Consider the following 144,179-nt stretch of genomic DNA (forward strand, 5'->3'; position numbering starts at 1 on the left):
TTACAACTCAATTACCCAACCCAGCCCAATGCATTTCAGGATTGTATTCATCCCTTCTCCAGGGGCCACTGTGAAAAAAAAAACAGACATATCAACAATATTACATATTGAAATACTAAAATTATGGTTCAAACAACGCGATTAACGCCCAGTTGAGGAATTAATACCTGCACATGAATTTACAAAAGTAATTGAAATGAATACTGACACCTAAGTGGCCCATAGAGCGACAACGTGTGAAAGAAGAGGCATGAAGTCGCTGGCTCAATGCTCTCCGTGTGATGAACTCCAATTGGCATTCTTGTTGCGATATTGAACCTCCCTGGACGTTAAAACTCCTTGTGTCTTGAATCAAAGCATATATTTAATTGACTTGTGTGGATGTGTATGTGCGGGTGTCCGCTCTGGGTTTTTTTTGTCCTCATTTGTAATAAGCCAATGTATATTAGAGATTTCAAACAGGAAAGTGGAGAGAAACAACAGGGGAGGGAGCCTTTAAGCTTCCCACTTTAGGTTCGCCAAAATGAGGGTATCCGACCACTCCTTTTACAGAGAGCATGTGCTAAACATTTCGGCCTCTCAACCGTTCCAAAACCTTTTACCTCTTACTCGTCTCTCCCCCTCCCATTCTCCTTCTCCTTTATAACAGGTCCCGCCCAAAAACTCTGCACCAGGATTGTCAGTCCATACCTTTTGGACTTTTCCTGGCCTGTATGGCTACCACATAATCATAGGACTAAATTAACCATCATAACAATTATCGGAGAAGGAGGTGTCCTTAATAAAAAAAAATTAAAAAGCTACATACGAAAAGTTAATACAAAAGAAACAATGGCTACCATAGAAATTAAATTTTTTTTAAAACATTACTTCAGGCAATTTTTTACTCTTTTACTTTTGTCTACTTTTGCACCATTCATCCCATATATTCCAAAATTTTGTTTTTTTTGTTACACGTATAGCCCTATCTAATTTTGCAACCCTATGTATCGCGTTGATCCATTCACACTCTACGGGGGAACAGGCAAGATCCACTGAATACACTGCTCCCTGCGTGCCAGTAAAATTAACAAAATAATTAGGGTTTTATGATTTTTAGATACTTTAGTTGTTATATCCTCATCTGAGATTACATCAAAAATTACCTGTGGGAGACTCACCTTGGCTTCAAACCCCACACTACTGGAGATCATCTCACCTACTTTTTCCCAAAACGTTTGTATTGCAGGACACCGCCAGAACATATGTGATTCATCTGCAGAGGCGGCGGGTTTTTCGAACTTGAGGAATGTCGCGGTGTTGGTTTACTTTGACCGACAAACCAGGTTAATACCGTGGAAATATTGGCCCTTTTGGATTTTGAATATCGGTATCCATACCTTGAAATACCACAGATTCGCAATCTAAGATTCCTGTAACATTTGAAGGAATCAATATTGAGTAAGCATTGACATACGCATACAATGCTCTAGATGACGGACATCATTAAGGAATGTGCATACCACTCTTAACACGGAGTTTGTCATGGGGATTTGGATATAAAGGATTCCCCCCTCTCTGTTTTGGATTAGACCGCGCCTGATACAGTATCTTTGCCCTGAAGAAGTTCTGTTTCAGAACGAAACGCGTTGGCTGGCCTTGTCTAAAAAGGAATATTAAACAAGCATTGAAAATATACACCAAGACTCAGCATATACGTATAAGGACATCAAGAGAGTTACTTATTTCTCTTATCTGATTGGATTGATTCACCAAGCGGTGCTTTTCCAAACTGGAAGCTAAAATGCACTGATACCTGCTAATGTTCCTCTAAGATACACTTTAAACGCATCCCAGACTTTATCTAAGGGAGCAGAATTAAGATTAAAAATTCACTTGTTGTGTGTTTCAGTTTTTCTATTATTGAACTGTCTGAAAGTAAAGATCGATTCAAAGTCCATCTTCTTTCATCTATATTATTCCTTATCTCAAAATATAGTGATACTGCTGAATGGTCAGACAAGTGTTCTGGTATATGCAACACATTACTAATTTGTTCACTGATTGAGGCTGACACTAAAAATAAATCAATTCTCGACCTATGGCCATGTTTTTTGTTATGAAAAGTATATTTCCCTGCATCTGGTCCTGCCCTAACACCCTTTGTGACCCAAATATCCACTAGGCCTAAGTCTTGGATCAGTTGCTTTACTGCTGCCCTCATTTTTGGGACTACCATTGCTGCCCTCTTAGATGTAGTATCTTGTGCTGGATTCAAAGGAATATTAAAATCGCCTCCCAGGATGATGGGAACATTTACTTCAACTAGGTGTAGAAATAGTGTTTTTAAAGGGGCTGGGTCATCTAAATTAGGGCCGTAATAGCCCACTAGTGCCAGCCAAATGCTCTACACCTTAATCTTTGCAATTATCCACCTACCTGATGGGTCAACCTGGGTTTCCCCTAATAAACTTTGACAGGTTTTTTTAATCAATATTGCAACGCCTTTTATTGTAACCGTTTGAGAGGTACATATACAATAATCTAACCATGGCTGGCGTTTTAATATTTCTAGCCATTCCTCTTTAACAAGATGTGATTCTTGGATAAAGATAATATCTGAGTCACCGAGCTTAAGGTATTCTAGACCCTTAAGCCATTGACATTCCATGTCATAATCTTCAGGCGACTAAGTCTTGTTGAAACTGTTATTCCGTAAGATAAAACAGGCTGTGTCTTTCTAGGTAGCTTAAAAAACCAAAACCAAAGCGAAAGCTATAACAATTGAGGACTTTTTTGAAAAAAAATTCCCACATGCTCCCCCACCCTTTGTGAAAATTATAATTCTGTTGTCTTTTTTTACATTTTAACTTTTTACCTGTGACCCACCCCACCCTCCCTGGGGAACCCTCCCAGGGGAACCCTCCCAATGTTCTTGTGGTATAGTGTTACACCTCTATTTGAGCTTTTCCTACCCTCGAATAGGCTTTTAAATACACTTTCCTTTTTAATGTAGCTGTACTTTGATCTGATCTATAAAACTTCTAACTTCATTGGGGTCTCGAAAATTATGCATCTTATTATTCAATATAACTCTTAAAGATGCAGGGAATCTAATATTTTCTGTGGTACCAAGATCTCTTAGGGGTCTTTTACGATGGCGGTGAATCCGCATCCTCCGGGCCGGTGGAAGCCACCGCCGGCCCGGAGGATGCGGATTCACCGCAGCGGCATAGAAAACACCCATCGCCAGATTATGATGGCGGTGGGATCAGCGGCGGACAGCAGGTCCGTCTGCCGCTGATCCGCGGGGTGTGGACCGCAATATGGTGGCGGTGTCTGCAAGACACCGCCAGCCACATTAGGATGGGTGCGGAAACATGCTTTTCCGTGGTGGCTTTTCAGCGTGGAAAAGCATGTGGACCTTTGCTTCTGGGGCCCCATTGCGGGCCCCCAGGGTGTTGGGGGGTGGGGGGTGCACATGGGGGTACCTATGGTACCCCCCTGCTTTGGCATGCACAAGGTGGCAGGCACCACGCGGTGCCCGCCACGTTATGCATGTCAAAGGAAAACATGCATTTTTATCTTTGCAGCGGGTGCTGCTTAAAGCAGCACCCGCTGCAATGTTAAGTATACGGGATGTGACCACCAGGGTGGCGGTCACATCCTAATTCCAACGGAGGGACCGCCGCTGCCCCTGCGGACGGTCCCTCCACCTCGGGGTGGCGGACGGACGCAGGTCCGTCCGCCATCATAATCGACCCCATAATTCTGAAATGAATTTGCCAAGCTCCCATTGGCGATCGAGCGTGGCCCGAGATATATCTGACCTAATACGATACGACCAATCGTTGTTTTTATATGAGCCTGCTTTTAGTGCACCTGAGAGTATCCTTTCCTTCAGAGTGTATGTTCTAAAATTTGTACAATGACATGCAGAAAAACTCAAAACATGTAAAACTCTAATTGACATGAACTAATGCGTGTTACAACTCAATTACCCAGCCCAGCCCAATGCATTTCGGGATTGCATTCATCCCTTCTTCAGGGACCACTGTGAGAAAAAAAAACAGACATATCAAAAATATTACATATTGAAATACTTACTTTGAAAAATTATGGTTCAAGCAATGCGATTAATGCCCAGTTGAGGAATTAATACCTGCACATAAATTTACAAAAATAATTGAAATGAATACTGACACCTAAGTGGCCCATAGAGCGACAACGTGTGAAAGAAGAGGCATGAAGTCGCTGGCTCAATGCTCTACGTGTGATGAACTCCAATTGGCGTACTTGTTGCGATATTGAACCTCCTTAGACGTTAAAACTCCTTGTGTCTTGAATCAAAGCGTAGATTTAATTGACTTGTGTGGATGTGTATGTGCGGGTGTCCGCTCTGTTGTCAGTGAGATTAGATTTGCTTTCAAAGGACATTGGGAACTTATTTGTGGCGGGAGCTGCTGACTAAAGTGGCAATGAAACTAGTAACTGTGTGCTACCCAGTGAGAGGCAGCCAGCCTCGTAATACAAATAACCCTTCTGGTGAATGTTCACCAGTATACTGGATGCACAGCATAAATATTTTAGAATCAACACTTGGCAATTATTAATGGCTGAAAATAAACCAGATCATTCCATTGCTTTACACAAAGATTCTGTATTAATCATAGCATCCTGGGATCAGAACAGATCTCAACGTGTAATTGCTAACAACATAAATGAAAAATGTGTACATTGACATGAGGATTAACTCAAAACATGTAAATCTCTGATTGACATGAACTAATGCGTGTTACAACTCAATTACCCAGCCCAGCCCAATGCATTTCAGGATTGTATTCATCCCTTCTTCAGAGGTCACTGTGAAAAAAAAAACAGACATATCAACAATATTACATATTGAAATACTTACTCAGAAAAATTATGGTTCAAGCAACGCGATTAGCGCCCTGTTGAGGATCTAATACTTGCACATGAATTTACAAAAAAGAATTTAAATGAATACTGTGAGAAGTTGGCCTGATATGTGATGTCCACTATTCTAGTGGGCACCCTGTGTCAGTCCAAACAACCCTTATGGTGATGGTTGTAAAGTCAACCTTATAGACCAGCTATCCTAGTGGTAGCATGGACAAAGCAGTCTTAGGCTAACACTTCAGAGAGCATGTGAAGCCAATTGTTTTACCAATAATAACCCCTTGAATTCCAGATGAAAGGACACCACACAAGGTATATATAAAATATATATGTATTTATTTCTAACACAACCCCTCTGCACTCTTTATGAGGTCAGAGGTCGAGATACAGCACAAGTAACTTAATAAGCATACGTTAAGTTGCACAAATTCAATTCTGCCCTAGGGGCCTCGTAAACCATATACTAAAGAAGTGGTATAAGAACCACTTCAGGACAGCTGAACAGGCCTAGGGCCTTGGAAATCGGTGGGGCTACACAGAGTAACAGAAGGTTAGGAAGCAGGAGTCCCACAGGATGCGTGTGCAGTGTCTAAACACACACGCGGGTTCTCATAGACTTTCAATGGGAACGTAAAGTTTAGAAACTAGTTGATTTCGGACCTTCCGGGTGGACTACGGAAAAACCCAGTTAAAGTAGGACACTTGGATAGTTATTACCCACGGGAGCACCGGAGTACTCGAGTTATCTCACCCAGGGAAGCCGGGTGCAGAGGTGTCAAGTCGTGTCGGGTTTCGTCGTCGAATCCTATGGAGAGCTGCAAGAAGATGCTGCAGGCGAACAGGAGGAAGATGTCCGGGTGGATGCAAGGGTGGATCGAGGAAATGAAGAACCTGAAAGCAGAGAGGACAGAGTCTGGGTCACTAGCCAGTGACCAGGAAGGAACCAGGAAGGAACCAGGGGATGTTGAGATGCAATCAGGTGCTGCCGTGAAGCTTTTCTCTGCAGCCACGTGGACCAGGAGGCGTTGACGACAACCAGGAGCTAGATACGGACTGTCCCTTGAAGGATCTCGCTGTTGGCAGTGTCGGCATCCGGATTGGAGTCAACAAGCCTTGGTAAAGGCAACCCATGCAGGATGTGAAGATCAGCTTCTCTTCTGTTCAGACCAGCAAGGTCTGGGGGGCTTCCCTTTTGCAGGAAAGCAAGGGGAAGCCCAGGGCAACCAGGCAAGCAGTGTTGTTTCAGAATGGAGTCTTCAAGAGGGCCACTAGCCAACGGGCTAGCAACCGCGAAGACGCATCGAGGAGAAATGCAGGTGCTGGCCCCACGCAGCACTCGTGGAGTGTGGAGGGCTGAGCTTCGGTGCACTTACTGTTCGGGGTTTGGACTTCTTAGGGTCCAATGCACAACTTCGAGGACACCTCAGAAGCTGCACAGTTAGCAAAAAGCAGGTACGGCAGGATGTCCGGTCCCACGTCTCTCGTGTCCACCACAGGTCTCAGCTTTGCTGTGGATGTGGGGCGGGGTCAGAGAAGTCTGGAAGTCCAGAGACTGCGTCGCTAGGTCATCGGGTTCTGTCAGGAGCGGCAACGAAGCAAACCAGTAAGTTACGGATGGTGCCGGTTTGCACAGGGGGGTCACTCCTTGACCACAAGGGAGATTCTTCAGTCTTCTAGTTGCAGTAGAATGTCGAAGGTCCAGAGTTTCGTTTCAGAGTTTCAGTTCAGGATAATCTAAAGTCTCTAGACTCAGCTCCTACCTATATACTGATTTGAGGGGCTGGATTACCCGCTAGGTCCCTCCTATGGGTGGGACCAGGGAAGGGGGTGGTTACACCCCTTTCCCTTTGTCCAGTTTCGCGCCAGAGCTGGGGCTGGAGTGCCCCAGCAACTGGTTTGAACCGGGCTATGCATGGGGCACCTTGTGTGCCCCAGGCAGTGTCTCATTTCATTCAACCCACCCTGAGCCAATACACAAGAGCCTGTCTGGGGAGGTGCTCGCATATTTTCAAACATGGGCAGTGAATCAAGTAAAGTACATTTGCTGTATTGCAATTAGAGAAGGACCGGCAATTTACAGTAACATTGTTAAAAGTGAAGGATTTGCCTTCCAAAGTAAATTTGCACACATTGCAATTGCCACATTTGGTATGTCCGGTCAAGGGGGCTAAGCCCCACAATGAGTCTAATGTGGACGGAGCAGAGGGAGCTGGGAGTGCGGCCCTGACCAAATGATCCTTGAGGTTACGGTTTTTTCGGAAAGCAAACAGCGGCCGCTCGATGTTTAGGCTACCAACATTTAGTGTAGGCCAGTGGTGGAGTATGGTCTTGCGCAAAATGTTTGAGACAGGTGAGAATGTGGTTACACAGGCTATTCTTCCTGTTTCTTTTTTGGTGTTGGGGCTAAGAAGAATATCGCGAGGGCAGTACCAGGCTCTTTTTGAAGCATTCCTAACAATTCGTTTTGGGTAGCCACGGTCTTTGAGTTTGGTGGACAGGTTGTTTGCCTCCCTAAAGTAATCTTCCTTATTAGAACAGTTGCGGCGTATTCTTAAAAATTGTGAGTATGGAAGTGAGTCTCTTAATGCCATGGGATGATTGCTTGTGTAACTCAGCAGAGTATTGCGCTCGGTTGGTTTCCTATAAAGGCGGGTGAGCAGTCCCCCCTCTGAGTGAAAAATAGTGAGATCCAGAAAGGCAATAGCAGAGTTGTCAGTGGTAATGGTAAAGGTCAATCCGGCACAATTATTGTTCAGCCAGTGGAGGAACTGTGACAGGCAATCAATGCTCTCCCGCCAGATGACAAAAATATCATCTATGTATTGGCACCAGAGGACAATCCCTGAGAAGAATGGGTTGGTCTGTGTGAGAATAGAGGATATTTCTAGGGAGTCCATAAACAGGATAGCCAGGTTTGGGGCAAAAATAGCACCCATTGATGTCCCCTTGATTTGTTGGTAATAGTCACCCTCGAATGCAAAGAAATTTCTTGTTAAACACAGTTCTAGTAGCTGGAGAGTAAAAAGTGTCAGAACGGCATGGGGGCATATGCGGGAATCAAGTATCCATTGAATCACCAATAAGGTAGGCCTTGGATGCACCTATGCCCTGGGTACCTATGGTACACTATACAGGGGCTCACAAGGTGACCCAATATCCAATTAGGTATGTACTTAAGGTACATGGAGTCCATTTTACAGAGAGAGCAGATAGCCTGGGGCCCTGAATAGCAGGACCCCAGGTCAACTAAGTAAAAAACCAGCTAAACACTAGGCAAAAAGTTGGGGTAACCATATAGTCAGATATCCACCTTCCTACAAATACTGACACCTAAGTGGCCCATAGAGCAACAAAGTGTGAAAGAAGAGGCATTAAGTCGCTGGCTCAATGCTCTCCGTGTGATGAACTCCATTTGGCGTACTTGTTGCGATATTGAACCTCCTTGGACGTTAAAACTCCTTGTGTCTTGAATCAAAGCGTATATTTAATTGACTTGTGTGGATGTGTATGTGCGAGTGTCTGCTCTGTTGTCAGTGAGATTAGATATGCTTTCAAAGGACATTGGAAACTTATCTGTGGCGGGTGCTGATGACTTAAGTGGCAATGAAACTAGTAACTCTGTATGTGGTCAGCGGACTCCAATTTCGAAAAAGCTAAACTATGCTTTGCAATTACAAACAAGGTTGAGTGCTACCCTGGGTGAGGCAGCCAGCCTCGTAATACAAATAACCCTCCTGGTGAATGTTCACCAGTATACTGGATGCACAGCGTAAATATTTGAGAATCAACACTTGGCAATTATTAATGGCTGAAAATAAACCAGATCATTCCATTTCTTTACACAAAGATGATGTATTAATCATAGAATCATGGGATCAGAACAGATCTCAACGTGTAATTGCTAACAACAAAAATGAAAAATGTGTACAATGAAATGCAGAAAAACTCAAAACATGTAAAACTCTGATTGACATGAACTAATGTGTGTTACAACTCAATTACCCAGCCCAGCCCAATGCATTTCTGGATTGTATTCATCCCTTCTTCAGGGGCCACTGTGAAAAAAGAACAGATATATCAACAATATTACATATTGTAATACTTACTCGGAACAATTATGGTTCAAGCAACGCGATTAACGCCCAGTTGAGGAATTAATACCTGCACATGAATTTACAAAAAGAATTGGAATGAATACTGACACCTAAGTGGCCCATAGAGCGACAACGTGTGAAAGAAGAGGCATGAAGATGCTGGCTCAATGCTTTCCGTGTGATGAACTCCAATTGGGGTACTTGTTGCGATATTGAACCTCCTTGGACGTTAAAACTCCTTGTGTCTTGAATCAAAGCAAAGATTTAATTGACCTCTGTGGATGTGTATGTGGGGTGTCCGCTCTGTTGTCAGTGAGATTAGATATGCTTTCAAAGGACATTGGGAACTTATCTGTGGCGGGTGCTGCTGACTAAAGTGGCAATGAAACTAGTAACTCTGTATGTGGTCAGCGCACTCCTATTTCGAAAAAGCTAAACTATGCTTTCCAATTACAAACAAGGTTGCGTGCTACAGCAGTGTGAGGCAGCCAGCCTCGTAATACAAATAACCCTTCCGGTAAATGTTCACCAGTATACTGGATGCACAGCGTAAATATTTTAGAATCAACACTTGGCAATTATTATTGGCTGAAAATAAACCAGATCATTCCATTGCTTTACACAAAGATTCCGTATTAATCATAGCATCCTGGGATCAGAACAGATCTCAACGTGTAATTGCTAACAACATAAATGAAAAATGTGTACAATGAAATGCAGAAAAACTCAAAACATGTAAAACTCTGATTGACATGAACTCATGCATGTTACAACTCAATTACCCAGCCCAGCCCAATGCATGTCGGGATTGTATTCATCCCTTCTTCAGGGGTCAGTATTCATTTAAATTCTTTTTGTAAATTCATGTGCAGGTATTTATTCCTCAACTGGGCGTTAACTGCGTTACTTGAACCATAATTTTTCCGAGCAAGTATTTCAATATGTAATATTGTTGATATGTCTGTTGTTTTTTTTCACAGTGGCCCCTGAAGAAAGAATGAATACAATCCCGAAATGCATTGGACTGGGCTGGGTAATTGAGTTGTAACACGCATTAGTTCATGTCAATCAGAGTTTTACATGTTTTGAGTTTTTCTGTATGTCATTGGTCAAATTTTTCATTTATGTTGTTAGCAATTACACGTTGAGATCTGTTCTGATCACAGGATTTTATGATTTATACAGAATCTTTGTGTAAAGCAATGGAATGATCTGGTTTATTTTCAGCTATTAACAATTGCCAAATGTTGATTCTAAAATATTTACGCAGTGTATCCAGTATACTGGTGAACATTCACCAGAAGGGTTATCTGCTGTGTAAGGCACATGATTTAAGTTCCACCAGAGAGATAGCTCTGCTGTGTAAGGCACCTGAGATGTTTACCACCAGAGGGATGGCTCAGCTGTGTAAGACACCTGAGATGTTTGCCATCAGAGACATAGCTCTGCTGTGTAAGGCACGTGAGATGTGTTCCATCAGAGGGAAAGCTCTGCTTTGTAAGACATGTGAGATGTGTGTCACCATAGTGATATCTAAGCTACGTAAGGCATGTTAGATGTGTGTAACCCGAGCAATAGTTTGAATGTGTGAGATCTCCGAAACCTGAGGCATACTTCTGCTGCAGGAGGTCTTGTGAGGCCAGTGTAACCTGCGGTATAGCACTGCTGCGAAAGGCATTTTGAGATCTTTGCACAATGAGGGTAGCTCTGCTGTACACGGCCAAGTAAACCTATGTAACCAGGGACGGACTGGGACTGAAAATCGGCTGGGGGACTAAAATAAAAGTGGTCCTCATTAGTAACAAGCATTTGCAATGCAATAGGTCTCGCATTTGCAAGAGTTTAAGCTATTGGCATTGTAAATGACAATGCCTTTTATTTATCTGTTTTGCTAATTAACCATTAAATAAAAGGCATTTACAATGCCAATAGCTCAAACTCTTGTAAATGCGAGACCTATTCAAAGAAGCAGCCTCTATTGTCCCAGCTGCTCGGAAAGTGAAAGCGAGCATGGCGCTCTAAATGTTGCAGGAAAGCATGTGGTGCCTACAGTAGGAGAAACTCATTAAAGAAAGAAGTGCTCAAAGACTAAAAAAGACATAGCGTGTAACAACAGAAGTAAAAGGGCCTGTCCTCATGGGAGGCTCCACCTAAAAAGACATGGTCACAATGCTGAAAACAAGCATTGGCGAAGCCAAGCATTCAGGGATTACCATCCCAAATGTATAAGACCAGAGTGTACTTTCGGTTTGCATATTTCTAAGAATGCTGACAATACCTGAGCACTGCGGTCTGACAACATGGGGGCCACTTTCCTTGAGCCCAAACCTGGGTAAGACCCCTGAAATGCTCCAGTTATGTGGTGCCGTCTATGACTTAGGAAGTGTGTGTCTGCCTCTTCAATGTCACATTTAAGAAAACACGTTACTAGTGTGCAAACAGTACGACAGGCACAATGTCCTTTATAGTTTTAAATAAAAGACTTGCGGACCTGGGCTCCAGAGCGAGGACTTTTGGCAAGGCTTAAGGGGAAACACATTGGAGCGAGAACCACTGACTTAAAATACTCAGAAGACATGGTCTTATGGAGCCATTGGACTATCTTGCTAGCAAGGCATGCCAACTCTTCAATGAGATGTTGTACACTGATTGTGATGAAGTAAATAAAATAAAGAATCTGACCACAAAATAGGGTACCCCTGGCATACTTTCAAATCACTGAAATATATACAAACTCTAATGGAAATATTAGATTCTGGGGGGCAAATGACCAACTGTTAAGGATGTTGCCTTCAGTCATGCTTCGTTTTTGAGCCAACACTTTTCATGCTTTACTTTTTAAGCACATGCCAGCTGTCTTTAAAAAGATACTACAAGTTCTGGATTCCATGCTGCGGATGTCTAAAACGCTAATAATGTTCGTGGTCACAACCAGGCACTCTCAATCCATAGTAGTTAAGGGAGACGCTCCTGCCTGTGACTATTGCAAGCTCAGCCATTCTTTCCTCCTTTATCGTACCTGCTGAGTGCCTTCGGGCGAGGCCATATCCCGGTGCATGGCTGCCTGTCCCAGCAGTAGCCTGAGGCATGCAGGACAGGTGACCCCTCAAGCTCTGTCCATTCTGCACTTCCTAGAGCAACCCGGAAATGGCACAGTGACTGGGAAGAGCTCAGAAACGAATGGTTATACACATTGACTCACTGAAGGCTGGAAGCCTGGAGGGCGCAGTTGCAGCGCAGAAGTTAGTGATTGAATGGTTGTCCCATGTACACTGCCTCCCCAGTACCTCTACGTCTGTAGTCTCCAAATAACGAAATTTTATTTACCTTTCAAATTCTAAGCAAATTGTATTTTTTCACATTTTTTACGCCACAAATTCTCCCAAATGTGCATTGAATTATCACTAACTTTTGTTTATTTCCCTTTTATCCACAAAAGTAGGGCTCCCGTCACAATCAAAATACACATTTTGCTTCCGCCCACAGCTGCCGCAACCTTTCGCCCGGACAGGAAATGTGCACACGTATGGTGCGAGCAGGAGTTGTGATTACGCCGCGAGCCATCCGTGTGCATATCATCTCTCGGCTACTAATATTGATAACGTTCATCTCCATCAAACTCCCCAACAAATGCGTTTTACCGGTATATGATATTGTAAGTTCAGAAACTAACTCGGGACGACTTCATAACGCCTGTGAAAACAGTATTTTTGCAGAACACAGCAGGGCCTGGCCAAGCCTCGGCCTCCTCGACACAGAACAGCCACTGTCATAGTTGACGGTTTAGCTGCTGGGGCGAAATTAACCATGTATAAGAAATCATATGCAGGCTGCTTTAGCAACTTTTATGTGCAAAAAGGAGTTATTATAGAACCATCGAAAGAACAATGGGACTTTTGTGTCCTGAAACAAATGACGCCGGGCAAAGACAAATTAAGAGACATAGCTATTTGCAGTGTTTTATAAAGGGATAAGTCAACCTTGAAAGAGTTACGTCACCGCACGCAATACCATTAACACACAGCATACATGGGAGTAAAATGCAGAGCAACCCAAATTCAACAGACTGCCCCTGAAACACCATTAAACATTACTGAGGGTGGGTGAACGAGTAGGGGTACCACACATGTATAAATTAGCATAAATAAACATCAGGTATGACCATTAACTACTTACGGTACAAAAGGGGGTGGTGATGGACGGAGCATCTGAACCAATCAAACACTCACACCCAGTCAAAAGATCTGGGTTGAATCCATCACCGTTCTTTAGCTCACTCTGCCACCCCAGTTGAGAAATGGGTATATGCAAATCAGTCTGACCCTGTGCCTCATGGGAACAGTCCAGCCCGAACTGCCAAGCCATGCCTTCCCTGGACCGGAAACAAGCTTCCGAGGACCGGTTTCTGGCATTACAGCCGCCTTCAGCCCGGCTTGCTTGAATCCAGTGGCAAAGTGAGCAAGGGACTCATGTCTGAGCATACCCTGCCACACTTATGGCGGCCAAAAGCGGTACAAAAGGGGGTGGTGATGGACGGAGCATCTGAACCAATCAAACACTCACACCCAGTCAAAAGATCTGGGTTGAATCCATCACAGTTCTTTAGCCCACTCTGCCACCCCAGTTGAGACATGGCTATATGCAAATCAGTCTGACCCTGTGCTGATTTGCATATGGCCATGTCTGAACTGGGGTGGCAGAGTGGGTTAAAGAATGGTGATGGATCAAACCCAGATCTTTTGACTGGGTGTGAGTGTTTGATTGGTTCAGATGCTCCGTCCATCACCACCCCCTTTTGTACCGCCATGAACTACTTACAGCACCTGAGGTCAGCCCTACTCCACACGGACGCCGCCCCGCGCCATCTCTACTTCTGCCTCCCCTTCCACTTCCCTCGACTTCCCCTCCTCTCCTGATCCAGACCCGAGAGCAATAGTTCACTTACCCAGTCCTAGATAGCTCGTCTTCACCCGGTCCATGACTCCACTATTTGCGGATTGGCTTAATGACCGGCGATGCTCCAATCCAGGGTCACTCAGTGCTTAATTTGAGCAGGTGGTTTCCGGTGCTCAGCACCAACACTTAATCAACACCAGGCACGGCCCGTGCCGGGCATTATACTGGGGCGGTGACGTCAGGCAGGGGAGGGTCAGGGTGGGGGGTTGTAAAATGTGGGATATGGACCATTAGAGGTAAGTACCAATAAAAATAACGAATTTCGTTGCCCACGCAGCATACGCCAAATGTGATGCAGCGTTTTATTTATTTTTATCGGTACTTACCTCTAATGGTCCATATCCCGCATTTTACAACCCCCCACCCTGACCCTCCCCTGCCTGACGTCACCACCCCTGTATAACATCCGGCACAGGCCGTTCCTGATCATCACGGGTGCTTTTGAGCACTAGTTAAGGACACATTTATTAATGATAGGCACAGGGAGATCTGATTTGCTCAGAATCATAAGATGTTGAGCGGCAAGGGAGACTCGAACCTGGTTCCCCAGCTCCGAAGTCGGCAACTCTGGCCACTACGCCACCCTCTCCGCTTTCATGGTTAGTAGTTGGTTATCTGTTTTAGGTGTGGCTAACAGGAGAAATGAGCTGGTGCAAGCTTCCTCCTGAGGAGAGTCCCGCACTTATTTCTTTTACAAATTAATCACTGGGATCACTATATAAATTCCCATTCCTTCTCAATTTGGATAGGCTCTTTTGTGATCCAGAAGTGCTGAAATTATGGACAAAAATATCTGTTAAAAGATTAGATATAAAGAGTAGATAATATAATTAACTTTCGGTCTCCTTGTGTATCTAGTAGCAAAGTTTACATTTTGTCCTGAGTTTCTGGGAGTTTTTAGGGCTGCGGGGACTAGGTTTTTCAAAGGTTCCTCCGTGGTGACTATATGAGGCTGCGCAGCTGAATACAGTTGACAAGGCGTCAGAACAAACGTGGGGTAGGTCTGAAGTTCTTTGTAACTGTAGTTAAACACGTTGTGCGACACCACTGGTAAATGGTTATAAGTGTCCTAATTAGGTAATTCAGTTTCTACCATTGATGGTTGAAAGCCACATAAAACTAGAAGAGAGAAGGCGGCTGTGGAGGGTTGGTAAGCAAAGAGGAGGAGCTAGGTGAAAGTAAACAAAATGAGAAAGAGGGAAAGGAAGGCGTAGTTTGCGTTAAACAGAAATCACCATGGGAAGAGGAACACTGCCTTTTACCCGTAATACTGTATCTCAAAGCACTCTGATACCGCCTCATTATAGTTAGTTGCTCTTTACAAAAAAACACCAAATTAAACTGCGTGCACTGCCCTATCACAAGCCAAGCAGCCCTCTGAAAAACTCCTTCTGCTGGCTAGTGACAACACGGGCACATGATAAATGATTACAAGCAGGAAAGGCAGTGAGGGGCTACCCCAAAGCTCTCCGATACCTCCTTATTATAGTTATTCTAGGCATTTATGAAGAACTCCAAAAACCTCCCCGACGGGCAGCGCCACGGTTACGCATTTGTAACCCTCTGCCTGACGCTGTCCCTGAACACGCGCTCTTGGCTACAACGGTCTTGCTCCCCAGTTGGAAGCCTGCACTTCAACTCCGAGACTGCTGGCGCCATGCAGGGTCCCCGGGAGCTGATCTGGAGCTGACGGAGGGAGGGAGGGAAAATGAAAGCATGCCACATGCGCGTGTGATGATCTGGAGCCGATGAGGGGGAGGGAGGGAAAGTGAAAGCGCGTTGTGCTCAAAAGTGAACCGACTCTGAGACTGCCGACGCGTAGGCGTGCACATCTCCTGTCCGCCCACGCGTGCACACACTCCGAGACTCCTAGCGCGTAGGCATGCCCATCTCCTTTCCCCCTTCCACCAACGACAATAGATCTCGCCAAGGCGTGTAGCGCATGCGCTGCATCGCTAGGTGAGACCTAAAAAACGATGTAGCCAGAAAATGGCCGCAATTTGCAAACTGGGACCATTTTGAACTTGTATAGACATGCCGTGCTAGTGATTTGCAGGGTATGGGAGACTGCATAGATGTGAGCTTGCTGCAGGCAATTTTTGTTTTAATATCGGTGAAATGAACAGTAAAAACTGGCCCAACAGACCATTAAACATGCCCACAAACACCCCAAAAAAAGACCCACTCACTGACCTGACAGACCAGCCTTGCGCTCACTGTCTGATTGCCAAAAGGTCGGTCCAATCCATGTGTAACCCAAAGGATAGTGCTGCTTTGTAAGACATGTGAGATCACTGTGCAATGTGTGAAATTGGTGTAATCTGCATGATAGCTCAGCGTTGTAAGGCTTGTGAACTGTATAAAGTGAACAATAGCTCTGTTGTTTAGGACATGCATGAGCTGTGTAAGCCAAGGGATTTCTCTGCTTTGTAAAGACCTTCAATGGGTTGTAGTGATGAGGGAGCACTGGGTAATTCCAAAGGACACTCTACACAAGCTGCCTTTGAACCAGGAAGTCTGATGCGTCAAACCAAGTCTTCAAAGCGATACCAAAGGGGATGATGGACGGAGCGCTTGAGCAAATCAAACACTCACCCCCAGTCAACAGATCTGGGTTTAATCCATCATCATTCTTTAGCTCACTCCATCATCCCAGTTCAGACATGGCCATATACAAATCAGTCTGACCCTGTGCCTCATGGGAACAGTCCAGCGCCGAACTGCCAAGCCATGTCTTCCCTGGACGGGAAACAAGCATCCTAGGACCGGTTTAGGGTTCATAAACCTCATCAGCCAGGCTATCCTGAATCCAGTGGCAAAGTGAGAAAGGGACCCACGTCTGGGCATACCCTGCCAACTTAGGGCGAACAAAGCGATACCAAAGGGGATGATGGACAGAGCGCTTGAGCAAATCAAACACTCACCCCCAGTCAACTGATCTGGGTTTAAGCCATCATCATTCTTTAGCTCACTCCACCACCCCAGTTCAGACATGGCCATATGCAAATCATTCTGACCCAGTGCCTCATGGGAACAGTCCAGCGCCGAACTGCCAAGCCATGTCTTCCCTGGATCGGAAACAAGCATCCTGGGACCGGTGTCGGGTTCATAACTCTCATCAGCCAGGCTATCCTGAATCCAGTGGCAAAGTGAGCAAGGGACCCATGTCTGGGCATACCAAGTCTTCTCCATCTCTGGTAATGGTGATGAAATGAGAAGGCCAAAGCTGTTCAGAAGGTATTGTTGTGGGGTGAGGCAAAGTGTGACCCCATGGTACACTGCAAAAAACCCAAGGTTTGCCTAACCACAGTATCTCCTTTTTAGGTCTCACGAAGAGAGAGACCTAATGCCGTCCATCCACAAAGCTGACTTTTACGATCCGGATTTTCGAAAGTGCACGCCTCGTGCACAAGCTTCTGCCTATTCTGCCTATCAGCCTTTCACTGACTGGCTCTTCAAAGGCTCTGCTCCCCGCCCCCGCCTGCACTTCACGGCTGCTTGCGAATCTCCCCGTGACTCCCCCCTCACCTCTCCCACTGGCCCCCACCATTTGCTCACTCGCTCGCACATCAAAGGCTTTCACACATCAAAGGCTTTTTCTCACTTGTTTTTATTTCGGCCCTCTCCTCGCCGCAGCCACAGCGCTGCTTACACTTGTAATCTTCTTTTAATCCTCTTAATCTCGTCCATCTTCCCTTTCTTTCCCTTGCCTTCGATCCCTTCATGCCCTCTCTCTTCTTCCCGCCACTTTGCCTCCCCTCCCTTCTCTCCTCTCTCCTCCTTTCTCGCCTCCTTTTACACCCCTGCCATTCAGCTTGTTTTCTTCTGTTTGTGACTCAACGTCATTGTCCTAACCCCTTAATTAGTCGATCTCTTCACCCCTTACTGTACTTCATCTGTTAGTGGATCACCCTCTTTGCAGTAACCCCTCACCTGGTCCCTGTTCGCCCCTCACTCAGCGCTCCTCTTTTATCCTCGCACTTTACTTGTTATGTTAGTGACTCACCCTCCTTATTGTGACCCACCTACCCCATTCTTGACCAGTCACTCGCCATGCATTAGCTACAGCTCACCAGTGGGCCTTTTGCCCCTCACTAAAAGCTCCGCTCCTCACCTTCGTTTCCCAATCCTCTACGCACCCCCAGACTCAACCACTGTTTCCCAAAGTGCACTTCCAAACTACTCTCAAATCATGGTTTACCCGAGTGCTGCTTATCTCCCCAGCCCTCGTCCATTGCTTATCCCTATTGAAACATCTCCTCTACTCGCCACTCTCCCTTTCCATTTACTCCCAAAGCCTTCCATTGCCCCCGTATTACCTTTCCTCACTGGCACTCACTACAAGGGATACAATTTCAAACTGGGTGGAATTACACTCTTTTCCCCACTCTCTCCTACTTCCCTTGCAACATCTTTCTATCCTTAATTTCTCTTTTCTCGCCGAATGTTTTTCCCTCTCTTCCACAATCTCCCCTGCATCACTCATTCCATTGACAGTCTTCCCACCTTACTGTTACCCTTTATTCACGCACGTCTGCCCTCTTCCTCGCACAACTCGTTTTTTTATTATTTAACATTGCCAATGCTTGTTTTCCCTTCGCTTGCCCTGCAATCTCTTTAGCAGTGCCCCTTTGATGTTCTCCTTCAAAGAACATCCTTTTAGGGATGCGAAAACCCACCCTCCCCCTCCCCTCCCTCCCTCTCCCCTCTTCCTCGCACAACTCACGTTTATTTTTTTTAAATGATTTCATATTGCCAATGCTTGTTTGGCATGCTCCTATGTGGCCCTTTCCCGCGGCACACATCCAGCTTTGCACTTTTGCAAGGGCTTGCCAGAGAAGCAGTTTGCAGCGCTGCTCCATTTGTGAACCCTTTTCAAGGTAATAGCCTGGTGTTTCCCTGCTGACCACCATGATGCTAACTACTGACCGCCTTCCCTTCCCCGTATCTTTCCACCTCTTTTGGCGCCCCTCCTGTCTAGCACTCCACTATTTGAGCACATTCCGGCATTTTTTAATGTTAATTATAAATTGAACACTTAATTCTGGAATCTTGCAAATAAAAAGAGCAACCGGGAAGCAGGCCGCCACCTCCCCGACCCCCATCGCTCAGAAACAGGGGCTCTGCTAGCACGTGCACAGATAACATCAGTAGTGAGGCCTTGAAACCCTTATCTCAGCTGGCAGCGCGCCTTCCAGTCAAGCTGATGGACCAGGCTGTCGGGAGGCGGCAGTTTTGGGTGTAGACAGCAGAGCTGGAAAAGTGCACTGGTCAAATGCAAAAGGATGGCCACAATGTGGTTGGTTACAGTGCTTAATTTGAGTCGGTGGTTTCCGGGGCTCGGCACCCACATCCACATCACCGCTCAAATACCCATCACCGCTCAAACAAATACCCATCACCGCTCAACTCCACATCACCGCTCAACTCCACATCACCGCTCAACTCCACATCACCGCTCAACTCCACATCACCGCTCAAATACCCATCACCGCTCAACTCCACATCACCGCTCAAATACCCATCACCGCTCAACTCCACATCACCGCTCAACTCCACATCACCGCTCAACTCCACATCACAGCTCAAATACCCATCACCACTCAAATACCCATCACCGCTCAACTCCACATCACCGCTCAAATACCCATCACCGCTCAAATACCCATCACCGCTCAACTCAACATCACCGCTCAACTCCACATCACCGCTCAACTCCACATCACCGCTCAACTCCACACCACCGCTCAACTCCACACCACCGCTCAACTCCACATCACCGCTCAACTCCACACCACCGCTCAACTCCACACCACCGCTCAACTCCACATCACCGCTCAACTCCACATCACTGCTCAACTCCACATCACCGCTCAAATACCCATCACCGCTCAACTCCACATCACCGCTCAAATACCCATCACCGCTCAAATAACCATCACCGCTCAAATACCCATCACCGCTCAACTCCACATCACCGCTCAACTCCACATCACCGCTCAAATACCCATCACCGCTCAACTCCACATCACCGCTCAACTCCACATCACCGCTCAACTCCACATCACAGCTCAAATACCCATCACCACTCAAATACCCATCACCGCTCAACTCCACATCACCGCTCAAATACCCATCACCGCTCAAATACCCATCACCGCTCAACTCAACATCACCGCTCAACTCCACATCACCGCTCAACTCCACATCACCGCTCAACTCCACACCACCGCTCAACTCCACACCACCGCTCAACTCCACATCACCGCTCAACTCCACACCACCGCTCAACTCCACACCACCGCTCAACTCCACATCACCGCTCAACTCCACATCACTGCTCAACTCCACATCACCGCTCAAATACCCATCACCGCTCAACTCCACATCACCGCTCAAATACCCATCACCGCTCAAATAACCATCACCGCTCAAATACCCATCACCGCTCAACTCCACATCACCGCTCAACTCCACATCACCGCTCAACTCCACATCACCGCTCAACTCCACATCACCGCTCAAATACCCATCACCACTCAAATACCCATCACCGCTCAACTCCACATCACCGCTCAAATACCCATCACCGCTCAAATACCCATCACCGATCAACTCCACATCACCGCTCAACTCCACATCACCGCTCAACTCCACATCACCGCTCAACTCCACATCACCGCTCAAATACCCATCACCGCTCAAATACCCATCACCGCTCAACTCCACATCACCGCTCAACTCCACATCACCGCTCAAGTCCACATCACCGCTCAAGTCCACATCACCGCTCAACTCCACATCACCGCTCAATTCCACATACACATACATGACTTTCATCTGGTCCCCCCGATTACTCGTTTTCGAACTGAATAAAGTGATGACTTCAAATGCTTTTAAAAAAGTGTTGCAAACTGATGATGCTTTAATCACAATTGACGAATGTTTCACAAACTGTAGACACCGCTTAGTCTACATCAGACCCCTGTGCTGTGAACCAGTGACTGCAGTGTAGAGAATAAGCACTCGCTTTTCCCCCACAGGCACCATCTGTGCATCCACATCAAAGCAATCTGCCTCCCTCTCACTGGCATCTGAAGCTTCCCCCAGCGTGCGCTCTCCTCCCCTAATTATTCACTTCACTTTCACAGCCGCCAGGCCGTGCATTTCTCTCCCCCCCCTTCCCACAGCAATGCCAAGAGCTTGTTTGTGATTCGTGACCCTTGTGCACGATGTTTTGTAGGGCTTTGTTTTAATACATTTTGGGAAGCTTGCCTCGGTTTTTGTGAAGCTTATGCACATTGGAGGGCTTTGTTTCTATATGTTTTCTGAAGGTGGCCACTAGTTTTGTGAAGAGCTCCTCAGTGCAGTCACATAGCTCTCTGCCTGCAGCTTTCAGACAGACTGCCTGTTGCGTCCTTCCTGGCCGCCCTCCTCCCATTCCCATTCCCTCTCCCAGCAGCTTGGTATTTGATCCTGTTCAACTCCACATCACCGCGCTTTCACCAGCAGACACACAACGGCAGCTGTCCGTGCAGGTTTTAACCAACATACTCCTCCAACCGTCAGTGTACACTTTCACCAAGCATACACACCACCAACCATCAGTGCACGATTCTAACAGGCATACACACAACTAGCCATTAGTGCACGCTTCCTATAGACACACACACCACCAGCTATCATCACCAGTCAGTGCATACTTCCAACATGCACACACACCACTAGCCGTTAGTGCACGCTTCCATCAGGCACACATGACTATCCGTTTGTTCACGCTTTCACCAGACAGGCACACTCCTCCAGCCGTCAGTGCACATATTCACCAAACATACACACCACCAGCTATAATTGCATGCTTCCACCAAGCACCCACACCACCAGCCGCCAGTGCACGCTTCGACCAGGCATACACACCACCAGCCGTCAGTGCACACTTTCACCAGGCACACACTACCAGCCGTTAGTGCACGCTTTTACTAGGCACACACACACCACCAACTGTCAGTGCATGTTTTAACGGGCACACTCCAGCCGTCAGTGCACACTTTCACTAGGAAAACACACCACCAGCTATAATTGCACGCTTCCACCAGGCACACACACCACCAGTTGTCAGTGCACGCTTCCACCAGGCACACACGACCATCCGTCACTGCACGCTTTCACCAGGCATACACACAACCAGTTGTCAGTGCACGCTTCCACTGGGCACACACACCACCTGCCATCATCACCAGTCGTCGGTGCACGCTTCCACCATGCACACTCATTACTAGCTGTCAGTGCACGCTTCCACCAGGCAGACACAAACAGCCGTCAGTGCACCCTTTATAGGCGCGCACACACACACACACACACACACCATTAGCGTCAGGCATCCACAAGCGTCAAAAAAAGTGTCAGACATACACAAGTGTCAGACATACACAAGTGTCAGACATACACAAGCGTCAGACATCCACAACCATCAGACATCCACAAACATCAAACATCCACAAGCATCAGGCATCCACAGGCATCAGACATCCACAAGCATCAGACATCCACAAGCATCAGACATCCACAAGCATCAGGCATCAGTCATCCACAAGCGTCAAGCATCCACAACCATCAGACATCCACAAACAACAGACATCCACAAACATCAGACATCCACAGGCATCAGGCATCCACAGGCATCAGGCATCCACAGGCATCAGGCATCCACAGGCATCAGACATCCACAGGCATCAGACATCCACAGGCACCAGACATCCACAAACAACAGACATCCACAGGCATCAGACATCCACAGGCATCAGACATCCACAGGCATCAGACATCCACAGGCATCAGACATCCACAGGCATCCGACATCCACAAGCATCACCCATCAGACATCCACAAGTGTCAGGCATCCACAAGCGTCAGGCATCCACAAGCGTCAGACATCCACAAGCGTCAGACATCCACAAGCATCAGACTTCCACAAGCATCAGGCATCCACAAGCATCAGACATCCACAAGCATCAGGCATCCACAAGCGTCAGGCATCCACTAGCTCCAGGCATCCACAAGCGTCAGACATCCACAAGCGTCAGACATCCACAAGCGTCAGACATCCCCAAGCGTCAGGCATCCACAAGCGTCAGGCATCCACAAGCGTCAGACATCCACAGGCGTCAGACATCCACAAGCATCAGGCATCCACAAGCGTCAGGCATCCACAAGCGTCAGGCATCCACAAGCGTCAGGCATCCACAAGCGTCAGGCATCCACAAGCGTCAGACATCCACAAGCGTCAGGCATCCACAAGCGTCAGGCATCCACAAGCGTCAGGCATCCACAAGCGTCAGGCATCCACAAGTGTCAGGCATCCACAAGCGTCCCTTTCATCAGCTCTCTGCCATCCTCGTTAGCTTCAAATGTTTCTGGTTCCTCACAAGGCCCCTCCAGCTCTCGCCTTGCTACATTTTACATTGGCACAGCACCACTCAACGGCACAGCACCACTGAACGCCACAGCATCACTCAGCATCGCTTAACGCCACAGCATCACTCAGCACCACTGAACGCCAAGCATCACTCAGCACCAGTGAATGCCACAGCATCACTTAGCACCACTGAACGCCACAGCATCACTCGTCGCTGCCACAACATCACTCAGCGCCACTACAGCATCAATCTGTGCAACCAGTCAATAACAACTGGTTCAAATATGTTCTCTCAATGTTTCAAGCTTTATTACAAATGTCACAAAAAGATGTTAATATTTCACTTCTGTTCTTGGATTTTCGTCACAATAAAATACACTTAACATAATCTTCACAAACGTTATTTACAAAAGTTTAAGCTATTGCCATAAATTACAATAACTTTTATTTAAACTTGGATGCTATGGCATTTCCATCAATTTACTGTAATTTCCATTGAAATGAATAGGCACTCCATGACGATTTACCCTTGTCATTAGCATCCAAGTGGTTAAGTATTAATTATTTAAAAAAATTAAAAGCCAGTGTTATTTGTAATATCAATACATCTAAGTCAGGTAAATACAACACATATTGCATTACAAATGCTATAGGTGTCACATTTGCAAAAGTTAAAACCATTGGCATTGTAAATGACAAAGCTATTAATTTCACTATTTTCAAAACCAACACATAAAATAAAATAATTTGTCATTTACAAAACCAATAGCTCAAACTTTCCCAATGCGAGACCTATTGCATTGCAAATGCTTGTTCTCTATTTTAAGTATAATATAACACCCTGTTGTTGGACCTAGCCCACTCTACAGGGTCACCTCCAAATGTTTTGCCTGCCTGATTTCTGTTTTTATTGGCTAATAGGATGTGAACGTTATCACTGCTAAGAAGTGCTAAGTGCATGTGCTCACTCCTTAAAACCTGGTAATATTGGCTTGTACCCAAATGGCATGTTTAATTTACTTATAAGTTCTTAGTTAAGTGGCACTACATGTACAGAGGACCTGTAAATGAAATGCTAATAGTGGGCCTGCCGGACTTATTGTGCAACCCATTTAGTGGAGAAGTGTGGCTCACCGGTTAGAGGAGGCAGACCCGGACGCAGAGGTCAGACCTGGGACCAGGGTTCAATTCCCGACGCGGCAGGGTCTTGAGCTCAAAATGTCCACGGACTCGATAATTCTCGCCTCGGTGCCTACTTGAATCATGGGTACACACTCTGCAACTCTGGGCAATAGCTTGCTTAATCTCCACAACGGCCCCACCGCGATGGGATGCCTGTCTTTCACCTTGGGGATGCCCAGTTAGGGGTTATCTCGCAGGGAAAAGCCAGGACAGGTTCCCAAAGCAAGCGCCTTGAGACCTTACGGTGAAAGGCGCTATATAAGAACGTATGATTTGATTTATTTATTTAAGTAGTTCATGTCTCATGCCTGCCATTTCATCCTTTGAGCAGCTTTAAACTGCCAATTCAATCTGGCAATATTTACCTTTTGTCAGGCCTGAACCTTCCTTTTTAATACCTAAGCTACCCTTAATGTGGACACTAAACAGCCCATAGGGCAGGATGTATTGTATTTAAAAAGTACGACATGTGTTTTTAAGGTATACATGTCCTGTAAGTCAAAAACTCCTTAATTGGCTTTTCATTATTGTAAGGCCTACCTCTCCCATACAATAACATTGGGTTACCTTATTACATTTGAGAAGTGCTAACCTTTGATTGGGAGCAGGTGGACATGTCCTGTTTGAACTCAAATGATTTATAATTTTAAATCCTCCTTAATGACATAGTTGGATTTTGGATTACGATTTTGAAACTGGCACTTTTAAAAAGTTGGGATTTTCCTGCCCTAAACTTTCTGAGGCCTTGCAGGAATGTGTCCAGCTGCCTGTGCCTGTTAATTACTCTACCATTCTGTATGCATATTGGGCGCAGACAATAAATAATATGACCTAGGTGTGGCTGGGAGAGGACAATCCTGACAGGATGGGCTGCTCACTGCCCCACTTACATTTCAAAGGAGCTGCTTCAGCACACTCACAAAGAACTTGACACCAGGCTTTTGTCACCCCTGACATCTTGGGACCCGGGAAGGAAGGGAAGAGATTCCAGAACCATCTGTGGGGGGAAACTCTATAAGTTTCTTCCTCTTCAAATCAATCATCACGTATAAATAATGGACCCTCAGTCCAACCCTTTAGTACACTCCTGGACCTGTGGATCACTTCAGAAGGAATGTTATGTTATGATGTTATGTTATGAACATTTATTACGCGCTCAGCTGCTCCAGCGAAGGAGCGTCCCGGCGCCTGACAAGGTAACAACATAACACAAGCTTAAAAGAGTGGACTAATAAGGACAATAGAGCTAGGGAAACAAAAAGGTCTTAACTGCCCTACGGAATGATAGCAAGTCAGCAAGGATACGTATTTCCAAAGGGAGGGCATTCCACAGGACAGCAGCACGTACACGAAAAGAACGCCCACCGGCCCGACTACGCTTGAACCGTGGAACCACTGCCAATTCAAGGTCCGATGAGCGTAGTGAGCGGCTTGGAACGTAGGGAGACAGAAGACAGAAGACAGAGACTGAAGTACAATGCCTTGTACTTCAGAGGACTGCCCTGCTGCTTGAGGCCTGCCTTTTTTACCAAAGGACTGCCCCGCTGCTTGAGGCCTGGCTGGTTCTTCAGAGGACTGCCCTGCTGCTTGAGGCCTGCCTTGTTTCTCAGAGGAGTGCCCCGCTGTTTGAGGCCTGGCTGGTTCTTCAGAGGACAGCCCTGCTGCTTCCTTAGGACTGCCCTGCTGCTTGAGGCCTGCCCATCAAGCAAAAATCCAATTTCTTAAAACTGTAGTAATCAACAAACAAAGTATCAAAAATATAAGGGAAAACAAGGAGTGTAATACATCACTACAATATATCCGGAGAGAAACTTCAGTGTATGATAGGGGATCACCAAGCAATATGTCAATCGTAAGAAACCATGGATTAAAATCTATCTCTGATCTAAGAAGAATATTGAGACCATTCCTATAGAGGGCCCCAACCTCCCCCTCACCCTTGCTCTGGCCGGCCCAGCCCCGCTCCTAAGCAGGAATAGAAAAATACAATTTTAATAACATTGCATTATTATTTTATTTTTACCTTTTTAAACTGCTCGCGAGCAGTGGGGCAACATTCCGCCGCCTTACCTGGGGAGCCGCTGCTGGTCAGAAGCCATTTTCTTAGCTTGCATTAGGGCCCACTGCACCTTTGCTACACTAACGCTGTCCTTGGAAAAGCTGTCAGCAGTGTAACGCTCCCTCTTTTCACTTGGAATGAGTTATTTGCAGACGTCTTTTAATTTACAAAACAATAAGTACTGGGGGGCCAACGTTTTGCTCAAAAGGTCATGGTCGTCACCATCAGTAATCGGGGTCCCAAATACAAAGTCTGCAAAGCCTTAATTTCAACAAGCAAAGAGAGGCACACATTAAACAGCATAAAATATGCAATCAAGTGACGACGTTTTTGGAGACTTGAGTATGGAGAAATCTTCTTTATTCTTTTATCAGGTTAGTCGATACACACAGCCAACGCGTTTCACCCACACAGGGCTTCCTCAGGGCTAAATAATCAATACTTTCTTGTAAGAACCTATGGACAAATTGTCAGTCTTCATATATTCTGTGTTCAGACGTAGTTCTTTCCATTTCATCTATTGGAGAGTAGTCCAATTTAATTTTTTAACGGGGAGTTTTAAACCACAAATAAGCCGCAAATATGCTGAATGGCTGTTCTCAAAAACTGCTCGGGACGTTCATCAGTGTATTCCGAGCTTCACACTCAAGTCTCCAAAAACTTTGTCACTTGATTGCATATTTTATGCTGTTTAATGTGTGTCTCTCTTTGCTTGTTGTTATAATAGTTTCTAGGTCTTGTGGTAGCGGACCTAGAGAGGTGGGCACATTTTTGTTCAAATTTCATGTTTAGATACTTACAGTGATTACTGAGTAAGTGCGGTTGTAATTATTTCCCTCGCTGCCATTGCATTGTTTTATAGCCTTAATTTCACCTTGAGTCTTTAAACCACCACCTGACACTCCCTGTGCCTTTATCTCACTAGTGCAGATACTTCTTTCATCCCTGCTTCATCCCGTTTCACTTTTTTTTGTCTTTCTCTTCCTCCTTTCCCTAGTTTGTGTTTTTCACTCTTTTGCTCTGAATCAAAGTCTGTTGAAGAAAAGATAAATGCTCGGCCCCAAAAATGAGTTTCCACTGGGCCCCACCCAGGACTTTAAGTGGGCCGGGTTTCTTTGAGTCTCAACCCCAATTGTATTTAATACAGTCATTGAAAAGGGTCCCTTTCAAGCCCTGTATTCAGATTTTTAACTTTACAGGCAAAAACACTGACCGATTTCGGAACAATGAGTGTAAAAAAAGTTAGTATTCCATGTTGTTCCTGCTTATATTTCACATCGTTTACTTAATCTTGAGTTCACTATGACTGTTTGCTTTTTCCAGGATTCAGTGTTACAGGGTTTTTTTCAGGCATCATATTACTCTTGTCTAGCGCACAAATAAGTTTAAGTTTAAGTTTAAAATATTTATTAAGCGCAGCATACACCTGAGCGGTTTCTTGGCGCTAAAGTAGAAGGCGACCGACTGAGCGAGGACAGCAACTAAAACGGCAACTGGAAAATAGGCAATTTACTAGAGAAGAGCCTGAGGAAATAAAAAGGTCTTCAGAGCTTTGCGGAAGACGGGGTAGTCAGTGAGGGACCTAAGATAAAAAGGGAGAGAGTTCCAGAACATAGGGGCAAGAAAGGAAAATTTTGAGCCCCCCTGTTTTTTCTACCGGTAACGGGGCACAGCCAGGAGGAGTTGTGCCGAAGAGCGGAGGTCTCTGCCAGGGACATAAGCCTTGATGGCTGAAGATATGAATAGGGGGGCCAGGCCAGTCCTGGCCTGGAACACCGTGCAGCCTAGTTTAAACAAGGCGCGTTCCCGCACCGGGAGCCAGTGAAGGGTTTTCAGGAGGGGGGAGGTGTGGTGGAATTTAGGCAGACCAAAGGCAAGGCGGACAGCCTGGTTTTGCACTAATTGCAATTTACGGAGGCTGTACTGAGGGATACCATTGTACAGAATGTTCCCGTAGTCCAGGCGGGACAGGACCAGTGCGGACATAATTAGCTTAAGTGCAGGGAAAGAAAAGAAGCGGGAAATAGAACGGATAGTGCGGAGAGTAAGAAAGCAAGAAGAAACCACAGAGCCAATCTGGGAGTGCATAGTGAGTTGATTGTTTAGCTTAATACCAAGAGTCGTAACAGAGGAAACAGGAGTAGGAGGAGAACCAAAAGAGGGGGGCCAAAAGAGAGAGTTCCAGGGACTGGAGCAACCACCCGTCACCACAAGTTCCGTTTTATCGGGATTGAGTTTCAGGTGGTTGAAGTTCATCCAGTCCCTGATGAAAGATAGAGTAGATTGGAAATTGGAGATTGAGTCAGGAGTAGAAGAAAGATTGAAGATGAGCTGGAGGTCATCGGCATAGTTATATACCGAGACCTCCAGTTGCTGTAGGGCAAAGATGAGCGGAGCGATATACAGATTAAAGAGTAAAGGAGAGAGAGAAGAGCCCTGGGGAACACCGCACTGGACCTGGCAGGGGGTAGCTGAAAACTCCCCAAGATGGACCGCCTGGGTCCGGTCCCTCAAAAAGGACGAAAGCCAGATGAGGGCTGATCCTCCTATGCCCGCCACCTTGACACGGGAAAGCAAGATGGAATGATCCACCGTGTCAAAAGCGGCGGACAAGTCAAGAAGGACCAGCGCCTGAGGTCTACCGGAGTCCAAACCCTCTCTGAGGGTGTCTGATACTGACACCACCACTGACTCTGTCGAATGCCTTGGACGAAATCCCGCCTGGCATGGGGCCAACCTCCCGTTCTCCTCGGCAAAGGAGCTGAGTGCAGATGTAACATGCCGCTCCAGCACCTTCGCCAGAAAAGGGAGAAGGGAGATGGGGCGATAGTTAGCCATCACAGAGGGGTCGGCTCCCGTCTTCTTCAGGATAGGGACGATGGAAGCGGCTTTTAACGATGGAGTGACAACCCCTCGGGCCAGTGAATCGTTAAGAAAGCCCAGAGGGGGCAACGAGCAGACAGTATAAATCTGCCGTAAGATATGAGCCGGGCATATGTCAGATGGGGAGCCGGACTTAATTTTAGGGAGGAGGGACACAAAAAGTTCTTCAGAAAGAGGATGAAAGGAATTAAAAGAAGCTGGGACAGGGTGAGGGAGAGAGTCAACAAAAGAAGGGGAAGGGGGGGGGGGATGTTAGATTTAATTGTCGTGATTTTGTCGACAAAATAGAGATTTAGTGAATCGCAAAGTTTCTGGGAGGGCGGGGCCTTGAGTGTAGTCCGGTCAGAGAACGCCAACTCATGGGTGATGGCAAAGATCTCCTTTGGTTGATTCTCGGCAGCTAAAATTTTCGCCGAGAAATATGCTTTCTTGGCCTCAGTAATTTTTTGCTTGTAGGTCCCCAGGAGGAGAACGTAGCGGGTCCTGGTTTTCAGGGAGTAATCCAGTCTCCACTTACGTTCAGCCCTTCGAACCGTAAGCTTCAAATCCTTCAGCTCGGTGTTGAACCACCGATTGGCGTCTTTAGGGCGCCTAATCGAGGTACGCCGGAAAGGAGCTAAACGATCGCTTCCTTCCGTGAGCCATGAATCAATGGCTTTGGCTTGGGCTGCGGAATCAAGTCCCGATAGAGGGGGAAGGGAGGCCCGGAGTGCGGTCGAGAGATCAGACAAGTTGACCTTGCCCCAGTTGCGAGCCCATGAGTTTTTGATGAGAGTAGGGGTCTTGACCAATGAGAGACTAAGGGAAAACGAAATTATAAAGTGATCGGGCCAAGTGCAAGGGACAACAACCAGCGTGGAGAGGGTACAGTTAAGAGACCAGACCTGGTCAAGGATGTGCCCGTGAATATGAGTAGGGGTGTGAACAAAAGAGATAAAATTAAGAGAAAGAAGGGTTTCTGAAAATTCCTTAGATGACACACACTCCTTAGGGTCCGAAGGACAATAATTAAAGTCCCCAAGGACTAGAGCCGAGGCATAGTTGACCGCCAGGGTGCCAAGTAGGTCTTGAAAGGCCGGGAGAAAGGAAGGAGTTGGTTGAGGAGGGCGATAAACGAGCACTATGGCTAGATGGGGGGAAAGGGAGGAAGAGCGGACCACCAGATAGTCGATTCCGCCCAGGGAGGGAGAAGGGAGGACTTGAAACTGGAGATCAGAGCGGGCAATAAGAGCAACGCCTCCACCCGCTTTCCCGCCAGGGCGGTCTGCGCGGATGGCATAATAAGTCGAGGGAAGGGTAGCCAGGAGGGAAGGGAGGGAGGCTTCAGTGAACCACGTTTCCGTCAGCAGTAGAAGGTCGGGTTTATCAGTATCTAAGAGAGTGAAAAGTTCATGGTGATGTTTGACAGCCGATCTGGTATTAAGTGAAATGATAGATAATGGGGGAGAGTACGAATCACAGGTGGTAAGTGGGGCAGGGGGCGGCAGTGACGCGTGAGGGAGAGGGTAACCAGATGGGCAGGTATGACAGGGGGAGTTGCAGCCCAGCAGTGCGATCCGATGGATGGAACGAGGATCGAGGGGCCAATGGCCCTGCAGTTGGATCAAAGCCGCGGAAGAATATTGGATGCGAGAGCCAGGGGTAGTGGCCCCTTGCCCCGATCTGCCGCGGACGGGCGCAGACGGGCTTAACTCTGGCGCAACTCCGGCGCGCCTACGTCGCGCCCGCTGCGCTCGTCCGCTGCGCTGACGCATGAGGAACGTCTAAGTAGGCAGTGACGCGGTGGGGGAGGAGTCGGGAGGGCGGGGTGGGGTCAGGTTAAAAACAAGATTGCCGTTGGCCGCTCTTGATCAGCGGGACGGTGAAGGAATAGCCAGGTAAGCTGCTAGCAATCAGCAGAGTAACAGAATTAAAAGAGCCAAAATATGAGTCCTGCGCTCAGCGCGAAGCCCTCCGCCCTCTGCCACAGGGCTTAGACAAAGCGCGAGGGGAAGGGGCGGAGCCTAAGTAGGCAGTGACGCGGTGGGGGAGGAGTCGGAAGGGCGGGGTGGGGTCAGGTTAAAAACAAGATTGCCGTTGGCCGCTCTTGATCAGCGGGACGGTGAAGGAATAGCCAGGTAAGCTGCTAGCAATCAGCAGGGTAACAGAATTAAAAGAGCCAAAATATGAGTCCTGCGCTCAGCGCGAAGCCCTCCGCCCTCTGCCACAGGGCTTAGACAACGCGCGAGGGGAAGGGGCGGAGCCTAAGTAGGCAGTGACGCGGTGGGGGAGGAGTCGGAAGGGCGGAAATGAAATTGAATCGTATCCAGGTGTTTATAACAGGGCACAATTGAGTTGTGGATGATGGCAGTGCGGATTTCTTTCAATTCCTGTCAGGGGCAAAAGGTGTTGAGAATACCTGAATCAAACAAAAGGGAGAGGGACCGGGAGCTGTTATGGTCTAGTGCCCATGCTCCAAAACCAAACGTTTAATCAAGAAAGGGGGCACTGTTCCATCAGTAAGTGAGCAGCGACCTTACATACACACTCCGAACTGAAAAAGAAACAGAAAAAGAAAAAGGCGGGATCCTTTAGAAGGAGAGGAAAAACTAGGTTTGGCCTATTATTCACTATTAAAATTATTATGTCGTGGGACCCCCTAGCCATTTTTATCCACGTATCACTTACACCATCACTTAATAGGACCACCTCCACATACCCGCACACATCTTACGGCTGTTCTCTCAAAAGATCTCCGCCAAAGTGACCCTTCGAGGGACCCGTTGGGCATTGCAGCGCCGGCCCAACGAGGAGCACCCCTCGATGATGAAGCATGACATCCTTCGGGGTGTGTGAGGGCAACAAGAGACAAAGAGTGTCTTTCCCATCAGCCCCTATGGTGTACACTGAGAGGGTCCTAGACCGAACCTAGTTTTTCCTCTCCTTCTGAAGGATCCCGCCCTTTTCTTTTTCTGTTTCTTTTTCAGTTCGGAGTGTGTATGTAAGGTCGCTGCACACGTACCGATGGAACAGTGCCCCCTTTCTTGATTAAAACGTTAAGAATACCTGGCCATCCAGTGATTGGCCCCTCTGCAAAGCGCACAATGCAATGATCGCATAATCCAGTTGCGATTCTATGCAAATGTGTGGGTAGGGTGTCTGTCACTCTAGGCAAATGTTAGTGTTTCGTTTTAAAACACGCCCATAATTATATAGGCCGCGCCCCTTTCAAGCACCCCCAGTTTTTTCATCCCACTTAAAGCCCTGGTCGCACCTGTAACCACCGGATCAAATTGAGCAATGTGTGCAGGGCACCGCCCTCCCGTCCCCATCATTTGAGAGGCGCTCTCAGCAGTGCTTCTCTTCCCATCGCTGGCCAGCTCCACACCCCCATGGCATGGGCAGGGTTCTCGGAAGTACCAACCACTCTGCCCCCTCCTTCACCCGCCCGCGTTTCCCTTGCGGCTCCATCAATAGCTCGCTTCACATCACCCACGTGTCCGTGTCTCTCAGCAGCGCACCCCTCCCCGCATTCAAAACTTACAGTGCTGTCAGTAGTTAACCATCCCCATCCCAAAACTGGCAGGGGGTTCGCTGCAGAGCACCCCCCCCCTCCCTCCGATATCTGTAGCACCCCCTCATACCGCTACGCTACCCCTCGTTACTTGTACAGGGCTCCATGTGCTTCCATGCCAATGGAAGCGCCTCCGCCCCATCGATAACCACTCCGTCGATTGTGTGTGTGTGGTCCATCCTTGGGCCGCCCTCTCAGCAAGGCATCCCGTCTCGCATCTCTAGCTCCTCGTACAGCCTAGGGCACAAACCCCAAATGTGCACCCCCTCTCTCGTTCCCGGCCCCCTGTCTGTTAACGGACAGGACTCTTGGCAGCGCACTTGCACACTCTGACTGTCATCCCAGATCCCTGTGCATCATTGTGCGGGGCTCACTGCAGGTCTCTCCTACAGTCTAAGGCACGACTCTCAAAGGTGCACCCCGTCCCTCGCCCCCAACCCATCATCCATGGGCAGGAAGGTCATCGATGCACGTGCATCCAGCCATCTATAGGCAGGGCTCAAAGCGGGACGCGTGCCCCCGGTCTCTGGTCCCCAGCTCCCTGCTCCATCCTCTGCGGCTCTCGCCCTGTCTGGCATCTCTGGCTCCTCCCACACCCTAGGGCGCGGCTCTAGACAGCGCACCCCTCTGGTCCTACCCCCCCCCCCCTCCCCTCATCCGCGCTCGGGCAGTGCGCCCCCTCCTTCCCTGCGCGGGCTTTGGGCGTTGTTCCAGCTGGGAGGGGCTCAGCTGCCCTCCTCTGGTCCAGCCTGCTGATGACTTATAAAGGCAACTTGTGCCAGAGCATCCCTCCTGTCTCTCTCAGCCTCTACCTGTCCTCCACCGCTACACTCCCCTTCTTTCCTCTACCTCGGTGCCCGCCTGCCGCCCTCTCCCGTCCACTGCACTGCTGCCCCCTCTCCACTCTGCCCCAGAGTACTTCTGCCCCCTCCAGAGCATCACTTCGCCCCAGCCGGTCCCCTCCGCCACCAGCCGCGCCATGAGCCACATGGGGAGCCACAGGACCGCGTCCACCTCCTACCGCCGGGTCTTCGGGGCCCCTCTCCTCTCCCCGGCCTCCTACTCCTCGTCCTCCCGCTACTCGACGTCCGGCCGGCTGATGGCCACCCCCTCGCCCATCCACGCCCCCCGCCCGGCGGCCTACCGGGCCCGCTCCAGCGCCCCCGTGCTCCGGGCCTCCTACGACCGCGTGGACTTCGCCCTGGCCGAGGCCGTCAACCAGGACTTCCTGACCACGCGCTCCAACGAGAAGGCCGAGCTGCAGGAGCTCAACGACCGCTTCGCCAGCTTCATCGAGAAGGTGCGCTACCTGGAGCAGCAGAACGCGCAGCTGGTTCTCGAGCTGGGCCAGGTCAAGTCCAAGGAGCCCCGGCGGGCCACCGACCTCTTCCAGCAGGAGCTCAAGGAGCTGCGGGGCCAGCTCGAGCTGCTGGGCAAGGACCGCGACCGCGTGACGGTGGAGCGGGACAACCTGCTGGAGGACCTGGGCCTGCTCAAGCAGAGGTGAGGGGGGCGGGGAGCCGCGGGACCCCGGGGGACCAAGAGCAGCGGGACCCCAGCGGGGTCAAGATCCGCGGGACCCCAGGGGGACCAACTGGTGCTGGAACCTGGGTATTCTAAAGTGGAGGTGAGGGGACCATGAGCAGCGGGACCCCAGGGGGACCAACTGGTGCTGGAACCTGGGTATTCTAAAGTAGAGGTGAGGGGACCATGAGCAGCGGGGCCCCAGGGGGACCAACTGGTGCCGGAACCTGGGTATTCTAAAGTAGAGGTGAGGGGACCATGAGCAGCGGGGCCCCAGGGGGACCAACTGGGGCTGGAACCTGGGTATTCTAAAGTAGAGGCGAGGGGACCATGAGCAGCGGGGCCCCAGGGGGGCCAACTGGGGCTGGAACCTGAGAATTCTAAAGTAGAGGCGAGGGGACCATGAGCAGCGGGGCCCCAGGGGGGCCAATTGGTGCTGGAACCTGGGTATTCTAAAGTAGAGGTGAGGGGACCATGAGCAGCGGGGCCCCAGGGGGACCAACTGGTGCTGGAACCTGGGTATTCTAAAGTAGAGGTGAGGGGACCATGAGCAGCGGGGCCCCAGGGGGACCAACTGGTGCTGGAACCTGGGTATTCTAAAGTAGAGGTGAAGGGACCAGGAGCAACGAGATCCAAAGGCGACTATTCAGGGCCTTTTCAAGCAGAGGTGAGAGCAAAAGGGGAGTCTGGGAGCAGTGGGACCCCAGTGGGACATCCTGCTGAGGATCTAGGTCTTCTTAAGCAGAGGTGGAATGTTTAAGCGGGTCTACAACAACCTTTTCGAGGGTCTGGGCCTGCTCAAAGAAGAGGTGAGAGTTTTAAGGCAGTCTCGGAACAGATCACATGGAGACCACCTGTTGGAGGATCTGGACCTTCTTAAGCAGATGCGATAGGATAAGAGGTCTAGACGCCGCGGGATCCCAGTGTGACTATCTACTAATAGGCCAGGGAACTACCTGTGAGGCAGATGTGAGGGGTGTTTTAAAGGGGGTTTGGGAAAGCAGTGGCATGAACCCAGGGAAACCACAGGTTTGAGGCCAGGGCCTGACAAGCGGTGGTGAGACTTTTAGGTCAGAACGTGTGTTGCTGGATCTGGGTATAGTCAAGCAGAGGTGTGGAGTGCTATGGGTTTTAGGGGTTCCACAGAGAGACCACCTAATGACGGAACAGCAACCTTCTTAAGCTGATATGAGAGATGTAAGGGGGTCTGCTTCTAATTGTTTGAGTAACTGGGCCTTCTCAATCACAGGTGTATGGTGGTCAATGAGCAGCGGGCACCCCAAGGAAAAACTATTGGGGGATCTGTGCCTTCTGTAGCAGAGGCGAGGAGTTCATGAGAGTCAGGGGGGTCGCAGGACCCCACAGGGACAACTTTCCCCATTAGTTGCCACAGAGCCCAAGTCTACTAAAGCAGAGGGTAGGGGGTATGGGGCCATGGGTATCTGATACGGGGTGGTGGGAAGTAGGTCCTGGGGCAGGATGGGACTATCAATGTCAGAAGGACACAGGGATAAGAAGTGGGAATCCGGGAGAGCCACAAGCAGGGAGGCCAGTCTGTCAGAGAGGATGGGCCCACCACGGTGCCACTCCAGCTTCTCATGGTCGGAACACCATGTTTGCAGTCCTGGGGTTTTGCTTTTCTCGTGCACACCCTTATAATCAGGGGCGTTAGTCCATTAGGTACAATGAAAGCAACTACAACTCCCAGAGTGCAAGAGGTCTCCATGTTTCCCAGTTAGGGTGAGTGTGGGGACCGAGGGTGGGAGACACTCGACGAAATACCTGGACCCGAAACCAGGAAGATAATCGCTGTGGGGTACGGTGGTCTCTTTAAGGGGGGTCCCTGCACAGAATACGGGTGGGCAGGAGGGACAGGTGGAGTTCCACAGAGCGCCTCTCTGGGCAGGGTGCAGGGGTGGTTCTCTACACAGAATCCTGCAGGTCTGCTCCTTTTAGGGTGGGGCAGGTTCTGACCCGCGGTTGTCTCCGTGCCCTGGCTGCTGGGTCGGAGGTCGGCAGTGCCACGGGGGGGGGGGGGGGGCGGGGGGTTTGGGAGGTGGGGTCGTATCGTCCCATAAGTCAGATCTCCGCGGAGTGTGATGGGGCTAGGAATTGGGCACCCCGCCCACGGAGGTGAAAGGAGGGGGCGTTTGTGCAGTGCTGCGCTGGGGTGGGGCTCTGACTCCGCAGCGCGTGGGGTTGCAGATTCCAGGATGCCATCAGGGAGCCCTTGTTTCGGGCTTGGTCGGCGCTCAGTGCTTTGTGATGGGGCTTACTGCACAGACTGAGTGGGTGGGCGCAGTCCTGGGTGGGGCCATCTTCACAGGGTGCTGGGAACATAAGTGCAGCACCCTCACAGGGGCTGGTGCCGTCCTTGGGTGGGGCTGTCTGCCTAGGGTGCAGGTGCAGACCCCATGATGGGGGCTGGGGGGACAGGGCTGTAGCCATGGGTCGGGCACGAGTGTTAGAGGTGGTGCCCACGGGGGTCGCTATACTCCCTGGAAGGAGCTCCGGGAGAATGGTGCGGGGAAGCGGGTTAGGCGCTGATGGGTGGGGGCTTCCCTCGGGGAGGGGCTCTCTGTACGGGAGTTATGAGTAAGGTTTATCAATGCAGGTGCGGTCTCTGGGCGGGGCCTGCTGGAAGTTCTGAGAGGGGAAGGGGCAGAAGCATTCAAGACTCAGAATACCTGCACCGGGTGCTGGGGGGGGGAGATGCAGGTCAGCAGCAAGGTCCCTGCATTGGGTGCAGGCAGATACTGTCCCAGGGTCGGGCACCGCCCACAAGCAAGATGCCGGGAGAATCTGCTCTATTTATTTATGCGTTTTTATATAGCGCGGACTTCACCCGAAGGTGTCAGAGTGCTTCATAATAGGACTGATACATGAGAACATTACAAGTTAACAAATTACAAAAGCAAACGTTACAATACATGAGGCAAAAGTGACAACCGTGAGCCAACAAAATACAAGAGGTAGCAAACGGTGCATTACAGGAGGAAAAAGTGACGTGTGCAGGTTACAAAAGCGTACAAAGTACAAGCAGAGGTATAGTACTGCCATACATGGCAGACATTCAAACACAAGAACAAACGTTACATAGGCAATGGTGGCACTTGTGCAGGTATCGAAAGCAAACAAAATGTGAGAGGTAGCAAACAGTGCATTACAAGACAAAAGTGACAAGGGCATGTTACAAACGAGTACCCAACACAGGTAATACTGCAATAAATGGCAGACTCTCAAACCACAAGAACACACTGGGAAGGCACTTTTCAGTGTGTGGTGGTTCCGGTGCTGCTGTCCCATGGTAGGCGTGAACGAAGCTTGTTTGGAGGTGCGGGGCCCTCAAACAGGAAGACTCACAGTCTAACCCTTACCTTCTGACATTTAAAATATTGCCTGATATGCACCTGACGGGGCCCGCCTTTGGTGATCTTTGCCACTCTCCAGGCTGGTTTGCACCCTCCCCCTCCCCCATGTCTCCCACATACTCATAGGACGCAGGCAGACGTTGTGTCTTGTGGCTCGAAGAAACTGTGATAAAATCAATACTTTGTGCCTCTGATTGAACCAAGGGACCTGTGGTCAGAGGGCCATGAATTAAAGATGAGGTCAGCTCCCTCGGTCCCAGGGAAGGACTGAGGGAAGGCATCCCCCAGCTGAGCCCAAGCCTGGCTCTGACACTCCGCCCCTGTCAATACTGCCCCCCCCCCCCCCAAGACGAGGTTTCGGCAGAACCACGACAAAGAGACTGCTGGGTAGAAGGGTCACGATATGAGAATGCAAGGGCAATACAAAGTCGCGATAGGATCCTGGAGAAAAAAAGGGGGGGCACGATGAAAAACTGAAGGGTGGGGGTGATAACAGATCTTGACGTGAGACTGGAGGGTGACGCCCGCGATGCGAAGCAGATCACAATATGAGAAAGGAGGCAGACAAAGAGGTCGTGATATGAGACTGAAGGGACCCTAGGTAGTATATGGTCACGACGGAATGAAAGGTCACAATGTGAAACTCTCCAGGGAGGAAGGCGGCAGAAGTAAAGGTAGAAAATATATGAATGCATAAAACACTACTAACAAATGTGGACATGACAAACACTGTAACCGTATTATAAAAAAGCAAAATATCCTGGTATAGAACCAGGTAGGTAATAAAACATTGGGAAAGCAAAGGATAAATATGGAGCCAACTCATGCTGTGCCCTCTTTTAATAAATAGACCGGCTCTCGACCTATGCACGCTACATATCTACAGTGCTTTTCAAACACAGATGTCGGGCAACGTTTTTAACTTAATTCTTTACTACAGCCCCTAACCCTTTGTAGTATTATTAACCCTAGCCAACAGCAAGGTGTTAAATGATTGTTAATGCAAGAAAGGGCAGGCTCTCCCCTCCTGTCCATCACCACTCCCAGCTGGCGGATTAGGACCTCGTGGGGATAGTACTGGACACTCGTGGGCAGGTTTGTGGCTGGTGGGCTGGCCCTTCATGGGGCGGCTGTACATGTACCATGGTTGACATCTGCTGAGATGGGTGTTAGGCAGTCTGCACCATCTCTGGAAGATGGGCGTGGCAGGTGAGTGGGGCCTTCTCTGGAGATGGGCGTGGCTATGATCAAGGGTGTTTAGCTGTTTAGGGTAAAACACCGGGTCTGGTGGCTTAGTGGATTATTAAATCCACTTAAGGGACCTGTGTTCGACCTCATGGTCACAGGTTCAAATCCTGGCGGGTCCACTCAGCCTTTTATACTTCTGTGGTCGAAAAAATGAGTACCCTTGAGTTGGGTAACAATAAACATCTATTATTCAGCGCCAAGGTACCCTTGGTTAAAGGTGTGCTTTATGTTTCTATGAAATCTCGTGTTAGAGACAGTTTCGCCACCTTGGATTCCACTAAACAGAAAAATCTGTTTTTGGGATACTGACTTATTTATCATCTCGCCTGAGGTGCCAATTATGCGGGGCACCTCGGAATCCTGTACTCATCTACTATGTAATTGCCCACGACTTACTAATGCAAGAAAGTTTTATTTAAATCCAATGTTTGGGCTATATTTTATTCATATTCCGCAGGCAGCGTGTATAAAGTAATTGAAATAACAAATGCTGATTGCACAAAAACTGTAACATTTATGACTGCTTTAATTAGGTAATTTTTTAAGGTGCTCGTTTGCTTGGGTGATAAATTGAATTTGATAGTTTATATATTGCTGGGGCCCATTCGTAACTGAAGATAATTGTGTAATTTTTAGCCTTGTTTTATGCATAATGGTATCAAATATCAAATATGCAATAAAGATTTACTTTTTGATTGTTAGTCATTTTTCTGTGCATAACGGTGCAATGTGTCTGATATGCAGTTAAGTTTTACTTTTACTTTAGTTGATTAAGAGCATCTCTTGAGGAGGAGTCAGTATATGATTGTTGGCATCACTTGAAATAAGTGATGCTGGAACAATTTTCAGAGTGAGGGTACTGCCACCAGTATTACATCCCTGAACTCGTAGGGACTGTGAAAAGTTCAAGTGTCGCACAAAGAATAAGTGTAGCAAATGACCCGTGCCCATTCAGCAAGAGAGCTGTAAGGGTGTAGTATGTAGCTGGGGGTGAATTTTGGAGCACAGTGTCACATGACCTAGTATGGTAAGTCATTGTAATTTACACAGCACATTTTCCATTGAAATGGCCACTAACATTGCACAGACATACAGTTTTGTTGCTAAAACTATGTAGCGCACAAAGGATAATGTGTGGAAATCAGGTTTCAGCAAATATTTGTCATTTAGGAATCGCCAAGAAAAGGGTATTGGTTCGTTTTGAATCCATTAAAATCTTTGGGGCAGATTTACAAGCCCCTTGCGCCACTTTTGCATCACTTTTCCCATGTTAAAAGTGACACAAAAGTGGCGCAAGGGGCTTGTAAATATGCCCCTTTGTTTCACCACAATTCAAAAATACCAACAAAACATTAAAGGGGTGATTATGATGGAGGGAGGATCGCCTCCGCCGGACGAGCGGTGGTGATCCGCCCACCATCACAACCTGATTTACCCCCCCACCATATTACCATGGCAGGGGGTAGCGCGGCGGACGCAAAGTGCGTCTGCCGCCTTTCCGCCGGTTGGCAATCGTTACGATCACCGGCCGGGCGGACTTGGGCACTAGGCACCACCATCCATATTAGGATGGGTGCGGTAACTGGCCTTTCCATGGCAGGGATGTGCTTTGAGGGCCCCCAGGAGGGTGGGGGGTGCACTCGACATTACCATGCACAAGGTGGCAGTCACCGCGCGGTGGCTGCCACGTTGTGCATGAGAATGCACAACATATCAATTTGGCATTCCAGCGGGTGCTGCTGTAAGCAGCACCCGCCGCAATGTCAAATATGCAGGATGCGACCATCAGGGTGGCGGTCGCATCCTAATCAGCGATGCGGGACCGCCGCATGTCTGGCGGGCGCTCCCAGCACCGCGAGGATGCGGGCCAACTGAAGTCCGTCCCCCCATCCTAATGGGCCTTAATTTGTGGTTTCCAAAATGTCGACATATTTTGAAATATTTGTACAGTTCATCTAATGGTATTTAACCCCTTCCATGCAGCCGTTGGCCATTGGCCGACGGCAGCACTACCTCCCCAGTGCTGCCGTTGGCCAATGGCCGACGTGGCCCAGCCCGTTTTGCGGAAGTGACGCACTTCCGCAAAATTGCGGGCGCAGAAAACGGGTTAAATTGTATTGCGTGTCAGAGAAAAAAAAACAGCCTTTCCTTTCACACCAGCAAGATTGCCACATTGTTCCCTTTACAAAATTCTCTTGCTTTGCAATCAGAGAAGGAAAAGTAAACACCAGTCTCCATGTTAAAAGAATAAGCAGCAATTCATCAGGAGACATAGCCTAGCATTTGTCCTCTGTCTTTGTAAGCACAGCAAATGTGACACAGTAAAAACACAATTTAGAGGCATCTTTATTGCTCGTTCACCATCGGAACTTCAGCAGGGTTATTTTGAGGGTGCTACAGCATCCCCGCACCCCTACTTCTAGCGCCTATGCTTTAGATGCGTTAGGTGTGTTAGGCAATCAGAGACATCTGGGAACACCAGTGTTAGATCATTTGAGACATCTCTTGGGGATAGAAGTGTTAGGCTCTTGAAGACATTTCTTGGAGAGACGAGTCTTAAGATGTTAAGAGACCTCTCTTAGAGGTGGGCGTGTTATGTGTTGGACATTAGTTGACATCTGTTGGAGATATAAATCTTAGGACGTTCTAATACATCTCTTGGAGATAGGTTTGTTAAACACCCAAGAGCAAATCTTGTAGACATTGGGTTAGATGAACGACGGCATCTCATGAGTTTGGTCAGTAAGACTATCATTGGCATTTCTTGGAGATGGGTGTGATAGATGATTGAAAGCTTCTTTTGGAAGTGGGTGTGTTATACTATTGTTGGCATTTGTTCTTAACAGCAGTGTGTTAATTTATCAAAGCCACCTCTTAAAGATGTTCTTGTTACGTGTTAGACCTCAGTAGACATCTCGTGGAGGCTAGTGAATTACAAGATCAAAGGCATCTTTTTGAGATCGTTGTGCTGAACAATCCAGGGTGGTCTTGGAGATTACTATGCGTGATCAATGACATGTCTTTGACATTTGGGGTTACACACCTCAGGGTGTATCCTGGTGAAGTGTTAAATGATTAAAGACATCAGGTGGTAATGCATGTGTTTAGTAGTTAAGGCCATTCCTTGGAGATGAGTGTGTTACACAATAAAGGGTATCTCTTTATCACATGTAGAGTAAATATCTTAGACTATAAGGGCATTTCTTGAAGATTGTAGTGTTAATAATAACAACTTATTTTGTTGCAAATCCTAATATCACATTTTCTTCTGTTGTTAAAAGCTGTGAATAACGTTTTACTATTACCAAATGGAATAGTACTCAAACAATCACTTTTGATGAATGAAAAGCTATGCCTTCCCTGCCATATACAAATGTGTGACCTGCTACTCGCACCAGATATTGGATGATTGAGGTTTTTTTTTGAGAGGTTTGCTTTAGACCTTTGTTGTCGTCACTTGCAAATTATGCGTTCGAAGACAGAAAGCTAGAGAAAAGTGTGTTAGGATGAGGAGGCGCCCTTCCAAGACATAGGTTTGTTTGTCGGTCCGTGGTGTCTATGTCACAAATTGTTGGGTTAGATGATCGTGTGCATTTTTTGTAGATGGGTGTCTTACACAGTCAAGGGCTTTTACTTTAGAAATGCCTGCATTAGGTGCATTACTTGATCAAAGGCATCTGTTTAATAAATGAGTGTGTTAGACAATTGACAGTGTCTCCTGGAAACAGTTGTGGCCGGCAGTTGTTGTTATCACTTGTGCTGGGTGTGAGAGACAGTCAAGGGCATCCTTTGAAAATGGAAGACATCTTTCTGAGAAGTGTGTTTGTTAGACCATGAGCACATTTTTCAGAGATGGTGCGACAGATGATCGCAGTGTTTATTTGGATAGATGCACGTGTTAAATGGCCAATACATACCTTTTAAGAGATGGGTGTGTTAAATGATTAAATACACCTCTCGGAGTATAGGTGAATCGAGCAATTGTTGGCATTGCTTGAGGTGGGTGTGGTAGACAATCATTAGCACCTGGTAGAGGTAGGTGTGTGCTAGACAATAGAGAGCACTGTGAGGAGACGGATGGGTTAGATGACGAAAGCATAGCTTACAGATAGGTGTCTTGATGTTTGAAGTGGCCAACAGATAGACATGTTATATGATCAAATGCATCTCTTGGAGATGGGGGTATCCTACAGTTAGTTGGCATCTTTTGGGATAAGAAAGATAGACAATCGTCGTGTAATAAAGATGCACATATTAGCCAATTAGGCATCACATGACATCTCTTGGAGATTCAGGTGTTACATTAACCGGGGCACGTCTCTAAAGAGATCAGATCTCTTAGAGGTGGGTGAGTTAGATGATTAAAGGGATCGATTGGTGTGATAGGGGGCATGTCTTTAAGAGATGGGTGTATTAGACAGCAACGGCGTCTCTGTAAGAGGCGGCGTGTTAGAAGATGAGAACATTCCATAGGAGGGGTATGGTAGATGATATAAGGAATGCTTATGAGATGGGTGTGTAGGTTTATAATTTTCATGCTTCCTCCTTCCTTTACTTCTGCACATAATCTTGCACTATATGTATTGATTAGACTTTTAATCTTACATAATGTTTTGCTGTTGCAGTTCTCGGAATGTACGCACTTCAAACATGCAGTGGCTGCTGTTACTTCCTTTGTATGTAAACCCCCCTGACGCACTAGTTGGGCTCAGTAGCCCTATAGAAACACTAAGGGCCTGATTCTGATGCGAGTTGGAAAGCTTTCCCACCTAGGGCCTTATTCTGATGCGGTTAGGAAAGACTCCTAATGGCATTTGCTCCTTCCAAATCGGATCGGGAACGAGCCAGGGCCCAATTATGTTGTGGTTAGGAACATATGCTCCCATTGAAGTCAATGGGAGTCCAACCAAATCTTATTGGGAAGCATCCGGATGCATTGTACTCCATCGGTCGGACTGTCCCGATCCGAGTGGGTTGGAAACCATTTCCAACCTGATTCAGTCGGGAAGCATTTCCAACCCGCATCATAATCAGCCCATTAATAGGATACAAATGAAAAACCTGTGGAATGGGCTGTGACAAACCCTCCTTGACATCTGTCAGAGTTGGGTGTGTAAGACAATATAGGGCATCACTCAGAGCTGGAGCTGTTGGCAAGCATGGGCCTCATTTTAAGAGATGGGTAGCTTAGACGGCGAGCGTATTTCTTAGGAATGGGTGTGTTAGATGTGAATGCGTTAGACTGTGGGGAAATGTTTTCAAAATTATGTGTTAAGTTGATCAAAAGGCACACTTGTACAAATGGGTGTATTAGAAGATTGAAAGCATCTCTTTAGGAGATGGATGTGTCATAGGACGATGCATGTCTTTAAGATTTGAACATTTTATATATCAAGGGCATTTCTTAGAGAGGGGTGTGTTGGTTGATCAAAGAAGTCTCTAGGAGTTGTATGTTAGACAGTAAGGTTATCTCCTGGAGATTCGCATTAGATAGCCAAAATATGTCTTTAATAAATGGATGTGTTAGATGATGAGGGTACCCCTAGTAAATGGATGTGTTAAGTGATTTATGGGCTTCCTTTAAGTGATGTTTGTGCCATATGACCTGTGCATCTCTTTAAGAGATGGATGTGTCACACAACGAGGGTGTCTCCTAAATATGGGCATGTCGGATAATCAAAGGATTGCTAGGAGATGAGTATGTTAGATGACAAGGATATGATTGTCTGGGAGATGGGTGTATTAGATGGTCAAAACATCCCTTTGAAAATGGCTATCTTTGATGATGAGGGCATCTCTTAGAGATGGGTGTGTTAGACTGGAAGGGCATTTCTTGAGGATGGCTGTGTTAGAAGATCGAAGGGATCTCTTTAAGACATGGCTGTGTTAGTTACCGAGAGCATCTCTTGGAGTTGAGTGTCTTAAATGATCGAAGGGAACTTTAAGGAGACGCATGAATGAATGAATATGAGTCTTATAAAGCGCGAACTTAGCCCAGGGGCATGCAGTGTTTAATTTGAGCCCCTGGTGGGGGATCCATGTTAAAATATCGATATCAAAAATATCGATGAAAAAAATATCGATAACAAAAATATCGCCTCCCTATACTTAAAAAGGAAACTACAGTAATATTGACTCAAAAATATCGATGTAAAAAATACAGATTAAAAAATATCGACTTTAAAAATAACATCACTTAAATTAATTAAATATTATTATTATTAACAAATTAAATACATTTTAATATATATTTTAACTAATTATAACAAATAAACTGAATTTAATTAATATAAACACAAAAAAGTGTACATATACATATATTTACTTAAATACATTTTATTAAATATCTTTAATTTATCAACTTTAATAATTATATAAAAATAAAAACATATAAATAATTAAAAATAAATCAAAATATTTAATATATGTTATATTTAATTAACATATTAAACTATAAACAACAATAATACATACATTTAATAACAAAATAAAAACATTAATAGTTCAAACATTAGATGGCGGGAGGGTAAAAATTACTATTCCCACTCCAGTGAGTGCAACAGAAAGGAAAACGCTGGATAGCGTAGGGGTAAAATTTACTATTCCCACTCCAGTGAGTGCAACAGTAGGGAAAGCGCTGGATAGCGTAGGGGTAACATTTACTTTTCCCACTCCAGAGAGTGCAACAGTAGGGAAAGCGCTGGATAGCGTAGGGGTAAAAATTACTATTCCCACTCCAGTGAGTGCAACAGTAGGAAAAGCGCTGGATAGCGTAGGGGTAAAAATTACTATTCCCACTCCAGAGAGTGCAACAGTAGGGAAAACACTGGCTAGCGTAGGGGTAAAAAATACTATTCCCACTTCAGTGAGTGCAACAGTAGGGAAAGCGCTGGATAGCGTAGGGGTAAAAATTACCATTCCCACTCCAGTGAGTGCAACAGTAGGGAAAGCGCTGGATAGCGTAGGGGTAAAAATTACTATTCCCACTCCAATGAGTGCAACAGTAGGGAAAGTGCTGGATAGCTTAGGGGTAAAATTTACTATTCCCACTCCAGTGAGTGCAACAGTAGGGAAAGCGCTGGATAGCGTAGGGGTAACATTTACTTTTCCCACTCCAGTGAGTGCAACAGTAAGGAAAGCGTTGGATAGCGGAGGGGTAAAATTCACTATTGCCACTCCAGTGAGTGCAACACTAGAGAAAGCGCTGGATAGCGTAGGGGTAAAAATTACTATTACCACTCCAATGAGGGCAACAGTAGGGAAAGTGCAGGGTAGCGGAGGGGTAAAAATTACTATTCCCACTCTAGTGAGTGCAACAGTAGAGAAAGCGCAGGATCCCTAAACAATAAAAAAAAAAATATCAACATTTTCAATAAATGTCATTTCTAATTTTAACATATTTAATATATAAATATATCATTATTAACAAAGATAAAAAAATAATTATTTAGCACTATAATATCCACAACAAATACCTAAAATTAATTACACAATTACATTTAATATTTACTAATTAAATAATGAAAAATTATTTTTATTAATTCATTAAACAATTATTAATTACCAGCTTTCACACCATTTACACGTATAAACACCACAACACACACCTAAAATTAATTACACAATTACAAATAATAATTACCAATTAATTATTAAAAATTATTTTTTTATGATTTATTAATTAAACAATTTATTACTTTGCGCTACTGGCGGACCACCATGAGGGTAATACCCAACACAAGTTCTGCCATGAGCACCGAGTTGTTGGTTCAGTGGTTGAGGGAGTTGTGCTCAGAAGGGGTAAGGCTTCGGCAGGTTGGGGATGCTGGAGTGGGTGGGTTTTGGGGAGGGGGATGTTTGACTGTTTACTAAGACCAATTGCATTGCAAATGTACACATCATTCAGATATTCCTTGAGGGGGATAGTATTTGCAACTTACGACCATGGTAGTGGGCGGGATCAGGATCCGGGTAGGATACTTGTATGTGCTGGTATGTGTGGTATAGCATCATTTGTGTACACCAGGTTCTAGAACTGGCAGCGGTAACTGTCTAAACGTCCTCACTTGGAATATTCGTGGGTTTTCTCGCCCACAGAAAATTAGGCAGGTATTTGCCAGTCTTACTAGATGGAATATTGATATAGCATTCCTGCAGGAATCGCACTTAGCACCGCACACTCACGCTACATTGGGGTCGAGGTGGGCAGGTACTTCATACAGAGCCTCATACTCGTCTTATTCCCGGGGGGTGCTTATACTGATTAGGAAGGGGGTCAATTTTGAGGAGGAGCATTTGACACAGGACCCAGCTGGCAGATATGTGCTAGTGACGGGCACGCTAAGAGGCCAACGCATAACACTCCTAAACGTGTACGGCCCGAATATTGACGCGCCGGAATTCTATCGTGACATTTGGGGACACCTGCAGAAACATGCTTGCACGCACATTTTATGCGGGGGGGACTGGAATGTGACACTACTGGACGGACTGGATCGCTCCTCACAATCAGTGGAACAACACAAGCAGTCGAGACTAATGGTGGGTCACATGATGGAGGATCTAGCGTTGGCAGACATCTGGAGACTAAAACACACTGACGACCCAGGTGCTACACACATCACAGCATCCCACAATAGTTGGTCCAGACTGGACTACTGGTTGGGCTCCAAGGATGTTGCTCTGTGGGCGCGTAAGATACAGGTGCTGCCACGCACGCTATCGGATCACAACCCGGTTCACTTACAATTGGACATACCTCATTACACACCCCCCCCATTCCAATGGCGTTTCAACTCCCAGGCCCTCACGGACCCAATATATGTAGACACCCTGACTAAGGCAATAAAAGACTACTTTGCTAATAATTCTCAATCTACTGAAGACTTTTGTCTCCTCTGGGAAGCCTTTAAGGCCACGATAAGGGGAGTCTGCATTAGCACTACCATAGGAGTACTCAAAGACATACGGTGCCAAATTCGCCGCTGCGAAAGCCAGATGAGGGACTTAGAATTGCACTATGAACAAATGCAGGACGTATTGTTGTTACCCAAGCTGCGCGACTTACACACAGAACATGCCGATTTTTTAACGGCAGAAATCAAATACCTAGATCGCAAACACGAGGCCAGGGCTTTTGGGGAAGGGGGTAGACCAGGGAAAGTACTGGCGAGGAAAATATGTGAGGGACGAGGACACTCAACGATACTCCGAGTTAAGTCAGGGGAGGGGATTTTACAAACACATCCAGCAGACATAGTCGAATGTTTTGTAGACTCCTACAGCACACTATACCAATCCCAACCAACAGCTACTACTGAGGAAACATATGACTACTTACATGAGGTGGCGATTGGCTGGCTGTCGGATGCCCATAGGGAATATCTGGCTCGACCGATCACGGTCGAGGAGGTCACTGAGGTGATCGCCTCGCTCCCCAATGGAAAGGCCCCAGGCCCTGACGGGTACACGTCCGAATTTTATAAAAAATTTGTGGACATCATCGCCCCCTATTTGGTGGAGATGTATGGTAATTCCTTTGAGGGATCATTGCTCCCCCCCACTCTGCGGGAGGCAATGATCATAGCACTCCTTAAACCATCCAAAGATCCGGAAAATTGCGACTCCTATAGACCCCTTTCCCTAATAAACGTAGATTCGAAAATACTCGCAAAGTTACTGGCCGTTAGGCTGTCCCCACTGATGACTCGACTGGTACTCCCGGATCAGGCGGGGTTCGTGCCCACTAGATCCACCTCGCATAATACCAGAACCCTGTTCGCGCTGGCACACTATCTGAAGCCCTCGGTTAAGGCGGTAGCTGTCATGCTCGACGCTGCGAAAGCGTTCGATTCGATCGAATGGCGTTACATGCTGACTGTCCTCAATAGGATGGGGTTCCCTAAAAGGTTCGTCCAGTGGATTTCCTTGCTGTATACTAAACCATGTGCAAGAGTCCGAATCAATGGCTATGTTTCAGCTCCATTTGACATTGGGCGGGGCACAAGGCAGGGTTGCCCCCTGTCACCCCTGCTCTTCGCGCTGGCGTTAGAACCACTGGCGTGCATAGTACGTCAAAATTACAAGGAGTCGGCACTGCAATTTGTGTCTAGGCCACTGCACATATCACTCTACGCAGACGATATGTTATTATATGTTCGCGATCCAGAGACACATCTGAACCCGCTGCTTAGAGAGTACATCCGGTTTGGGGGTCACTCTGGTTTAGCAATAAACTGGTCCAAATCCTCACTCATACCTCTCACCGATGCCACTACCCCCTTTGCAATGGATTATCCACTAGAGTGGCAGCAGGACCCAATTCGATACCTAGGGGTCATGTTCCACAGGAATCCAGACGAAGTCATGCGAGCAAACTATGGGGTGGTACTCTCCAAACTGGACGATAAGGTCCGTCGTTGGATACACTTACCCTTATCAATAGCTGATCGTATAGCGATAGTTAAAATGAACATCTTGCCCAAGATATTATATCTCTTTAACAACATACCTATTACGCCTACGAGAGAGGTCTTTAAACGCATAAAGTCACTAGTACTAACCTTGATATGGGCGGGTAAACAGGCTCGAATTGACCTGCAAACACTGACGCTCCCGATATCGAAAGGTGGATTCGGGGTCCCAGACTTTCTCCTATATTACCTTTGTGCCCAGGCACAGTACGCAGCATATTGGTACCATGAGGTCCCCTATATTACTCACGTGGCCATTGAGGAAGGGGATGCCCATCCCGTTCCCCTGTCGGCGATATTATCACACACCAGACCTCCACTCCACAAACAGGACATCAACACTGTAGACACCACAATCAAAGCTTGGAACAAACTAGGACAATTGGCTCACAAAGCCCCATTGTATGCACCGGACATGCCATTGCAGCACCATCAGGCTTTGTCAGTCACTAACGAAAAAGTGGGGATGTCTCTGCTGACAAGAGCTGGAATCGACAGGATGGGTGACGTGTATCAGGGTGGCACATTTATAGACATCGACAACTTGCATTATATCCGGAACCAGTCTTCTATGTTCCGATTCACGTACTACAGGTTGAAAAGGGCATTGAGGGAACACTACCCATCGTTCCCAGCGGAACCGGAAACTCTAGCGCCCTTACAGATGCTGATTACTACTAGGGATCTATCTCACTTGGTGTCCAGGTTGTATAATGCTGCGCAAACAGAAATAGCAGGTCACACACTGAAAGCTAAGGAGAGATGGGATGCGCAGTTTGATACTCCCCTGACAGATGAGGAATGGTACAGCACATGCGCACTGACACAGATATTGACACCCAATGGGAATCTGAGAATTATACATTTTAAGATCCTCCACCAAGCCTACTACACACCGGTGAAAATGCGTAAATATGGGCTACAAGAGGACGACAAATGTAAGCGCTGTGGTAGTGAGGGTGCGGACTTTGTACATCTGGCATGGAAGTGTGCGAGGGTAGCGGATTACTGGGTGGAGGTCACAGCCGCACTGTCGGCCATATTGGGAGATGAGGTGCGGTGCACGCCACAGATCTGCCTGCTGGGTATTGTACCTCAATTCAGAGCACTAAAACGCAAATTCTGTGCAATCGCACTACTGCTAGCAAAAAGGCAGGTGGCGCAATGCTGGCACAGCTGTAGAGTACCGACTACAAAAGTGTGGCTGCATGACATGTCCATCTGCCGGTATAAACTACAAACTTACGAGGAAGACTTACCTGTAAAATCGAAGCCGAAGGACATGTGGGGCTTTTTAACAGACTATCTGAATTCCTTGCAGGAACATGAGGAGGACTAGCTGATACACTGGAATGACTGGAGTGTGGATGACTGATGCATGCATTGGAGATGACTGAGGGCGGCACTGGGGAAATACCGGGATGCTGCTCCACTCACTGCATAGGTTGTATTCGAGAGCACTGTAAGGTCTACAGTTGGGGAATGTTATAGTTCTGTTTATAAAATTACAAAATGTAAGACTCATACCGATTGACTGCTAAGAGTTCTACGTAGGGCGAATGAGACGGATCTGCCTACCGTATCTGCACAGTTATTCATGTATTACATATGCTATATTGGACGAACATAGTATCATGGCGAGCCGGCCTCAGGGTTGTAGGCTCAAGCAGTGTAACTTGCTTTATGTTAATAAAGGTCTTACAAAAAAAAAAAAAAAAAAAAAAACAATTTATTACTTACCAGCTTTCACACCATTTACACATATATACCACAACACACACCTAAAATGAATTACACAATTACAATTAATAATTACTCAATAATTAGTAGAAATTAATTTTAAACTATTTAATAATTAATCAATAAAAAATTAATAACTTACAACCCTTCACACCATTTACATTTATAAACACCACAACACACACCTAAAATAAATTAAACAATTAACATACTTAATTATTAATTAACTAATTGAAATTAATTAACAACTAATTATTAAACTACAATTAATTAATTAACACATTAATTAATTTTACATAATTAAATTACTTCCCACCCTATTCCCCTATAAACCCACAACTCGCTACGGAACTAATAACGCAAAATTAAACTTAAAATAAATTAATAAGTAGAAAAATTCTAAAAACTAAAAACAAATGACAAACAATTCTTATTAAAAACACTAAAATACATAACATTATTAAAACATCGATATTTTAGTAAACTATATTTTTGTAAACGATATTTATTACAACAATATTTTTGTAATCGATATTACTTACCTGTCAGTGGATATTCGTGTCATCTATATTTTTGTCGTTGATATTTCTTCCAAACGATATTTCTGCGGCGATATTTTTGATCCACGATATTTCCCTGTGGATATTCCTGCTCTGCACCCTGGTGGGGGCCACAAGCACTCATATTTGGGGACCTGCACTTATTTTATTTCATCTGACCTTTCCTAAGAGAAAGAAGGGAAAACGCACAAAGGAGTAAGAAGAGTGAAGAAAAAGACAGAAAAAAATGTCTCATAAGAAGGTAGCAGGAACTTGTAGGAGCGAGATAATGGGACAGGGAGTGTGTAGTAGTGAATTAAAGAGGCATGATGTGGATTGGAGACTGTGCAGCCTTATATTTGGCGCTCCAACATTTAATCACGCCAGCCACGGCTTCTGAGCAGAGCTTTTGGCACTGAAAATAATTATTTTACAAATTAAACACAGATGTATGAATGAGATAGTAAGGGCACCTCTTAGAGTTAGGTGTGTTAGGTGATAGAAGTGTTCGCTAGATGGGTGTGTTAAATGGTTGAAGGCATCCTTTTAGTGGATCAATGTGTTAGACGAGTGGGATGCCTTAGATGTTCAAAAGGAGAAAGGTGTGCTTAGATAACAAATGCCTCTCTTGCAGATGGTTGTTAGAAGGCCAAAGGCATCCCTTTAAGAGCAGGATGTGTTAGACTGTGAAGTCAACTTAAAGATAAGTGGGTTAAATGATGGAAGGGATCTCTTTAAGAGATTAGATGTGTAAAACGACGAGGGTATCTCATATAAATTAGTGAATTAAATTATCAAAGAGATCGCTAGAAGAGTGGTGTGTTAGACAGCAAGTAGTACTCTTAGAGGCGGGTGTATTAGATTATTGAGGGCATGTCCAGGAGATGACTGTGTCAGACCGACAAGAGATCTCTGAGAGAAGGATGTCTTAGATGATCAAAGTGGTCTCTAGGAGACGTGTGTTTTAGATGGTGAGTACACCTCTAAAGATGGGTGCGTCAGGCGGTGAGTACACCTCTAAAGATGGGTGCGTCAGGTGGTGAGTACACCTCCAAAGATGGGTGCGTCAGGCGGTGAGTACATCATCTCTAGAGATTGGTGTGTTAGCTAAACAAAGAGATCGCTCAGAGATGGATGTGTTAGATGATCGAAGGGATCACAAGGAGATGTGCCATCAGATGGCGAGGGTGTTACTGAGAGTTAGGTGTGATAGATGATTGAAGGGTTTGCTAGATGGATATGTTAGAGATTGGTGTGTTGGATAATCCGAAGGTTTGCTCTGATGGGTGTGTTAGACAGCAAGTTAAAATTGGGGGTGGGGTCGCACACTACTCACACACCAGCGGTATCGCCCCTAAGGACTATGGTAAATGTAGTTAAGTGTTCCGCGATGCATCTTCTTTCGATTCTCTGCTATCTTCGCTGTCTTCGCCATCCCTGGACACGTGTTTCGGGGTATCACCCCATGTCAGCAAGGATAGGCCGTGTTCTGGGGTTGCCGGTGGCTGCCAAATATCTGCCAGGTTTAGTACCACTCAGGTGCGTAGGTGCGGGGTCCCATGCTCGTCAGCCAACTGCTCGAGGGAGCTTTAACATTACAATTGGGGGTGTGGTCGCACACTACTCACACACCAGCGGTATCGCCCCTAAGGACTATGGTAAATGTAGTTACGTGTTCCGCGATGCATCTTCTTTCGATTCTCTGCTGTCTTCGCCATCCCTAGACACGTGTTTCGGGGTATCACCCCTCGTCAGCAGGGATAGGCCGTGTTCTGGGGTTGCCGGTGGCTGCCAAATATCTGCCAGGTTTAGTACCACTCAGGCGCGTAGGTGCGGGGTCCCAGGCTCGTCAGCCAACTGCTCGAGGGAGCTTTAACATTACAATTGGTGGTGGGGTCGCACACTACTCACACACCAGCGGTAACGCCCCTAAGGACTATGGTAAATGTAGTTACGTGTTCCGTGATGCATCTTCTTTCGATTCTCTGCTATCTTCGCTGTCTTCGCCATCCCTGGACACGTGTTTTGGGGTATCACCCCTCGTCAGCAGGGATAGGCCGTGTTCTGGGGTTGCCGGTGGCTGCCAAATATCTGCCAGGTTTAGTACCACTCAGGCGCGTAGGTGCGGGGTCCCAGGCTCGTCAGCCAACTGCTCGAGGGAGCTTTAACATTACAATTGGGGTGGGGTCGCACACTACTCACACACCAGCGGTATCGCCCCTAAGGACTATGGTAAATGTAGTTACGTGTTCCGCGATGCATCTACTTTCGATTCTCTGCTATCTTCGCTGTCTTCGCCATCCCTGGACACGTGTTTCGGGGTATCACCCCTCGTCAGCAGGGATAGGCCGTGTTCTGGGGTTGCCGGTGGCTGCCAAATATCTGCCAGGTTTAGTACCACTCAGGCGCGTAGGTGCGGGGTCCCAGGCTCGTCACCCAACTGCTCGAGGGAGCTTTAACATTACAATTGGGGTTGGGGTCGCACACTACTCACACACCAGCGGTATCGCCCCTAAGGACTATGGTAAATGTAGTTACGTGTTCCGCGATGCATCTTCTTTCGATTCTCTGCTGTCTTCGCCATCCCTAGACACGTGTTTCGGGGTATCACCCCTCGTCAGCAGGGATAGGCCGTGTTCTGGGGTTGCCGGTGGCTGCCAAATATCTGCCAGGTTTAGTACCACTCAGGCGCGTAGGTGCGGGGTCCCAGGCTCGTCAGCCAACTGCTCGAGGGAGCTTTAACATTACAATTGGGGGTGGGGTCGCACACTACTCACACACCAGCGGTATCGCCCCTAAGGACTATGGTAAATGTAGTTACGTGTTCCGCGATGCATCTTCTTTCGATTCTCTGCTGTCTTCGCCATCCCTGGACACGTGTTTCGGGGTATCACCCCTCGTCAGCAGGGATAGGCCGTGTTCTGGGGTTGCCGGTGGCTGCCAAATATCTGCCAGGTTTAGTACCACTCAGGCGCGTAGGTGCGGGGTCCCAGGCTCGTCAGCCAACTGCTCGAGGGACGGAATGTTGCACAATGGCAAAACATTCACCCCCAGTCACAGATCTGGGTTTAATCCATCGTTATTTTGCTCACCAAGCCACCCCAGTTCAGACATGGCCATATGCAAATCAGTCTTGACCCTGTGCCCAATGGGAACAGTCCAGCCCGAACTGCCAAGCCAGGTCCTTCCTGGACTGGAAACAAGCATCCAAGGACCGGTTTCGGGTCCCTTGCTCACTTTGCCACTGGATTCAGGATAGCCTGGCTGATGAGGGATATGAACCCTAAACCGGTCCCAGGATGCTTGTTTCCTGTCCAGGGAAGACATGGCTTGGCAGTTTGGCGCTGGACTGTTCCCATGAGGCACAGGGTCAGACTGATTTTCATATGGCCATGTCTGAACTGGGGTGGCTTGGTGAGCAAAATAATGATGGATTAAACCCAGATCTGTGACTGGGGGTGAATGTTTTGCCATTGTGCAACATTCGGTCCATTATCTTGTGTGTTTTGCTGTTCACCCTATGTGGGAAGGGTATGCCCAGACGTGGGTCCCATGCTCACTAAGCCACTGGAGTCAAGCTACCTTGGCTGAAGACGGCTGATAGCCAGAAACCGTTCCTAGGATGCTTGATTCCGGTCCAGGGAAGACATGGCTTGGCAGTTCGGGCTGGACTGTTCCCATGAGGCACAGGGTCAAGACTGATTTGCATATGGCCATGTCTGAACTGGGGTGGCTTGGTGAGCAAAATAACGATGGATTAAACCCAGATCCATGACTGGGGGTGAATGTTTTGCCATTGTGCAACATTCCGTCCATTATCTTTTGTGTTTTGCCAACAGAACACCTAACCATCTCACTCCTACAAGTGTGACAATTCAGACTATTTCAGGCCACACAAAGCAGTAATAATGGGGTGAGAGGCTGGTGTTATTGATTTTCAATGCCTGCACATCTCAGACACGCCACCAATTGGTGGACTGTCAATAGGGCAGGTGCTGGCAATTAAGTGACGAGAAAGCAAAAGACACACAGATGATGGGTGGAATACAGAGCAAATCGAACATTCACCCCCAGTCAAGAGATATGTGTTAAATAGTTCTATTGCTCACCATGCCACCCCGGTTTAGACCCAGCCATCTGCAAATCAGTCTTGACCCTGTGCCTCATGGGAACAGTCGAGCCCGAACTGCCAAGCCAGGTCTTCCCTGGACCAGAAACAAGCATCCTGGGACCGGTTTTGGGGCATCACCTCTCATCAGCCAGGATAGCCTTACTCCAGTTGCATGGAGAGCATGGGACCCATGGGGAGCAAAATGTGATGGATTTAGCCCACATCTCTGTACTGGGGTGAATGTATGACATTGTTCTGCATTCTGTCCATCAATTGTTCTTTTTGTATTTGTCACCCTGAGTGGGACGGATATGCCCAGACATGGGTCCCGTGCTCTCCATGCCACTGAAGTAAGGCTATCCTAGCTGAACTGGTCCTAGAATGCTTGTTTCCAGTTCAGGGAGGACCTGGCCGTTCAGGCTGGACTGTTCCCATTGGGCACAGGGTCAAGACTGATTTGCATATGGCCGGGTTCAAACTGGGATGGCATGGGAGCAAAAAAACGATGGATATAGGACCAGATCTCTGTACTGGGGTGAATGTATGACATTGTTCTACATTTTGACCATCAATTGTTCGTTATGCCAATTAAGTGACAGCAATGCTCTCCAGCTGAACTCTTAAAAAGTCTCATGTCACGGTGATCACCAATTTAAGGGAGCAATTGGATGACCATTCTGCCAAATGTTTATGACCTATAGCTCGATATTCTAGCTGTTTTATGTTTTTTTATGTAAAAATTCAAAATCTAGTGATTTGAATTCATTAAATATCTGCAAAACGTGAAGTTTTATAGGACTAATATTTATGTGAATGAATTATTTTATCGAATTAAAGTTTTTATTTATACAATGGTTTTTATTAACTGAGCATCTATAAATAAATAATATAAAGTTAAGCAATTCACCCACCACTTTTATGTTTTCTTCACTGGACAATGTGTACAGCTGAGACTTGTGTCTGAGTGAAGGTGGTCATGGGCTGGCAATGTATACCATGTTTATGTATGTCTCTGAGAGTAGTGTCTAATGGAGGCTGGGCTTGCTAACATGTAGAATATGAGGTAGGCATGGATGTCACAGGAGGAATAGAGTAGTGTCAGGGATAGGGAGTAGGCCTACTATGGCATTGACTAGAAGGAGCAACATGGGTTTCAAAGACGTCATGGATTAGTGTCTCAGAGGTTGTAGGACGGCGGGCTTGCTAAGGCACTACTGAACCGGGATACATGCAAGTCTCAGGACCCATCGAGTGTACCTCGGGTGAGGGTTCTATAGCAGTGATTGTGCAATTAACCCTTCTTCTGCTGATTTGGCTTCACTCACTTATCTTCTCTCTTTTGCACAGGCTGGATGAGGAAGCTCACAAGCGGGAAGAGGCCGAAAACAACCTCATTATGTTCCGTAAGGTGAGCCCAGAAATTTGCTTATCTCTTGTCTCTCCCCTCCATTTTGCTTCATTTGTTAAAGTTTTAAAGAGTAAATGTATTAAAGATGAGTTAAGACACAAGTATATAATTCAATACAGTAGAAAATAATAATTCAGGTGAAATTATGACACTCTACATTTTTCAGGGAAAGAGGGGGGTATACATGGCTTAGGATACAACACGTCGGGTGTATACTTAGAAATATGTAATACAATGTATATAAAACATCCATTTTGCTTTCTTGATACCTGGTATCTCCATTTGCATCGCTCTCGTTTACACCTATCTTTCTCCCTTTACCCTTCTGTTTCCTTTCCACTGATTTCTCCTTCCACCAACACATCTTGCACTTGTAACTAACTTCCTCCTCGCACCTACTTCTCTTTCTCAACCTTAAATCTCCTGACACAACTCATTTTCTCCCTTGAACTCTCCCTCCTCCCTCACACCCTCTCTTCACACCTCTTTGCACACACATTTTTTGCACACACATTCTTTGCACACACATTCTCCCTCTATATCCTTTGCCTCTGTATAATCACTCTGTTATTGCCCCTCTCTATTTTCCACACTCTCAAGCTTGTTCCTCACACTATCTTTCCCCTCCTACCAGTCTTCTTCCCTCAAAAACTTTCTTTTACTGGAGCCTTTTCTGTATTACTTACCCCAACACTCCCCATGTTAACCCATTTCTTGTACGCATTTTCCCTTTCCTCTAGTTTTGTCCCTCCTCAGTGTTTTTTGCAGTCAGTCCTTCTAATTTTCTTCTTCTTTTGGCCCCACGTCGATGCAGGATGTGGACGATGCTACCCTATCGCGCCTGGATCTGGAGCGCAAGATTGAGTCCTTGATGGATGAGATTGAGTTTCTGAAGAAACTCCACGAAGAGGTACTTTGGGGTATTTTGAGGAACACTGAGCAGGCTGAGCGGCTTCCCTGCGACAGAGGCCTTCGGTAATGCTTCATCATATAGTCAGACAGCGGGTTTATTTACAAGGAGTGGGTACATTTGTGATCACATACATGTGCCTGCCGATAGGCACATACATGAGACGGCTAAATGCTAGCACAAATTATGGGAAAAGCCAGGACTTCAATCCCTTCCTCAATGGTCCCTTTGCAGGGTTCACAGTTGATGGAAATCCACAGGGTAATTCGAGTGCTTGTGTACTGCGTGATACTGCTCCTAGATGGTGAACTGCTTTGGAATCAGTCCTCTCTGAGCACTGACACTACTGATCCCCAAGCAAACGCTACCTGTTCTATCTCAAGTAGGGTGAGATGGATTAATGAAGTTGCGACCCCTAGTTTGCCCCTTGCTACCCGTGGCATTGCCTTTGTAACCCCTGGTCTTAGAAGTGGCAGATCACTGCCAAGAACACAGGGGTGTCTCGCATTATCAGAGTCAGGCTCTAACCTCGTTTTCTGCTCATTTTTATTACATTAATAGTGAATAATAGTTTATTATTCACTATTATTGTAATAAAAAGTGGAGCAGCAAGATGTGGACCTTCACTGGCATTCTTTGATAAAAAAAAAATGGTTTTAATGTATGTTGTTTGCATGTATGTGGGTGAGAGTGAGTTTGGATGAGAGAGCGTGTATGTGTGAGCATGTATGTTTGTATATGGGATTGTGGATGTGTGTGTCAAAATGAGTGAGTAAGTATAAGTGAGAATTGAATGAGTGCAAGTCAGTGCTAGTGATAGAATGAGTGTGAATAAGTGTCTTTAAGTGAGCTTCACACACACACTGTTGGCACTGGAATACAGGAGGCAATACTTGCATATGGGATGCCTCGACAAAATGCTACTGCTGGCACTCTGTAGGTACATTTTGGCATGGAGCACCCATGAAAAAATGCCACGCTGGCCTCCTGGAGGAAATTCTTGGTATAATTGGCACCTGTGGCAAATTGGTGGTGATGACACATTGGAGGACATTTTTGGCATATGAGAAGACAACTATGGTAAGGTCATGGGGTCATCCATGATAAAATGTGGTCCATTACATATAAGACATAACCTTTGACATAAGGGACTACAATAGTGCAAGAGAAGCAGTATTAGGAAAACTCTAACACTGGTACATTGTATGTAATCTAAAAGGGGCCACCATGGTAAAATGCTGGTCCTAGAAATTGAGGTAATTTGTTTGATAAGGGGGCACCCATAGGACATTTCAAAAACATAATTGGGTAAACTCCTCTGGATTGTCAGATTTCAGTAGCTTGTGCACACCATGAAAGGACTGAAATATTTAGTGAGTGTTTTTTTTTTTAGCATCCATGGCTTTTTAGCAAATTTATGTCTATTAAAAATGTCTATTAAAATGCGCTAGTAGAGCCCATTTAAAACAATATTCTCTGGGAAGAGAAACCCCCCACCCTTTTTTCTCTCCTAGAAGAATATATAATATTAATTATTCAATTATGTAACTTTAGCAATGTTAATTATTGCAATGTCATCAGAGTTAAGGTTATGTGACATCACTACTTGGGACGATGCAGGGTAAAGGTCATATGATGTTACTTCCTGTGACATCATTAAGGTCACAGGGTGTATAATGTCACTTCTGCTACCTTTTGCATTTTGTTGAATCAATGTCCATGAATTATTTCCCAGACAACTGAGTGCGCTGAGATGCCTTAATAATGGCAGAACGGGTGCTATAGAAACGGAAAAATATGCATGTTGGTGTAACTTAGCGACTAGGGCCACAGGTTTGGAACCATCTGGAGGAATGCCAAGTATGTGTGTGTGCATGTGTTTGTATTTTATATAGCGCACTTCTACCCAGAGGTCTCGTAGCGCTGTATTCATAACGCTGTGGAACCCATCCTGGCTTTCCTGTGAAATGGTACAAAAGGGGGTGGTGATGGACGGAGCATCTGAACCAATCAAACACTCACACCCAGTCAAAAGATCTGGGTTTAATCTTTAGCCCACTCTGCCACCCCAGTTCAGACATGGCTATATGCAAATCAGTCTGACTCTGTGCCTAACAGTCCAGCCCGAACGACCAAGCCATGCCTTCCCTGGAACGGAAACAAGCTTCCGAGGGCCGGTTTCTGGCATTACAGCCGTCTTCAGCCCGGCTTGCTTGAATCCAGTGGCAAAGTGAGCAAGGGACTCACGTCTGAGCATACCCTGCCACACTTTTGTATCGCTTTGTTCGCCCTAAGTGTGGCAGGGTATGCTCAGACGTGAGTCTCTTGTTCACTTGGCCACTGGATTCAAGATAGCCTGGCTGATGAGGATTATGAATCCGAAACCGGTCCCAGGATGCTTGTTTCCGGTCCAGGGAAGACATGGCTTGGCAGTTCGGGCTGGACTGTTCCCACGAGGCACAGGGTCAGACTGATTTGCATATAGCCATGTCTGAACTGGGGTGGCTGAGTGAACTAAAGAATGGTGATGGATTAAACCCAGATCAGTTGACTGGGAGTGAGTGTTTGATTTGTTCAAACGCTCCGTCCATCATCCCCTTTTGTATCGCTTTTCCTGTGAAATGTCCACTCCTGGGCACCCCCAAGGTGAAGCCAGGCATCCAAGCACTGCTGGGGCCGTTGTGGAGATTAAGCGCTGGGATGCTCATGGGTAACTGAGCGCGTTATAAATTTCGTATAAATAAATAAATAAATAAATAAGCAAGCTATTGCCCAGAGTCAAAGAGTTGTAAAAAGTTCAATCGGGTCGGGGACAATCGATATTTGCCCGGCGGTATTGCCTCTGTGACCCTCTAGTTATCAAATCAAATGAAGAGGCAGGCGCTGGAGACTGGAAAGCAGGAAACAAGGTTTTTTTATTCTCTCCGGAGGAGAACACAACGAAACGGACAGAAGGTATCGTTCTGAGGTGCTCTAACTGTATTCCTGAGGCCTGGCCTCTTATACACACATTTATGACTTTATTGTAGATTACACATACATGTTAAAGCTTTGATGTACGGAAAAGACATTCTCGGAACTCCCCTTTGGGCCCGTTCCCATACACATTTACAGTTGAAGTCCCCACCCTAGTCACAACAGGTGATGAGCATCGCGCAGCTGGATAATCCGCCGATTCACGGAATGTGGGGGGGTTTGATCGGGTCTCATGGGGTGGGGGCTTTGATCAACCCGGGGATTCTTTGATGGGGGAAGCTTTCTATTGTACGGGGAGGGGCAAGGATGGTATCGGCAGAGCTGGGTGTCGGCTTGGGAACGGGGAGGACAAAACGGGCACACGGGGAAAAAGGGGGTTTGCATCTAAGGGCCGGAGATCATGAAAGGAAAGCAGGGAGGTGTCGCGCTGGGAACAGGATGAGGGCCTGGGGCAGAGCAGCGCCGAAGAGGGGTTTATGACTCAAGGCAGGTGCAAGCAGGGGGTGGTCAGCGTGCAGGCTTAGCGAAGGCAAAGGGCTATGTCAGGGGCCAGCGGCATGCAAAAGGGTTTGTTCTGATCGGGGCATCTTAAAATGGCGGGCGCGCACGACAAAAGTGTGGCATCAGGGGAAGAGGCAAGATGGCGCAGATAATGTTCACCAAAACGTACTAATTTTCAACAGTCCTCCCTTTAACATATTCAAGACATCTTGCTGGTTCATTTTCTACTCGGGTCGATTGTGGTGGGCATGAGAAGGAAAACGGTAGGAACCCTAGATGAAAAAATTGTAAACAATACATTTTGAGATTTCTAGTTTTTAGGAGGTGGGCCTATTTGATAAACTTTGATAAACTTGTTCAGCAGGAAAGTCATAGGAATGTAATACAAAAAACGGTTCTGTAGCGAGCAGCAAGTACATATCATAACGTGAACTGGCAGGTTATTACATATTTCAGATTCGGATTGGAGCAGGATCAATACAATGGCGGCTGGGAGAGAAATGAGGCATAGCAAAAACGGTGATTGTGGATGTCAAATGTTCGAAGTTTTACGAGTTCTCATTGTTCTTTGTGGTCTTTCGTTGGCGCTGTTGAGCACCGGCGGTGGAGCTACGAGTCCAGCTCTGTTCTAAGTTCTGCGTTGCAGGGCACGACCCTTTCCTCGCGTTTTCTGGCCGGGAAGGTCCTTTTCGCCCTGTGTCCTTTGAGGTGATAGTCAGAAAGTTCAGATGGAAGAAGAGCGTACAAAACAGTCCATAGGGTAGGTCAGAGGGAAAGGGGGATGGAGCAAGGCCAAATTAGGAACAAACTAGGGGAACGAGAGACTTCAAATAGGCGAGCATGTGACCGAATTCAGAGAGCGGGGACTTGTCGACAGGCACTGGACGTCGAGCAGGGGCATCAGGTCGACCCTTTCTTTTCATGCTGTCGAAAACAGTGCCTCGTCCTGCAGCTCTTTTCTGTCGTGGTCTCGCCTTGGCTAATGTCGCAGGTGTTCCTTAGTCTGCAGTCAGGCCTCGTGCTCCCACATCCGGTCCTTCTCTCCTCCAACAGCAGTACCCTTAAACAAGTTTGAAAAGATAGTCTTTAGAAAATTTGCAAATGAAGATAATCAAAAAGTCTATTTCTCTCCCAGCTCCAGGCAAAGAATGAAAATGCCCGTTATAATAGTGTTCACGACTGACATATGAATGACCGGTGACGGGCTTGTTGGATTTACTATGACTTTCCTTTACAATTATTTACTACACAGGTATTTTGCTGAGAGGCGAACATGGCTAAAACATTTCCTTTCTATAGATGCATCCTGCTTTTAAACTACTACGGGGTTCATTTCGGTGATTTCTTTACCTTGGGCTAATCTGTTAACCTTGTAAAACATCATTCTGGATCCTACGTAACCTTTTACAGCCCGATTACTTAATCAGGAAGGACAGGGGTTTTATGGGAAACAACCAGGGACATATACAGGGGAGGTAACGGGGGTGATCATTTTTTCGGCTTGGGTATTGCGACAATTCGGGGAGGGGAGGGTCGCGTATTCTGAGGTCCTTGTTTTATACTATAGGAGCCGTTGACATGTAGTTCCCTTATTTCGAGCCAGATTAGGGAACCTCTGCCGTCTTACCTGTCCTTTTTCTTACGGCCCAACCTTGGCTCATTGACTTCTAGCGGAAAAGGAGAGGTAATGACGCGGTCTCAGGGTGATTGTATTAAAGACTAGTTTTTGTGCAAATACTGACGGTATTTGAAGCCAATTAGGTGGTGTGCTAGGGGTGGCAATCTGCCAATTTCGGGGTTAATCACTCGGAAGAGTGGGAGCGCAAAAATAGAGGGAGAGAGAGAGAGAGAGAGAGAGAGAGAGAGAGAGAGAGAGAGAGAGAGAGAGAGAGAGAGAGAGAGCGTAACGGCAGGCTAAATAGTACACGTGCAACAGAGAGGGTGGCAGTGTATTCAAGAAAGGCTATTTAGTGCATTACACAGTAAAGGGCATTCACGGGTCTGGGTTAGAATCTTGTAATCATGCAGTTTGAGCATTAGACAGGGTAGAGGGGACGTGCCTTGAGAAAAAAGGAAAGAAGAAAGGAGGTACCATTTTGTCGCACTTTCTCGCATTCTCGGTCCTTCGACCAGTTGGGTCAACGTCTCAGTCACACACACACATTCCCTCACAGTTTCGCATCATACGTGACATGGGTTCATTCGTCCGGTCTGGTTTAAGGGTGATCACTTTTTATCAGGTTGTGCTAATTTTTCGGGTTTGTTCGATACGTGAGTAGTTTGCAGGCGTGCTTAGACACCACCCTGCGGCGCTAGTCCGTTTCGTGTATTTAGACATGGCAAGGTCTCAGATCTTCGCCACACCTTGGCTGTAATCTCTGATGTAACCTGCAGAGGGAGGAAAAAAGGGGGGGGGTGGGGGAGACAGCATTCGCGCGCATTCAAATACATGGATTCATAAGTCCTTTACTTACCTCTTACTCGTCTTTCCTCCTTGGGGCAGGGTCCCCGGGGATAGGGTTTCTGGAGTCGAGGGGGGTAGTGTGTCCATATAGGTCGTGTGCGGGGAAACGTAAAAAGGAAACCAGAGGTGCCTAGTGCGAGGTATCTAGTCAGAGGATGTAATTTACTATCGGGATCCTTAAACCTCTTTCAACGCTGTGGCGTTCTAAGGTTCTTCGGTTCTTGGGTCAGCTCCGTTCCCTGATACTTTGGAACGTTGTACTTTATAACATTTACATTATTTTATTTCACCCTCCTTTTACATTCCCTCATTTACACCGTTCGTTTTACCCATCCTTGGAAGTCAAGGTCTTCCTCTACGCGAGAGTCCATGGGTCAGTCGCGTACTTTGAAGGCGGAGTGTCGTGTTGTCGATCCGATCCGTCCTCCAGGGCTGGGCAACCATCTTCTTTTAACCTTAAAGAGAGAGCAGAGTAGGGTGCACGGAAAAGAACTTTCCCACCGATCCCACATTTTTAAAATAAAGCATGCAATACCCGTCCATAGTTTCAAAAACTTTATTTTTCAAAATCATTTCAGCATGTGGACTATGAGGGTGCGGTCGTATTTGGCCGGTCGTGGCAATGGCTAAAGTGCGTACAGTGGGGGGTGTCGTTTGCGGCAATAAAAACATCGGAAAGTTTTACTCATTCATTTGTAAGAAACTAAAACGTCTATTAATTGGCTGGGGGTTCGGGGGCATTTATTTTCATAATTTAGAAGCATAATCATAATAGCTGTAATCAGATTTCCTATATGCATACCGTACGTGTGTGTCGTAAATGAGGTTTACATCAGTTATAAAAAATATAATACATTGTACATTTGTAATCAACATTTGTAATGGGGATTCTTTCATACTGTTCGTCGAGTGAGTTCTCCTTGCCTTTTCTAGCCAAGTGTACAAAGGATCACAAAAAATCTCAGAACATCAAGTTTATATTAGTGCGAAGGAACACCACGAGGCGTTCGTAAGTTCCGATTGATACCGGCGCCATTTTGGGCGGGGCCGGCTCAGTCCGGAAGCAGCATCAGGGGAAATGTTTCCCATTACTGGCAGTTTGGACCAGAGTCCTTTTCGGCAGTTCTAGAATTCATGCTAACGGAAGGTGTGGCAATGTCATGTTTGTTTCGTTGGCGATCAAGGCAGCCGTCCCTTACCGGAATCCTGCGAGGGCCGAAGGTTCCGCCGGGGACCTTTGTAGGATCTTCAAGGCTGCGGAGATGCTGTCGGAGATGGGGGCTCGTGCTCCAGGGGGCAAATGTTCGAGTTATATTGCTGGACAAAGTTACTCTAGTGGCCGGGGCCCGCCTTCCAGCGGATCCAGACGCCATTTTGAGGCCCTACAGGGGCCACTCTCGTCGAGTTTGCAAGAGTGGAAGAGACCCTTCGGAGTGAAAGGAAAAGAGCTCTGTTTTGTGAAAGCGGGACGTTCAGCTGGGGTGCGGCTGTGATGCCCTCACCTGGGGGGGCGCGAGGGAGACTCGTCCGCATCGTCTCCTTCTCCCGGTGCACTCCATGCCGCTCCTTTTCATCGCCCCGCATGAAGGCCTCTCCACATCCGGTGTTCCCCAAGTCCTGTGCTCGGTGCTGTGGGAGTATGGCCACCATTGCACGTTCGGTGCTGCGCAAGTACTGGGGCGCCACCATGGTGTGTTCGGTGCTGTGGAAGTATTGGCACCATCGCCTGACTGGGGGTGTTCGGCGTCGGGCCAGGGGCTGGGAAACCTCCTACCGGTGGAGGTGGGAGAGGCTCGTCCGCGTCGCCTCTCCCTCCCAGCCCAACTTGGACAAATTGTTGTGGAGGTACGTGCAGGGCATCCCGCCGTCCAGGACTGCTGCGTCTGTGACGGAAGAGAAAAGGAAGAGGTGCCTCGTTCTTCTCCGGACATGTGGCGGGACCACTTTAGTCTTTCCAGGCCCGTTGCGGCCGGCCAAGGAGACATGTGGCGGGACTACCTGCAAATGCCCAGGCTGCGGGCTCCTGCCTCTCCTCCGGCTCCCCCATACGTTAAGATTTCCTGACCAAGAGTTGGCGGCCGGGCTCGCCTTATATGGGTTGCCGTTGGTTGGGCGTAGCCGTAACCCTGCCCTACTTTGGAAGGTTCCAGAATGGGGGGGGGGCGAATGTTCTGTTTGACTTTCATTTTCTACAGTTTTACCGTTATTATTCCTTGTTTGTTGTGTTAAATTAAAAGTTCAAGTTCATTAATGGTCTACGGATTTTGTTTTACCATTTCTTTCTTTCCAGGTTGCTTTTTATGCTAAGTTTCTGCTAACAGGGGTTGAGTAACACGGAAACACGTGTAGAGGGATGACGCAGATTTGTACATTACATACACACAAACTCAGACGGGGGACAGTACAAATACGACATACAAAGACTCAAGACGAATATAAAACAGTTATTGGTCATAATTATCCCTTTCTGTCTGTGAATTTGAAACGAGGCTGGGTTCCCGTCTTGACGTTGCCCGACCTAGGAGAACTTGAGCATGCCGCTGAGATTTTCCTGGCGAAATCTGTGCCATCGGGCATAATCAAACGTGGTGGTTCTGCCTGGTCTGTCTATGTAAGTCGGGTTCTTCTTTGTCTCGCGCTTTTTCTCGTACTGCCGGTCTGTCGTTCCTGTCGGCCCTTTGCCTTTACTCACGCTCAGTAGAGTCGGGCATTGGGCTTTCCAGTGTCCGACATACCTACAAAAAGCGCATTGGTTTGACCCTAAGTCTGGTCGTCCTTTGCATAGTGTCGGGGGATAAGTCGTGGGTAGCGGTGTCCTGGGGTTGTCCTGTCGATATATTTCTCTACTTTGTTTGTCCTCGTCTTTTCTCTGTCGTTGCATGGCCTTTCTGCGCCACATACCGAGACTGTCGAGCATAATTGGCGTTGTCTTATTATTTCGAAGGGCTATTTCTAACGTTTCTATTTTATCAAGGTCAAAGGATCCTGCCAGTGGCCACTGTTTGTCTTGGCTATCTTCGGTATACCTGTGCCATAATTTATTATAAGCTATGGTGACTAACCCATAGTTTATGAACATGTCCTTATTAGGGGTGCCTTCTAGTGGAGCTATATGGTCCACCTCTAACACCCGGTCCGGGCTAAACAGGCTATTTATCAGTGGGGAGAAGACAGACATGACGGCTCGTAACGAGGGACTAAAAAGTCAGCACTGCCTATCTTATCACTAGGTGCAAAGACTAGACAGAATATTTCTATTCTACGTTGTTTGCAGGCAGTGAATACCTCATGGATCAAAAAAAACCAAAAGACCAACAAATAACAATGGGGAGAATGAGTAGGTCCGCAAAGATCTGCGTTACCTACCCTTTTCACTATCTGCAAAAAGGGTGGTCACTTCCCTGTTTGCAGACAGGGAATCTCCAGGAAACAATATTTTTGCGAACAACAGTTCAGTTTCAAGCAATTATTGAGTGGGGGAGAAAGAAAACAAGCACGGCTGCTACCCTTACCTATCCTCCACTGCTTGCAAAGAGAGAGAGCCTGTTGTTTCTCCGTTTGCAGACAGTGAATCTCCAAATAAAAAAAATAAAAATAAAACGAGCAATACTAGTATTTTGAACAATCAAGCAATCAAACAAATTTTCCGCAACTTGTCGTGATTACACGACCTTACCCGGACCATGTGGACAGTTTCTTGTCTTCCGAATCCAGCGCCCGATCGTCCTCTTTTTCTCGTATTTCTCACGGCACTCCTGATGGTTCCCAGTCAGGACCGTAGATCACTCGAGAGAGGTCTGTTCGGAACTAGTGAAGTTCGGATGATCGGCTGCCAGACGAGGGTCTATTGGGCAAGAGCTCTCCCGATCGTTGCAGTCGTTCACTCTGTCGTCGGGACCTCTCCCACTGGATCCACGAGTCGCTGATGGGCCCCACGCTTGGGACGCCAATTGTAAAAAGTTCAATCGGGTCGGGGACAATCGATATTTGCCCGGCGGTATTGCCTCTGTGACCCTCTAGTTATCAAATCAAATGAAGAGGCAGGCGCTGGAGACTGGAAAGCAGGAAACAAGGTTTTTTTATTCTCTCCGGAGGAGAACACAACAAAACGGACAGAAGGTATCGTTCTGAGGTGCTCTAACTGTATTCCTGAGGCCTGGCCTCTTATACACACATTTATGACTTTATTGTAGATTACACATACATGTTAAAGCTTTGATGTACGGAAAAGACATTCTCGGAACTCCCCTTTGGGCCCGTTCCCATACACATTTACAGTTGAAGTCCCCACCCTAGTCACAACAGGTGATGAGCATCGCGCAGCTGGATAATCCGCCGATTCACGGAATGTGGGGGGGTTTGATCGGGTCTCATGGGGTGGGGGCTTTGATCAACCCGGGGATTCTTTGATGGGGGAAGCTTTCTATTGTACGGGGAGGGGCAAGGATGGTATCGGCAGAGCTGGGTGTCGGCTTGGGAACGGGGAGGACAAAACGGGCACACGGGGAAAAAGGGGGTTTGCATCTAAGGGCCGGAGATCATGAAAGGAAAGCAGGGAGGTGTCGCGCTGGGAACAGGATGAGGGCCTGGGGCAGAGCAGCGCCGAAGAGGGGTTTATGACTCAAGGCAGGTGCAAGCAGGGGGTGGTCAGCGTGCAGGCTTAGCGAAGGCAAAGGGCTATGTCAGGGGCCAGCGGCATGCAAAAGGGTTTGTTCTGATCGGGGCATCTTAAAATGGCGGGCGCGCACGACAAAAGTGTGGCATCAGGGGAAGAGGCAAGATGGCGCAGATAATGTTCACCAAAACGTACTAATTTTCAACAGAGTGGGACCCATGATTAGACTAGGCACCGAGGCGAGAATTATCAGGTCTGGGGAAATTGAGTCCAAGAGCCGCTGAGGCAGGAATTGAACCCTGGTCCCGGGCCAGACCTCTACATCAGGGTCTGCCGCTCTAACCATTGAGCCACACTTCTCCACTATACTCCAAGTATACTTGTGGAACTGGAAAGATAATCTATGCTGGTTGGTGAATGATATGACTGCAGAGGTAAGGCAGTAGGAGAGAGGGGGACAAATAACACAAGAATACATGAAGTTATTGGTATAGTGCATGACATAAATAAAGTGCACGGCATTAGCGCTACATACATCCACAGTTACACAGTGTCCTGTGATAGATAATAAGTGTATTCATTTACAGTCACGAGATCTGTTTATAGACATGGCTGCACTTTTCAGAAACATAACAGATTATATCCTTGCTTGGTCCAAATGTGCATTTATTTACAGGGAAATAACTTTTCTATGCAAACAGCATCTTTCAGAAAAATAAACAAAATACAGCAACCACATGCTTAGCCCGTATGGCTGTAGGCCTAAGGCCTGCACAAGGCTGCAAGCAATATAAAACAACATAAACAATATTATGTCCCACAAGCTTTTTGTATGTACAACTTGCATAGCACAAACAGACAAATGTTCCTCAAAGTGGGAGATGCAAACACAGCAAGCAAATGGCATGTCACACTCTAAACATTGGTTGAAATAATCTTTCCTTGGTGAGTAACTGCATGTGAGTTGTCAGTTTCACTTCCTTGACAGTCCAAAAGTCCAAACAATCTATATAAATCAGTGATGATCTTGTCTACATGCATCTTTACCAGTGTTTGTCAGATATAATGATAACATAAAAGGGTAGGGGGAGGCCTCTTTATGTAAACTAGAATGAGCAAAGGCCTCTAGCTAAGAAAAGCTATTGGACTCTCATGGAGCGGTGGGGACAGAGCGGTAATACGGGATGGGCCAACTCATCCTTAAGGTCAGGGCAGCAACATACCAAGCACTTGATGCCTCCATATGTCAACAGCAGAGTGACAGCCTCAATAGGCTTCATCCATGACCCGCCTAGGACTCTTCTCACTGGAGTTCAGTGGATTTCTGAAGCCTGAGAGAGGTGCAAGCCACTGCTCAAAATGTTGGCCTAACAGAAGTCTGTGGAATCTGAGCTTTTTGAAGATTGTGTAGTTTCTGTTCAGGTTGCCAAACTTAATTGCAGTTCCTCTTCTTTCCTTGTCCACAAGGTGTATTTGTACAGCAACAGGCGGCCACCCTGCCTTTCAAAAGTTGCACGGCTACTGCTCATGTCTCCAACTACCATCCATGGCCATTTTGTATCATTTTAATAATTTGACAGCATCTCTATCTAGTGTATGTTTCCATATGGATGGACGGGCCTTCTATGATAAGCCTCTCTTTTTTGGTGTGTATGTATAGAGCACCCTGCATCCATATGTGGCTAGGTTGGTGCTGTGTAGCTGCTCATATAATGTATCCCTTCCTTCTCCTGTAACTTCGTAGGTCACAGTCTGGAGCAGGAAGATGCTTTGGCCCTGGTTATTAGGTGGATGTACTAGTTTGCATTTACTGTTCAGTGTAATCATCCCAGTAACATAAAGTACAACTTAAATCCCATGGAACAGGGAATTACTGGGTGGAACTGACTTTTAGGGCCATAAATCCACAAGGAATTCCCAATAATTCGATGGAGTTCAACACATACAGTTACTACCTGCTCTGAACAGGTGGTAAATGTTGCAGAGACCTCTGGATGGGGTATGGGTGAGGGGGTTTGAGGGAGTATGGGAGGGAAGGGGAAGTTAATGTTTGGCAGGGGAGAGCATTGAATGCCTCATCAGATGCAAAATGGCAATTGAAGCTTTGATATTGCTGCTCCCAAAGCCTAAGCCACATTTTCTGTCTGGAATTACACCTGGAAAACCCTGTCCTGGGTCTCCAGGCAACCAGAGAAAATGGATGTGGAAAAATCTACTAACTTAGGGGCATATATACAATAAAGTGGCGAAGCGTGTAGTTAAGCCAAGAACGCTAACAACCTGCTTCGTCACATTAGAAACGCAGGAATGCACAATATTTACTAGGATATGGTGGAGGGCTGCATTTCCCCTTGCATTGGCGCTAACTTTGGCTGCCTAGTGCTAACGCAGGTACCCTTGCACCATAGTGCAAGGGGGTCTGTGTTGAGGGGAAGATTGTTTATGTGCAGAAGGTCCCCCTTCCTACACATAAAAAATCTTTAAATGGCGTTTTGTAACTTCACGGACCACTGCCTACTCTTAAGCAAGCATTGGCATAGCCAATTGGTCTTTCCTTCGGGATCTTTTAAGTTTTTAGTTATGTTTTATATTATTGTATGTGAAAGTTCTGATAAATGTGTTAAAACTTTCACATACAATAATATAAAACATAACTAAAAAGTGAGAGCGGGGGGCGCAGAGAGTAGAGGCACGGTGCTGTGGCATAGAGCTAAGCAGGCAGAAGTTACTGGAAATCCGGGTGAGAGTGAGGGGGGAAGGGGAGCAGAGAGTAGAGACAGCGAGCAGGGTGCTGTGGCATAGAGCCGGACAGGCAGAGGGTGCCGGAAGCATGGGGTGAGAGCGGGGTAAAGAGTAGAGACATGGAGTAAGCAGGGTGCTGTGGCATAGAGCTGGACAGGGAGTGAGAGGGCACAAAGAGGCAAAAGAGAGTGGAGCGCGATTTTTAGTTATGTTTTAAATTATTGTACGTGAAAAGTCTAATAAATGTGTTAAAACTTTCACATACAATAATATAAAACATAACTAAAAAGTGAGAGCAAGACCTAAAAAAGAAATGTTAAAAAAAAAAACCTTAGCGAAGGACGAGCTTGTGGGCGGAGCAGGGACTTTATCAGAGTCAGGCAAAACGTATTGAAAAGCACCAGAAGATAGAGCCGGGAAGGCGTCGACTAAAGTAAAAGTAAAATTACATTTGACTGAGATTCGCATGGCCGCCGCTTCAAGCGAAGGGTTAAACCGCGGTCTGAGGCAGAACAGCGCACTTCAAGGTTCCGTCGTCACAGTGTTAAATGAAAGAAATAACGCTGTTTAATCATTCTCCTGCCCTCTTAAACGCGTTTTTATGACTTCCAAGAGCCCCCGTTGTGTCAAGAATGCCTCTCATCTACCGCGTTCTGGTACCGATGCCTTTGTTGTTGCAGTGGGAAATTGGAACGTCATCGATTATTCAGGTGGACGTGCACCTGTTGAGGAACCAAGAAAGCAGTGTCATACTTAATCAATTTGTTGGTCAACTGCACGTGAGGATGAAATGGCGCCTTTCTAAATTAAAGCTTGTTTATTGGAACAAAATATAAACTGGTTAATTAGTGAAAAAGCAGCATATTTGCCCTTTCACATTAATGTACACACAGCAGTTCATAGGAGTCAACTTAAAGCACGCGCCTTTCGAAGATGGTAGCTACTAGTTATAATGCTGATATTTTGAAACACACGCCACACACGTGCTTGTCACAGTAAAAGAAAAACACACTGCTGGCACTGCAATCATGTGTTTGCTGGCCCGGGAGTGGTGCGTGCGTGTGTGTGTGTGCACGCAGTCTGCTCTTTTTCGAAGCACATACTCGTGCTTGTGGCACGCTCCTGCTCGTTCCCGCAAGGTGGATGCTGCCACAAGCACGAGTATGTGCCTCGAAAAGAGCAGAGCAACGCCTAAAGGTCTCCTAAGCAGCGCATGCGCGATCTGTAGGCGAGACCTAAAAATGAAAGGAAAATGTTACATGTTTCTTTTTGTAAAGCAGCCCGTTTTCCTTTAAGGAAAACAGCCTGCTTTACAAAAAGAAATTGCTTTATTTAAAAGCAATCACAGACATGGTGGTCTGCTGACCTCAGCATTCCACCATCTCTATGATTTTTGTGAATCCTAATGGGTCACAAATTGCGACCTACTTCGTTAATATTCATGAGGTAGATCATTTGCGACCCACTGAGAATCGCAGAAAGTGCTCAACATACTTTCATACATGCCGGTTTGCGATTTCCTAATGGCAAATCGCAAGGATTCGCAATTAGGGAATTGCAAAACTGTTTCTTAATACACCTGAATGCTGTTGGAACATGACTAGTCTCACTTTGATTTGCAAGAATATAAAGATACGTGGGTTTGTAAGATGCTGCCATAGTCCTATGGGGGTCAGAAAAGCACGCTGTTGAGAAAGAATAGTGTGCCTTGCTTTGGAGTAAGAAAATAGGATAGGTTGGAACACTGAACTGTGTAAGGGAGTTCATAAAATAAAAAGCCAAAACGATAATCATAATATGAAGAAACAATTTTTATATTCAAGTGCACCCTGTAGAATCTACTTCATATACTGACGCTGATAATAAATAATTACTTACTACTCTTATTTATTTATAAAGTTTTGCCCAAGAGGGTATCAGAGCGATTTACATTTAGAATCGTTGCATTACAAGTTCTATCAGATACAAGAGCATAATAGGGTACAGTACACTTAAACAATGTTACAGTAATTCGAGGAGGGAGGGGAGGAAGGAGTAATAGCGGGGAGGCGAGGAGGAACAATGCCCAATGTCCGGCTGGGTAGTAGACGATCAAGGGGGAAACCAGGACCAATCTCCTCATTAGCTGTCAAGCAGCTCCACCGGTCATCAGCCATGTTGCTCAAGTCTCCGCAATCAGGAAAAAACAGTTTTACGTTTATTTTATTTGCGAAGGTTATATAGCGCTATCTAGACCCGGAGGTATCAGAGCGCAAAATCAGGGGAATGTTGCATTATAAGGCACATCAAGAGGATTATAAAGCGCTGGCTTTACCCGTCAGTATCAGAGCACTATAACAGAGGCACATTGCGTTAAAATTACATCCGTTACAATAGCATAGTAAGGTATAGTGAACAAACAACAAGGTTGAGAGAATTTATAGGAAAGGAGGGGAGGAAGTAGGCCATAGCAGGGAGACGAGGGAGAACTGTGTCCAATGTCCGGCTGGGTAGGTGACGGTCGAGGGGGAAACCAGGGCCAATCTCCTCATTAGTTGTCTAGCAACTCTATCGGGCATTAGCCATGTTGCTCAGGTCTCAAAGTTCGGGCAAAACAGTTTAGAATAGATACATAGGCTACGAGGATAGAGGTAAACGAAGAAGGTGGGGAGGGGGGCGTAGAGACAAGCCAAAAGGGAGCTGGGGCTACCATATAGGCCCATGCAAAATGAAGGAGAGACCAGCTTGGGTCTCGATTACAATTACCATGGTGTTGGATGCAAAAAATTATCGCACTCAATATCTGGCAGAGCTGTTTTCAGAATTTTATGTGTGTGATAAATATCACCCATTAGGATCCGCTTCCTGAAATATGAGGCATATCTTGCAGATTTTGGTGCTTTCCATAAAAAAATTCTGCCTGTCCCACTATGTACCGCACATTTTCCTCTCCAGTAAATATTCGGCCTGGGTGAAATTGTAATTACATGGATTAAACAGTGTAATTTCAGTAATTACGCATTTCTCTTATAATGTGAAATTGCCAAAATTATGTGATCCCGCCAGCTTGAATAATTAAGAGTATTTTGGGGCATAAAACCTACCGTTGGAGCACAGGAACAACGAGCTAGGAGAGAGTAAGCTGCTGCTGGCTATGGCTGTTTGTGTCATGTAGCATTAAGTGTTATCTTTTAGCACACAATTCATCCTCTGGTCCATTTTGGAAGCCAGGGTGCATTTTGCACTCAGAAAACGTTGCTAAATGCTGGATTATGCTTCTTAATAACAAATAATTACAAGTACTATTGTGGTAATTACGAGTAATTTTAGAGAGAATTGAGACATTCAGATAATGTTTTGCTACTTTCCCTTGATGCTCAGGAGTTGAATGATGTCCAGGTGACGGTTCACAGCCAGCCTCTGCACATGGAGATCGAGGCGACGAAGCAGCCAGACCTGACTGCCGCCCTCCGGGAAATCCGCAGCCAGTACGAGAATATCGCTGTGAAGAACCAGCAGGAATCCGAGGAGTGGTACAAATCCAAGGTACTGCCGGCGCATGGTGGAAAGCGAGGCTCTGTGGCAGGTAGGGCTGAGGAACCAGCTGGTTTGAGCAAGGAAGAGCCTCAGGTATTCCGAGGTAGAGGTGGGAGAAAACAAGTACAGAGTTGGAAAATGGGTAAAATCCACTTATTAAAACTGCTAAAGCAGTGATATTGGGCTATTTAAACTCTCCAAATCACCCGATAGCTGGCCCAGAGAGAGCAGATTTCATACAATTTGTGTGGTTCTCCCTGGTGAAATGTGGTTCAGAGAGAACAATATAAACCAAACAAACTCTTCGCGAACTGGGCAGTTTGCGGTATGTTTATTTATTTATTAGGTTTTATATAGTGCGAACATGATGCCGAAGGATATCGGAGTGCTTCGCCATTTGAGGGAAAGGAAGGTAACAGTTGCAGTACAGGCATCAAAAGGAATCCCGATCCAAACAAATCAAATATGCATACAAACCAGTGTGTACGATATGAATGAAGGACACACTTGTTGGGATGACTGACTGCTTTCTGCACAAAGTAAAGATCCATGTGTCATGTATCGTGAAAATCCAGCCAGGGAAGGCTTTTTGAGGTAATCTCAGATTTTGGGTGTATCTCATCAGAAAAGAAAATGTATTTTCTTGAGTCCCCTCACTCACCCATTCGGTCGAGCCGGGGAACATTAGGTCATACAGACGGAGGCAAGCCGGGGTCAATGTCACCAGGCCCCTCCACCCGATCAGACCATGGGGCATAACATTGCAAACTATAAAATACTGCGGCTACAGCGCTAACCGTATGTATATAGACACACACATTAGGTGTGTTTTCTTTTGTAAAATATTGTTACTACCTTAAATTTTTAGGCTTATACATAGTAGTGGCACACTTGAGGCAAGCCCTCATGCTGTCCTGAAGAAAAGGTGTAGGGGACACCTTGAAACATGTCGACAGGATATTAGGGATTGTGATTACATAACAGTTCCTTTTTCTTCTATCTACCCCTTTTTATTGTACCAGCTAGGAGCAGGAATAAAGCTTTAGCTCACTAGTTAGGTAATTTTACTATCACTACTCACCACTCCACCATACACTGTACCACACATAGTCTCACAAAAAAAGTGCTCCTACGTCTCTTTCGCAAGTTGCAGCACACCTCAAGCAGTAGATGCTTGGGATGGCCCCAATGATGAAGCATGTCACCTAGGGGCAACCCTGGGTAAGTGAGCGGACTCAAGAAAATAAATTTTCTTTTCTGATGAGATACACCCAAAATCTGGGATTACCTCAAAAAACCTTCCCTGGATGGGTTTTCATGATCCATAACACACGGATCTTTACTTTGTACTTTAATAATTCAGGAGGTTGAACCTAGCCATATCCTCCTTCTCCCTCTTTTTTTGTTAAGTGACTGCTTTCTGCCTCATTTGTTATCAGTGGCAGGTAGTGGGGTAGCAGCAACATTTCAGTGATTTGTGCTTGATCTGCCTCTTCGTTTTTTTTGCTCAACCCCTACTAGGAAGGGCAGGATAGAGGTTAAGGAGGGCATTAGGTGGGATTATACATTATTCCTAGAAAGAAATTGGACGGTAGATTGGAAGGTAAGGGTTGACTGCATTGTAAAGTGAGTTAGGACGAACAGAGTGCCATTCTGCAAACCTCTTTAGGTAGATTGGCACCCTATCTACTTACCACCCCCCATTCGTCTTTACTGTCCTTATGTTATTATAGTCTTTCCCCCTCTTCCTGCATTTTCTTACTTCATCACTCTGACCTTTTTGTTTCTTCTCTTTCTTGTTAACTTTCCTCATCTTTCTATTCTCCTTTATCTTTCATTGTCCTTTTCCTTTCTTCACTTTGTGTCTTTTCATCTTTCTTCCTCTTTTTCTTCCCATATTTTACCTATGTTCTGATCTTTTGTCTTGTTGTTTGACTTCTCTTTCATTCATTGTCTGTCTTAAAATGTTGATCTCGCACCGTTTCATCCTTTTGTATTCTTGATATCTTTCCTCTTTTTACTTCTTTACCATGTAGCCGCTAGTATCCCCATAATTCCCATCCCTGGGGGCTCTTCTTTGGTCATGTGCATGTGTTACAAATGTAAAGAATTATATCCTTACTTATTCCTTTCTCTATGTTCGGTTCCCCTTACATGTACCCATCTGTTACATAAGTCTATTCTCTTTTGTTCACTGTACCACATCTTGTCATTGGTTCACAGTTTGCTGACCTCTCAGATGCTGCAAACCGTAACACAGAAGCCCTTCGGCAGGCCAAGCAGGAGTCGAATGATATGCGGCGTCAGATCCAGAGCCTCAACTGTGAGATTGATGGGTTAAAGGGAACTGTAAGTACAACCCCCAGGCTGGAGTCTATCTATCTATCTATCTATCTATCTATCTATCTATCTATCTATCTATCTATCTATCTATCTATCTATCTATCTATCTATCTATCCTCCATAACTTGCACACAAAGTGCAATGGTCATGCTCTCACCCTTACTGCGACAGGTGCAATAACAAACGTTATAACTAAGCTTACATATAACATTAGATTTCATGTTACTCTTACTACTGAGAAAGGGATGACTATGAATGTATTATATTTCATTGATTTAATAATCTGTTATTTAATTACATTTTCCTTTTAGGTGCTGTAACTTATTTTGACGTCATGAGCAATATACATACCCCATATTAACAGTCTAGAGATACCTAAAATATATCCCTACACGAGCACCTCATTAAATACTAATTTCTCAAAAGCTAATGAACGGATTTACACTAAAGCAAACAAGCGCCATCATTGAGTAAAGTTATAACTTTGTGTTAAGTTTGGTGCAATTCCTTGAAGCCATTTTCCTGTATTGAAGCTCAGGGCCCCAGTTGGGAATGAATCTGGGAAATCATGCTTTTGGGACAGCCCAATTTTTGTTGTCCCCCGCTTGACGGATCTGCACAAAACTTACTTTGAAGCACCCAAAGTGGATCCACTTATTTGGGAAAGTTTCATGCAGCTATGTAGAATGGCACCGCAGTTATTAAGAAAAAAATGCCTTTCCTATAGAAATTCCACCATTACTACACTATCGCCACCAGTGAACTGTATACTGATTTGCTTATATATGTTTTACCATTTGACAAATCTAGATGGAATTAGGCAGACATTTAGCATGTTCAACTCGCTTTAGTTTATAAAAATTTGTGTGAATTCATCAAGTGAGGCGCATTTACAAAGGAGGTGCTCAGACAGAGCTCTTTTACTAATAGCTGTGATACCCTTTCATGAATTCGCATGAAATTTGACAATCTGATAGCATGTTTATTTCGTTCTTGTTGTGCCAAGGTTTACGCTGACCAAACAAAAGAGGGAAAATATACTCTTTGATATGCCAGAGACTTTGGTACTCTAGCACAGATCTGCATGAAATTTGGCAGGCCCTGATCACGTTTAGATAACAGATTAGATGACAGGGTAAAAATGCAGGAGTCGAATAACTTTGGCACTGTTAATAAATCAGCTGCTAACAAGTTGATCCCAGTCCAGGAATCTCAAGTTTAAGGGGGATCTGACTGTAAAGGGCCTGCGGACTAAACCCAGGGACTCATAAATAACTGTACACCAACACCGAAACTTTCACTATAAGGGTGTGGCCTCGAATGGTCCACCACTCATTTATTTATCGCTATCAGCCATGCCTGGCCTCTATGGTGGGTCCATACACTTTTTATATAGGTAGAGGCCGGGTGGCACTGTACAGCAGGCCTCAGGTTAGTCCTTGGAAAGGTCTCTTTGGGCCACCTATGTATAGTCTTTGAGGATTTAACTGGGTTCTGGGTTTAGCCTCAGGTGGTATGATGTTGTTGTCCGGCTCCGGGCATCCGTTACCCCCTCAAGACTGCTCTCCGTAACACACCCCCTTGCTGATTGATCAATGGCTGGAGTAGGGGCTTAATCCAATCGTTCTCTTGAGCTTCTTTCCTGAATTAGCATTGGGGTCCTTGGACTAGTCACTGCCCCTCCATCTTGGACCCACTCCTCTTTTGGGAGTGTTGGCCGGGGCTCAGCGGTGTCTGGGTGTGCTGCACCATGCGCTTTTTTACACCATGATTCATTGCTAATCACCATCTCACTCCCTTGTGACACCATAACCATGGTTTATTACATGTGGACGACTCTCCACGGGTCCCATTCATAGGGTGGTCTGAATTTGTTGCTGGGGTGATGATTCTTGAAAAACACCAGATCCCCCACTTTGATAGTTGGTGCTCGTGCCCCTCTGCGCAGGCTGGTCTTTTTTGTTGATGGTTCAGTGCTTCCTTTGCCCCTCCTTGTTCAGCGCCGATGGCCGCCAGCACCTACTGGAGGGAATGGTGTCCCTAGCAGGTCACTTCAGGAGCAGGTCTACGGGGTGCACCCCGTCGTGCCATGAGGTGTTTGTCGATATACGCCATTAGGAACCTGTGCAGGCAGACTCCAGGTCGACCCCCATTTCTGAGGGTTTTGTTAAGGGTTCTCATGAAGCACTCCGCCTTCCCATTGGCTTCGGGCTAGGCTGGTATGATCTTCCTGTGCTTCACTCCAAGGCTGCAAAAGGTAGTTTTCAAACTCAGTATCCTGGAACAGAGGTCCATTATCCATTCTGATGACTTCAGACAGTCCAAACATCGCAAATGTTTTGTCTATCACTTGGTGCAGCATTTTTAATGCAGTGGACGGGGTATTTGGAGTGATCGTCCATAATTACAACAGTGGACTTCCCTTGGGGGAAGCTGCCAAAATCCATGCTGAGGTGAGTCCATGGCCATTGAGGACAATCCTATGTGGCAAGGGAGCATCTCGGCACATACCCTTCCCTGTGATTTGACAGGGGGCACAAGCACTGACCATGTTGTACACCATTTCATACATCTGGGGGAACCAGATTTTTGTCCTCAGCCTGGTCTTGCTCTGCCATGGTGCCCCCGATGAGCCATGGCACAATTGGAACCTCATAGGCTTCTGGGAATCACACTTCAGGAGTCTCTCAGCAGGAACCCATCCAATGTAGCTTAGCTCATGGAGGACACACCACAGCTGAGTGAGGGTGGCTTTGTCATTGGAGTTGCAAGGCGTTTGCTCTGTCCAGGAAATGGTTTCATCATTGGTCATGGAGGGTGTCTTTTGCTGTCAGGAGATAGGGGTCTGCCTCAACTGCTGTCCCGATTTCCTCCATGGTCATCACACAGGGCATGCACTGCACACGACCATGTTGACAATGTCCTCTGCCCATTCATCCGCATACTTATTTGCCACTCCCCTGTCTGGTGGGTGTTGCAACTGGAAGTTGGCTGGGTTGTGGGCTCCTGGCCTGTGGGTCACCGTGGAATTACACATCTGGGGCTGGAAGGCCCACCACCCAATTTGTGATGGTGGGTTTCTGGGCATGGCTGCAAAGAGTGGTACCAGCGGCTTGTGGTCAGTTACAACACTGAAGTTTCCACCGCATAGGTGGAGGTGGACCTGGCAGCAGCCCCATCTGATGGCCAGGGTCTTTCACTCGATTTGGGCACAGAGGAGATTCTGTTTCTAAGAGGGCCTAGCAGGTGAATGCAATTGGAGCCCATTTGTGGTGGCTTGCCTCTTGCATCATCACCGCTCCTAGTCCTACCGGGCTGGCATCTACCAGCAGCTCAATATTGCAGTGCAGGTTGTAGTGCGCCATTGTGGCATCACTCATGAGTGCCCTCTTCACACTTTGAAAGGCCTCTTCAATTCGATCAGTCTATTCCCGGTGGCATCCAGTTTTGTTAATGCTCTCAGAGACTCTCTCAGTAGGTGGCCTCCTAGTAAGCGTCACTTTCTCAAGCATTTTGTGGTTCCGGGGCATTGTAGATATCTTCTGCTTTCTTGGGGTCCATATGCACCCCATCGTTGGTGAAGATGTACCCAGAGAACTCAATGGTTTATTTGAAGAATGAGCACTTCTTCTTATGTGTAAGGCTGCCGAGAAGCCGCCTGTGGTGTTCACCATATTGGAATAGATTACTATGTTGTCACTTATGTTCTGTATCCTCTCTAGGCCAGACAGTACCTCCCGTATTGTGTTCTGGAATACTTCAGCCACTGAAGAGATGCTGAAGTTGAGGCGCTTGTATCTCCTGAGGCCAAGGTAGGTGGAGAACGTGGTGATCTAGCGACACGCAGGGTCAAGCTCGAGCAGGTGGTATCCCACTTTGAGGTCCAGTTTGAAGAACCATTGTGCCCGTTGAGGTCTGAAATTATATCATCCATGGTAGGTGTTAGATGATGCTCTTGCTCGATGGTGGCATTCAGGAGGCGCATATCCACACGGAGGCCATTACAGAGATCTGGGCCTAAATCCATAGTTGGTTGCCGCGGGTTGGGTGCCACCACAGTCGAGGAGACCTACGGAGTTGAGTTTGACACCTTTTCTGTGATGTCCAGGTGTTCTAGATTTCTCAGTTCCTCTTCAACCTGATGTCTGAGGTGAATGGGTACAGGCCCTGCTGTAGTGCTACTGAACAGACAGTTTGGTCTATGTGAAGTTTGACTTCAGTGTTCGCAGATGGACGAAAACCTTAGAAGAGGCATGGGAATTCTTTCAGAATCACACTCACCAGGTCAGTGTAGACATCCCCGACAAAGAAGACGAGGCCCAGGTTTACAGCGGTGTGGCAGCCTACTAGAGTGTCGGTACCCTCCTAGGTGCTGTGAAAGCGGCTCTATATTTTGCAATCTCCCTATTTATGATGAGGTCAATGGCTGTGGCCAGATGCAGATTTTGGTCTTGGTCCACTCCAGATGAGGCTGTGGTACGAGCTTCACAAACTGTTCATAGTCCCTAATGTTGACGGATGCCCTGTGTGTTGATTCGTGCAAAAAGAACAAGTGATGGAGTGAATGCTGAACAATGTCAAATATTCACCCCCGGTACAGAGTTCTGGTCCTAAATCCATAGTTTTTTTGCTCGCCATTCCAGTTTTGACCCAGCCATATGCAAATCAGTCTCGATCCTGCTCCCCATGGGAACAGCCCAGCACGAACTGCTAGGCCATGTCTTCTTTAGACCGGAAACAAGCATCTTAGAACTGGTTTCAGGGTATCACCTCTCATCCGCTAGGATAGTTTGACTCTGGTGGCATGGCGAGCTCGGAACCCATGTCTGGGCATACCCATCCCACTCAGGGCAACAAATGCAAAAAGAAAAAGTGATGGACCTAATGCTGAACAATGTCAAACATTCACCTCCAGGACAGAGATAAGGGCCTAAAACCATTGTTTTTTTCTCACCGTGCCATTCCAGTTTGGACCCAGCTATATGCAAATCAGTCCAGCCCGAACTGCTAGTCCAGGTTTTCCTTAGACTGGAAACAAGCATCCCAGGACTGGTTTCAGGCTATCACCCCTCATCAGCCAGAACAGCTTGACTCCGGTGGCACTGCGAGTACAGGACCCACTTCTGGGTATACCTGTCCCAATTAGGGCGACAAATGCAACAAGCATTTGCAATGCAATAGGTCTTGCAATTGCGAGAGTTTTAGCTATTTGCATTGTAAATGACAATGCCTTTTATTTATGTGTTTTAAAAACCTGCAATAATAAAAGACATTGTCATTTACATTACCAATAGGTCAAAGTTTCTAAAATGCGAGACCTATTGCACTGCAAATGCTTGTTCACCCTGTCACAAATACTCCCGTTCTGTGCCTTCATTCACCGGTTCTGTCCGTCTTCCCCACGCCCGCGTGGGTGCCTCCCCTTCCCTTCAGTGCTGTAAACTTCTCTCCCGAGTGGCAACCCTTTCCTCACCTAGGCTAGCCCACGAGCTGCCTGTCTGTTTATAGGTAGACGGTTTCGGAATGATTGGAGTTCTTTAACTGGTATTTCGGATGGTGCAACAGAAGTAATGGTAGAAATTTCTAAGGAGCAAAATGAAAGCAGTGCGCACCCCCTGGCTACCTTTTATCTGGAGGTACCCCGTTCTTCCTTTGGCACACGCTTGCAAGACCCACGTGCACGACCTCGCCAGGACACGACCCGATGCCCTATGTGCCTGCTGACAAGCTTCAGTTAGCAGCTATGCCCAAGTCACGCCTGGATGAGGTATGCTTTGTTTCTGTAACGCAGAACTCACAAGCGTTTTAAAGTAGCGCCGCGGTACTTGGGGCAGAAACCCATCAACAGAATGAACAAAGTGTGCAGTCCGGAGAAGGCTATGGTCGAGTTAAAGAAACAAGTCATTAGCATAGGGGTTTGGGGCCTAGAATGGACTGCCAAGTAGAAACTTCCAAACACTCCTTTCGGTAAGAGGCAAGACTAGCAGGGAGCTCTGGGGACGAGCCAGCGCTGAGGGGCGCTCAGCCAATGGCGCGCTAGCAGGGCGGAGCCCCGGAGGCGGCCGAAGGGCAGGGGCTACGGGACTGTATGGGATACCTAATACTGCTTGGGCTCAGAATCCTGCGCCGCTGCCCTTCTGCCCCGCCCGTGCACCGCAGCCGCCGGAGGCCCCGCAGGAGCCGCAGAAAGTTAGCAGGCTGGAAGTTGTCAGCCTGTCCCTGCTCGGGAGCCCCTGGCCGTGCCGCCCCTCGCCCACCCATCGGGAGCCGAGGACCCGGCGCTCCAGGAATGATTGTCCCCAACAGCAGCTACCCGGTGAGGAGCGGCTATCAGAAGCAGGTGAGAGGGAGGCCCCGCGGGGGCCCGTGCAGGAGTGGGCTCTGGAATCCACTCTCGATCACTCCCATAGACGCAGACTCAACCCTCCCTCCCTCCCTCGGCGCGTGTGTGTGTGCCTGCGTGTGTGTGCCTGCGGGTGTGTGTGCCTGCGGGTGTGTGTGCCTGTGTGTGTGTGTGTGTGTGCCTGCGTGTGTGTGTGCATGCGTGTGTGTGTGTGTGTGTGCGCGTGCGTTTGTGTGTGTGTGTGTATATGCGTGAGTGTGTGTGTGTGTGCGTGAGTGTGGCTGTGTGTGTGTGTGCACGCGTGATTGCGAGAGGCTGGGAATGTGGGACAGAAGATGTGCACGGCGCAGGGGTGTACGTGCACGTCCACGAGGTGAAATCGCCGAGGGCTTGCGCGTGCCCATCCCCTGTCCAACATTCCCAGCAAGTGAATAACATAAGGTCATTTGCTGGATGCAGCGCTTCGCGCTGCTAACACCAGCTCGACCTAAAAAGAACAAGTGAAGGACAAAATGCTGAACAATGTCAAACACTCTCCCCAGTACAGAGATCTAGGCCTAAATCCATCGATGATTAGGACTGGCTCTGCTACTTTGGCGACCATAACAGTGCACCTTGGGGCCAGTTTCTTGTTTCTGTTTTCCAACTGTGCTGTAAAGATATTGACGACCTTCAGGGCCAGACTGGCTGTAGCGGACACCGGTCGTTTTCCCAGTAGGAAGGAAGGGTGGGGGGCAGTTCTGGACCGGTGGGGCTGTTTTTGTTACTGGGGGCCAATTTTGCAGAAGTGTTTCCCACCAGCAACCCCCAACACTCATCCCTTCCCTCTGCCAGTCCAACATAATTGCCAGGTTTGGTTTGCCTTCCCAGTCCGGCCCTGACAACCTCATCTTCACTCTCTGGGGTTCCCTTAACAGAGTGGGATCCTGTTCTGCTCCCCTGTGATGAGCTGTCATCCAGCTTGAGGTGTTTCAGAGGGGCTGCTTGCCTGCATCTCACCAGGGGCCTTCGCTTTTGTTCCTCGCTCCTGCAGACACTTTCAAAGTGGTTAGCTTTTCTGCATTTGGCGTATGTCTTGCCTTTCGCTGGGCAGTCTTCTCCTTGATGTTGCTCAATTCCACAATTGCTGCATCTCGGTGGCACCAAGGTTGGTGCTATTGTAGACTGTTATCTACCACGTCTTCTGAAGATGGCATCAACTCTCTCCATCTTGACCCTCTTGCCCGGTATCAGAGGTGCCTGAAGCATCAGGTGGTCTGTTGAGGGTGAGCACAAGCTACCCCACCTGGCTGTTAAGAGCTTGTACGACTGGGCCATGACCAGGATGGGGTCGAGCGAGATGCCGGGTTGGATCAGGATAAGTCATCAGAGGTTGGCAGACCTGCAGCCCTGTATCAGCTGGGCCCGCACTTCCTTGGGCTGGTCATCATTCATGCATGTGCTGGTGAGATGCTGCAGCTAGGCGTGAAAAGTGTCAATGTTCTCCGCCCTCAATCTGGCTAGCCTGACACAGTTTGAATGACTCAAAGTCATAGTTTTACTGCGGGTTGAAGTATTCGTCAGGGGCCTTCAGTGATGCTTCATAGTTGTCCTACATGCCTGTGGCAAGCAGTGTCCTTCCCAAAGTGCAGGTGGAGAGACCTCTTCACCATGCCATCCGCTCCTCGTATGACTTGGAAATAAATAGTTGTTCAGACAGGAAGTCCACATGTGCCACCTGGGCCTGGCTGTGGCCAGGCCCGCCAGGGCACTGGATGTCTAGAGCTTTGGTAAGGATGTGTGGGGGCTGTGTCTTACCAGAATCAAATAACCAAGAGGAGGGAGGAAGAAGCTGTGATCCATTCGGCTTCCTGTCTAAGGTAAATAATCAATGGGAAGCGGAGAACCAAGATATACCGCTATACCACTCCTGTACGTGAATGAGGGTTTTTACAGTTGGTTACCACACCTGACCCTGGTATTACAGGTTCAAGTGATCCATTCCCCCCATTGATTATGTGTCCTATCAGAGCCAAAGAACCTGCTGCTCCTGCTTGCTGGTTGTTGCTTGTCCACCATGGCAGTCACCAGTGCTGTCAGCTCTGGGAAATGGATATGTCTTCTGGCTCTCTGCGAGGGTGGGCAAGGATGGCGCTGGATTGTGCACACAGGGCCTGCGGGTGGATCTGCAGCCATGTCTGCAACAGGTGCACCACCTGTTGATGGCCACCAGGTGGCGATGGGTGCATGGCCTACTGATGCTCAGGCTGCTTCAGGTGGCCACTAGTTTGGGGCAGAGTAGTCAGGCTCAGCAGCTATTTTACTGAGGAGTCTCTTAGCGGCATGCGGGTGGTATGTCCATTGCTGGGAGGAGCAGGGAGGGGCACGGCCTCCACCTGCTGTACTCGCTGAGGCTGCGATGAGGGGGCTGTGCCAACCAACTTCACAGAGGTGCAGCTGCACTCCCACCAGAGCTGATCTGCCCATTGGGGCAAAAGAAGGATCCTGCGTAGAGCACCAGGGAAGAGGTTCAGGAGGCGGGCGAGCCTGAGGGTACACAGCTGGACAGGTGACACCACAGCGTGCTGTTGTGGGATCCGGGAGTCCCTTGTTGCCTGTGTAAAGGGCCTGGGGCCTAATCGCAAGGTCTTGGGCAGGCTGATCAAAACAACTGCACACAGACACCAACACTTCCACTATATGGGTGTGGCCTCAAGTGGTCCACTACCCTTTTATTTATCCCTACCGGCCATACCCGCCCTCTACGGAGGGTGTATACACTTTGCGTAGGTAGAGGCCAGGTGGCACTCTACACTGACAATGGGGGAAAAGGGAGCAGGTGCCAAAAACACATTTATTTGCCAATACTACATGCCACCATCAGATGCTTATAAGGTAAGTAACATTTTATTGTAAAGCGCTCTGATATCCTTTGGGATCATGGTCGCGCTATATAAAACTGTATAAATAAATATCTTGGGTGCCATGTCAAGGATTTTTGTACGAATCCATCATCAAGGGGCACACTTCCAGCTGTAGGAGGGAGTGTTAATAATTTGCTAGTGTGCCGCAGAATGCCAACCCTGATGCACATGACCTTCAAACACGGAGAGCACGAGTTGGCCATAAGGCCTGGTCTATAGCCTGACAGGGTATTTTATTCCTGTACCCTATTTAATGGGTTTGGGGCCAAACTTTGGTACTGTAGATTCGAAATTAATAACACGAGTTAAACCTTTCTTTGTCACATGGGACCTTTTTTTTTTAAATGTGTAGGTCCACAAAAAGTCTGACTGTGGCCTGTTAACACACTTATGTTCCAGCTATATCTAATTGATGGCCCTTTCAAGTCGCTGACACATTATTGTTATGGTAATGTCTTGAAAACTAATAAATGAATTTACTTCAAACCAAGTCCCAACACTTCCCTGAATAAGATTTGAGATTCATTCCAAGTTTGATATAATTCCCCTCAAGGTTTCTTTCTGTAGTGGTGTGTAAATCTTACACCCCTTCCCACCCTCTCATTGGTGGGTGGGTTTGCCTGGAACTTAAAATAGTAAGCTAAACATGGTTAGTTTGAGTCACGTGCTATGCAGATCTACAAAACTGTACCAAATTTCTTAACAATTCAAGGAATGTACGCAACCCCTTTTAACGTTGCACCCCTTTCCATATCTGCATCAAACCTGAGATTCCTGCACTGTGCTAAATGCTTGGAGCCTGCCACATTTCATGCAGATTCATTATAGAGCACAAGAAATTGTTTGTGGCCCGTCTTTCAACTTTGCTCCTCTCATGGGGAATCTGTACAAAACTTGCATCCAAAGAAGATGAAACATGTTAATTATCTATCAGATTTCATGTGGATTTGTAAAATGATGCCAACTTTTGAAGTAAATGAACACATTTTGACCTCCACTCTTTAAAGTGTCCCCCTTGGCAAATCTGCACAAATTAAAAAATGCAAAGAGTAAGATAAATATGTTGAGTACCTATCAAATTCCATGCCAATCCATCAAACAGTGCTAAAGTTAAGGACAAATGAAAAATATAGTTTTCCCACTGCCAAGATAACTTTACAATTTAACCTCCTCGTGCCACTCTGATCATCTCTTTGAATGCTAATTTCTCAATACTACTGAAAGCATTTGCACCAAATTAACAAAAGCAGTCCGATTCTAACTTTCCGTCACGTTTGGTGTAATTCTATTTAGCCATTTTTTTGTATCGAAAAGTAAACAACCCTATCAGAATTCAAATTGAAACTCACATTTTTGGATCTTGCCCTGTTTTTTGACCTCCGCTTGATGAATCTGCATGCAACTTGCCAGGAAGGACCCAAAGTGAATAATTTTTTTATGTTTCTTCCAATGGCCTCAAAGTCCAAAGTTATTAGGAAAACAATACATTAACTTCCTGTTGAAACTCTTATTCAACCATAACTACAGTAGCACTATCAGCGCTACCTATCTGGGGCCATTGGAAGAGAAGAGTTACATTCGGCTTCAGCAGCAGATGTATGTAAGTTATTGCCTCTGAACCTTCTTGGAAGAGGAAGAGAGGAACAGAAGCACAATTCTTCCTGACCCCTCTTTCCATGTTTGCACTAGTGGGGGAAGCTTTTGTGTAACAGGGTCAGCACGGTCACTAGGACTCATTCCGCGCTATATTCCACCGACCTGGGATTATCTGTTTACTTTCCTGTTTCAGAATGAGGCACTCTTGCGTCAGATGAAGCAGATGGAAGAGCAATTTTATGCAGAGGCCAACAACTACCAGGACACCATTAACCGTCAGGAGCAAGAAGTCCAGCACATGAAAGAGGAGATGGCAAGGCACCTCCGCGAGTACCAGGACCTGCTCAATGTCAAGATGGCCCTGGACATCGAAATTGCGACGTACCGCAAGCTCCTGGAAGGCGAGGAGAGCAGGTTTGTGTATTGAATATAAAAGGTGATTGGGGATAGATTGTTGATGGGGTGATGTAAAAAGGTAGTGCTGAACATGTGGAAGGTGGCAGTGAGTGAGCACATCTCTAGATGGGGGTCAGAGGGTGAGCTAATGCTGGTTTTGGTAGCTGGAAGAGTCTTAGTGATTACGTGCAAGGTGGGAGTGTAACTGGTGAACCAATGATGCTTTTGGATGTGTAGAAGAGTGATAGTGAGTGAGCTCTTGGCTACATGGGCCTAAACAGTGAATCGATTGCTTAAGGTGGGTGGAAAGGCGGCGGTGAGTGACTACATGAGTGGATTAGGATGAAGTAACAGTGTGCAGATTCTGCTGCCTCCCCTAATTCCAGTTTCGCCTTCCTTTTAGGATCACTGTACCCATGCACTCCTATGCCTCCATCAGCATCAAGAGCCCTGGTGAGTCAGCCCTTTGGTAAATGAACAACCTTTTTACTCTTTAACCTGCATGATCTATAATCCCCTGCCTGCCACTTGGATGTGCCGTGACCTGCACAAATGTCTGCAATGCATACCAAGGGTCCTGCGCAGCACCTGGAAAGCGGCCAACATGTGAGCGTGCTCTCGGATCCCCAGCACTGTGAATGGCATGTGGACTGTAACCCATAGGAATGCGCTCTAATATAAACCGCAAGAATATTCTACGAAGCAATGAGACGTAATTGTGTACGGCTGACCTTGGCTTTCTTGAAACTGCCTACCTCACGCATGGCCCTCAAGAATGTCGAGGCATTACAAATATTAAGAGCATCTACAAGGCTCATAAGAGCCCCTATCAATGGCCTGACAACTCTTCCTCTTCGGTTGAGAAGTTCTAGGAACCTCTCCAGAACTCAATCAAGCATTTTCCTGATCCAGGGGAAGGCAGGCACATAATCCCACCACTTATACATTTGCTTGTTATCTAGTGCTTTAAGCGCCCAATGACCATCGTCCTTTTGGGGTCCCGTCAGACTGCAGGAGCACCTTTGAAGGTGCTATTTGCACTAATAATGTCCTTGGATTGCCATATCATCTCTTAGTCTTAGAATATGAGCACTTCACAAATTCACCTTCAGATTATGCAATACTGAAGACGGTCCTTGAGACTCAGTCTCCTAAGAGTGAAAGCTTTGGTTTGTATATGTTATACTAAACATTTGCTACCACACCATCCCCCTCCATTGAAGAGGTGATCTTACAACTTTCAAAAACAATAAGCTCTTTTACTTCGACGTTTCTGCATAGGATCCAAGAATAACTAAATGGAGTAAGATCCTATTAAGTATTGCAATCTCTGGGGTAACAAAGGACCTTCAGATCTGTGAAGAGACTCACACATGTCCATCTGTTAGACAAAATGCTTGAGGTGGACAGTGTTTTACAAGTTTGAACTTATGTACATATTTGTCTCATCCAGAAGTATCTGGTCAAACCCTCAAAAGTAGAGAGAAAGCATAAGAATATGCCCAAATAGTCAAAGGCAGGATGTTTACTAGTCCACGTTCAGTGTTACAATATTTGGTAAAGGTGTATTTTATGGAGTCCTTGTACAGTGCTGGTAAACAGATTGAAAATACAAGAATGTTAGTTCACAGGTCTGCAAAACATCTTCATTCTTAAAGGAGGTAGTAGGCTTTGAAAGACAGAGCTCCAGGAACACCGGCCAAGCTTCAACTGAGCCATAAATAGTAAGGCTGGTTTCCATGCAGGGCCCTGTACACAACAAGCCTCTGTGGATTGGCAATGGGACTCTGCAGGAGGCCACTGAAGGCCATTAGGATTGTTGTTATTTGGTTCAAAGAGAAGGGCATACCTCGGCACCAAAGCCTCAGAAGTCTTTTCCACTTAAAATACTGATCCCAAGATGCCATAACTCAAATGATGCCTGTGCTTGCTGATCTTCTGTGCTCATAGTTAGGGGGGGCTGCAATACACCTGTAAACCTTCAAGAACATAGGCTCAATTTTAACACGCTATGCAGCCCTGCATGATCCCCCAATGAAGATCTCCACAGGCAAAAAATGCTATGGATGCAACACTCCTGACTGAATTGAGATTTCTTTATAGAAAGGGGAATACAAGCATTGATGGGCTTAGACCTTTAATGTCAATTGATATCAAATGATTGAATTGGAATCAGGCAAAAGTCGTCTGACATTTTGTCTACTCAAGTATATTTCCTAAATATTTTGGCAAGAGTGCAATGTTTCAGGAGCTGTCTCTATAAATCAAACACACCTCAAAACATAAATAATGAATACAAATATCAACACATGGGTCTAATATTGAGAATAGAAGATACAGGGGCATATTTACAAGCCCTTAGCGCCGCCGGTGTGTCACTTTTTGTGTCACATCGGCGGCACAATTTGGTGCTTCATGTTTACAAGGAAATGTAAAGCCACCCTGCGTGACTTTCCGTTTCCTTGTAAATGCACTCCCTTTTCAAGCAGCACTTTGTGTGACAGGGGCGTTCCATGGGTGTTGCTGTGTTTGTTCACGTAACACCAATCAATTCTGCTGCATTCCCAGATTTACTGCATTTCGTAAACCTGGAAATGCACCAGAATCCTATGCCTCCCCAGGGGAGGTGTTAGGAGGCGCAACGAGGAGAAATACTTTTATTTCTCCTCGTTTTGTCCTCTCTCTATGCGTGCTGTGCAAGCATAGAAAGCGGAAAACACTAGCCCTGTGATTGTTTTTGTGCAGGAAGGTATCCCTTCCTGCACAAAAACAATCTTCCCCGCAACACAGGCACCCTTGCACCATAGTGCCTGCAGGCAATTGTGCGCAAGCGCAGGGGAGAGCACAGGAATCCATCATATTGTTGTAAATATGACGCATCCCTGTGCTCTGAAAGTAACGCGGCACGGCACAGCCAAATGGCTTGTGGCACTGCGCTGGGTTACTTTCTCGTAAATAAGGCCCACAGTATTTAATGTTGTGATGTGAAAATAGCACCAAAGAGAAGAATGCAGAAAAATTCAAAATCAGGAAAGATGTCTTGTTGTTTTTCAAAACAAGGCAGTCATATTGAACAGTGAACAAGGTGACCGCTTATTTAACCACGATAAAGAGGGAGGCACTGGTGAGTGTGCCAGGAGAGACCAGGAGAAACAACCCATTGCATGACGCCTACTGTATGTAGTCTGTAGACCAAGTAACAGTGGCTGCACCTCCAATGGGTCCCAAAACCACAAAAGATCTTATAAATGCACCAATGAGGGCGTGCTTAGTATGTGATCATCTCCAGGGGTCCCATTGCCATCCCTAATTTCTAGTAGCGTCTTCGGGCTCTGTACTGCTCTAGAGGATCTATGACTTCTTCTGCCTCCAGGATTCCTGTTCTGAGACACCAGATGGTTCTCAGGTGCTCATAAGGCATTGGGTGAAGCATGGACTATGGACTGTGCATGCAAGGTGCCTCTCAGACCCTGTCACAGGAAGTAGCTGGCATTTCCACCTACAACCTTTCCTTTTTTTTATTGACCACATAAGGGTAGTATACATCAGTTCATAACATAAATCACAATATATACATAGAATCATCAGACAAAATGACTTTAACATATCCAAATATTTAGAGAAAATAATGAAAATCATCAGCTAATGTACCTAATCTGGGACATTCCAATATTTAAATGATAAAAATGTGCTTCTTTATCAACAATAGACCATATCGCAAGATCCATAGGACCTCAAATGTTGCCATTCTTAACCATAGAGCCAATACCCCTAGCATCCTTTCCAATGAGCCCCAGTTTATGAATACCGAGGTTGGTGGAGGTTTAGTTCTCTCAAAGCATGGAGAAGTCCTGCAATGGGTCAAATTGTAGTTAGTTGAGGCAAGGTTACGCTTGGGAGCCTGAACAGTCCTAAGTGCTCGCTGTACCCCTGCTAGTCACAACAAGGCTGCACTCGGGAATGGGCTAAACAGTGTCCAAGAGTGGGTGCCCCTGTGACTGTGCAGGGACTCAGTGAGGCTTAGGAATGCTCCTGGCTGCTCCCAGGGGAGCAATGCTCTGATTGTATGTCTTTCGCAGGGGTGGACTGGCCCTTAGGAAAGCATCCCAGGCCCACATTAGAGCAACGCCTCAAAAGGATAGTAGGACTTGGGTAGAGACAGTCACAGCATGCAGGTCACTGCCTGACATGTGACTGACTCTGCCCCAGCCGCACTCGCCTTTAGGAGGCCCTGGGAGATCTCCAAGCATCCCCATTCCACCCGTAACCTCTACTGTGTATCTAGTAAGGGAAGTGGTGTTGTGGTATAGGGGAGACTCATGGAGGGGAGGGCTAGAAAGGAAATATAGGTCGTTGTTATTAAACGAACTGCTTTTTAACGTTCCTACACTCATTTTGCCTTTTCTACCCCACTTTTTTCCTGTGTTTTCTTCTCCTGTCCTCCCATCTCATCCTTCTTGTCCTCCCTACCGTTTTCCTCTTCTTTGAATTTTTTTTAGCTCCAGACGTCGATCACAGCTCCGATGGCCCGAGTCGGAAGACAGTTCTAATTAAAACCATTGAGACTCGAGATGGAGAGGTGAGAAAGGCCCATACAAACATGGCACCAACTCAAGGCTGGCCGTAGAGCTAATCAGGGCTGGGCGTAGAGCTGGGGCAGAGACCACTAAGTTTCACTCATTGCGGGTGAGACTCACACATTTGGAGCTTGGCTTGATCTCTCACGCCATAACAGGCTAAATGCCACACCTGGTGAGAAGGACTAGCAGGTGAACTTTAAATGCAACTTTGTTCAGAGATGTGCTGCGTGTAGAGCAGCTCCAGGGAGTTATAAAGACCTCATGAAGCAACCTCAAACTCAGCGGAATCTTCCTACAGGCCTCTGCATGTAATATGAGGAACTGATTTGAAGACATCGGAGTGCTGCTCCGCTTGTACAGCAAACCACGAGTGTTGGTGTTGTTTTATTCATTTTACATTTATTTTGCTTTTTTGTATTATTTCACTGATCACTTCTCATGAAGTCCTTCATGTTAAGGTCTGCGTCATCAATTTATGTGATGCCACCAAGTATTCTAAGAGTTCTCAAAATGTGAGCGCTCTGAACACGAAGGACTTTGGGCCTGGGACAAGAGATGAGTGGCAGGGTGCCCTGGCATGGAGGGTTTTAGAGCCTGGGGCAGAGGTCAGATTAGCACATACTAACGTTGAGGGGGTTCAGGGCCCGAGGGTTGGGGTGAAATAATAATATGCTAACATGGAGGGGATTAGGACCTGGGGGCATGGGGTATGCTATCATATAGAAATGTAGAACTTGGGGGGCAGAGATGAGACACTGACATAATCGCATACAAGGTTTTAGTGCCTGTTTTCAAAGGTTAGATAAGTCCATACTAACATGGAGGGTCAGGGCAGAGGTGTGGGGCAGGATTCACTAACATGGAGGGTTTCAGTGTTTAGGGTCTGTGGGCAGTGGCGTGGTCAGGATATACTAAAAATGAAGGGCATTGGCACCTGAGGCAGAATTGCGATGCAAGGTATGCTACAAAGAAGTGGTTTAGGGCCCAAGGGCATAGGTGAAGTAGGGGCACAGTTCCATAGATGGTTTCAGAGAAATGTGGTCTGAGGTGAGATTGCTTTTAATAACTTAAAGGGTTTAGTGTCTGCATGGAAACTAGAGCATCAAAGATACACTAGCAAGGATGGTTATAATGGCCCAGGCTGAGATGAGTTGGGAGCATTCTGTACTGGGCCGCTTCAGGGGCCGGTGGCAGAGGTGAGACAAAGATGTACCAACATGTAGTTTTAGGTCCTGTAGCAAGAGTAGAAGTGCAGGCTGGTGAAAGTTGCAACACATTGAGGCTGGAAGTTATAGGGTATTTCTTGGAAGGTCTTTTGTAAACCTTCCAGTCAAATGTGTCCACCACAGAGTCTACACATGTCAAGTAAAGGGGGTTCTGAGAAGCCCAGACAGGAAGATGAACTCCATGTCATTGACAAGAACCAATCATGTTGGATGGAAGGGGAGACACTGCCAACAACTTCCTGTAAAGGATCCCTGAAACATTGGGAGTGTTGCCAATGTACTTTGGGCTGGTTTCTTTGCCAGACTCCAGAATTTGGAGCATGAAGAGCCCCCAAGCTCTAAGGCACCCAAAATCCCCAGGATAGGTGATCATTCTATAACTGAATATTGCAGGTGGATTGGAGCAAAGGAAAGATTTATCCACATGGATCCACATGTTTTGAACACTTCTTTTTTATTTCAAGTCATTTTTATTGAGGTTTTCAAAAAATGAACAAATACGTAATAAACACAATGATAATAATATAGACAACAAGAAAACACAATGAATAAGAAAAACAATAAGAAATGCAAAGTAAGTAGAAATAGAAAGAAACAAACAAAATTTCAGATTACTCAAGTGCCTTACCATGGGAGTCGCAGTGACGCTGTTAAGACATACAGGTGGTCAAACAAGCACAGTTACAGACGAATAATAGTGTAAAATATGATACAGTACAGGGGTGTCGTGTAAGTACGGGAAACATCCTTTACAATGCAACTTTTACCATGCAGTGCCTTTACGACGCAACTTTTACAACGCAAACCATTACAACGCATTGCGCTGGGGGGCGCTCTAGGATAGGGAATACGTTTAATTTACTATCCAACACCTTCCCTACTATCCACGGGGACTGGAGTTGGAATAGTAAATTAAACTATTCACTATCCAGCACCCCAAAGCGCTATGCGTTGTAAAGGTTTGCGTTGTAAAAACCGCGTTGTAAAGGCATGCGATGTAAAAGCATGCATTGTAATGTCATACATCCGTAAGTACCATTGCACCATAGTAACAATAGAATACATTATACAATACATTACAAGTGTAGCACAGTTGATATTGCGATCGGTAAGCATTACCTTGTGGAAAGTGTGAGTCCATTTTCACGGTGGGTCATATGAGAAGGAAAAGGCGTCAAGGGATTTCCAAAGCTTCCCGGGAGAGGTGTGAAGTGCAACGTTGTCAGCTCCTCTGAGGAAGGATAACCATTCTTGCCACATCCTTAAGGTTTGGACGTCGGCGAAGATGGCGTTGTGTTTTGAACACTTCTAACACCTAGAGCAAGAGTCTGTAAAGGGGTCCAAAAGTTAGAAAAATAACAAACTGGGTGTTGACTGGAGGGCGTTCTGTAGTCAGACTAATGCCATCGCCCGAAAAAGTCATGTCGTTTGATTTGGCGCCATCTTCAGATATCTTGTTTCATCCTGGGATCAGCATCTTCAAAGAATAATTTTTTCGAAAGTTGAAGAAGATTTGGTACAGCAACCGTGAACTGGAAAGGCAACACTGGCTGTGCCTTTCTTGGATTGTTCTTCTGCTGTCCAAGACGTCATCTGAGAGCCATCTGACAGCCTTCACCTGATGCCAAAAGACCTTAAAAAATCTTTATTGGGTGCCGTCAAGATCAGCAGAAAACAGAAACAAAACTAAAGCAAATAGTTGCCATCAAGCAGATAATCACAGGAAGATACAATACAAAGTCGGCATCATAATCTGTGAGGATTCAAATGGCATAGAATAACACCCAGCATCTGGTGTCAACATGCAAGGGGCACATGGTGAGGGGGTATCATGGGTTCACAGGAAGCAGGGGAAAAAATCCTATTGCGTCTAATCATCCGTCGACAATGAAGAAACATCTCCCTCATCCACGGAGGTCTTCTGGGAACCTGAGGAGTCCAGGAAGGTAGCCAGCAGTCCATCCCAAACTTTCAGATCCACACTCAGTTTTTCACCACGTCTGCACTTTTTCAATCTCAAATCTTAGCTAATGCTCACTTTGCCCTCCCAGCGCCCCAAGTTGAGGCCTGTTGTACCCAACTCGGTATTCGTAATAAGCCATTTGACAAGAACAGGGAGTAAATGTAGGAATTTAAAAAACATATTTTTAACTAACGACGAATGTCCCCCAAAAGACACGTGACTGGTCCGCCGGACTGAGACTTGTCACCTCCACCGTCACCCTCTTGACCACCCTCATCCAGAAGACGTAGACCGTCAGGCAGTGCCAAGCAAGATGTAAGAAAAAGGCATCCAGATGGTGACAAGGGGGACAGTGCTAGGATTTTGAAAGGTCTATTCTGTGTAGAATGACAGGTGTTATGTAGGTACAATGCAGAAATTGAAAGTGAGCGTGGGCTTGAATCTAGCATTGCTGGAGACAGACTGCACCAGGCGACACATTCTTGCCCACTATGCATCCTCAATTTGTAACCCAAGCTCTCCTTCCAAAGCCGCTCTAGAGGTGGGCAATGCAGGTGGTCTGCCCGCGGACATGGCCTTGTACAATTGCTTGACCAGGCGTCACCCTCCCTCAGTTCCAGCACAGCTTGAGAGGTGTGTGAAGAGTTCGGGCCGCTGGGAAGGAGGTCCATATATCCCTAGTGAACGCCATGAGGCTGGCATGTTGGAGGAAGTGCCCCATTCCCAAATTAAAACTATCCTGGGCAGCTTCAAAGGATAGGAATTCTTCCTTGGGGAATCGGTCTCCTAAGGTTTCACACCAACCTCCCCGTCAAGGGGGCATAGCCACCGAGTGTGTGAGTGCTCTGAATGTCGGTAGGTCCCAGAGTACAAACTTCCTGGCAAAGTGAGCCTTTTTCAGGATCATCTTCACAGTGCGTTCCCACAACAGAGCGGTGTGTCTGATCAGAAAGGTGACCTAGTTCTCTCCTCTACCTCCTGCCATCAAGATCTGCGGTAGTGAAAAGGTACTAGATTAGCTATCATAGGCAAGATTATTTTATTAAAAATTTTAGATAATCGCTTAATTTCCACACTTATCCTTGTTAACCTACCAGAGGTGCTGGCAGAGAATCTGCTGACAAGCATGGAAGCTGCTAGCCGAACACAACTGGATGGATGGACATACACATTTCTATACTACACTGTGCAGACTTTCATGAAGACATACTGTGTTTTATACTTGGTGCGCACTGAGAAGAGAAACTCAGTTTTTAATATTGTTAGTAGACCAGCAAAGGTTTCATTACTGAATCACATGTCACTGCCTCAACTATATAAAACAGCAATGGAAGGACTGGTGCGATCTCAACATTATGTATGCTGAATTCACTTTTTAAAGTTCTTTCTGCTTATTTTGCACATTCAGATTGCTATTTTTAGTCTCAAACTGTGAAATGTCATTGCAATGGTTTTAATTAATCACGCATAATAAAGATGTACCTACAAATTACTTACAATTGTGTGGCCAGGTGTCACCCTCCCCCCAGTTCCGGCAGACCCTGAAAGGTGTGTGAAGAGGTTGGGCCACTGGGAATTGGGTCCATATATCCCTAGTGATAGCCGTGTTGCTGGCATGTTGGAGGAAGTGCACCATTCCCAAATTAAATCTATCCTGGGCGGCTTTTAAGGATTTTAGTTCTTCATTTGGGAATAGGTCTCCTAAGTTTCACACACACCTCCCCGCCAAGGGGGCATAGCCACCGAGTTTGTGAGTGCTCTGAATGTTGGTAGGGGGGGGCATGGCCAAGCGTGGGTCGAAGATGGTCGTGTAGTGCACTAGCTCCAGAGGCCGGCCCAGCCCCGCGACTATCCTGCATTGATATCCGGATCACCCGACGACTGCTTCAGGGTTCGGACTAGTAGCAGTTCCTGGCCTGCCATCCCGGAACCGCCGCACAGATTTGACGAGGGAGATATCTTCCCCTACGCACCGAGGCCTACAGAGACCACGGAAGCCGGGGCCCACAGTACCCCAGACGCCGGAGGTGAGGCCTGACCCATCCGGCCTCTCTCTGCAGTGGCACCGCGATCAATCTGGGATGCCGCAGCCCAGTACCGGAGCGATACGAAGGTGTTGTTCGCCCGTGGTGGCGGCGGTGACTGGACGCCTGGCTACAAGCTCCCACGCATAGCACCGCAGGAGAGCGCCGGCGAGGAGACCCGGCCGGTCTGGCCGCAACGTGTGGGGGCACCGCGAGCCCACAGGTGCTGCCGCGACTCTCCTCAACATTCAGCAGCTGGGTGCCCGATACCCGCGGCGGCCGCAGCGGTGAGTTATGGACTGCGTGACACTCCCGGCGAGGCTGTGGGGGGCTGCTCTGGTGGCCAACACAGCGTGCATTTGCCGCCAGCTGGCTAATGGCGGCGATACGCATTTAACTATTGTGCCCCCCACTGATTGCACCGTTGGAGTCACGTCCCCCGCACCATCAGCCTTCTCAGTGACCCTGCGTGGACATTACTGTTCCATTGAGGTACTGGAAAGCCCCCCCCCCCCCGAGGGCTGAAAGCAGTGTGCTGTCTTGGACTTGGCCTTGTGTCCTTTTATCATAGTGCTCCCCCTGTGCTTTCACTGACATTCAGCCCACCCCAGGTGAAAGGAGCCGAGATGGGTGCCCCGGGGGTCAGCACACTACTGGGTGTGCAGCGACTGCTGTCCCTGGAGCCTGTGATTCCATTGGCGGTCTTGCCCCCCTGGGCTATTGCAGCTGCCAGACATTGAATTCTGGGGACCCATCCCCCCCAGGGGAAAACAGACAGTGCGAGAAACTCTAGGGCCTGCACATCGCTTTTGAGGTACTACCCGGCTGGTGTAGCTGTTACGCACTGTGGAAGGTGGCACTCCGGCCCACACTAGGTGCCCTACTCTGACTGACAGATTACCTTGGGCATCAATATGGAGAGTGTCAAGGGTGCTGGATCCCGGGGGACGAAGCCGGTCCAAACTAACAAACTGGACTGTTACTGATTAGGGGCGCACTTTTTTTTCCCCGGATGATCGGGACTTCATGGACAGCCCTCTCACGGCCGACGAGATTGCACAAGCGATCCGCTCTCTTTAAATTCCGGGAAGGCTCTGGGCCCAAATGGACTCCCCATTGAACTTAACAAACTTAAGCCGGATAAACTTGCGCCCTATCTGAAAGTCATGTTTGAAGAGGCTAGGGAAGCTGGAATGCTAAACCCGGGAGCAGGGAATAGCTACCATTGTCACAATCCATAAGGAAGGGTAGGCTAAAACAGACTGTGCCTCGTATAGGCCCATCTCTCTCCTAAATGCAGAACCTAAGATATTAGCCAAACTATTAGCTAACCGCCTGGTGAAGGTGATCAGTGGCCTAGTGCATCTGGATCAGTCTGATTTTATGCCCCATAGAAATACTGCCCTCAACTTGCGCAGAGTTCATGGGGTGGTGGCTAGAGCCCACATCCTTCGAGAACTAGCTGTGGTTGTGCCGCTAGACGCGACCATGGCTTTCGATACAATTGAGTGGCCCTATTTATGGGCAGTCTTGGCGAAGTTAGGGTTTGGCCCGAACTATATTCACTGGTTGCGTCTTTTGTACTCCGATCCACTAGCTCAAGTGGTGGTAAACAACAAAGTTTCGGCCACTTTTTCGCTTAGTCGGGGAACTCGTCAGGGTTGCCCATTTTCCACCGTCCTTTTCTACTTGGCCTTAGAACCCTTTGCTGCTTGGATCCATTAGGATCCGATGATAAGGGGGCTTCGATGGTCCCCTGGATGGGAGGACTGCATATCTTTGTACGCAGACGACAGTCTACTTTATTTGGCCTCTCCTAAGAAATCGCTGACGGTAGTACTAGACATCATCGGAATCTTCTGCAGATTCTCTGGCCTCTCCATCAATTGGGGAAAGTCCCTACTATTTGTACTTAGCGGGGACCCCCCTGTTCCACCCCGGGACTATTCAATACAAATCAACACGCCGGATTTAAATATATGGGAATTTTTATCTCACTTGATCCCTCAGTCCGTTATGCCCAGAATCTTCTTCCCCCTCTTCGGAGACTCAAAAGTGTCATTGCTAACTGGAAGACGCTCCCTATTTCGCCCCTGGGCAGGGCCGCCCTATTCAAAATGATGGCCTTACCACGATTCCTCTATGCCCTTCAAAACACCTTAGATCTAGTTCCGGCCCACTATTTTAAGAAAATCGAAGGCCTACAGAGGAACTTATTGTGGGATGGTAGACCCCGAATTGCCCTCAACAAACAAACGCTAAACTGGTATGACGGAGGCATTAGCCTCCCAGATATTAAGAAATATTATTGGGCCTCTCAACTGGCGGCCATTAATCACTGTATATATGGTCGTGTGGATGACCCGGGCTATGCTATGGACCTAATTGGTATCTCGGCTATCAAGGATATCTGGGGAGGAAAGGGAGTCAAGTCCTTCAGTACCCTTCAGAGTGAATATGAGCTCGCAGGCACCGAGTACTTTAGTTTTGCCCAGGTCTCACACTCACTCCAATCACTGCTACCTAGGGGTTCCGATCCCCCGGAGGCCTCTCCCTTGGAAGATAGAATTCTAGACAGTCACCTCCCCGACTAAACAATCTCATTGATATACAAGAAATTAATCAACCACATGGCAGACCCTCTAAAGATACTGCGGGATAAGTGGACACAGGATTTTGATAGAACTAGATGATGATGATTGGCAAACTGCAGTATCCTCCCCTAAAGAGGTGGCTATTCCGGCACGACTGAGACTGGTTCAGCTTAAAATCCTCCACAGGATCAACATAACTGGGCCTCGGCTAGTACATATGGAATGGTCCGACAAAGGTGTATGCAAGAGAGGTTGCGGACTCACCGGAACATTTATGCACACCATCTGGGAATGCACACATATTAGCCCTTACTGGCACCAGATCCATGATACAATGAGTGAGGTGCTGCGCGTCTCTCTTCGCCCAGAGGCGAGACGATGTCTTTTAAACATTTGGTAGCCCACAGATTTAAACACTCCTCAGACACAATGGGTCACACTGGGGTTCATGTTGGCCAAACAAAACACCGCTCAATTGTGGGGGGGGCAGCACAACTGCCCCCTCTGGAGGCCTGGGAGCAGAACCTTGATTGGTGTATGTTCAGAGAAAAAACTGTCTATTTGGCAAGGGGGTGCCTAGGAAACCGTATCTGGACTCCTTGGAGTGTATATAGAGGGGAACTCTGTGTACCGCCTTGAAGTGTTGAACATGATGACCCTATAACCCCATGATTTATTATTTATTTATTTAGTGTATTTTGTATAGCGCGCAGCTACCCCAACGGGGTGTCCCGGCGTTCCTTCGTGCGTGCTGAGAAATTCTGAGGGGAATGTTTTATTAACAGAAGAGGAAAGTTTTCAGTGCTCTACGAAATGGAAGTTCTTCATGAATCATCCTGATGGAAAGAGGGAGTTTGTTCCAGAGGGAGGAGGCGCATACTTGAAAGGTTTTCCCACCGGAGCGTGCCTTTTTAAATCTCGGGGTAGTGAGGAGATTTTTTGAGCTGGATCGCAAAGATCTGGCGTTTCTATAGGGGCGAAGGCAAAAAGAGATGTGTGCAGAGCCTTTCCCCTTAATTGCCCGGTGCACCAGTGTGAGGGCTTTAAATTCGGCCCTTTTTTGTACTGGGAGCCAGTGAAGCCTTCGTCGATGTGGCGTGATATGTTCTCTGAGAGAGGAGCCGCAGACCAGTCGGACTGCAGCATTTTGGACCATCTGCAGCCGATGACAAAGGCCTAAGGAGAGTCCAGTGTACAGGCCGTTGGCGTAGTCTAAATGAGAAGTTATAAGTGCCTGGACAATGGTTTTCCTGGTATAGCTAGGGAGGAAGTTGATACATTTTCTGATCATCCTTATCTTGGAGAAACAGGCAGCGGAGACTGTCTGTACTTGATTGTGGAAAGAAAGGCTAGAATCCCATCTAACCCCTAGGTTTTTTACTGTTTCCTTGGGGGAGGGGGGTGAACTCAGGTCGAGTGGCCACCACAGGTTTGAGTCTAGTGGGGACGGCCCGTGGAAAAAGAGGACCTCAGTCTTTCCCGCATTAAGTCGGAGACAATTGTTGTCCATCCAACGGGTAATGTTACGGAGACAGTCTTTTAGTAGGTCAAAAGTAGACTCGGATGGCTTATCATAGGAAAATAGGAGCTGAATGTCATCAGCATATGTGGTCACTTTAATTCCAGACTGGACAATCAGCTCTGCCAGGGGGGAAAAGTAAACCTTGAACAAAAGAGGACTTAAGGCGGAGCCCTGAGGGACTCCCCACTTAAGTGGGAGGCTGTCTGAGGTAAAGGGAGGGGTGAACACTGCCTGAGTCCGGTTGGCTAGAAATGAAGACAGCCACTCCAAGGCCTTGCCTTGAATACCCTTGGAATGGAGGCGATCAAGTAGGACGGGGTGGGAGACGGTGTCGAAAGCTGCCGACAAGTCAAACAGCACCAACACCGCTCTCGCACCACCGTCCAACTTCCATCGGACGGAGTCGGCCATTTCGATCAGGGCCGACTCGGTACTATATCCGGGCCTGAACCCGTGTTGTGTATCGTGAAAAGACCCGTGGGCTTCAAAGAAGCTCGCCAATTGCTGTTGTACTAGTTTTTCAAGTACCTTGGCTGGAGCAGGCAATAAAGAAATAGGCCTGTAGTTGGCTGGTTCATTAGGGTCAGCATTGGCCTTTTTAAGGATAGGGACTAGTCGGGTATGCTTCCAGGAATCCGGGATGATGTTGCTCTCTATGATGTAATCAATGTATCCATCCACCCAAGCGTACTGTAATGTGTAACCTGCATAACCCTCCTGCACTGTACTGCATTGCTGATGTATGTTTCAATAAAAAGATTTATAAAAAAAAAAAAAAGAGAGACATGCACAAGACAAAAGCAGGGCAGGCAAGATGCTGTTCTATCCCAGAGAGTTGTCTCACAACCTAGGGCTCAACAAAGTTTCATAGTTGTAGCACCAGTCTTGCAGTTTGACATAAGATAAAGAATTATATGCAGCACACCCAGCCTCCTTACAAGGACAGTACAGTTTGTGATGATCTCACATGATGGTTCTGACAGACTCCATAAGATGCATGTACCATTACAAAAAATGCCCTAAATTAACTCCCATATGGGTACTTTTCAAATATTTAGAATATATTTTGGATTCAGACTCTAGAAGGTGGGAATATGTAAAGTTTATGTACCTACAAAATACATCATGCTGCTAGGCTAGTGTTTCAGGAATGCAGCTTTCCCTTTCTGATATTGCACTCGTGCCAAACCTCCAAACTTCTCTCTTTGTTTTTTTTTAGGTGGTAACTGAGTCCAGGAAGGAGAAGACAGCCGAGGCGGATAAGTAACCTTCATCCAAAGGACAGGAATTTGAATCACGGCAGCTGGAAATCCCAAAGAGAACAACTAAATTAAGCCAACAACATCCCAGGGCATATTCACTGCAGAGAACTCATTGATCACACTGAGAAACTCACCCCTACTCCCATCATGGACCTCCCCTGGCCCTCAAAGAACACTTCTTAAAAGGCCTGATTGGCCTGCATTGGGGGAGTGTGAAGCAGTAAAGGGATTCTTTGCAGTGAGATAATTGCCTGCATTTAAAATGTGAGGGACTCTAGCTGAATGCTCAACATAGAACTAGAACATAAAGGATGGCCCCACTCTCACTCAGTGAGAGCACGGGCTGGAACGCTCTACTGGGTCTCATCCTATGGTGTTTGTATCATCAACCCCCTTATTTCAGTCACCCCCCTAGTGTCTAAGCCTAGAAAACTATGTATCCGCAATCCAGTAGATGTTCAGCCTGAAACATTCATTTCCCACATTCCCATTCACCATAACTGATGCTCATCTTAGGGCCCCAAACTCTGGCTCACTAGGTGGAAACATAGTCTAAGAACACCTCTCATCCAAAGGAAGGGTCATCTATGTTCTTTAATATCTTCCCATCTAATGAGAAGCTCTCTTGGCCAGTGCTTAGTTTGTAAATAAATAATTGCCAGGGTTCTCATCAGGAGACCACTGTAGCTTGTGCCACACATTACCCCTGCCATGCTGCCAGTGATAGTAACAACACAACTGCTATCCACCACACTCCTACCAGTGTGACCATGCAGATTATTTCAGGCCCACAAAACTATAAGAATGGCTTAGGTGGCAGGTAATAATATTTTTTTAGTATATTGAATTAATAATTGACTGTTGTTGTGGTCATCTCAGACAGCGCCACCTTGTGGCAGACAGTCACAAGCGCCGGTGTTGACAATTAAGTGCCGGTGTTGAGCACTGGAAACCAGCAGCTCAAATTAAGCAGTGCTCTTGACTTTGTCACACTACTGCTCTTGAACCAAGCCAGGCACCTCTAGTCCCCTTGATCCATGTAAATTATTGCTGGGGAACCCTTCTCTAGCCGATCCAATGAAAGTGCAGAACATCACCCCTTATCCCATTCACCCAATGAAAGATCCCCCCGAAGCTCCTACTGCCAATCACCAAATTGAGCCTCCGGCTAGGAAACCTGCTCTCACTCACCCAAATGGGTATTACCCTGGGAACTCTACTCCAACACCTCCAATGGTGTCTGAGCCTCGTACCCAGTTCCACTTTCTTCTTGTAGGATTTTCTTTGTAGGCCTCCGGCATCTCTCATTCTCTCTTAGCCAAGTGTCCTTCCCTCCATGAGTAGGCAGAGTTCTGTGCTCTGGGCATTATAAATGCCACTAGGGTTACTATGTTGCTTCTGAATGCCTGGAGCAAAGGAGGATTCTGGTGCTCCTCTATACCCCGCTGCAATGTTATTGTGCCATGTGTCTGCTTAACCAGCAAATAAAGTTCATACTGACTAACCTGAGACCTGACTTGTATGTGGGCAAATATGTGAGTGTGTTGAAGCAGTGCCTGTGTTTTGGCAGATATGTGTAGTTGTGCATCAGCTTGGCAGTGTATGTATGTGTCTAAGGCATGGTGCACAACCTGGACACAGTCTGTATTTGCGCATGCGTACCACAGTGACTGTGTATGTACAAAACGTAGTGTGACCACCTGGTATGGAGGCAAATTCTGGACAGTGACTGTTAAATTGCAGGACAAAGGTTCAAAATGCAAAACAGATGTTCAGGACCAAAAGTCAAATTTACAGACATATGCATGGTCTGACAATAAAAGAAAAGTAAGCAATTCATGACCAACACCAGGGCAGGTCAAAATAGGGTTATGTTCTTGGGTTTTTATTATGTGTAGCAGTATTGAATAAACATTCATATGTAAATTAGCGGATTTCTTTTTGATAGCAAAATGTTATTAACTTTTGGTATACAAAGTACAACTGACACATACACTATGCGATCCATCGAAACTGGTAACTAGATTTTGCCATTTAAATTAATGACTAAGTCCAGATCCTCCCCTTTTAGTATTTATAAGTCATCCCTAAGTTAGGCCTGTCGAGCCTTAAGGTAGTGTGCTGCATATTACAAAGTAGGACTTGTATTTTTATATACCCTAACAGTAAACACCTCAAACTGTTGTTTTGACTGTGGAAAGGCTAGTAGCCCCACTGGCAAGTACAGAGTTACACACTAACCACTCAGCTGTGCTAACTTCTGAATGGAACTTCTAAAGTTGGTACTTCAAGGTATCAAAAGAAACGTTACATTATACCAGACTTGATGCCCAAGTCTAATTTAATTTAACTTGTGAGTAAAAGGCAATTTTAGAAAGTGCAACTCTGTTGCCAGAGTTTTCCAGTGGCCATTTGCATATGCTGACCACAAGACTGCCTTCTGCCCTCCTGGGAAGAGGTGTGAGCGACTCTCAGGAGAGGGCCAAATAGTGGTCTGCACTTCAAAGAGGTGTTTCCTCTCCATGGCAGGCAGCCACACAGGGTGTGAGTCCAAAAGGCGACCTTCACATGGGAAGCCGTCTCTGAAGGGCAAAAGGTGGACACAAATGTAAGAGGGGCTGCTCTATTGTTCTGGTAGACAGATTGGCATCCGGGACGGAGAGGGGGAAACAGTTGCCAAATCAGTTTTCCCATTGGCGTGTAGCCCTTAGGTAGCCACAACTCTAGGGTGGGCTACCAAGCTACACATATCAGGAAAAGAGGTCTGCCATCTTGGAAATGGGAAGAATAATACACTCTGAGATAGCTAGATTAAATACATTGCAGGAAGTCCTCATCAGGCGGGAGAAGACCTGGTATCCCATTGGCTCGGAGACACCAATTCTTCCAAGGCAAGTTGTGTGCATAAAAGTGTCACCCCTGCCACCTAGACCTCAGATCACATCTTTACTGAAGAGAGGACCGAACAAGGACTGTCCTGATGTTCCCTGAACCTGGCAAAGAGAGGCTCAATTAAAGACTGGACTTTACCTGCTGCTCCTGGGCTAGTAATGAGCTGTGTCTATAGTGTCCTGCTTGAGGAAGGGTCAGCCCCTAGCCTCAGACAGAAAGAGTGACTCCCAAGAGTCAGTTGACTGACTTCCTGTTACAGCTACATGACTCCAAAAGCTGAAGAAGCCTGCCTTGGCGACTTGATAGCCAAGACTGCCTGACAGCACTGAACGCTGAAGCGCAGCCTGGGAGACCACAGTTTTTTTTAAAAATATTTCTTTTTATTAAACAATTCGAATGAAACACTTCATTAGTTACAGGCAGGCGACTTCAGCACTTTCCCAGCAATTTATTATACATTTCAAAATACATAAGTTATCACATCACTTTGTTTAAGGGGTAAAAGAGTCTCATCATCAACTGTTTGACTGGGAGGGGAACAGATATCACCTCTGTACCGGTTCCAGGCTCCCCAAATCTTGCACCCTCTAGTTACATAGACTGATTTTTGCCTGTACATACACCAGTCCAGATCTTCCCTCCACCTCCCTAGTAGGGGTGGCTGACCCGCCCCCCCAGCTGTGCAATGTTCCTTTTTGCCACCATGAACGCTAATGTCGCCCACTGCTTAATATACGAGTTGAGATCTGTAGGCTCCCAAACGTTTAACAAACATCTTCGCGCCTCTGGCTGCATATCCACTCCTAGTACTGCCCGCATTCTGTGGTGAATTTTTTTCCAATAATCCGGCAGTTCCCCAGGACATGCATAAATGTTCCGACTTCCCCACACCCCCGTCTACACTCTCCGCTTTCGGCCCGCCCCATGCGAAACAATCCAGGTCCTGTGATATAGACCATATGCATTATTTTAAGCTGCACTAATCTCAGCCTGGCTGGGATCGCTACTACCCTTGGGGAAGAGACCGCTTCATGCCAATCCTCGTCGTCCAGCTCTAAGCCGTCACTGTTCCACTTTCCCTTCAGAGTTTGCAGTGGGTCATCCATGTTATTGACTAGTTTCCTGTAAATGAGGGAAATGGTCTTCTCTGGGATGTGTCCGTCTAGCACTCTATCTTCCAGGGGAGAGGCCTCTGGGAGCGCCACAGGAGACCACGTTTTGAAGCTCAAAAGTTGCATCTGAGTCTTCCGGACCCAAGATAGTTGTTGGAATGAATGTTTGTCACCCAAATTGTCTGCTAGGCTCTGTTAAACATAACCAATGGTTTCGCTGTAACCAGTAGACCAGTGGCAATTGTTTTTTGGCTGGACCCCAATCGGACTTCGAGGGATATTGACCCATGTGGCCAAAGTCACCCCACCGCATTCATGGTCCATGGGGTGCCCTTGGAAGACGGCAGTCACGGAATCAGCTCCTCAGCATCTTGCAGCAGCTTCAACATTCTGTATACCTTGCATCTAGTCTACTTTGCCCATATAACCTATATTTGGGCTGGAGACTGCTTTGACTGCAAAGTAACTGTCCTGTCAAGCCTTATTAGCCCCTGTGACTCGCTCCCTGCTGGAGTTAGTCAACCAGACTGGGCCAGAGTAGCCCTTCTCAACTTTACAAAAAGTTTTCAAAAATGTTCAAAGTAACCACTGACCATGGTAGTTGCCAATACCTATTTGCGTTTTAAATGAACAGGAAAGATTTATTATTTACTTAATAATTTATATCTCCGGAACCCTCCGATAGATTTTTTTAATTTTGATATCTACAAAGTCATAAAAATAAGAACTATTTTAATAATTTGGTGTCAGGTTTCTTTTGTGTTGCTTTGCTTTCTTGTTCCACTGTTTTGGTTCTTCTAAACATTGTGTAATTACTCCTTTGACAAAACCTGGCTTCTCGAAGCCACAGATACTTAAGATTGAGCAAAGGTTTTGCAAATAAGCCTAACTGGACTCAAGACAATTTTGTGAGTTCACTATACAGTGAGGTTGCACAACCACACAATATAATGGACCATTTTCCTCACATGAACTCTTTGTAATAAATCAAACACTTAACAATGGAGACCTGAAGGCTCTTAACGTTCATATTGAGAGACTGAGACATTGTAGTGGACCAGACACACAGTCATGGAGACCGCAAGTTTCAGACACATAGGGGCAGATGTATCCAGCTTTTTTTATGTCACAAACGCTGCGAATCGCAATTTCGCAGCGTTTGCAACAAAATAAAGTGTAACTGGCATGTATTAAACAAATCGCATCGCATTTTACGAAATCGCAATATTTGCGATTTCTTAGTGTGCGAGAAGTGTTTTTCTTAGAATTTCTTTGCGATTTCTTATTTTGCATGTTCTTAGTTTTGCGAACTTCGCAAACAAGAAATCGCAGCTTTAGAAATCGCAACAGGATGTATGTAAAAGTCGCAAATTGCGAATTTCGAAAAATCGCAAATTTAGAAATCGCAATTAACACCAAATATAAGCAGGTGGTAAAAGGAAAAAAGTATATAAAGGCACCCAGAATGCATTTTTTTCAAATTCCAAAATGGCTGGACTGTACCTGATTGCCAGGACGCTGCGCATTCAAGCTCTTGCCCAGAGAAGACAAAGACAGGAGAGAATCTTCAGAATACGCATTACGCTGTTCCAGCAGACTCAGGAGGAGATATATGACAAATACAGACTTCATCCACACACCATTTTGGACCTCATTAATGAATTGGAACCTTTTGTGGAACATCCTACAGCCAGGACACAATCAATCCCAACACATGTGCAGGTGTTGTGCTCACTGCACCTTTTGGCTTCAGGGTCTTTTCAAAGTGTCATTGCAGAGGTTGGTGGAGTGTCACAAAGTGCCCTATCACGCTTCTTTCATGTGTTCCTGGATGCAATGCTGAGGAGACTCCAACATCATATATATTTCTCAAATACACAACAAGCCTTACAGGAAACTAAGTTGGATTTCTATCAAATTGCACGCTTTCCTCATGTGATTGGATGCATTGACGGATCCCATATTGCTATCACTCCACCTGCAGCCACAGAATATGTATTTCGTAATAGAAAAAGCTACCACTCTCTCAACATCCAGATCATCTGCAATGCCAAAAACATTATCAATGACATTGAGGCAAAGTATCCAGGGAGCACACATGACTCCTTTATCTTTAGACATAGTGCAATTCATAGACGTCTGAGTGCTGGTCAGTTTGGAGACGGATACCTGCTAGGTGAGTAACACTCATGCAAATATCCATCCATCCATGCATCTATCCATCATTTACAAATGGAACATACAGTTACTATTTTGTTTCTCACATGCAGGTGATAGTGCCTATGCAGTGAGTGATTTCATCCTAACACCATACTTGAATCCTGCAAATGCAAGTGAAAGACGGTACAACAGGGCACACCGGTCCACACGTGGGGTAATTGAACGTACATTTGGAATATTAAAAAGCCAATTCAGATGCATACACAAAAGTGGAGGAGCTTTGCAGTACAATCCTGAAACCTGTTGTAAAATTGTTACAACATGTGCAATGCTGCACAACATGGCCATGCGTAAAGGCACAGACATTGAAGTGAGTGAGTCTGACTCATCTGATGATGATGACATACCTCCACTTAGAATGGCTGTAGCAGGAGTTGGAGCAATGGCTGGCCGACAAAGAAGGACAGAGATTACACAAAATTATTTTTAGGTAAGAAAAGCCAAACTACAGACTCATGTTAGCAAATGTTGTTTTAATCCACAACAGACAAACCATAGTGCATTGTACAAAAATCAGACATTTTAAATGTGGGAAATGAAAATAGCCATACGTGGAACATTAAGACAGCTTCCACAGGGGGGAGGAGCCAAGCTCGCGTCCGCGATGGCCGCGTTTTAGCTCGGCTCCGTTCGCTTTCCTGTCTGGAACGTCTATCCTGTGTTTTATCCTGCCCCGGGAAGTATTCTTTGATAGACTATGGAACTACGACATTTCGCAGGCACTTACCGTTTGATCCGTTTGTTCCTTGGTGCCGCGGATCCTGAGCTGCACCCTTGTCCGCTTCGTGGAGAAGTGTGGCTCACTGGTTAGAGGAGGCGGACCTGGAAGCAGAGGTCAGCCCGGGACCAGGGTTCAATTCCCAGCTCGGCGGGGTCTTGAGTCCTAAAATGTCCATGGACTCGACAATTCTCGCTCCGGTGCCTACTCAATTCACGGGTTCACACTCTGCGACTCTGGGCAATAGCTTGCTTAATCTCCACAACGGCCCCTCGCGGCGGGATGCCTGGCTTTCACCTTGTGGATACCCTGCCGGGGTTATCTCACAGGGGAATACCAGGATGGGTTCCCTAAGCAAGCGCTTAGAAACCGCTCGGTGATTTGCGCTATATAAATTCCTGTACATTTACATTTACATTCGGGGCCTCCGGAGTGAGCGGGCCTGAAACTCCTCGGCGGCGCCCGGGCGGGGCGGAGCGCTGTGGCCGGCCCTTGGTGGCGGTGTGGGCTCGGTCGGAGAGGCCGATGTGCAATTAGACCGGTTACGGCTCTCCGGGCCTGGTCCGGCGGTCCTGCGGCCTGGTGTTGGGGCGCTGCCTTCCATGGACGGGGTTGACCGTGTATGTGGCTCGTCTCCCCTTTGTTCTCCGGTCCGGCCATTTTGAGTCCCTCCGCCCGGACTCGGAGAACGGAGCCGGTGGCGTGTGGGGAGCCGGCGACCTGCCTTCTTCTGGTGGCCCCCCTTCCTGCTCTGGTGGTGCCTCTGCTGGTGGTCGGCTGTATCCTGTTTGCCCCGCTGGTGGCCGGACGGGGGTCGGATATTGCCGCGGCCCCGCCGGGCTTCTAAGATGGCGGCCGGCCCCATGTCTCTCAGCCTGGCCGAGACTGGCGACGCTGGTCCGCCGCATGGCACGTTTGCTGAATACCGTAAAGGTGAGCCTACGCTTGGCGACATCCTCGCCGCCTTGCGCTCCTGGAGTGCTCCCATGGCCGTACCTATCATTGACCTGGAGGAGGATCATTTTGCCGGGCCTGATGGGCCCCCCCCCGGTGTGTGCAGCTTCATCTCTGTTGTGTGCTGCTGGAACTTTCCTGGAGGTCGTGGGCCCGGCGGCTGCCGCCGGTGTGGGTGCACGGATGTCCGCTGCCCTCATTCATCCTGTGCTCCCCCTTGTGCAGGGGGTCTGCCGGCCGGGTCCCGTCCGGACCGGCCTCGTTGGATCTCCCTTTCCTTTCTTGCCTCGAATGGCCGAACGAAGATCCTGTGATTGCTCCGCCGGATCGGCTTTCCTCATATTGTCATCGGAACTGTGCCTGCATTGCATGAGGTGGTTGCTGTCCTTTCCTGTTCCTCCGGGTCGCAATCGGTATGACTTGTGTGGATTGACGATCGGACTCCCTGTTATTCGCCTCCTGTTCCACATGATCTGGTTCCTCGTGCGTTGGACGACTACAGCTTGGGATAGACAAGGACGGGGTTGAGATGAACTTGCCTCGGTGGACTATTATCTTGCGGTATGGTCGGAGGATCCGTTTGTAACTGTATGACTATGTTCGATTCTCCTTCATGTTCCTGGGGCTTATCCTTGTGCTTACTATCTTCCCGTGGGCTCTGAGTTTTTTTCGGACGGGGGGGTGGGAGCTGATGGTTTTGATTATATGGCTCCTCTCCCGTTGTTATTTCCCTGTTTTCCCTTCTTCTTTTTGTCTTTGTGGTTCTTTCTTTACTTTTATCTCTTCTATATTTCGGGTTCTGATTAGGGCGACAGGCACGCTGCTGGGGGGTAGGCCATAGCCTTCTGCAGGGGTGCAGGGTGGGATGTGCGGGGTGGGGGGGGGTCTGTCATTTTGTTTTTTTCCCCTTTTTTTCTTTTTTGGTTCTATGGCTCTTATGTATCCCCTTTTTTCGGGACGCGGTGTCGGCATGTGGCCCCCTGGGGTGTTTTTGCTAGCATGGAACTTCTGGTCTTCCTGCCGTCACGGTTTACTACGCATTCATTACTCCTGTTACCACTAGTTCCATGTGCCGGTCTATTCTTGAGTGCTTCGTTAGCCGTGGGGCGCGTGCAGTGATGCTGCGTTCTTACTTCCCCCCCCTTTTTTTCCGATGTCCTTTCCCCCTTTTTCCCCCTCTCCCCCCTTTTTTTCTTTCCTCCCCTGGGTTGTTGTAGCAGAGGGCTCTTTGTTTTGCAAGCCTAATTTTAGTCCTGTGTATCATTGTGTGTTCTCGTAGTGGTGGGTGGGCGCTGGGCAGCGGTTGCAATTGCTTATTACTGTGGGACTCACGTTCTGCCTTTGCCAAAAATGTAACTGTTCTTTTTGAATTTTCCTGTGTTCGGTACTTCTGCTTGCTCGCGGCCCGCCACGGCCCTCTGGACTTTACTGATTGCCATTATTCTGCTATACCCTTTCTTCTATTATAAAATCAACCTTCTCTCATCCTGCTCGTGGTGGTTGCTCGGTGGCTTTTCGCCTTTGCTTTCCGTATGGATTGCTGTGATATCCTGTTGGAGCTTCTGTACTGCCTGATATGTTTCTTTAATTGTGGTGGCCGGCCCGATGGGTTGTAGGCCCGTATCTGTGAGCGCTTTCTGTATAATAAAGGTTTAAAAAAAAAAAAAAAAAAGACAGCTTCCACAATGCAGAATAAATTACTATTTCAAAAGTTACTTTTTGCGCTGGAGGCTTGAAGCAGGTTGCTCCTGTGATTGCATGGCTTCTTGTTCTGGTCCTGTACTAGCACGCCTTCCACTTCTGAATTGGGTTGTTGGAGTGGGGTTCCTACTGCTCCTACTGGAGGTGTCCTCACTATCAGCTGAGCCAAGGAGAGCGCTTGCGCCAGAGTTGGATGTTTGCATGATTTCTAACACAGAGGTCATTTTGTCCAAACTTTTAGCCATTTCACGTGTGCAGTTGCTCATTTCACGCTGCATGTTAATGCTGCACCAGGTGAAATTGCTAGTGACAGCACAAAGCTTGTTAATTCCCTTAGTGTAACCAAGCATCCTCACATGTACAGTCTGTGCGGCCCTGTTGCGAGCACTTTCTGTTTGGGCAAGGGTCAGGCAGAGTTTTTCTATTGATGCAGCCATGCCTTCTTGATTTTTATTTGATTTCAGAAGCTGCCTATTGATGGACCTGAGGGCATTGTGTTGCAGGCGCTGTACATGGAGCATATCCTGCTCAAGGCCAGAAAAAACAGTGCCTCCTTCAATTTGCCAACTGCTGCTCCTACTTGTCTCCAACTGGAATGACCGTGGCCTCCTTGGTATTTGTGGTTGGTCTTGTGAGTCTTGAGGGAACACTGTGTCAGTCTCACTGGGTACTGTACCTCCATCTACATTCTCATCATCTTCCATTGCTGTCAGAGGAGCAACATGTCTGCGCTTTCTGTGTATAATTGGATTGAGGGCAGTGGGATCAGTGCCTCCTTCTTCTGTGTCAGTTGGAACATGTAGAGGTGAATTATCCAAATCACTTTCTTCCCTGGATTCCCTTGATTGTTCTGTGGATGTAGAGTGTGATAAATTAGTTTGTGTTTCTATCAAATAAATTGTTTTCATTAATGACAATAGCTTGTACTACACTGTGTTTCTATCCTTCATTATTAATTGCAAGCAACTCATGTGTTTCTATGATGATAAGTGTGACAAACATTATTGCACTACAACTCCCATGATGCATTGCTTGCTACAGGTTTAACTGTCTTACTAGACTACTACCTTTCTCAAACTGAGTATAAGCACAGGACACACACACATTCATTACAGACATCTTATGGACTTCTTTGCAGGCATCTTACCTTGTGTAGTTGCTGTAGGTTCAGAGCTATCTATGTTAGCCACTCCACTCACACTCTCTGGAAGCAGGGTTGATTCAATTAATTCCTCATGGGGTGTCGGTTGGTCTGCAGATGATGTTCCACCACCTGTTTTATTTGCCTCTTTAATCCTTTCTGCAAGCCTCTCCTTGGATCTTAGTCGCATGTCATACCATCTCTTCTTTATTTCATCTATGGAGCGAGTGGTAACTCCAACTGAATTTACTTTTTCCTGGATCCCCAACCAGATTTTTCTTTTCCTAGAATCAGGAACTTTTAGTGCTTTCTTGCCAAAAAGGACCTTGTGGTTACAAACCATTCCTTCAATAAGGATTTCTTGTTCCTTTGTGATGTGATGTGAAAAGTATTTTTAAAGCGCAGCGTACACTATACAGTTTCTTGGCGCTGGTAGAGAAAGGACGGAGAGCACCGCCTGGGCAAGGCGCGGGGGTGCATGGCCATAGCAGAAAAGAAAAAAAGAAGAGTAAAAAAGGACCAGAGAAAAAGAGCATTTTAATTGTACGCAATGCGAAACAGATGAGTCTTAAGGAGGGATCTGAAAAGGATATAGGGAGAAGCGAGCCGTATGTCCAGTGGGAGGGCATTCCAAAAAGATGGAGCAAGGAATGAGAATCTTAAACCTCCCCACTTCTTACGCTTGACTCTCGGGACTTTGAGTAGAGCCGAGTGAGCCGAGCGAAGGTTGCGAGAGGGGATATAGGGATGAATGAGGGAGGAGATGAAGGTAGGGCCTAGGCCCGCCAAAGATTTAAATACAAGGCAGCCCAGCTTAAATTTGCAGCGTTCAGAGACAGGGAGCCAGTGCAGAGATCTTAGTAGGGGGCGGACATGGTGGTGCCTCGGTTGGTGGAAGATGAGGCGTGCTGCCTGGTTCTGGACAAGCTGCAAGCGTTTGAGTTGATAGTCTGGGATGCCTACGTACAAGGAATTGGCGTAGTCAATCCTGGAGATGACTAACGCCAAAAGGGCTAAGGTAAGCGCCTCGGTGGCAAGAAAGCGTGCGATTTTCCGGATTTTACGCATTTGGAAAAAGCAAGAAGAGACAGTGGCATTTATCTGGGGCTTCATCGAAAGATCTTTACTGATGATAACCCCAGACTTTTGGCTGAGTCAGCTGGACGAGGGGGGAGACCCAAGCTGGTAGGCCAAAAGTTGGAGTTCCAGGGGTTGGAAGGCCCCCCAACAAGAACCAATTCGGTCTTGTCGGGGTTAAGCTTAAGGTGGTTTGCCCCCATCCAGTTGCTAATATGACAAAGGGTGGTTTGAAAGTCTAAAACCGACTGGTCCAAGGGGTCGATGTTGAAGACCAACTGAATGTCGTCTGCGTAATTAAACGCAGTGACATTCCTGTCTCGGAGAGACCGGATCAGGGGGGTGAGGTATAAATTAAAGAGGAGCGGGGATAAGGAGGTGCCCTGCGGCACGCCACAGGTCAGCCCCACCCTGTTGGCGGAGAACTGGGATAGTCGGACCGCCTGTTGGCGGCTGGTAAGAAACGAGCTAACCCAGTCCAGGGCAGTGCCCCCGATGCCAGCCTGCCTGACACGGTCGACCAGAATGGCATGGTCGACCGTGTCAAAGGCGGCCGACAAGTCCAGGAGCACGAGGGCCTGACTGATGTTAGAGTCGGCCCCCCTACGCAGTTCTTCCATGACAGAGAGTATGACCATCTCTGTGGAGTGGGCGGGTCTGAACCCGGCCTGTTGAGAGAATTTTTGTTTCATTTTCCTCTTTTCAGCAGACATTTCCCCCTGTACCTTTTGGGACTCTATTGCTCTCCAAGCAGGTCTGCTCTGCCTCACAACAGTCTTCCAACTGCCACTGGGTGTAGCTCAGGCAAGCAGGTGCAAGCAATCACTGTAACTTCCTGGTTGTGATGTCATCAGGCTGTTCCTGCATTGCGAATTCCTGTTTTTGCGATTTCTTAATTTGCAAAATTCGCAAATTAAGAAATCGCAGAAAAATCGCAAAAAAAATCGCTAATTTATCGCAAAAATGTACATACATCCCATTTTGCGATTTCGAAATTGCGATTCGCAAAAAATCGCAATTAAGGACTCTCAAAACAGATTGTTGATACATCTGCCCCATACTCTTCACATTGCAAGTGTAAGACTTTAACTACTCGTCCTCAAAATGTTCTTTGCCACGTTGGTTCAAAACATAACTATGGCATTTGACTAAAAATTACAAATCATTGTGGAGCCACAGGTGAGTGTAACACTGATAGCTGTTTCATTTACAGATAATGAGGATGAGAGAGAGAGAAGGTGAAAATAAAAGATACATAAAACCAAGGAAAATATTTGCCCATCAATAAAAATGAAAATCCACTTTTAAAATACTAATCGTAGCTCTTAGTAATGGACCAAATACATGACCATGTAGACACCAAGTGTCGAACACCTATCCTTCACATTGAGAGTCTAAGATGAAACCACCATGTCATGTGACTCATTAACGTTTTGGATCAAAATATTAAATATGAAACCTGACTTTAAAATACAAGTAAATCTGGAGCCAAAGGTGAGTGTACACTGACAGCTGTATCATTGAAATAATAGGAGGAAGGAAGTGAGAGAGTGAAAATAAAGCTTACCGAGTGCCAAGAATAATACCTGACCATCAATAAGATTGAAAATCACTTGTTGATTATGAAAATACTTTGTAATGGAGCAGATACATGACCTTGGAGACAATAAGGTTCCTACACTTAAGGCCTGAGTATGAGTGTGGTGGTGTGGGAGCTGCCACCACTCGGGAGCCCCGCTCCCACACCACCAAACTAGACTGCCGGCCGGCTGCCAGATTACAAGTTTTTTTGTGGCCTGGCGGCAGTCCTTTGGTGAACCCATGGTGGTGTCCTTTTGAAAGGCATCGCAATGGGAGCGCAAAAGCCCGTTCCTGCACACCATGGACTGTGCAGTCCATGCCATGCAGGAAAGTGGGTGCATTCACACAGGGGGGCACACCATGTAAATTGTAGCCTAATGGTTAAGATCTTAGAAGCTCAATGTGAAGGTCAAGTGTTCTATTCTTGGTGTCTCTGTGGGGATGTATGACGTTACAACGCATACTTTTACATCGCATGCCTTTACAACGCAGTTTTTACATTGTATACCTTTACAACGCATAGTGCTTTGGGGTGCTGGATAGTTAATTCACTATTCCAACTCCAGTCCCCGTGGACACTAGGGAAGGTGTTGGACAGTAAATTAAACTTATTCCCTATCCTAGAGCGCCCCCCAGCGCAATGCGTTGTAATGGTCTGCGTTGTAAAAGTTGCGTCGTAAAGGCACTGCGTGGTAAAAGTTGCGTCGTAAAGGATGTTTCCCCTCTGTGGTCTTGTGGCTGGTCCATTGTATAGAGTTACGAAAATCAATGAGTGACCTTTGAAGTGATATTCAATTTTATTGGTGGTCAAATATTATTCTTTGCACAATGTATGTTTTATTTTCACGCTCTCACTCTTCCTTCTATTCTGTAAATGATACAACTTCCAGTGTACGCTCACCTATAGCTTTTTACTGACATGTATTTTAGACTTGAGTGCCATAGTTATGTTTTAAGCCAACATGGTCAAAAGTAAATTGTGGCCTAGTGGTTACGGTCTTAGACTCCTAGGAGCAGATTTACCAATATTTCATGCAACATAGCAAGACAACCTTGCGTTGCATGAAAGAGAAGAAATACACAATATCTACTAAAATATAAAGCATTTATTCTGTCTCCTAGAGCTGGCGCACTCTTGGCTACCTAGTGCCAATGCACAAAAACAATCCTGAAGGGCGTTTTCCTCTTTGCTTATATGCTGCTAACTGGCACAATTTTGGTGCCATCCCAGGTTTACAGACCTTTGTAAATCTGGGATTGTTTCACCAAGTGGCGGTGCATGAGAACACCCACACTCCACCCATGGACCCCCCCCCCCCCACACACATGGTAGTACAAGACTGTGAAATGCACTGCCTTGCTTTCCATAGAATTTACTAAGCCACGCAAGGTGGCTTTGCATGGCCTAATAAATCCCAGTTAAGGGCTTGCGTTGCCTTGTGTCACCTTGATAAGGATAATCCAAACCCTTAGTAAATCTGACCCATAATGTGGAGGTTAGGTGCTTGGGCCTTGGTGTTACACCCAGAAGTGAAATACGTCTTTTTACAAACTTAAAAGTGACCAAGTACGCTTTTTTGTAGAATTCTACTTATACTCAAAACTTTTGTTTTTTTGTCCTCTAGGAGAATGAAAATCACTCTAAACACGTTAATTTTAGCTTCCAAAATCATGATTCCCCTCCAAAAGTTATAAATATTCAAAAGATGGAACATTTAGAAACTGATGATTTTTTTTTTGCCTTTTGGAGCCATTTCTTAAAGCCCGACGATGTCAGCGATCTCCTCCAAAATACAGCAGTTTCCATGTGAACAGAAAATAACACTTATTTTACATACTGGAGTGAAAGAACCCTTTTTAAGTCCTTAAAAGTGACAATATAAGCATTTTTTGTAGAATTCTACTCCTGTTTTTTCACCATCTGGAAGCATGAAAATCAAATTAAACACATTGGTTTTAGGTCCCAACAGTGATGATCCACCTCCATAGGTCACAAATAATCGAAAGATGGAACATTTGGAACACCAAAATACAGCCTTTTCCACATAAACTGATAATGATCACAAACGGCAGTTATTTCACACCAAGAAGTGAAAGAAGACTTTTTAAAGCCTTAACGGTGACCAAATAAGCCTTTTTCGTATAATTCTACTCATACTCAGAATCTTGTTTTTTGGCCCAGTGGCATCAAGAAAATCACCCCAAACACGTTGATTTTAGCCCCAAAGTTGTCAATCTTCTCTAAAATGCATGATTAGTCAAAAAATGAAACATCTAAACCTGGACCACTTTTGGCTGTCTGTAGCCATTTCTTAAAATAATCCCTTTTAAGGTCTAAAAGTGACCAAATAAGCCATTTTCCTAGAATTCAACTCATACTCACAAATCTGATTCTTTAGATTCTGGGAGCATAAACACCCCTGTAAGCAGGTTGATTTTAGCTCTCACAATGATCTCCAAAAGTCATAAATAGTCAGAAGATGAAACATTTGAAAAACGGACCATTTGTGAACTTTTGGCGCCATTTCTTAAGGGCTGATATCATGATTTCTACCAAAATACAGTGTTTTCACATGAACAGAAAATTACCCCAAAGTTAGTTTATTTCACACCTAGAAGTGAAAGAAGTTTTTGTAAGGCCTTAAAAGTGACCAAATGAGCTTTTTTTTAATAGATTTTTACTCATGCTCAAAATGTTGTTTTTTGAACATCCTGAAGCAAGACAATCACTCTAAAAAAATTATTTTAGCTACCACAGTCATGATCCACCTTCTAAAGTCATATATAGTCAAAAGATGGAACATTTTCACAATTACCCTTTTTGGTCCATTGGGCCATTTCTTAAGGTGAAGGCAGTAGCCTTCCGCCACTTGAGAGTAGCCCTTTGGTTGCCCCTCCCAGTCTAAGCAGACTGTGTTCCATGGGACAGGCTTAAGTCATAGCACATATGCATGATCCATACTCGCTCATGACCAAAAAGGGTTACCAAGGATGGAGATATCATTGTAGATAGGGTACACAGGGCCAGAGTACACGTCCATTACCGTACGAGCAACTTTACATCCCAACAAATGCTCTTCCCAGATCAGACTACCCTTAACAAACTTCTAACCTGGAATGTTTGGGTCACCAGATTGGTTACACCGGCAGGAAAGTCCATCAGCATTCCAGTACATAAGTGCAGCTCTGTGCTCCACTACAACATTTAACCCTAGCAAAGAGCTAGACCATCACAACAACTTGGGATTCTCTCCATTCATAGCTTTCAACCACTTCAACACAACAGCATATGATCTGTTTGCACTGCAAACCTAGTGCTAAGCAAGTATTGGTGGAACTTACACATTGCCCACACTATCTTTGTATAATGGGCTTTTACTAATAGAGGGTACTGGACCCTATTTACTTTTGTTACCTAGCTGAGCTAACTCCACTCCAACTTCTTTGTCAGAGGCATGCCTCTGTACAATGACAGTCTGAGTAGTCAGGTGCATTCAGTACATCTGCATTGCATTGTTGCATAAACTACAACTCTGGCATAGTTCTACAAGGTTTGCTTTCCCACCTACATGTGACACTTGGTTCAATGCACCAGCGCTGAATGCAAAAGACAGGTTATTGTATCCCACAGAACCCCACCCAATGCATTACTGAAGTGGAATCCTTTCTTCTGGGTTACTAACAATCCCTAAACTGAATCTGGGGCAACGTGGTACCAGAAACAAATCTATTTCACTGTTCACAATATCACACACACAAAGGGTACTAAGAAGAATAGACACTTTTAACTAAAAGCATTTATTGCAACAAGACAATCCTGTTTTTCAGCACATCTAAAACGAGCACATAAAATATCATAAAAACAACATATTGGCCCATTGTGAACTACGAGAATAAAATGAACATTTCTAACATAGTGAAAATTTTATTTAAAACCTAACTCCCTAATCCCTACTCCTATGTATTACACTAGGAGAGCATGAGAAGTGGAACTTGTAATCTAGACTTTCTTATGGAAAACCAACCCACTGAATACCTTGTTGACAGCAAAAGCTGTGTTTTTTAGGGAGGCGTAAAGGCAGTGCTCTCTGCGAAAGAAAAACAGACAACCTAGGAGCAGTCTTTCTCCTGGCCTCAGCTTGTTATCTGCATCAAGCGCAGTGTAGCATCTTCTTGATGCGCTGGCAACAGTCAAGACCGTCTTTGGCTGTATATTGTGTGATAATCTGGGCGAAGGATTTTTCCTGACAAGTGGTCAAAATCTTATAGGAGATTGGAATTTCTGACATGTTTAGAAATGTCTGACATAGATTGTGTGCATAAAGGTGCATTCCAGACGTATCATGAACATATGAGGTAAATGGACGTCAATTCAGACTACACTATTTTGATTATATGTTTGTGATTGTTCCTATTTAACCTTGACATTGTGATAACTAGACACTTGTCCCAGACTGATATCCCTTTAGGTGTTATAACTATGTCACTGTCTGAATGACTTGATGCTTTCACAGTTCTTGGAATGATAAGGTCAGACAACATCTACGTCAATGGCATACAGGACAATGATTCTGCATAAATTGAGGAAAATGGCAACTACCATTACCTAAAATTGTGAAAATAGCAACTCCCATTACCTAAGATGGAGTCTAGGCCTACATAAAATGGAGTCGGACCATAGGGGCTTGAAGTCATTCCTGGCTTGTACGTCTTAATGTGATATCATGGGGGTATTTAACCTATAGGGGTTTAGCTAACATGTAAAGAAACTCATACATATATATATAAATGATTATATAATTCATGATTATATGTAAAATGCTGTCTGTCTAAAGTGTGTCCTAAATAGAGATGTGAGTTAGCGATTAAACATACCATTGAAGATAAAAGTAGAACATATTAAAAATATGCGGCATAAAAAAGAGAAAGAAAAAATTTGAAAGAGTCTGTTCACAAACCGTTCTCCCAGTTCATTGTACAGTCTCCGTGGTGCAAAAGTTGGATGCAGGTCACTGGGTGATTCAGATGTTGACTTCAATCCTCATTGGAGAAAATGTCAATGGCATTGGATGCACACATAGCACATGTGTGGTCCTTAAAGAAAGAATGTAATGCATGTGTGTTGTTGCTAGCTTGCACATTTGATGGACCAGCAATTGGTTGCTCATCTGAGGCCCTCTGTAATGTTGAAAGTTCTTCCTTTGGAGGCTCGAACATTAACAATGAATCAAGTCACTCATCAAGTGTTGCGTCAAAAAATGTCACTGGTGAGACTAATCTATCATAATTGTATGTTGGTAGAACAATCGCACTCCTAGTTCAGATGGAGGGTGAAAATTTGCTTAAGGTCTGTAGGTGCTATTTGGTACTCCTTTCGGGGCTGAAGGATCAATCAATAGGTTAAGTAGCGCTATCCCAACCGAGGGTAGCGTCACCAAATGCACTCAATAGGAATAAGTTCAAAAAATGTTGTTGTGAGTTTGTGTCAATAAAGATTTATTGAAGAAAGTTTTTTGTTGTTTTTGACGTTGTATTCACATCATTTTATTTATCAAATTTTCAAAAATCATGATTTGTTTTCAATTGCCCAATGCATTTCGGGCGGTAGGAACTTCATCAGGGGATTAAATGTGCTGCCAACAAAGGATAATACACAAATATTAATATGTACAATAATTCATCACGATCATTATAAAGCATATCATGGCGGTATATGTTGCCTTTACTAGATTAGAACAATAGCACATTATCAAGTGTACCTTATAACCCACATGATTCATGTCACTTTTCCATATCTTTTCACTCATATGCAATACGTTGAACCAAATGTTAAAACACTGCTAGACATACAAGTGGTTTTCGTTTTGTAGATGGCGCCTGATGCTGGTGTTTTTGTGAGGGAAAGTGAAAGAAGAAACGTGGCTTCAAGATATAAACCGATCTAGATAAAGTGCCAATGGTGCATGATAAATAGTATGCATCCTACCTCTGGGCCAGCTATGTGTGAGCTAGAAAGTCCCACATGTCAAAATATCAGTGTCCTATAAAACGGAAGAGTAAAATAAGTCGGAGAAGTGAAATAAATCTCCAATGTAATACAGCACGGCAAGTGCGTGGTAGAGGTGTCATACCCCCACTTTTTAACACTCTTAAGAGAATCGTACCTTGTCAGCGTGTATCACGCGATGTTTTGGCAATATCGAATGGGGTATGTCTGAAAAAAAGAAAAAGAGTATGCGATGTAACCGTGGGCGATGGAAAGACATCGCCACAATTATCTAAGTCCTGCCTGGAGAATGCGTGTGTCATGACCGGCCAGGGTCACTTACCGGGTCCGTCGCGTGTGGTCTGCTCAAAACGGGCTACTCGTAGTTTTGCTGTGGGTAGCGGGATGGAATGCGGAAATCTCGACTGTCGGTATGTAATCAAAGTCACATGATAGGTCGTTTCACGTGACTCAACAGTAAAGAAATACTACACACATGCAGCGTGAGACGAAAACTGACTGAACAGCAAAAAACAAACCGTTGTAAGATAAGTGATGTCCTTGTTAACGAGGTAAAAAAAGATAATGGAAAACGAAAGTGGGCCCGCATAGGTAATAAAATGCGAGGTACAAAGGTTGAGAATTTGTGAATTGAAAAATATCAAACGGAGACATTAAGAACTGAGAACATGTCCAAATTACGTGTACCTGTGTGATATGAATGGTAAATACATGCAAATCTGGACAAGTACTACTGTCAGTATTTATGCAACCACAATATAAATAGAAAACATCGATGAAATGCAAAGAATCATTTTTTAGAAAAAACCTTGGGTTATCAGTGTCACTTCAATGGATAGTATTTTCATGTATTTACAGAAAACAATTAAAATCCAAACGATCATATAGTCCTTTGGGTTGGATCGTGGTCAAACGGTTGATCCAGAATATCTCGCGTCTCAGTAAATGTTGACTGTTGTCTCTTCCTGGTAGAATACTTGGTTGTTCCAAAACTAGAAATCTAAGCTGGCTTGGAGTATGATTGTGGGTGTTGAAATGTGCAGCTAATGGTGATTTTAAACTCTTCATTCGAATGTTACTTTTGTATTCCGTCAGTCTAGTTTTTATTTTTCGTTCAGTTTTGCCAACATAGACCAAGCCACAAGGGCATTTGAGCATGTAAATTACATTGCGGCTGTCGCAAGTAGCAGATACTTTCAATTTGATTACTGTTCCTTGGCTGGGATGTCGAAATTCCCCACCTTTGATAATGGCATTGCAGTTCCCACAGTTGTGGCATGGTACTGTGCCTTTGTATGCGGGTGGTTTCGATTCACTTCTTTTGTTGAGTATTTCTTTCAAATTTCTTGTCCGCTGATATGCGAACCTGGGTGGAATAGAAAAAATGCCCTTAAAGTCTTCTTCAAGTGCCAGTAGTGACCAATGTTTGAGTATGATTTTTTTAATGTGATGGCTTTCCGTGGAGTACTTGGATATGAATACTGTTCTTTCTGGTTGTTTGATGTTTTCTTTGGCTTTCAACAAAGAGAATCTGTGGATGATGGATGCCTTGGCGGTTGCTTGATTGAGGATATCACTTGGATAACCTCGCTCCCGAAATTTGTCAATGGTATTCTGTGTGTTTTCATTGTAAACTTGGTCGGAAGTCGAAATCCTTTTAACTCGTAATAGTTGGGAATACGGAAGGTGTTCTTTGAGTGAAGGTTGGTGAAAACTTTGAAAATGTAGTAAATTATTTCTGTCTGGGGGTTTGGTGAATACTGTGGTTTCAAGTTTGCCTTGGTGGTTTTCAATCATAACATCCAAAAAGGCTATTTGTTGGGTCTGTATATTGTGGGTAAATTTAATCCTGTCATTGACCTTGTTTAAATCATATATAGCGTCAATTAGAGTTTCTTTTGATCCTTTCCAGAGAATGAATATGTCATCTATATATCTTTTATATAGAATTAGATTGTCTCTCCATAAGTTATTGTTCAGTATGTGCTCCAATTCGTATCTGTGCATGAAAAGGTTCGCGTACGCTGGCGCCGCGCAATTTCCCATGGCTGTGCCAGAGGATTGGATAAAATACTCCTTGTTCCACTGAAAGTAACTATGGTACAGCGTGAAGTTCAATAACTCCAGGAGAAATATCATGAAATTTTCTTCCATTTCAGTTAGCATTAGAAATGATGCGACCGCTTCAATCCCTAAATTGTGGGGAATTGAGGTGTACAAAGATTGTACATCTATGGTGCAAAGTAACATCTCCTTGGTGTAAGCGTGCTCTTCCAAAATGTTAAGAAAGTCAGTTGTGTCCTTGATGTACGTGGACATTTTTTGCACAATTGGTTGCAGGTGTTTGTCAAGATATCTTCCTACAGGTTAGTGGATAGAATTCACGGTGGAAACGATGGGCCTGCATGATGGATGGGTAGGATGTTTATGAACCTTTGGGATCGTGTATATGTATGGTGTTGACGGGTTTTGTTTGATGAGGTAATCCTTCTCTTTTGGACCAATGGTACCTGAGCTGATGGCTTTGTCAATGATGGTTGTTAATATAGAGATAAACTCTTTAGTAGGATCTTGTAAAATTTGGTGGTATGTGTTTGCATCCGTTACGTGTTCGTTGACTTGTTTGTTGTAGTACTCCGTATCCAAAATAGTGAGGGCGCCCCCTTTGTCGGCCTGGCGAATTGTGATGTCAGTTTTATCTGCCAGTTTTCTTAAGATTTGGTATTCCTTTTTAGACATATTGGAAAATTTGGACTGTGGCTGCTTGTACATAGCCTCTATGGCCTAGATGTAGGTAATTTTATTTTACCACTTCTTAAATACCGAATTTTACCGATTCGGTATTTAAGAAGTGGTAAAATAGAGGGGGGGATGTAGGTATTACAGATTCGGTAAATACCGAATTGTTAAGATTCGGTATTTACCGATTCTCTAAATACCGATTCGGTAATGCCCATTGATTCCTATGGGCATTGAAGCCCATAGGAATCAATGGGCATTACCGAATCGGTATTTACCGAATCGGTAAATACCGCTTCAAGCAAGGGTGCAGGGGGTGTCACTTTGACACCCTCTAGCACCCCAAATACAGGCATGTGTGCCATGTGGCACACATACATGGCCTAAGGGCATGTCTGTCTGTCACATGGCATAGGTGTGCATGCACACATGTGCATGCACACCTGGATTCGGTATTTTACCACCCAATTGGATTGGGTGGTAAAATACCGAATCTGAAAGGCCTTTGGGACTCAGAAGAGTCCCACCTACATTTAGAAGTTACAGAATCGGTAAAAATACCGATTCTGTATTTTACCGATTCGGTAAATTTACCGATTCAGTAAATTTACCGAATCGGTAAAATTGGCCCCCTACATCCCAAATACCTCTTTACCGGTCGGTAATGGCCGGAATCGGCCGTTACCGGTCGGTAAATGGCCACCTACATCTGACCCTAAATCTTTAGAAATTACCTTCTCATAAGCATCTAATACTTTGTGGCTTGTTGGAGGCATAAATTTGCTTTTATTTCGTAGACCCATAAGAGTGTCCTTTGTTGGTTCTGTGGATGTTGGAATGACATTGGTAAAAAAGTGTCTAAACCGTAGTGCTCTCATAAATTTGTATACACATATTTGAGTGTCCAAGGAGTTTGAATGATGGGTAGGAACAAACGTAGTGCCTTTCTGTAAAACCTTTTCCTCAAATTGAGTAGTTTTGTGTTTAGACAAGTTTATTATTAGGGTTTTTGACTCCTCGTGTTTTTTGCAACTGGGTCTCCTTGTGTTCCTCCCTTTGCCCCTCCTGGTTCTTCTGAGAGGTTTGGGCCTTTCTCTAAAAAAGGCCCGGTGGTTGTATTACTTTGTCCTTCATTGGATGTGGTTGATCTTTCGTTGGTTTTACTCTGAGTAGTTTTACTGGGTGGATATCTCCTCCGTTGGGATTCATCAGATGATGAAGTTTCATCCGTAGATCTACCTGTGTTTGGTTTTTGTTGCCTGCGCCTTACATAAATATCCGCCCAGTTGTATACCTCACCTAGTTTGTAATCTAGTGAGTCACGTTTGAATTTCCTAATTTTACGTTCATTTATCTCTTTAGTGTAGATGTCGAGTTGTTTGTTAATGTCATTGATCATATCATCCATTTCCTCAGTCGTGAGCATTTGGCTCAATTCTGATTTGAGTTGTTGAGTTTCTTTGGTTAGTTCTTGGATGAGTTTTGCTAGTTCCTCTATGATTAGAAGTATGAGGTCTAAAGAGCATTTGTTGAGTATAGCTTGCCATTTTTCTGTAAATTTTGAGTTGTTTTTGCACAATGTGGATTTGAGCGAGATGCAAAGTCCGCGTGGTATCCTCTGTACCTTGTGATATTTAATTAGTGTACTTGCATGTAACTTTTGGTTAATTGTTTTCTTGGACATGTACAGCAGTTGCTTAATGTTACTCTGTTTGGATCCTGTGCTGGTTGTGAGATCTTCTGTTTCTTGAATCGCATACTCTTTTTCTTTTTTTCAGACATACCCCATTCGATATTGCCAAAACATCGCGTGATACACGCGGACAAGGTACGATTCTCTTAAGAGTGTTAAAAAGTGGGGGTATGACACCTCTACCACGCACTTGCCGTGCTGTATTACATTGGAGATTTATTTCACTTCTCCGACTGATTTTACTTTTCCGTTTTATAGGACACTGATATTTTGACATGTGCGACTTTCCAGCTCACACATAGCTGGCCCCGAGGTAGGATGCATACTATTTATCATGCACCATTGGCACTTTATCTAGATCGGTTTATATCTTGAAGCCACGTTTCTTCTTTCACTTTCCCTCACAAAAACACCCGCATCAGGCGCCATCTACAAAACGAAAACCACTTGTATGTCTAGCAGTGTTTTAACATTTGGTTCAACGTATTGCATATGAGTGAAAAGATATGGAAAAGTGACATGAATCATGTGGGTTATAAGGTCCACTTGATAATGTGCTATTGTTCTAATCTAGTAAAGGCAACATATACCACCATGATATGCTTTATAATGATCGTAATGAATTATTGTACATATTAATATTTGTGTATTATCCTTTGTTGGCAGCACATTTAATCCCCTGATGAAGGGCCTACGGCCCGAAATGCATTGGGCAATTGAAAACAAATCATGATTTTTGAAAATTTGACAAATAAAATGATGTGAATACAACGTCAAAAACAACAAAAAACTTTCTTCAATAAATCTTTATTGACACAAACTCACAACAACATTTTTTGAACTTATTCTTATTGAGTGCATTTGGTGACGCTACCCTCGGTTGGGATAGCACTACTTAACCTATTGATTGATCCTTCAGCCCCGAAAGAAGTACCAAATAGCACCTACAGACCTTAAGCACATTTTCACCCTCCATCTAAACTAGGAGTGCGATTGTTCTACCAACATACAATCATCAAAATTCTCTCTGGGCTAATACCAGAACTCCGCACCCACAAACACGATGAATTAAGACGACATAAATATCACATACCAAAGATCTGAAACAATAAGATACACCAAGGAGGATACACAACGAATATACGCATTAATTCAAGAAACAGAAGATCTCACAACCAGCACAGGATCCAAACAGAGTAACATTAAGCAACTGCTGTACATGTCCAAGAAAACAATTAACCAAAAGTTACATGCAAGTACACTAATTAAATATCACAAGGTACAGAGGGTAACACGCGGACTTCGCATCTCGCTCAAATCCACATTGTGCAAAAACAACTCAAAATTTACCGAAAAATGGCAAGCTATACTCAACAGATGCTCTTTAGACCTCATACTTCTAATCATAGAAGAACTAGCAAAACCCATCCAAGAACTAACCAAAGAAACTCAACAACTCAAATCAGAATTGAGCCAAATGCTCACGACTGAGGAAATGGATGATATGATCAATGACATTAACAAACAACTCGACATCTACACTAAAGAGATAAATGAACGTAAAATTAGGAAATTCAAACGTGACTCACTAGATTACAAACTAGGTGAGGTATACAACTGGGCGGATATTTATGCAAGGCGCAGGCAACAAAAACCAAACACAGGTAGATCTACGGATGAAACTTCATCATCTGATGAATCCCAACGGAGGAGATATCCACCCAGTAAAACTACTCAGAGTAAAACCAATGAAAGATCAACCACATCCAATGAAGGACAAAGTAATACAACCACCGGGCCTTTTTTAGAGAAAGGCCCAAACCTCTCAGAAGAATCAGGAGGGGCAAAGGGAGGAACACAAGGAGACCCAGTTGCAAAAAACACGAGGAGTCAAAAACCCTAATAATAAACTTGTCTAAACACAAAACTACTCAATTTGAGGAAAAGGTTTTACAGAAAGGCACTACGTTCGTTCCTACCCATCATTCAAACTCCTTGGACACTCAAATATGTGTATACAAATTTATGAGAGCACTACGGCTTAGACACTTTTTTACCAATGTCATTCCAACATCCACAGAACCAACAAAGGACACTCTTATGGGTCTACGAAATAAAAGGAAATTTATGCCTCCAACAAGCCACAAAGTATTAGATGCTTAAGAGAAGGTGATTTCTAAAGATATAGAGGCTATGTACAAGCAACCACAGTCCAAATTTTCCAATATGTCTAAAAAGGAATACCAAATCTAAAGAAAACTGGCAGACAAAACTGACATCACAATTCGCCAGGCCGACAAAGGGGGCGCCCTCGTTATTTTGGATACGGAGTACTACAACAAACAAGTCAATGAACACGTAACGGATGCAAACACATACCACAAAATTTTACAAGATCCTACTAAAGAGTTTATCTCTATATTAACAACCATCATTGACAAAGCCATCAGCTCAGGTACCATTGGTCCAAAAGAGAAGGATTACCTCATCAAACAAAACCCGTCAACACCATACATATACATGATCCCAAAGGTTCATAAACATCCTACCCATCCACCATGCAGGCCCATCGTTTCCTCCGTGAATTCTATCCACGAACCTGTAGGAAGATATCTTGACAAACACCTGCAACCAATTGTGCAAAAAATGTCCACGTACATCAAGGACACAACTGACTTTCTTAACATTTTGGAAGAGCACGCTACCACTTACACCAAGGAGATGTTACTTTGCACCATAGATGTACAATCTTTGTACACCTCAATTCCCCACAATTCAGGGATTGAAGCGGTCGCATAATTTCTAATGCTAACTGAAATGGAAGAAAATTTCATGATATTTCTCCTGGAGTTATTGAACTTCACGCTGTACCATAGTTACTTTCAGTGGAACAAGGAGTATTTTATCCAATCCTCTGGCACAGCCATGGGAAATTGCGCGGCGCCAGCGTACGCAAACCTTTTCATGCACAGATACGAATTGGAGCACATACTGAACAATAACTTATGGAGAGACAATCTAATTCTATATAAAAGATATATAGATGACATATTCATTCTCTGGAAAGGATCAAAAGAAACTCTAATTGACGCTATATATGATTTAAACAAGGTCAATGACAGGATTAAATTTACCCACAATATACAGACCCAACAAATAGCCTTTTTGGATGTTATGATTGAAAACCACCAAGGCAAACTTGAAACCACAGTATTCACCAAACCCACAGACAGAAATAATTTACTACATTTTCAAAGTTTTCACCAACCCTCACTCAAAGAACACCTTCCGTATTCCCAACTATTACGAGTTAAAAGGATTTCGACTTCCGACCAAGTTTACAATGAAAACACACAGAATACCATTGACAAATTTCGGGAGCGAGGTTATCCAAGTGATATCCTCAATCGAGCAACCGCCAAGGCATCCATCATCCACAGATTCTCTTTGTTGAAAGCCAAAGAAAACATCAAACAACCAGAAAGAACAGTATTCATATCCAAGTACTCCACGGAAAGCCATCACATTAAAAAAATCATACTCAAACATTGGTCACTACTGGCACTTAAAGAAGACTTTAAGGGCATTTTTTCTATCCCACCCAGGTTCGCATATCAGCGGACAAGAAATTTGAAAGAAATACTCAACAAAAGAAGTGAATCGAAACCACCCGCATACAAAGGCACAGTACCATGCCACAACTGTGGGAACTGCAATGCCATTATCAAAGGTGGTGGATTTTGACATCCCAGCCAAGGAACAGTAATCAAATTGAAAGTATCTGCTACTTGCGACAGCCGCAATATATTGTACATGCTCAAATGCCCTTGTGGCTTGGCCTAAGTTGGCAAAACTGAACGAAAAATAAAAACTAGACTGACGGAACACAAAAGTAACATTTGAATGAAGAGTTTAAAATCACCATTAGCTGCACATTTCAACACCCACAATCATACTCCAAGCCAGCTTAGATTTCTAGTTTTGGAACAACCAAGTATTCTACCAGGAAGAGAGAACAGTCAACATTTACTGAGACGCGAGATATTCTGGATCAACCGTTTGACCACGATCCAACCCAAAGGACTAAAAGATCGTTTGGATTTTAATTGTTTTCTGTAAATACATGAAAATATAATCCATTGAAGTGACACTGATAACCCAAGGTTTTTTCTAAAAAATGATTCTCTGCATTTCATCGATGTTTTCTATTTATATTGTGGTTGCATAAATACTGACAGTAGTACTTGTCCAGATTTGCATGTATTTACCATTCATATCACACAGGTACACGTCATTTGGACATGTTCTCAGTTCTTAATGTCTCCGTTTGATATTTTTCAATTCACAAATTCTCAACTTTGTACCTCCATTTTATTACCTATGCGGGCCCACTTTTGTTTTCCCTTATCTTTTTTTACCTCGTTAACAAGGACATCACTTATCTTACAACGGTTTGTTTTTTGCCGTTCACAGTCTGTTTTCGTCTCACGCTGCATGCGTGTAGTATTTCTTTACTGTTGAGCCACGTGATACGACCTATCACGTGACTTTGATTACATACCGACAGTCGAGATTTCCACATTCCATCCCGCTACCCACAGCAAAACTACGAGTAGCCCGTTTTGAGAAGACCACACGCGACGGACCCGGTAAGTTACCCTGGCCGGTCATGACACACGCATTCTCCAGGCAGGACTTAGATAATTGTTGCGATGTCTTTCAATCGCCCACGGTTACATCGCATACTCTTTTTCTTTTTTTCAGACATACCCCATTCTATATTGCCAAAACATCGCGTGATACACGCTGACAAGGTACGATTCTCTTAAGAGTGTTAAAAAGTGGGGGTATGACGACTCTACCACGCACTTGCCGTGCTGTATTACATTGGAGATTTATTTCACTTCTCCGACTGATTTTACTTTTCCGTTTTATAGGACACTGATATTTTGACATGTGCGACTTTCCAGCTCACACATAGCTGGCCCCGAGGTAGGATGCATACTATTTATCATGCACCATTGGCACTTTATCTAGATTGGTTTATATCTTGAAGCCACGTTTCTTCTTTCACTTTCCCTCACAAAAACACCCGCATCAGGCGCCATCTACTAAACGAAAACCACTTGTATGTCTAGCAGTGTTTTAACATTTGGTTCAACGTATTGAATATGAGTGAAAAGATATGGAAAAGTGACATGAATCATGTGGGTTATAAGGTACACTTGATAATGTGCTATTGTTCTAATCTAGTAAAGGCAACATTTACCACCATGATATGCTTTATAATGATCGTAATGAATTATTGTACATATTAATATTTGTGTATTATCCTTTGTTGGCAGCACATTTAATCCCCTGATGAAGGGCCTATGGCCCGAAATGCATTGGGCAATTGAAAACAAATCATGATTTTTGAAAATTTGACAATTAAAATGATGTAAATACAACGTCAAAAACAACAAAAAACTTTCTTCAATAAATCTTTATTGACACAAACTCACAACAACATTTTTTGAACTTATTCTTATTGAGTGCATTTGGTGACGCTACCCTCGGTTGGGATAGCGCTACTTAACTAATCTATCATAGTCACCATCCTGTAAGAGGAACAGATGCATTGCTCGGCATGGTCTCTGGTGCGGTTGTAGTGGTTATTTTATTTATTTTTAATTTAAGAGCTTATAAAGCTCACAGCTACCCAAAAGGGTCTCCCGTTGCTATCGACGAACAGTAACAGGGGCACAGGGAAAGAATACCTAAGTCGGCGAAGGTTCAGTCAGGGCCACTAAAAAGCATAGCTTTTAGGTTCTTACAAAACTGAAGCAGTAAGTTACAGGATCTGAGAGCAATCGGAAGAGAATTCTAGAGTTTAGGGCCTAAAACGGAGAAGGTTTTTTGAGTGGGGGGCCAAGTTTTTGAGGCCGGAGACACAGCCCGCTCTTCCAGAACAAACTGACTCATGCGGTCTACTTAAGTAATACCAACGGAAGGAACCCACTAATTCTCCTCCATAATCAACACCGCCGTGTTGCACCTCTACAATATCGGCCGCCAGGTTAATTAATTAGCTAAACCATATCTTGGAATTGGACTGGTTGGGGTCATACTAAGCGCTCCCAATCATGTCTTCACATTAGGCACTGCCTTTCCAATTCACCTGGATAAAGCAGCTGATCGGTAGTCGCCATACCCAGCGTTCAACACTTATCGTTCTCCAACTGATCACCGCCTGATCCCTTACTATACTTCTGCCTTCTCAATGGCCCCATCCGGTTGTCAGAATTCTGCTTACTCACATATGCTCTGTCCTGAAGAAGATCTTGAGTCATTGAGAGTGAAACGCTGTCAACCCCCTACAACAAGAACTCCATGCATTTTTTATAATTTGTGCATGAGGAGTTCTCTTGCGTGTTGTCAATGTGATGTATATATTTTAAAATCACCCTCACTTATCACATCACGCTTACTGTCACTTGTTTATGTGAGAACCTGAACTATTTTTGCAAATTGTTGAAAATAAATAATATATGTTATCGTGATTGAAACGTTTCCCTGGCAACATATTTCCTTGCTCCTTCTGGTATTAATTGCCTATCCTGATTTAGAACTATTGTTCTAAACTCTGACGCAACTCTTGAGTCTTTTCTTGGACCATTTTTGGCCACATAATAACCATTGTCCTCTAAAAACATTATATCACCCCAGGTTCTAATATTGGGGTACCCTTGTATACCATACTATGTAAAACGGAGAAGGAGCGCCCCTTCAAACAAGCTTTGCGAAACCTGGACACAGTAAACAGTGCGAGATTGCCTGATCTCAGCACTCGGGTAGGGACATACAAAGACACCAGATCTTGGATATAAGAAGGAGTTAGACCATGTCTAGTACAAAACATGTAACAGAAGGCTTTGAATTCAATCCGTTTATCAACCCTCAGTGCAGTTTATGAAGCAAGGGGGACACCGGAGAGTATCTCAGCAGACAGAAAAGAAGACGGACAGCCGCGTTCTGGATGATCTGCAAGAGACAAATCAAAGCTTTATCAGCACCCAGATACAGTACATTCCCATAGTCCAATCTGGATGTAACCAGGGCCTGCAGCATTGTTCTCTGTGAGATTTGGAGAATCAGCCAGAGTATTTTCTTAAGCCATTTCAGAATAGAAAAACAGGAGACTGTAAGCTTAGAGACCTGCAGTGTCAGGGAGAGATTTTTATTGATAATGAATCTGAGATTCTTAACCTTATCCACCGGTGCGGGTAAAGGCCCCAGTATGGCGGGCCAGTGGCTGACTCCCCAAAGTTCAGGGTTGTTTCCCAGGAGCAGGACTTCGGTTTTATTGCCATTGAGTTTGAGGGCGTTTCTGTTCATCCAGAGGGCGACATTAGCCAAGCCTTGCCTGAGAGGGGAAGGATCTTTACTTTGAGCATCAGATAGTGAGAAAATAATCTGGGAATCGTCCGCATAAGAAAAAACGGTGAGACCAGATTCTTCAATCACGTCCATCAAGGGGCGTAGGTCGATGTTAAACAGTAGAGGGCTCAGAATAGAACCTAGAGGAACCCCCGAGGTCAGTGTTAGTATAGCAGAGGTGGGTTAACTGATGAGAACTTCATTTGGCCCTGGTCACTGGGTTTTGTATTACCTTGTAGCAAGCTGCTTAATAAAGTGTTTTATTTTTTTAATTGTTTAAAACTGATGAGACTTGAAAAATTCGATCTTTCAAAAAGGAGGATAGCCACTTCAAGGCAGTGCCGGCAATGCCTGAAGCCTCCAATCTATCCAAAAGAGTGGAGTGTGAGACTGTATCGAAGGCCGCACTTAAATCCAGAAGGATAAGGGCGGCTGTACCACCGGAATCGAGTTCTTGGCGACGTTTTTTTGTGTGATTTCACGGTTTCGTTTTCTTTTCTCTGTTTCAGTTTCTTTCTTTACTTTTTGTATTGAGTGTGGGTGTTTTCACGGCAAGTCACATCAACTATTGTGTGGTAGAAGTAACTAGGGACTCGCCATGTTGACTTTCGATCCTGGGTATAAACATGGTAACATCAACACAAGGGTGATTGTTTCTTGCCCATTGTTTGTGAATTTGTTTTGTTGTTGTATATTGTCTGAATGTGGTATGGAGTTTGTGTAAGGCGTTTTTATTGTTACCTCAACAGCCCTGAGGAAGCCCTGTGTGGGTGAAACGCATTGGCTGTGTGTATCAACCAACCTGAGAAAAGAATAAAGAAGAATTTTCCACACTCAAGTCTCTGAATACGTCGTCATTCAATTGCACATTTAATGCTATTTAATGGGTGCCTCTCTTTGCTTGTGGGTTTAATGGTATGAAGAAGTAGTTTGTTTAATTTCAACATGTCCAATGTGGCCCAGTGCCTGTTAGTAGTATGTTGGGTCGACCAAGTGGAGGAAGACAAAGGGACTATAATATTGAATGGTACTTCAAAATGGTCGGTCCAGCTGAGTTGGACCGGGGGGTCCACAGAGAAGGAGTAGGGGTTAGAAAAAATAGGGTCCAAAAGAGGGCCTGCAATGTGGGTGGCTGCAGAATTCAAAAGAGAAAGATTAAGAGATCTCAAACCCTTAACCGCATGCGTGCGGGCGGAATTCAGCTGGCACGCTGAGAATTTGTAAATCCCTTTATTCATGACGAGCTGGGCTCGTCATGAGCGTGCGAGGAGGCTACCTCTTGACGAGCCCAGCTCGTCATGAGCGTCGAAGGGGTTAAGGAAGGTTACAGATAGCTTATCTTTGGGGTCCTCAAGATGCAAATTAATGTCACCAAGCATTTACCTTTTCATTCCGCATAATTTACTCAAACCTGCCGCATAATTTGGCTCTAGCCTGCTGGCGCATTCTTCCAGTGACCTTGGATCTAACCCCATAGTTCAAAGAAAGGAATCCCCTGTATTCGAGTTTATAAGTCTGTAGTCCTATATGTCACCCACGAAACGATCAAATGTCAAGTTTACCAATTAAGCGCTTAAACCACAAGCAGCGCTATACACACATCTACCATGCAGCATGCCGCCAAAACAACAAAGGGGATTTACCAGGTAAGGTGAGAGAGAAACTAATTTGGCTGCATGCGGGCCTAGGGCCCAAGACCCTTCAATTATCAGGAGAAGGTGAGATAAATTTCAAGGGGAAGGGAAAGAAGGAAACGAGCGGTGGAAGAAATCGAAAACATAAATCATGAAAGACTAAGGAAGTACAAAGCCAGGCATAGGGGGAAGGCATAGTAGTAACTCCTAGAAGGCAATGGAACTAGAAGGAAAGAGCGAGCTGGAAGGAACTGCAGACTGTGCAGGGCCGTGGCGGCAGCAGGGGACATACCGAGGAGTAGGGCTTTAAGTGGGCCGGGTCTCACCGGTGCTGAGCAGCGGCAGTTTTTTAAAGGGGGCCTCGAAACGGGTCTCTTTCGGACTCTGTTTTGTGCCCTGGCACTTGCGGCCCATTTTTTTCGGACTGCGCTGCTCACACTGCTCACTTTTCACTATTGGAGAAGTTATGGCAGGACGTCTCACCAGGTGAGCCTTGTAGGGGAAGGGAATCCTTTAAAGAGAGTAATTTTCTCTCTGGATTTCCCTTCTCTATTTGAAACTCAGGAGCAGCAACATCATTGTGGTGTCACCAGGGCTTTAAGGGGAAGCTTTCTCAATGTTATATAGAAGCCATAGTTGCTGCTTATTTATCTTATGCAACTAACAACCATTGACAAAGTCAGCAGTCCTGATTTGTAGGTATGACGTTAATTGTTGTATCATATTAGGATGCAGTGACAGAAACAGAAAAATACAATTCGGGTGGCACACAATGCTAAGCACAGATTTTTAGCTTATCTGTTCTTAAGCCACACCCCTAATTACATTGACCACGCCCCTTTGAGAGGCCCCCCTCCAGTTTTTTCATCCCACTTAAAGCCCTGCCAAGGAGCTGTAACCCATAATCAAAATATGTTCTACTGCACCATCTAGCTCCCCTTAAGCCGCCCGCATCTAGGGCTCCACACCACAAACTCAGGACACAACAACATATAAAACTGCGAACTTAGCCTGCTCGCACCTTGCATCGGATGAATATTGGAAATCCAGAGAAAGCGATTATGCTTCCGTATGTCATTCAACTTAACAGAAGTCCCAGCAACAAATGACAAAAACATATAACTGAGGCACGCAAGCCTTACCCTGCGCGTCGGTAAGTCTGGATACCAAACAAAGGCACGCAAACAGCACAAAAATAAACAACAGGCAAGACTTGGCACCTCTTTAGGAGGGAAATGGGTTCATTTTCATAGATGTTTACAGAAAACAAGCCTTACCCTGCGCGGCCCGAGACCCTTCAATTGTCAGGAGAAGGTGAGATAAACTTCAGGGGAAAGGGAAAGAAGGAAACGAGCGGTGGAAGAAATCGAAAACATAAATAACCGCTGCCATATGTGAAAATCATGAAAGACTAAGGAAGTACAATGCCAGGCATAGGGGGAAGGCATAGTAGTAACTCCTAGAAGGCAATGGAACTAGAAGGAAAGAGCGAGCTGGAAGGAACTGCAGACTGTGCAGAGCTGTGGCGGCAGCCGGGGACATACACAGGACCTGTAACCCATAAACAAAATATTTTCTACTGCAGCTTCTAGCTCCCTGTAAGCCGCATCTAGGGCTCCACACCAGAAACTCAGGACACAACAACATATACAATTGGGAACTTAGCCTGCTCGCACCTCGCTTCGGATGAATATTGAAAATCCAGTGAAAGCGATGATGCTTCCGTACGTCATTCAACTTAACAGAAGTCCCAGCAACAAATGACAAAAACATATAACTGAGGCACACAAACAGCACACAAATAAACGACAGGTGAGACTTGGCACCACGTTAGGAGGGGAAGGGGTTCCTTTTCAGAGATGTTTACAGAAAAGAAGCCTTCGCCTGCGCGTCGGTGAGTCCGGACACCAAACAAAGGCATGCAAACAGCACAAAAATAAACAACAGGCGAGACTTGGCACTTCGTTAGCAGGGAAAGGGGTTCCTATTCAGAGATGTTGACAGAAAACAAGCCTTACCCTGCGTGTCGGTGAGTCCCGACACCAAACAAAAACAAGCGCAGACAGGTGGGTTAATTAGTAACCTGATCCAGGGAGAAATGCAGCTAGCACAATGTGCGCCGCTGCTCGCTCCCGAGACCCCTAGGCCATGGGAGTGAACGTTTTGAGGAAAGGCGGCACATGTACCCGTCTTTGGCCATTTGTGTGCTTTCATTAGTGAAAGCCACACACAAAGGCCAATGGAATGTGTGGGAGGAGGCTGACCGACACGGAGAATTCTCTTGGAACCTGGAGTGAATCCAAGAGGACCTCTCCTAGAGCAGCGCATGCGCTCTGCGCTAGGCAAGACCTAAAAAATGATGGTATCTGTCCAAATACTACTTTAAATCTAGTCACCAGCCAGCTCAAATGTTCTTAAAAAGACGCACAACACCAGTTGTCAAAAATGAGTTGAATGTCGTTTGCATGCAATCAGCAAAATGCATCAGATATTGCATATGTAACATCCTTTGAATCAATGAAGCAGTTCTAGCTGTCTGCAGATTATATAGTTCAATCGCAGAAATCAATGGGACTTTTTTTTTAAGCAAAACTGAAATTTGTTTAAGTCATCAAAACGCATGTCCTTCATATCAATACTAGGCTGAGGGATATTTCTAATTATGTTTTGAGGTGGTGGGAAGGTCCTTCCACAAAACTGTCTTTTTTCAAAACTGTAATCACATACGTCTGGCCGGGTTCCAGCCCACAGCAAGTAACTATTTTTAAAAATAAATGAGAACTACTATTCAACAGTTCATGGTGAGTAGGGATGGATGAAGTGGGAGTTACAGACAAAACACAACTTAACCCTTGCTTCAAAGGGCTACACATTCCATGCAACAATATTGTTTCACACAGAAGGGAGTGACTCTGGAGATTTCTGCAATTTGCTGTACTGATAAAGTTAGGGGCATCTTCATTTTCATTTAAACACATATAAGAAAAAGGAAACTTCCATGAATAGAGCAATTGTGAATTGTGCATGGTTTCATATCAGCCTACAGATTTATATTTTTGGCACTAGTGAAAATGAAACATTGTAATCCGTAAAAAAATGATACCATGCATTAACCATGTCACTGCTGGTGTGTCACTAACTTAAAATGGTGCTTCTTCCATTTGCTCAATACTTGATAGTGTATATGTGGATTCTTGTTTGCTATTGTTTGTTCTCTGTGATAGTGTCAGATTATAAATTCCAAGAATATCTGTTTCGTTTAAAAGTTGCCATGACACACATCCTCATCTGAGTGTCTACAATGCCCAATTTAATTGTATGATGGCTCTTAACTGAGCTTGTCCATGTTGGAATATGGTTTAATAAGTATACCCTTTTAGAAAGCATGTGCATTCCATTGTCGGTAACTTTAAAGACTGCTTGCAGATTTTCTTGATCTATCTGCCTAATTCTTTCTGCAGCTTCTTTTTATGAGTGTGCTTTTAGCTAATTGTAAATGGCATATATTCCTGTTGCCAGGAATCTTTTATTTCTAATAGGACGAGGCCCTAAAAAAATCAAACATCCATGTTTCTTTGATTGAGGAAAAATGTTCTTTAACAGCTGAAAGACTGCAATGTTCTAAGCATCACTGGCATAGTTAACATACACTATATGTAATGACTATTACAGGTGTTTGCCTATTATAATGTGAATCAGGACAATTAGCTTTAGATCCAGGGGAGTTAGAAAACAAAATATGCATGCAGGTGTCAAAATCATATGGCCAAAAAATGATAAGTTCCATTTTGGATCATAACGTTTATGTCGTATTCTGATATATTCATTTGAAAGTGCCAATTATTGAACAGGGTCAAATTGACTTTTGGTACACACGGTTTCTTTTGGTCTTTTACAGTACTAAATCCCAGACAAGTATACATTTCTCATCAATATTTGCTTTCCAATACTCACATTCCTGGATTGTCAGATTCCGTCTATACGCAGAGGAGTATAGTAATTTGTTAGTGGCGATTAAGTTTTTCTGAAGTTGTTATGGCTTCTGTGAAAAATAGAAAGCTGATGGCTCTAATCTGCCATGGATGTACGTTGTTACCACGCGATGTATTACATCGCGGTACTTTACAACGCGTCTTTTACAACGCAAGTCGTTACCACAACTTGCGCTGTAGGGGTGCTGGACTTAGGAATGGATAAATTTTCTATTCCAACACCAGCCTACGTACAGTAGGGAAGGTGTTGGAATAGTAAATCTACTATTCCTTATCCTAGAGCGCCCTCCAGCGCAAGTCGTGGTTACGACTTGCGTTGTAAAAGACGCGTCGTAACTGCACTGCGGGGTAACATCCGCGTTGTAAAGGATGTTCCCCATCTGTCATTGCTCTGAAAATAAGGGAATTTCTTCAAGCAATTAGAGTGAGTATTAAGAGGCGGAGACTCACAATGCGCCATTGGGTAACTAGTTTGATGTATGTAATAGTATGCATAATGATGATAGCAATACATTTCTTTGTATTTTGCTGAAATCAAATATGGATCTTCATTATTCAAAGTAGCATATGCCTCTAAACCAGACATCATTCTTTTGACATGCTCTGTGTCCCAAGCAACTGAAAATGAACCTGTAATAATAATGTAATTAATTGAAACCTCTGCTAAGGTAACTGAAATGTCTCAGTAGGTCCCATTATCTGGCATGGAACCTTTTTCCAAAATATGCACACTGGCATAGGATAAGGTGTGATGTTTCCAGCAAAGAGATCTCTTCGAACTCTGTGGAATGAAGAACGCGGCTGTAGTTCACAAACCACAGGTGGTGCAATTGTTTTTTCAGGAACGAAGTGTCCATGTAGTGGCAGTAGAACGGCGATCATTGTTAATAGCCGCTTGATGAAAAGGTGGTAGTTCATAGTAAAGTAGTCTGCCTTTAGCCACTGGTCAGATCAAAGTTGCTCAAGTACTTTGCAGCACCTAGCCCATCCACTAGCTCATCTGCTCTTGGGATTGGATGGGTGTCAGTCTTTGTCACTTCATTAAGGGCTTGGTGGTCCACACAGAACTGCAAGTAAGTATACTCTTGCTTTGGCACTAATACAACAAGACTTGACCACAGACTATGAGATTGTTCAATATCACCCAGGTACAACATCTTGGCAACCTCTGCCTTATTGCAACTCTGAACCCTGTCAGATATTCTGTACATTCTACCCTTGACAGGCAGACTGTTCCCTGTGTCTATGTCATGCGCACAGGTGTCAACCCTGGAGCTGGCAAGAAGAGTTTGGAAAATTACCCGAACACTTCTCTACTCTCTCACTGCTGCTCAGACATTAACTCCGGGACTGACTGAACCCCTTCTACAGTGCCATCCCTCATGTCACTATGCAACAAGTCACAAAAAGGCTTCATGTCTTCCTCAACTTCCTCTATCATAGCCATGATGTTTTATGTGAAGTCTCTCCAGAGGTAAGACTTCTGCCTGTTTACATGGAACAAAGTCTTGGATTCCCTTGTGGTACTTGTGTCTACCAAGTAGTTTACCTCAGACACCTTCTGGACTACCTTGTATGACCCACATCATTTGTCCTCCAAAGCCCTGGGACAAATAGTCTTTAGCACCAACACCTGCTGCCCTTCCTGATACCCAGTTAGCATAGCTTGCTTTCGATCGTACCACTTCTTCATCAGCTATAGACTAGCTTGACAGGTTTCCTTTGCTTGACTTATGCATTGAGCCATCAACTTCCTAAGGCCAATCACGCAGTCCACTGCATCCTTCTGTGGAGACTTTGAGGTTCTTTCCCACCCTTCACTTACTAAGGTGAGTGGACCCCTAAGCAGGTGTCCATACAGAAGCTCTAAAGGATTGAACCCTACACCCTTCTGAGAATCTCTTGCTAAGCAAACAAGAGACATGGAAAGAGAAGTTCACACTTCCTCCTTAAGTTCTATAGCCATCTTCCCATCATGCTCTTTAGTGTTTGAGGGGACTATAGAAAGAAATTCTTCTTTCTAACCAGTAGACTTTTCTACTCCACTTGAGCGGAAGTCTCTCTTCTCCCATAGCTAGGTTCTAATTCCGGTATTGAGGGAACAAGCTGGGAATCAGCAAGAGGCAGGTAAGACCATGTGCACAAACCACTCCGGCCTAGTGCAGACCCTTACTTGCAACTCAGGTGCCCCACGTGCCTAAATCACTACACAGCCAGCTTCCAGTCCTTGTACTTGTACCTTATACCTTAGGCCTCATACTTGTATCCTTGCGCCTAGCTCCGTGCTGCTGAGGGCGGAGATCCCTCTTCGTCTCCCCCTGGTGTGTACCCATGATTGCAGAAGCCGGCAGCTCTTAGGTGGGGCACACTGTTACACACCTCCACAGCCCCACAGAAGTGCTCCGACCTTAGACTTTAGCCACGGCTCCTATAGGCCTTAACTTGCGCATAACTCGGTTGTAACTTTGCGTGGGAAGTCCAGGGAAATCCTAAGGTATAGACTGCATGGGCTTGCAGTCACTTGGAAGAGTTGCTGCCATTCAACATCCAACACCCAACCTCCTGCAGCCATGTAAACAGTCTCCTTGCATAGTGCTGTGATTGTGGGGGCCCTCAGTGAGGGTACAATGGAGCCAAGAGAAGGGGGGCAAGGCAGGTGCAAGCTGCACCCACAACTAAGCAGGCCACGCCTGCAACCCACCAGGCTCCACACAAACCCAGTGCTCCAAGCAGTGACGCAACGATAATTGAGGGCCCCCCACGGACTCTATTAGGATCTCTCGGGTCGAAGTGCAGTGCTGAGGGGACCCATTGAGCTTGAGGGCCCCCCCGCACTGCGGGGGATGCATGGGCATGTGTTACGCCCCTGGTTCCAAGCTCCCACCCCGGGAGTCTCGGGAATATCGGTATTCCATGCTGGGACAGCGCACTCAGAGTCAGCAGCACCGTGGAGTCACCATGTAGTCACGTGCACGTGTGTCCGCTGCTCACCTCCTTACTTTCCGTACTGCTCTCCTGCTACTCTCCCACTGCTGTGCTCTTGCTGTACAGTACTCCCGCCGCCTGGAAAAGAGTTATTTACAACAAGGGGTGGTGATGGACATAGTCTCTGAATTAAGCAGAGTACTCTCACCCAGTCAAGAGATCAGGGCTAGATCCAACACCGTTTTTTAGCTCATTGCACCATCACAGTTTCAGAACCTGGCTGTATGCAAATTAGTCTGTCCCTGGCCCAGTGCATCATGGGAACAGGGCAGACCAGACTACAAAAGCCAATTCTTACACAGGGAAGGAAACAAGCTTCCGGGGCCGGTTTCTGGCATTACAGCCGTCTTCGGCCCGGCTTGCTTGAATCCTGATGGTGCAATG

At 45.9% G+C, this 144,179-nt stretch overlaps 1 protein-coding gene across 2 annotated transcripts; it reads left to right on the plus strand.

Annotated features, from left to right (window-relative positions):
- The first annotated feature begins 33,838 nt into the window (after nt 1-33,838).
- LOC144827978 (peripherin-like) lies at nt 33,839-105,439 on the plus strand. 2 transcript variants are annotated; one of them, XM_078686129.1, is made up of 9 exons: nt 33,839-34,544; nt 57,394-57,454; nt 58,269-58,364; nt 75,023-75,187; nt 77,402-77,527; nt 88,557-88,777; nt 89,163-89,212; nt 93,259-93,338; nt 103,888-105,439. In XM_078686129.1, the coding sequence occupies exons 1-9, from the start codon at nt 34,021-34,023 to the stop codon at nt 103,933-103,935; spliced, it is 1,371 nt and encodes a 456-aa protein (XP_078542255.1). In that variant the 5' UTR covers nt 33,839-34,020; the 3' UTR covers nt 103,936-105,439. The 2 variants fall into 2 exon arrangements, with proteins under 2 accessions (XP_078542255.1, XP_078542258.1); XM_078686132.1 differs by having other exon boundaries at nt 33,883-34,544; nt 93,265-93,338; nt 103,888-104,070.
- Nucleotides 105,440-144,179: the final 38,740 nt, after the last annotated feature.

The sequence above is a fragment of the Lissotriton helveticus genome, chromosome 1_1, assembly GCF_964261635.1.
Source record: "Lissotriton helveticus chromosome 1_1, aLisHel1.1, whole genome shotgun sequence".
In the NCBI taxonomy this organism is placed as follows: Eukaryota; Metazoa; Chordata; class Amphibia; order Caudata; family Salamandridae; genus Lissotriton; species Lissotriton helveticus.

What these genes read in the sequence shown, in the direction of transcription:
- LOC144827978 (XM_078686129.1), top strand. Translation starts at nt 34,021, where the DNA reads ATGAGCCACATGGGGAGCCACAGGACCGCGTCCACCTCCTACCGCCGG. An exon ending in CTGGGCCTGCTCAAGCAGAG is followed by an intron (nt 34,545 to 57,393) that starts GTGAGGGGGGCG and finishes TCTTTTGCACAG; the next exon opens with GCTGGATGAGGAAGCTCACA. An exon ending in TTGAGACTCGAGATGGAGAG is followed by an intron (nt 93,339 to 103,887) that starts GTGAGAAAGGCC and finishes GTTTTTTTTTAG; the next exon opens with GTGGTAACTGAGTCCAGGAA.